Below are 143,424 nucleotides of genomic sequence, written 5' to 3'. Positions count from 1 at the left end.
TCCAGAGTTACAGTTGTCCAAGTTGTCTAGCCATATAAATCCTTTAAAAAAATTTAAAAAATGTAACTTAAAAACAAAAACACCCAAAAAGCCTTCAAAAGAAGAAAATCAATTCCATCGGGTTTTGGCTCTCCCTCAGAGGTTCCTTCATGGGCTATGGTAGGGGTAGTTAAAGTTGGCTCTTCTATGACATGTGGACTTCAACTCCCGGAATTCCTGAGCTAGCATGATTAGCTCAGGAATTCTGGGAATTGAAGTCCACAAGACATAGAAACATAGCAGACTGACGGCAGAAAAAGACCTCATGGTCCATCTAGTCTGCCCTTATACTATTTTCTGTATTTTATCTTACAATGGATATATGTTTATCCCAGGCATGTTTAAATTCAGTTACTGTGGGTTTATCTACCACGTCTGCTGGAAGTTTGTTCCAAGGATCTACTACTCTTTCAGTAAAATAATATTTTCTCATGTTGCTTTTGATCTTTCCCCCAACTAACTTCAGATTGTGTCCCCTTGTTCTTGTGTTCACTTTCCTATTAAAAACACTTCCCTCCTGGACCTTATTTAACCATTTAATATATTTAAATGTTTCGATCATGTCCCCCCTTTTCCTTCTGTCCTCCAGACTATACAGATTGAGTTCATTAAGTCTTTCCTGATACGTTTTATGCTTAAGACCTTCCACCATTCTTGTAGCCCGTCTTTGGACCCGTTCAATTTTGTCAATATCTTTTTGTAGGTGAGGTCTCCAGAACTGAGCACAGTATTCCAAATGTGGTCTCACCAGCATTCTATATAGCGGGATCATAATCTCCCTCTTCCTGCTTGTTATACCTCTAGCTATGCAGCCAAGCATCCTACTTGCTTTCCCTACTGCCTGACTGCACTGTTCACCCATTTTGAGACTGTCAGAAATCACTACCCCTAAATCCTTTTCTTCTTAAGTATTTGCTAACACAAAACTGCCAATACAATACTCAGTTTGAGGATTCCTTTTCCCCAAGTGCATTATTTTACATTTGGAAACATTAAACTGCAGTTTCCATTGCTTTGACCATAGAAGAACCAACTTTGCCTACCGGTGGGCTATGGCAAAGGGAACTCCATTAGCTTGCTTTTAAAGGCAGTTTGATCAAGTTTGCCTCTTCTCTCCAAACTCCGTCTGCAGTTGACAAAGAGGGAGCAGAGGGAGAGATACAATTCATTGAGGCATTGAAAATGGGCATCTACATATTTTTATAAGCCTCATAAGAAGCCTTTCTTGCAGAAGGGTAGAGGGGGGAAATGCAGCAAATAAATAGAAACCACATATTCAGTGTGACAATATTAATTGCAGTTACTATTTATCAATGTTCATAATAAATTCCTGCTATTTCCAGGTGAGCAATATTTCTGGAACTCAGCTTCACACCTGCTCAAAATAGCAGAAACTCCTGAGGATGCCTGGAGAGAGACAGCTAAGAAAGGCATCTATGTTCTCCCTGGAAACAAGGGAGGGGCATTTTTCTCTTGTCCTTGATTGGCTAGTGAAGAAAGCCCCAAAGGTTTCTTCTTCTGAGAGCAGGGGAGGGTCTAGGCCCATGATGGCGAACCTATGGCACGTGTGCCACAGGTGGCACGCAGAGCCATATCAGAAGGCACATGAGATTTTGCCCTGTGTCAGCTCCAGCATGCATGCGTGCGCTGGCCAGCTGATTTTCAGCCTTGGGAATGGCCGTTTCACCTTCTGGACGGAAGCTTCTCTGAAGTCCTGGAGGCAAAAAAAAATCACCCAATGGACAATTGGAAGTTCAGAAAAACACGCTTCCTGTTTGCTGTTGTGCTGTTTTTTGCACTCCGGAGGGTTCAGAGAAGCTACCTGAAGTACTGGAATACAAAAAACAGCACAATGGGCAAACCGGAAGTGTGTTTTACTAACTTCCGGTTTGCCCATTGTGCTGATATTTCCACTCCGGAGCTTCAGGAAACTTCCCTGAACCCTCCGGAGTGCAAAAAACAGCACAACAGCAAACAGGAAGTGTATTTTTAATGTTTCCAAATGTAAAATAATGCACTTGGGGAAAAGGAATCCTCAATCTGAGTATTGTATTGGCAGTTCTGTGTTAGCAAAAACTTCAGAAGAGAAGGATTTAGGGGTAGTGATTTCTGACAGTCTCAAAATGGGCAAACAGTGCGGTCAGGCGGTAGGGAAAGCAAGTAGGATGCTTGGCTGCATAGCTAGAGGTATAACAAGCAGGAAGAGGGAGATTGTGATCCCGCTATATAGAGCGCTGGTGAGACCACATTTGGAATACTGTGTTCAGTTCTGGAGACCTCACCTACAAAAAGATATTGACAAAATTGAACGGGTCCAAAGACGGGCTACAAAAAGGGTGGAAGGTCTTAAGCATAAAACGTATCAGCAAAGACTTCATGAACTCAATCTGTATAGTCTGGAGGACAGAAGGGAAAGGGGGGACATGATCGAAACATTTAAATATGTTAAAGGGTTCAATAAGGTTCAGGAGGAAAGTGTTTTTAATAGGAAAGTGAACACAAGAACAAGGGGGCACAATCTGAGGTTAGTTGGGGGAAAGATCAGAAGCAATGTGAGAAAATATTATTTCACTGAAAGAGTAGTAGATGCTTGGAACAAACTTCCAACAGACGTGGTTGAATTTAAACATGGCTGGGATAAACATAGATCCATCCTAAGATAAAGTACAGGAAATAGGATAAGGGCAGACTAGATGGACCATGAGGTCTTTTTCTGCCGTCAATCTTCTATGTTTCTATTTTTCTATGTATTTTCCCAAACTTCTGGTTTGCCTTTTTTTTTTCATGCTTCAGTAAGGCCTGTGCGCATGCCTGGGGACAACACAGGGGAATGCGGATACATGGGAGGGAGGAAAGTGGTGTGGGCATGTGCACACCGTTGGCACGCAAACCAAAAAAGCTTCACCATCGCTGGTCTAGTAGCCTCCCTTCAAGTTCTCAAGGTCAGCAGTGGCATGAGAAGCATAGCATTCCTTCAGTGAAGAAAAATCTCCTTGGCCTTAGCCTTAGCCGTGCATCTTTTTCATCTGAAAAGAGGAACAGCCACCCAGGCCCAGTTAAAGGCTGTTGGTACAAGTTGGCTGCTGGCACTGCTGCATCCCTGGCTGGCACACCATAAGCTGCTGCCAACCTCCCATTAGCAAATTAACACTTGCTGGAGAATTGAGTTGACCCCACCTATATCCTTGGCCTGGCAGGCTTGCACTGGGCTGCTATGGGCTCCGAGCCAGGCTGATGGCTCTTGGCCATGTACAGAAAAGCTGAATACCGTGAATACCAACTAACTTTTGAGAGTAGCCAGATTGGGGGGGGGGGGATCTTTACAAACTTTCTTTAAAGAACAATGAGGCTGGGCCTTACTTCTAGATCAGTTCAAGCAGGTTGTGTTTGCACATCTTGCTAAAGTTGGCTAGTGTTAGCCTTGGCTAGGCTTTTTTTGTGTCTTATTGTGTTGTGCAAACCCACCCTCTTTCATGACTTTATATAACTATTATTTGATAGTACATGTATTAATGGCAGCCCGTTTGACTTTTGCACAGAATTGGAAAAAAAGAAAACGTACCCACTTAGGATCTGGTAATTAGAAAAATACTAGAACGCGCAAAATAGAGTAAACTTACTTTAGAGTTACAGAACAAACAGGAAGAAGAATATTATACAGTGTGGGATCAGTTTTATAATTGGATTGATAGAAAATGAGAAATAAGATCAATGTAAATTAAACCAAAAATAGGAAAATCGAAGAACAGAAATGTAACTGTAAATATGTTTTCATCTTTAATGTTTTTGCTGTATATTCTTTTTTGTTTTTTGTTGTTGTGTTTTGTTTCTGTCTTTTAAAAAAAGCCAATAAAATATATATTTTTTAAAAAGAATACCATGAATATCAACTAACTTTTGAGAGTAGCCAGATGGGTGGGATCTTTACAAACTTTCCTTAAAGAACAATGAGGCTGGGCCATACCTCTGGATCTGTTCAAGCAGGCTGTGTTTGCACCTCTTGCTAAAGTTGGCTAGTGTTAGCCTTGGCTAGGCTGTTTTGTAGTTTATTGTGTTGTGCAAACCCACCCACCATGACGTTATGATTGTGCAAATCTAGAAACTGCAGCATTCTGAAGCTACATCGAGCCATGGTGGCGCAATGGTTAGATGCAGTACTGCAGGCTACTTCTGCGGACTGCCAGTTACCTGCAATTTGGCTGTTCGAATCTCACCAGGCTCAAAGTTGAGTTAATGGTGGCAGTATTAGAACATAAGAACATAAGAAGAGCCATGCTGAATCAGGCCAAAGCCCATCGAGTCCAGCATTCTGTGTCACGCAGTGGCCCACCAATTGTCCATGGGGATCTTGAGCAGAAAGAGAAGGCAAGACCTTCCCTTTCCCCTGACCCCCAACAAATGGTACTCAAGGGAATCCTATCTGCCTTAGATAATAATAGAACACAGATCTAAGGTAGTTTATGTTGGATATTACTTTGAATAGATAAATTTTAATTTGACCTGCTGGGTGCACTGGAGCTTTTGTTCTGGGCGATAAGAAAATGCCATAAGGATAGATAGATAGACATTGGTAATTTTGATTTTTGTAGCTAATTGGTTTTTTTAATTAATGAGCCTAGATTTTGGAAAGATGGGGATATGATTGTTTAAATTTTAAAACTAAGTGGAGATGCTCCTGAAAGTTTTCTTTTTTCATTAGATTAGAAAATTTCATATACTGTATAAATAATGTTAGGCATAGAGGATGTGTTTTTACTTATGTATGTTTTTATTGTAAAAATAAAATAACAAAAAATACTCCTGCCCCCCAAAAGGTTGACTCAACCTTCCATCCTTCCAAGGTGAATAAAACCAGGACCCAGATTGTTTGGGGGCAATATGCCGGCTCCGTAAAGTCCTTAGAGAGGGCTGTAAAGCAGTTTGCTTATCAGCAACGGAGGAGAGCAGCCGGTAAGGGTTCTCTACCGATAACTTTCTTGCATTCCATAGATCGGCCCCCATCGCCTGTCAACGTGACTGTTACCCAGCTCAAGGCAAACTCGGCCACCGTCTCCTGGGATGTGCCAGAAGGAGACATCATAATCGGCTATGCTATTTCACAGCAGGTGAGCTTGCGTGGAGGCACTCCCAGAAGAAAGCCTGTCCTTCCTCAGGGGACCAGGTAGCATCACACCCAGCCAGGACCCCCCCATTTCTAACCCCTCTAAGGGCTATTCTGTTCAGATGCCTCCCTCCCAGAATAGGACTAAACCGTCCCTTAGGGCAGTGTTTCCCAACCTTGGCAACTTGAAGCTATCTGGACTTCAACTCCCAGAATTCCCCAGCCAGCATTCGCTGGCTGGGGAATTCTGGGAGTTGAAGTCCAGATAGCTTCAAGTTGCCAAGGATGGGAAACACTGCCTTAGACGTAACTCTCCTTAAGCCGCCTGGCGGAAGTAGGCAAGGTGAGCCTGAGGGCTTCTCCCACAGCCTGGCTGGCCTCCAGCTTTTAACAACCTTCCTGGTTCTGGCAGCGACAAGATGGGCAAATGCAACGATTCATCCGGGAGGTGAACACCACAAACAGGGCCTGTGTGCTCTGGGATCTGGCAGAGGATGCCGACTACATCATCCAGGTCCAGAGCATTGGCCTCCACGGAGAGAGTCAGGCTAGCAAGAGAGTCCATTTTCGCACGTTAAAGCAAAGCGACCGGCTTCCATCCAACAGCTCAAACCAAGGTAAGCAAGAGCCTTTTGTTAATTGGTTGGGTGTCACCCGCCCAGGCTTTACTCGTTACAAACAGCTGTCTGTCGTATCCAAACTTAGTCCCAGCAATGCCTCCTATCTTTTCCAAGGATGTTTGAGTAATTTCTTTGATCCCGTCTGCCTGCTTTCTACGTTGTCTTCTCCTTTTTCTGCCTGTTTCAACTTGATTAGCTTTTTTATGTCAATCATTAACTATCTATCTATCTATCATCTATCTATCTATCTATCTTTCTTTCTTTCTTTCTATCTATCTATATATCTATCTATCTATCTATCATCTATCTATCTATCTATCTATCTTTCTTTCTATTTATCTATCATCTATCTATCTATCTATCTATCATCTATCTATCATCTATCTATCTATCTATCATCTATCTATCTATCATCTATCTATCTATCTATCTATCATCTATCTATCATCTATCTATCTATCTATCTATCATCTATCTATCTATCATCTATCTATCTATCTATCTATCTATCATCTATCATCTATCATCTATCTATCTTTCTGTCTATCTCTCTATCTATCATCTATCTATCTATCTTTCTTTCTTTCTTTCTATCTATCTATATATCTATCTATCTATCTATCATCTATCTATCTATCTTTCTTTCTATTTATCTATCATCTATCTATCTATCTATCTATCTATCATCTATCTATCATCTATCTATCTATCTATCATCTATCTATCTATCATCTATCTATCTATCTATCTATCATCTATCATCTATCTATCTTTCTGTCTATCTCTCTATCTATCATCTATCTATCTATCTATCTACCTACCTATCATCTATCTATCTATCTATCTATCTATCTATCTATCTATCTATCTATCATCTATCTATCTATCTATCTTTCTGTCTATCATCTATCTAACTAACTAACTAACTAACTAACTAACTAACTAACTAACTAACTAACTAACTGACTGACTGTCTATTTATTGGATTTGTATGCTGCCCCTCCCCGAGGACTTGGGGCAGCTCACAACATAAAACAGAATACAATATCAAGTCTGAAATCCAATTAATATAATTAACTACTCTAAAACCCCTGGAACATTAAAATCCATTCATTCTCTTTCAACAAGCATACTTCGCACTCATTGGCCAGAAGCTACGGTCTAGTCACCCCAAGCCTGGCGGCCTAGATGGGTTTTCAAGTTCTTACGGAAGGCAAGGAGGGTGGGGGCAGTACGAATCTCTGGGGGGAGCTGATTCCAGAGGGTTGGAGCCCCCACAGTGAAGGCCCCGCCAAGCGACATTGTCTAGTTGAGGGGACCTGGAGAAGGCCGACATTTGCTAAAGTTGGCCACGTGGCTTCGAGAAGGCCAATCTCTGCATTGGATTCTCTTCACCAGCATCCAGCTCATGCCAATGAGAAACAAAAGCCCAGCAATGTCAGCTCCCTCCCCTCCATTGGCTACCTTGCAATGTCCTCCTCATCGGTCCCCGGTTGCATATCCATCATTCTTACAAGCCAAAGGGTAGTTGGTGAAAGATGGTCTTTCTTAGCTCCCTGTCACTCAACCTGCTCTATATGTGAAATAAAGCAATCATGTTGGAAGTGTTGAAGGATTCTCGTCTTACTTTGTAACATGAATTGCCAAGTTCCGGCCTTCTGTTTCTACAGGAGACATCACAATGGAAGGGCTGGACAAAGAGCGACAGCTGCAGACCGGGGAGATTATTATAATTGTGGTTGTGCTGCTAATGTGGGCAGGTGAGTTCTCTTGCGGTCTCTGGATTTAGGCAGCATTGTGGCTGGAAGTCAAGTGTTTAGTTGGCGTGCACAAAAAAGTTGCTTTTCTTTTTTATTTTTCATAAAACTTTATTAATTTTCATTAAAAAACACACACAAACGTACAAACATTTAAACACATAGTAGGGGTTACAATTGCCCCCCTCGTCTTAGAAGTTAATTTTTAATACAGAAAAAGAATATATTCTTAATTCATTAAGTCAACATATTAATCTAGGTGAAAAGAAGAATTTTGTTTAAACATTCTAGTAACATAAAATTAAGTTAATAAGAAAGAAAAATTATAAAGTCATTTTAATATATTCATACATTTCTCATAACATTTAATTTTTTATTTTTATTTTTATCTATCCACTTATAAACTTTATTCCAAATAGTATAAAATTCAGATTCTTCTTGGTCATTCAGCCTTCTTGTCATCATATCCATCTCTGCACAGTCTAAAGTTGCTTTTCTAAAATATGTCTTTAGGATTGGCTATTACTTTGCTCCATGACTATTGGAGCAGACAAAATGTCTTCTACACATTACTAATGGCAAATGTTTGCAAAAGTATATTTCACAGTATTTGATGTTTGGTACATGTAGACCTTAAATTACGACCAAAATTGAGCCCAAAATCTCTGTTGCTAAGCAAGACACTTGCTAAGTAAGCTTTGTCCCATTTTATGACCTTTCTTGCGACAGTTGTTAAGTGAATTGCTGCAGTTGTTAACAAACATGCTTAAGTGATTCTGAAATTCCCAGACTTTTGTCAGAAGATTGCAAAATGGGACCACATGACCCCAGACCATTGCAACGATCATTAATGCATGCTAATTGCTAAGCGTCCAAATTTTGATCATGTGACCATAGGGGTGCTGCAACTGTTGTGTGAAAAACAGACATACATAACTTTTTTTAATTGCCATTGTAGTTTCAAATGGCTACAAGTGAATGTCTGTAAGTTGAAGACTAACTGCATCAACATTGGATACCTCCTGAATTTTGTGCAACCTGCCAACATTCCACATTTATCGTTACTTTGAGTTCTGGCCAATCAGATAGTCATGGCCACATTTAAAATCTGTAACATACCATGGAAACTTTGCAACAAAGGCATCCAAAGGCTTAACACACTAAGAAAAATTATCGCCACTATTAGATGCATTTGACCAATTTAGATGCTAAACCTAGAAATATAAAACCCATTATGAAAGTTCAGACAACAAAAAGGAGTAGCTGATTGTCTGTTAAATAATGAGTTTTCGTTATTATGCTCTATACAAATTCCAGCTCTTTTGTAATTTAATTCCATGTCATATAACAGTGGATAATTGTGTGTGAGAGAGAGGGAGGGAGGGAGGAAGAATGAGAGGCTTAGAGGCACAAGACAAATCTGCTCAGTTAATTTGTGGTTTAATATATTGTGCAAAATCCAAACAAAAATGGATAAATTCAGTAATGAGAATAAGAACATTGATACAGTTGATAAGGAATGGTTTTCCAGGCTGATTACACTGCTTCAGTGCATGTTTTTTTCCCCCCTAGGAGTATTTTTCCACAACGTTTTTAGATTACTGCTTATTCATGTACTTAGTTTGCAAAATTAAGTAATTTGAATTCCTGAAGCATCTCCGTCTTTCTTTTGTTTTTCCCTTCGTTGCTCAATTCTTCCCCAAACTGTCAGATCCTTATTGAAGAACATGTTTTTTCTTTTCTCTCGAGTTTGTGGTCTTGTACGGATTTTTTCATATTTTTGCCCTTATTTATATTAGCCGTTCTTATATATAAATTGTCTGTTTATGAACAATGATTTTACCTGGCATGATCAAACATTATTTCATGTTTTTCTGACTTTTACTAAACATTGCAAATGTTATTTTTATGTCGAATTATTATATTTGCATTTTGAAAGGAAATAGTGGTTCACTGTGATCAAACCAATGTTAATGGGGAGAGGATGATTGGATATTGTTGTGGAAGCCCCCGCTTAGGGAAAAAAACCAGCTTCTATTTTTCTGACCATTTAAAGGAAAGGGGGCCTTTCAGCTGTGATCGGTCTCTACAGCATTCCGTTTAGGAATGGTCAGTTCATACGTCACTTAATTTCCGGAGGTGTTAATATTTATTATAAAAAGAACTGAAGCCAGAATGGAAATGAAAGCAATATATGCTTTTTTTTAGTTGTAAACTCTGCAAGTGTAAGATTAAACAAACATTTCTAAATTAATCCAAACCCAGATATTTTTTCCTTGTCCAAACAGAAATATAGTACAGATAAACCTTTGCTTACAACCATTAGCCAATTGACTGTTCATGGAATGGAATGGAATGGATTAGAATAGAATAGAATAGAATAGAACTCTTTATTTGCCAAGGACACACAAGGAATTTGTTTTTGGTGCATATGCTCTCAGTGTACGTACAAGAAAAGATACCTTTGTCAAGAATCATGAGATACAATACCTAAGGATTGTCATAGGGTACAAATAAGCAATCAGGAAACAATCAATACTGTACTTTAATATAAACAATCAACAATTAATATAAATCGTAAGGATACAAGCAACAAGTTACAGTCATAGAGTCATAAGAAGGAGGAGATGGGTGATAGGAATGATGAGAAGAGTAGTAGTAATGGTAATGCAGGCTTAGTGAATAGTTTGACAGTGGTGAGGGAATTATTTGTTTAGCAGAGTGATGGCATTTGGGGAAAAACTGTTCTTGTGTCTAGTTGTCTTGGTGTGCAGTGCTCTACAGCACTGTTTTGAGGGTAGGAGTTGCAGAGGTAAGCTCCTCCCAGTTCGGGCTGGTTCTATAGATCAGTGTTTCCCAACCTTGGCAACTTGGAGATATTTGGACTTCAACTCCCAGAATCCCCCAGCCAGCAAATATTTGGACTTCAACTCCCAGAATCCCCCAGCCAGCAAATGCTGGCTGAGGAATTCTGGGAGTTGAAGTCCAAATATCTCCATGTTGCCAAGGTTGGAAAACACTGCTATAGATCCAGTAGTAACTTGGCGGACTGGGTCACTGGAACCAGCAGTGACCCAGGCCTGCCATGCTCCTGAACCATCTCTCTTGGCAGCACCACAGGCAGTGCCATCTTGTTTTTTGCTTCTGCGCACCCAGGAGTTGGTTTTCTAACACTATGCATGTGCGCACACATGAAGTACGCAACACTCACACCCCCATGCAGCACATCAAGGTGTGAATCGGCAGTGAAGAAAACCAGAAACCACCCCTGGGTACTTGCCCCTTGAAAGACTAGTTTGACTCTATATAAAACAGGGGATGAAGATTGGGATATCATGCAGAGCCATGGTTTGTTTCCCTGTGACCCATTTCTAAATTATTATTAGAGGATGTTTTAAAGTATTTAAAATCACAATCGCTAACCTCTACATCAGTTATGGCGAACCTATGGCACAGGTGCCACAGGTGGTACGCAGAGCCATATCTGCTGGCACGCAAGCCATTGCCCTAGCTTAGCTTCAACATGCATGTGTGTGCCAGCCAGCTGATTTTTGGCTTGCACAGAGGCTTTGCGAGGGCGTTTTTGGTTTCCAGAGCGCCTCTGGGGGAATGGGCATTTTTACCCTACCCTGGCTCTTTGGAGCCCAAGGCAGGCAAAACACGAGCCTACTGGGTCCAAGGGAAGTTGGGAAACAGGCTGTTTCTGGCCTGCAGAGGGCTTCTGGGGTGGGGGAGCTGTTTTTGCCCTCCCCAGGCATTGAATAATGGGTGTGGGCATTCATGCAGATGCGATAGCACACACCCACACTCTTTCAACACCTAAGGAAAAAAAGGTTCGCCATCACTGCTCTACATTTTCACCATTTCAAATTCCTCACCTGAGACAGACGGAAGTGTCCCTGTAGATGTCTTTCCACATCGCACTAAGCCCTTTTTAATATTGGCTTTGAACATCTGTAGAACCTGGACATTGTAGTTGGGACACATTGGGTTTGAATGTTAATAAACCAGGGTTAAAATTATAATCCAATGTAGTTCATGAGTCCAGCCACTACTTGGCTAACATTTCCCCCTCGTCAGTACATGACTGCATCGTTGATCCCCTCTCCAGGCATTCTTAACAAATCATAGACACACAGAAACATTTGGGGATGGAAGAATGAGTATCTCCTCTATAACCTTCATCATGTATTTTACTATGTGTGTGTATATATATATATACCAAGGAGAGATTCAACCTGGAAATAAGGAAGAACTTCCTGACGGTCAGAGCGATCAACCAATGGAACTGCCTGCCAGGGGAGGTGGTGAACTCCCCAACTCTGGACACCTTCAAGAGGAGATTGGACTTCCATTTGGCTGGGGTGCTGTAGGGTTTCCTGCTCAGGCAGGGGGTTGGACTCGATGACCTAACGGTCCCTTTCAACTCTATTAATAAAATAAAAAAAATAAAAATAAAAATACCCACTAAAACCCTCATTGTGCATTGGACTGAATGAATGAATGAATGAATGAATGAATGAATGAATGAAGAAAGAAAGAAAGAACTCCAAAATGGAGGTATGTGGTGTGTCTGTATGAGTGAGTGAGTGAGTGAGTGAGTGAGTGAGTGAGTGAGTGAGTGAGACAGACAGACAGACAGACAGACAGACAGACAGACAGAGACAGAGACAGAGACAGAGAGAAAGAACCAGACAGTGGGATTCCAAAAAAATTTAGTACCGGTTCTATGGGCATGGCTTGGTGGGTTTGGCTTGGTGGGCATGACAGTGGAAAGATACTGTAAAATCTCCACTCTCTGAACTACTCAAAATTTCCATTACCGGTTCTCCAGAACTTCAGCAGTTCAGAACCTGCTGAATCCCAGCTCTGGAACCAGAGAGACCCTAAAATATTTTAAATGAAAAAGCACATCTAGAATTTAAGTTTACATGTCCTTCCTCCCTCCCTCCTTTCCTTTCCTTTCCTTCCTTCTTTCTCTCCCTCCTGCCTTCCTTCCTCAGCTGTGATTGCACTTTTCTGCAAGCAATATGACATCATTAAGGACAACGATTCCAACAATAATAAAGAGAAGACCAAGCCTTCCTCAGAACATAGCACTCCAGAGCGACCCACAGGGGGACTACTACGTAGCAAGGTAAATACTGTTAGTGGGCAAAGGAGGGGTGAGTGAAGGGTACAAGACTGATTTCATTTCAGATGGGCTGAAACTGGCTGGGAGAGGTTCACAAGCACATTGGACTATGAAGAGGACCTGTATCACAAGGTGAAAGGCTTTGCCAGAGGTACCAGCATCCTTCTTTACTACAATTATTATGTACCACATTCTCAATCCTCACTTAAAACTATAATGCAGCTTTTCCCCCACTTTGGATGCAATATGAACCTAATTTATTTTATTTATTTATTTATTTATTTATTATTTAGATTTGTATGCCGCCCCTCTCCGAAGACTCGGGGCGGCTCACAACAAGATAGAACAAATCATAAATAATCCAAATAACTTTAAAATATTTAAAGATTTAAAAGAACCCCATATACTAACAGACACACACACAAGCATACCATGTATAAATTGAACATGCCCGGGGGAGGTGTTTCAATTCCCCCATGCCTGACGGCAAAGGTGGGTTTTAAGGAGTTTACGGAAGGCAGGAAGAGTAGGGGCAGTTCTAATCTCCGGGGGGAGTTGGTTCCAGAGAGTCGGTGCCGCCACAGAGAAGGCTCTTCCCCTGGGGCCCGCCAACCGACATTGTTTAGTTGACGGGACCCGGAGAAGGCCCACTCTGTGGGACCTAATCGGTCGCTGGGATTTGTGCGGCAGGAGGCGGTCTCGGAGATATTCTGGTCCAGTGCCATGAAGGGCTTTAAAGGTCATAACCAACACTTTGAATTGTGACCGGAAATTGATCGGCAGCCAATGCAGACTGCGGAGTGATGGTGAAACATGGGCATACCTAGGTAAGCCCATGACTGCTCTCGCAGCTGCATTCTGCACGATCTGAAGTTTCCGAACACTTTTCAAAGGTAGCCCCATGTAGAGAGCATTACAGTAGTCGAACCTTGAGGTGATGAGGGCATGAGTGACTGTGAGCAATGAGTTCCGGCCGCAACTGGTGCACCAGGCGAACCTGGGCAAACGCCCCCCTCGCCACAGCTGAAAGATGTATAAAGCTTTAAAGATTAACATTTATTGTCAATTAAATTTGTACAGCTTTTTACTTAACCCATCTCACCCATTTCTATGTCAATTCAAGATCAGCTGCAAATTTGTACCTGCAATTTTAAAGAATATAATAATGATAATAAATAATAATATGTTCTCAGAGCTGTTAGAATACCATCATGGCAATATATTGAACAGAAGTGGACATCACCTAAGAAATGAAGGGAACAAAGTCACTCCATCTTTCTATTACTTGCAAGTAATTGGGCTACATGTAGTAACCCAATATTATCAGGCTCTATTTCATGACTTTAGGATTTGTGTTTCAAATACAGCAGCAGGAAGCACTGTTGTGCTTTGCCTTTTGAAGTCAGGCATCTAAGGTTAAAGTTTTTGGGGTTTGGGTAAGAAAGCACAGTCAGGTAGTACATTCCAGACACTGATCACTCTATTGCTGAAGTCGTATTTTCTGCAGTCGAGTTTAGAGTGGTTCACATTTACTTTGAGTCTATTACATGCTCGTGTATTGCTGCGGTTGAAGGTGAAGTAGTCATTAACAGGAAAGACATTTTGGTGTATGTTTTTATGAACTACAGTTAGATCAGATCAGAGGTGACATAGTTGTAAATTGTCTAATTGCAGTATTTCAAGTCTGGTGGAATAAGGTATTTTGTTGCGAGCGGAACATTCCATATCTCAACTTGCTTTTAGTAATAGCATGCACATGGCCCAGGCACAACATTGCAGTAAGTTACAGTCACATGATCACCCTATGAATCCTTTCCTGTCAGTTTTTCACACCTAAAGTCAATGGGGAAGCCAGCAGGGAAGGTCATATTGCTCCTATAAGTCACTCCCACCACTTTTTCTTCCAAGGACACCCACTATGGAGTACAAAATCCCCAGGATTCTCTGCTTGCCAACCTGTATCTGTAGGGCCTGGCTGCAGCCTCCCCTAGCCCGCCAATGTTCAGATGCACCTACCAAAAGCCCCTGCCAAGCACACCCATGCTTCGCAGTGTCCAGCTTTAGCATCTCCCCCCTCTCCGACCATGATTCATAATGTCTATCCATGGCACCCCTTCGACCACCTTTTCCCACTTTAGCAAACTGAGGTTATGATGGCAACCAGAACTTCCAGGATTGCTGTCACTAAGCAATGAGGTCCTGTGTCACTGAAGTTTATGACCGCATCACTTAGTGATGGAAATTCTTGGGTTATGATTGCCATTGTAATCCAAGGACTCCTGCTATCCAGCAATAAGCGTTTAGATTGTTTTGACCCATAATAATAATAATAATAACAACAACAACAATAATAATAATATGTGACGTGAAATCCAACATATAAACCTTGTTTGTTGTGTATTACTGTTTTTTGTGAATAAAATAACAACAACAACAAGTTGGAAGGGACCTTGGAGGTCTTCTAGTCCAACCGCCTTGCTTAGGCAGGAAACCCTACACTGCTTCAGACAAATGATTATCCAACCTTTGCTTAAAAACTTCCAGTGTTGGGGCATTTACAACTTCTGGAGGCAAGCTGCTCCACTGGTTAATTGTTCTAACTGTCAGGAAATTTCTCCTTAGTTCTAAGTTACTTCTCTCCTTGTTTAGTTTCCACCCATTGCTTCTTGTTCTACCCTCAGGTGCTTTGGAGAATAGGTTGACTCCTTCTTCTTTGTGGCAGCCCCTGAGATACTGGAACATTGCTATCATGTCTCCCCTGGTCCTTCTTTTCATTTTCATCGTTTTATTTGACAGACTCTCTTCATTTATAACTCTTTTCTTGTTGAGCACAACAGAGGAACAAAATCAAAGCAATCAAATGAACAGAAAGGGAATAGAAAATGGAAGTTTAGAGGAAGATCAGTTACTACTGCACTATGTATTAGCATAAATCTCTCTTTCTCTCTCTCTCTCTCTCTCTCATACAGAAGAAATCACCATCTATCAATATCATTGAAGTATAGCTGTGGTCACACAGGCTCGAAGCACTCCAGAAGGCTGCTGGAACCTTGCTGGGCCCTGGGTCTGGCTCTTCACCTGCATGCAAAGAATTAAAGCTTCTTGCCCTGAAGGAGGGACCTGCATGGAGCCAGCTGCCAAGACAAGGTGCATGTAGAAGCTGGCCTCTAACTAACCTCTCGTCCTGATGTTGTAACAGAAACAAGCCTGGAACAGCCAGCTGCAAAGCCTTCAAACCAGCAGCAGGAAGCACCATGGAGTGCTAACCTGGGAACAGACCTGAGTGAAGACTTCCTTCCTGCTGACGTGGGAAGCAGCATTATTACTGGGCCACATTTTCCTTCAACCCTGAATGAGAACCTAAAGCATGGCCTGCAAGTCCTACAACCCAGGCTCCATGTCTCCAGCAAGGGGCAAACTGCATCTTGAGATGAATGATGGATTCAAGGAACCCAAAGGTTTTTTCAACCTGTCCAGTAGTCTGTTGTCATCAAGGAGTGGAGAAAAAGGTGGAACTATCGACTGTACTTGTTATACCCCATACCAACCGTTAGTGATAACGTAATTCCAGAGCCTATCGGGGAAAATATCATGTTACTCTGAAGAGCAGTAGAAGGAAGCAGCATTTATTGCGAGCTTCTAGAGTTACCTTCTCTTTCAGAGTACACCTACTATCAGAATCGCCCTAAGCCGCTATCAATTCTTTGTAGTCTTTTTGCTTCTGTAACCTTCTTTGTACCAATAACTCTTCTGCCATCGATGTGCCAAACATCCCCAAATCTATACCCCAATTGAGAAGGCTATTCCCTAGTCCTGTGCCTCTATCCCTCACCAGAACCACAAAGACAGGAGCTGAAAGAATGTCGACTTGCATACTAGTGGGAGAACCACATTTATACAACATTTTCACCAGCCAGCATTTCCTATCTGTAACAAGCTCTTAGTCAAATTGTTAATGCCAGCGGAGAATTAGATCTCATTCCCAAAACCAAGCCTGAAACCAGGAAACAGCCACATGAATCACCAGTGGCACAGAAATACCAGCAGCATCCTTTGTCTTCCAAGAATCCTAGCTATGAGTATTGTGCTCTAGACAGTAGAGCAAGGCATGATTGCATAGGAGACCAGAAAAACTACGGAGCCAGTACCCACTTATCCATATGTTACTGGATGTAAGGGTCGGGAATATGTGCCATTCAGGTATTTTCCCATAAAAAAGCAACGCTGGCACCTGTGAAAAATGAGGCAGAATTACCCTGTACATTGGTAAGAGTGAAATTTTTCACTGCTAACTAATGAATTCTCTAGGGAATGGTCATAGCTGAGTTGGTATCCGAAATCATAACCATATTTACATTTGACAAAACTAAGACAGTGGCATTGCCATAACACCTAGAATGATCACACATTGCTTTTTATAGCATTGAAGCCATGGACTTACTGTTTTGCCCTCATCTCTTTTGGCTACAAAATACTGAACAAAATTTTCTCGTGAATTTAAAACCTAAGAAGTAAAACCCATATCTGTGTTTACATAACAGACACTGGAAATAACCACCAACATTTCATCCAAATCATTTATACAAAGTCAAATGATTAGTTTGTGGTTCACCAGGTACAGCAAACCCTCAAAAATGAGACTGAACCACGGTTCGCTCAATCATGGGTGATCATATTCTTAGAATATATTTAATATCAATTCAAATAACTTTTATTTTCAAAAGGCAGGAGGAACTTTGGCTATGAGGGTCTACCTCAAAGCAAGTCTCAAAACTGGAAAGAAAAAGTATATTTATTTTCAGGACCATAGTTGTGCGGGCACACCCCTTTCTAGGAATTGCTGCAAAAGGTCCAACTGAAATGTATTGTAGCAGATGTAAGGTGGGGGGAGGAATTGCTTGGTCCACAACATTCCTTTAGTTCCTGAGCCTCTCCTTATTTTGGCCTCAAGTAATGAGAATGACTTGAATTGATAAGGATGTTCATTAACAAACCCTATTCATTGTTTTATTGCTTCGAAATACTCAGTAACATACAGCATATACATTTTCTTGATGAACCCCTCTTGGAAGGAGGTGTCCCTACTGAGACTAGAGGATTGATCAAGACTCTGAAAGACCTATAAGTTTCCTTTCGTGTAAAGACTCAGAAGATGGACTACCTAAGAGGAGCAATTAGAGAGGGACTGTACAAAAAATTCACTGGTGAAGAATTGAATCTGCTTGGAGACACACTGACAAAGAGCAGACAAATTCATTTCATGATGACCAAGAGATATCCATGACAATGTCGAAGGCCAGGTGCTGCTGCTTCCATCAGACCGGTCAAAAAACTAGAGAAGGGGGAATACATCCCTCAAGGTATTGGTTTAGGAATAGAAAGCAAACTTTGTGACATGGAATATTATGCAGGAATTGATTTCCGGGGGACAGCCTTCCCAACACCTCCCTCTCCCTTGTTCATCAATCAAAGATGAAGCAATTGAAAGGAAAAAAATTGCCCCCAAATACAATTGTAGAAATATTTATTTACCTTTAAAAATGACATTAAAAATTAAATCTTTTGCTACAAAGCTGTGGTTTGGCAGTGATGAGTAATTTGGGGCAAGGGGTCACCCTCCCAAGTGAAACAGAAGCCAGAACCTTTCTACATCCACAAGGCTCCCCACCCCAATTCAACGAGGCAAGAAATGAATTACAAATCTGATTGCTTTTGCTACATAGCACCTACCTCTGAATTCAGGGCAATGCCCTAGTATAAAAAGTGTATCTATTGCCTTTATCAAGCACGGGAGTTCTGACATCCTTGTAGAATAGAGGGTTTTGAGTACCACCAATGAAGTCCCTGGAGAACTTTGGGCCCCTTGATGCTTTTAGGAGGTATTGACTTTAGTTCTGAACAATACAAAGTCATTCAAGGCAAGGGGCTCTGTGGCTGCAGAGAAGGGAATCAGCCATGTTCTTTATGCATTGCAGATAACGAAATGGTGCTGGAGATGAATAGTGATGGCAGCAACAGGTGATTTAGAACAGTGTCCCCGGAGGCAGGCAATTGCTGGGAGGACTGCATCCCCAGGCTGCCACTGAGTGGAACTGTGTGTCTGGGGAGCTCCCAAAGGTAAGGCTCCCTGAATCTGAAATACAAAGTTAGCAGTAAAACGACTGAGGGGAATGATGCCCTCTTCAGGCTACGGCACACAGTGAGTAATATAAGGAAGAACAAATTTCAGAAAAAAGTGATTAGAGCTCTCTCACTAAAGTCAAGGAAGGCCAATCACAGACATCATGGACATGACAAAACATAAAATGTCAGCAGGTTTCCATACTCCCAATTGGGTCATTCTTTGTCAAGTGGACCAGGTGTCCCCACTCGACCACCTTCAATTTCAATGAAACTTTGCACATGTATTCCTTATGGTAAAAAACTGAGGTGTGCAAATTTTTAACCTAAAATTTTGCAAACTTCAGTTTTATACCATAAGAAATATATGTGCAAAGTTTAACCTAAAATTTTGCACACCTCAATTTTATACCATAAAGAATATACAGTGATACATCGTCATACAAACTTTTTGAGATACAAACTCGGGGTTCAAGATTTTTTTGCCTCTTACAAACTATTTTCACCTAACAAACCCACCGCCGCTGCTGGGATGCCCCGCCTCCGTACTTCCGTTGTCAGCGAAGCACCTGTTTTTGCGCTGCTGGGATTTCCCTGAGGCTCCCCTCCATGGGAAACCCCACCTCCAGACTTCCCTGTTTTTGTGATGCTGCAGGGGAATCCCAGCAACGCAAAAACGGACGCTTCGCTTGCAACAGAAATCCAGAGGTGGGGTTTCCCAGCGAGGGGAGCCTCAGTGAAATCACAGCATCGCAAAAACACAAAGGTCTGGAGGTTGGGTTTCGAGGACTTCGGTGTTTTTGCGATGCTGCAATTTCACTGATGCTCCCTTCGCTGGGAAACCCCACCTCCGGACTTCCATTGCCAGCAAAGTACTCGTTTTTGCAATGCTGAGATTCCCCTGCTGGGATTCCCCTGCAGCATCGCAAAAACACCGAAGTCCGGAGGAGGGGTTTCCCATGGAGGGGAGCCTCAGGGAAATCCCAGCAGCACAAAAACGGGCACTTCGGCTGGCAAAAAGGGTGAATTTTGGCCTTGCACACATTAATCGCTTTTCCATTGATTCCTATGGAAAACATTGTTTCGTCTTACAAACTTTTCACCTTAAGAACCTTGTCCCAGAATCAATTAAGTTTATAAGGCAAAGTTATCACTGTACTGTATATGCAAAGTTTCATTGAAATTGAAGGTGGTCGAGTGGGGAACATTCTGAAAATTGGTCCACTTGACAAAGAATGACCGAATTATTACAGAAGGCAAACCTGGGAATGTGGTGACAGCAAAGTTAGACGGAGAGATTATTACCTGTGGTGGGGCATCCCCCCTCCTCCATGCAGCTTTGAAGTGGGAAACGAAGACATGTTAGGTCTAACCAACTCCTATCCACCCAGGCTACTTAGTATTGCAGCCACAGGGGATTCCAGGCACGCATTTCCCAACCATGAGAGATCCTGGGCTCTGGACCCCCAGCCTGCCCCTGATGTGGGCTTCCAATGCCTACCTAGAGAAGGCTTCGTTAAGATCTCCTTCCTCCTCATCTTCATCCTAGAGGAAGAGATTATTATGAAACTTGGGCTCTTCAATTCCCCCTATAAAGTAAGTATTGTTTATTTATTGATTTATTAGATTTGTATGCTGCGCGTCTCCGAGGACTCGGAACGGCTCACAACATATCAAAGAAAATATAACAATACATCTGGATTTATTTATTTATTTATTGGATTTGTATGCCGCCCCTCTCCAGAGACTCGGGGCAGCTAACAGCAACATGAAACAGCATATAACAATAATCCAATACTAAAAACAGTTAAAACCCATTATTATAAAAAACCAGACATACCATGCATAAAATTGTAAAGGCCTAGGGGGAAAGAGTATCTCAATTCCCCCATGCCTGGCGGCAGAGGTGGGTTTTAAGCAGCTTATGAAAGGCAAGGAGGGTGGGGGCAATTCTGATCTCTGGGGGGAGTTGGTTCCAGAGGGCCGGGGCCGCCACAGAGAAGGCTCTTCCCCTGGGTCCCGCCAAGCGACATTGTTTAGTTGACGGGACCTGGAGAAGACCCACTCTGTGGGACCTAACTGGTCGCTGGGATTCGTGCAGCAGAAGGCGGTCCCTGAGATAATCTGGTCCGGTGCCATAAAGGGCTTTATAGGTCATAACCAACACTTTGAATTGTGACCGGAAACTGATCAGCAGCCAATGCAGACTGCGGATTCAATTAATATAATTAAAAAACCTAAAAGTTCTAATATAATTAAAAAACATTCATTACCATTCACTCCATGAAATACTCATTGGTCAGGGGAGAAGATCTAATGACCCCAGGCCTGGCCCAAGTATGACTATGGATCCTTTCCTCTGATGTGCTCACCTGACTCTAAAACGGGGAACTTTTCTTGGCCGTCGTAGCCAACACACTGCATGCGAAATAAGGGGGAAATGAGCGAAGGACATACAATACCTCAAAGTCTGTTTTGAATGGGGGGCTGCCCAGAGGTGTCCTGACTGGCTGACAAGTGGTTTCTATGGGGCACGTTGGCCTTGGAAGGTGCTTTTCTTCCTCCCTGGAACCTGGGGAGAAAAGAAACCCTGCAACTGATTTTCATTTCCAACATAATAATACTGAAAGTTTGTTTATTTATTTATTAGATGTCTATGCCGCCCCTTCTCATGAGACTCAGGGAGGCTCACATCAAGCAAATACAAAACGTACAAGAAATCTAATATTAAAATAATCTAGAAAATTCAATACTAAAAACATATAAAAATCTCACTTAATTTATATTCTAAAGCTCCAATATATTTAAAGAACCAACCATCCACAGTCATCTTATCATATTCAGTCCTAGGCTGGGGTAGATGCTAAAATTTCAGTGGCCCCAGGCTTGTCGGCAAAAGGGTGTTTTTAAGGCCTTGCGAAAAGCCAAGAGGATGGGGGTGATACAAATCTCTGGAGGGAGTTGATTCCAAAGGGCTGGGGCCACCACAAAGAAGGCTCTTCCTGTAGGTCCCGCCAGACGGCATTGTCTAGCCGACAGGACCTGGAGAAGGCCAACTCTGTGGGACATGACCGGCCACCAGGATACATGAGGCATAAGTTCCTTTGGGGATGTGAAGAGTCCCCCTCCTCTCAACACTATCCATCCTTTGGCTAGTCAACTAAGCTTCAAAGGCTAGCCAGATTTTACTCCTGCATCTCACTTCCCTCTGCACTGGAGAAAGGCAAGGGGTTCAGTTAAAATGGGTGAGCGTGCGGGGGCAGAGTTGACAATTATAACTACAGAAGTGTGCATCTATCCATCATACCTGCCTGTGTAGCTTGCCAGAGATCCAAGGCCACTTGGAAGGCCTGTGCCACAGTGAGAGTCACTGCCTGGGCCTACAAAGTGAGATGAGGAAAGCATGACAAGAGAAAATACACACAGGAAGAGCAGGTCAAGCAGAAACCCACATGAAAATGTTCCTGTGTTTCTAAGGGGGTGCCATCTGAGGTTGGTTGGGGGAAAGATCAGAAGCAACATGAGAAAATATTATTTTACTGAAAGAGTAGTAGATGCTTGGAACAAACTTCCAGCAGACATGGTTGGTAAATCCACAGTAACTGAATTTAAACATGCCTGGGATAAACATTCACTGCTCAAAAAAATAAAGGGAACACTTAAAACAACACAATGTAACTCCAAGTAAATCAAACTTCTGTGAAATCAAACTGTCTACCTAGGAAGCAACACTGATTGACCATCAATTTCACATGCTGTTGTGCACATTCAACTTTGTACATAACAAAGTATTCAATGAGAATATTTCATTCATTCATATCTAGGGTGTGTTATTTGACTGTTCCCTTTATTTTTTTGAGCAGAGTATGTTTTTATTGTATGGTAAAGGGGGGAAAAAATTAACACCCCTCCGCCCCCCAAAAAAGATTACTTTAAAGGCAAAAATATCTAGGAACTCTTGCCTCAAAAGGGAAAATAGAACCTACTCATCCAATAGGGCACTTGTCTCATCTGGGTTCTCCTTGCACTTGGCGGGTGCTTAACTTACATGCATGGAGTTGGAGGGGGCACATCTATTTTTCCCCATTGTTTGAGAATGACATTTCCTCCTGTTTAATTGCTCACTTCAGGGAGGGGATGGCACTGATTTTTATCAGGTCCGGGTCCGCCTGGCTATGTTAGAAAAAACTACAAGCTGGCAGAGATGATCTTTCTGGAGCAGGTGAGCCTGGGAGCAGGGATCGTTTATTTTGTGTTATTTGAGTGCTCCCTTTATTTTTTTTGAGCAGTATATATCCATCGTAAGATTAAATACAGGAAATAGTATAAAGGCAGACTAGATGGACCACGAGGTCTTTTTCTGCCGTCAGTCTGCTATGTTTCTATGAAAATTCCCCTCTCCTGAGGCTACAGGCAGCCAGGGCTGTCTTAAGGCAAACCCACAGAATTCGGATGAGCACGATGAACACAAATGCCCCTCCCTCCCCACTGAAGTCACAGGAACTCACGATCTTCTTTTTAGGGGATAGAAAAGCATGGCATTCGAGGGCACCGCTTTGAGGGTTCTGTGCCACGTAGGCAAAGACTTTGTTTTGCAGTTTGTCTGTGGTACAATAGGAAATCCTGCAAAAGAAAAAGAAAAAAAGCTTGTTTTTTAAGAGCCTGCCCAAAAAGGGTAGAAGCAGTCTATGGCTAAATCAGGAAAGGGCTCAGAGTAAGAGCCAATGAAGGCACAATTCAGAATGTTTGTTTGTTTATTAATTAGAGTTGAAAGGGACCTTGCAGGTCATCAAGTCCAACCCCCTGCTCAAGCAGGAAACCCTACACCTCCCCAGCCAGAGGGTAGTCCAATCTTCTCTTGGATATGTCACACTACACTACTAGAGCCTACAAAACTTTTGCCAGACCCATCCTAGACTATTGCTCATCTGTCTGGAACCCATCCCACATCTCAGACATCAATACCCTTGAAAATGTCCAAAGATATTTCACCAGAAGAGCCCTTCACTCCTCCACTCGAAACAGAATACCCTACGAAAATAGACTAACAATCCTGGGCCTAGAAAGCCTAGAACTACGGCGCCTAAAACACGATTTGAGTATTGCCCACAAGATCATATGCTGCAACATCCTACCGGTCAATGACTACTTCAGCTTCAACCACAACAACACAAGAGCACGCAACAGATTCAAACTTAATACGAACCGCTCCAAACTTGACTGTAAAAAATATGATTTCAACAATCGAGTTATCGAAGCGTGGAACTCATTACCGTGCTCAATAGTGTCAACCCCTAACCCCCAACATTTCTCCCTTAGACTCTCCACGATTGACCTCTCCAGGTTCCTAAGAGGCCAGTAAGGGGCGTACATAAGTGCACTGGTGTGCCTTTCGTCCCCTGTCCAATTGTCTTTCCTTTCTCTCACTTATCATATATATTTTCTTTCTTTCATATATCCTCTCCTCTAAGTTCACTTTTACGCTTATATATATTACTACATGTCTATTTTTCTTCCTATGTATTTGTGTATTGGACAAATGAATAAATAAAATTAAAAATAAAATAAGAGTTGGGGCGTTCACAACCTCCGCTGGCAGGCCGTTCCATTGGTTGATCGCTCTGACCATTATTTCCAGGTTGAATCTCTCCTTGCTCAGCTTCCATCTGTTATTCCTCGTCTGGCCCTCTGGTGCCCTGGAAAATAGAGTGACCCCCTCCTCTCCGTGGCAACCCCTTAAGAACCTGTAGACTGCTACCACGTCCCCCCTGGCCCTTCTTTTCACTAGACTATCCATAGGAAGAAAGAAACATATGGATAATTTGCCTGTTAGGCAAGAGCAAAAGTAGGCTTCTACAACTGACATGAGGCCCAATGGCTTGTTGCAAGAGTGTTTGTAAACATTTGGGAGGGGGGATTTGTGGCTTTTTAGAAAATATGTTAAAATAGTTAACATTCTGAACCTGTCACGTTTAGCTGCGGTAGAGGTTAATACCGTGGAAGAGGGTTTCTTAGATTTTAAAAATCATTTGATAGAATGATAGTCTGTTTTTCAGCCCTCGCTTGACCCACTTCTCACAGCGCATCTCCTGCTATGCCATTTCAACATCAAATACAGCCCTCAGCATTAAAAAAAGTAGGTCAGTTCTTGCAACAGCAAAGGATTCCTAGCATAAACGAGCAACGTAAGTTGAAATGCAGAAAGCCCATGAAAAAAATGTAAAGGGAAAGAATTTCCAAGTATGCAGATATAAAAAGTGCTATTTCCTAAATTAGCAATAAGAAAGGTGGTAAGTCCAGCCACTAAGCTCCTCTGCATAGAAATGCATTTTTAATAGAAAGGATAAGTGTCTGGGAAGGCGCAGGAGAGCTTCCAAATTACCCCCAATTTAATTCTTATACGGTACAACATTCCACGATTCATGTAGCTTCTGCACGCCCTTTAGCCAATCACGAATTTTATTTATTTATTTTATTTATTTTATTTATTTTATTTATTTTATTTATTTTATTTATTTTATTTATTTTATTTATTTTATTTATTTTATTTATTTTACAGTATTTATTTTATTTATTATTTTATTTATTTTATTTATTATTTTATTTATTTTATTTATTTTATTTATTTTATTTATTTTATTTATTTTATTTATTTTATTTTATTTATTTTATTTATTTTATTTTATTTATTTTATTTATTTTATTTATTTTATTTATTTTATTTATTTTATTTATTTTATTTATTTTATTTATTTTATTTATTTTACAGTATTTATTTTATTTATTTTACAGTATTTATTTTATTTATTATTTTATTTATTTTATTTATTTTATTTATTTTATTTATTTTAATTTAATTTTATTTTAATTTTAATTTTAATTATTTATTTAGTCCAATACACAATACACAATGAAGGTTATAGAGGTTATACTCGAGTAAAATATGTTAGAGAAAGAATAGAAGTGAAAATTTAAGAAAAGAATATATCAATTAGAGAATTGAAGGATATTATGAGAGTGGTGTAAGAAGTTTAGAATAGAAGAATAGTAGATATGATATGTGAGATATAGGAGAGGCAATAGGACAGGGGACGGGAGGCACGCTAGTGCACTTATGCACACCCCTTACTGACCTCTTAGGAATCTGGAGAGGTCAACTGTGGATAGTCTAAGGGTAAAATGTTGTGGGTTAGGGGAAGATACTACAGAGTCTGGTAATGAGTTCCATGCTTCGACAATTCGATTACAATTAGAACAAATGAGCCATTTAGTCGTCTCTCTATCGGCAGTGTTCTACCAGGAATTCAGTCTGCCTGCATGAACCCATACCTGTAAATGGAGATGGTTTCAATTGTTTCCTTAGTCTCAGCATCTTGCAAAGAGAGGCCCCTGGGTGACACAGTCAGAATCATCTTCTGGAACTTCTTAGGTCCCACCCGAGCCTAAGGAAAAGAAGTGGATTAAGAAACAAATATGGATGTGAATATAGAAATATCTCGTTCTGGGTCAAATCCAGAATCCATATCGAGCAAACTGTTATGAACTAAAACCCATGTCCAGATTTGGATTATATTTACAGCTAGTCCTTGACTTACAACTGATTTTTAGTAACCATTTGAAGTTGCAATGGACCCTGAAAAAAGAAACTTATGACCCAGATTTGAAGTTCTGATGTTCACCCACCACTAAACAGTCAAATGACTACATTTTGGATGTTCTGCAAGCAGCCTGCATTCACAATTCATTTTCCATATTCTTCAGCTACATGATCACAATTTATGTTTCCAGCAGAAAGTGCTCTATAGTGAACAATGTATTCACTTAACGGCCACTTTGTTTGCTTAACAACAATTACATTCGCTTAACAAGCACCCCACCCCCCAAAAAACATAAAATAGGGCGCAATCATGCAGTGACCCACTTTACCATTATCACAATTTAATTACAGGCTCAATTATTTATTTATAAAAAGCATTGGCTGCCCACCTTACCACAAGATAACTCTGGGCAGCTTACAGACATAGAAATATATCTACACTAAATCAAGAGTAAATTCAATTATGATTGTAAGTCGAGGACCTCCGGTATTTACCGCTACCCTTAAAATTCTGTTCCTACATTATATTTATTTTATTTTTATTTATTACTTGGATTTGTATGCCGCCCCTCTCCGAAGACTCGGGGCGGCTCACAACATGTAGAAACAAATCATAAGTAATCAAACAATTTAAAATTTTAAAGATTTAAAAAACCCCATATACTAACAGACACACACACAAGCATACCATATATAAATTAAACGTGCCCAGGGGGAGATGTTTCAATTCCCCCATGCCTGACGGCAAAGGTGGGTTTTAAGAAGTTTACGGAAGGCAGGAAGAGTAGGGGCAGTTCTAATCTCCGGGGGGAGTTGGTTCCAGAGGGCCGGTGCCGCCACAGAGAAGGCTCTTCCCCTGGGGCCCGCCAACCGACATTGCTTAGTTGACGGGACCCGGAGAAGGCCCACTCTGTGGGACCTAATTGGTCGCTGGGATTCATGCGGCAGGAGGCGGTCTCGGAGATATTCTGGTCCAGTGCCATGAAGGGCTTTATTTTTATTTTTTTAAACAATATTTTTTATTAATTTTCTTTAAAATAACACACAGACTTACAAACATTTAACATACAGTATAGGGATGTATCATCCCTGCTTTTCTCAAAAGTATAAATGCAGATACAGAAAAAGGAATACATGATTAAATACTTAATTCAATGCTACTAATACATAAAATATCTAATAAAAAAAATAATATCCTAAAAGAAAATTTCTAACTAGTTTCAAGTCAAAAAATCTTAAAAAAAAAAAAAAAGAAACTTTCTATTCTATCTATCTAAACTAAATCTAATATAAGTCTCAATAAGAAAAAATTATCTAAAGTACTCTTCTTTCTTTATTTTTTATTCTTATCTATCCATTCATAAACATTGTTCCATGTTTCATAAAATTTGGTTTCTTCCTGATCATTCAAGCGTCTTGTCATCATGTCCATTTCCGCGCAGTCTAATATTTTTGCAATGACACCCTCTTCTTTGGGGATATCTTCCCCTTTCCAATTTTGCGCGTAGATGATCCTTGCCGCAGTAAAAATATGTATAATCAAATACAGAATTTCTTTTTTGTAATTTTGGTTAGTAATTCCTAGCAAACAGAACTCCGGGGTGAAATCTATTTTCTGCTTTGTAATCTCTTTTGTCATTTTCTCTATCATTTTCCAATACATTTTAGCTTTATTACATGTCCACCATTGGTGGTAGTAGGATCCTATTTCTTTTTTACATTTCCAACATAGAGGTGATGTCTTTGGGAACATTTTTGCTATTCTACTTGGTGGGAGATGCCATCTATAGAACATTTTAATTTGGTTCTCTTTCAAAGAAACTGACTTTGTCATCCTCCAATTACACATCCAAACTTTCTCCCATGTATCTAAATCAATTTCTTTACCTATGTTTCGACACCAGTGTATCATACTATCTTTTAATGTTAACTCAATATTCTTGTGAGTAATCAAATATTTATATATTTTACCAATTACCTTATTTTGATTTTTGGTGATTAAATCGCTTAAATTTTTTTTACTTTTATTAAATATGTAAAGTATACTATCTTTCTGATATCTGGATCTAATCTGTGCGTAATGCCACCAATCAATTTGTATCCCTTCATCTTGTAATTTAATTCTAGTTTTTAATTTCATTTGGTTATCTAGCAAATCTTTGTATCTTATATTTCTTGTCTCATTAATAGAATTTGGGTGAATTATTGCATCCAAAGGGGTAACCCAATCCGGGATTGTTAAAAAGTGGTTTTTCTTTATATCTTTCCAAACGTCAAATAAGTATTTTCTCAACGTATGTCTTTTAAAATAAGAATGATTTTTATCTTTATCATACCAAACAAATGCATGCCAGCCAAGCATAAGTTCATATCCTTCTAATTTTAATGTTCTCATATCCTCTAGAGTTATCCAATTTTTAATCCATGTTAAAGCGGCTGCCTGATAGTATAATTTCCAGTTTGGGAGGGCAAACCCCCCCCCCCTCTTTTATATCTTCTAACATATTTATCTTGATTCTTGCTTTTTTTCCTTGCCATAAAAATTTTTTAACCATATTTGTTAAATTTTTTAAAAAATTGGCCCCTGGATTAATTGGAATCGTTTGAAATAGAAATAATACCTTAGGCAAAATATTCATCTTAATCGTGGCAATTCTTCCCAAAAAAGATATTTTTAAATTATTCCAGATCTCTAAATCCTTTTTGATTTCGTTAATTAGTTTTGTGTAATTATCATTTTTTAATGTTATTGTTTTAGCTGTTAGCCATATTCCCAAGTACTTTACTTTTTTAACTATTTGCATTCCAGTAATACATTCTAAATTACTTTCTTGTATTTTACTCATATTTTTGGTTATAATTTTTGTTTTATTTTTATTTATTTTCAGACCTGCTACCTTACCATATTGTTCTATTGTTTGGATTAATCTTGGTGCTGTAACTAACGGATCTTCCATTATAAAGGTCAAATCATCTGCAAAAGCCTGGACTTTATATGTCTCTTTTCTAACTGTTAAGCCCTTTATCTTTGAGTCTGCTCTTATTTTTATTAAAAGCGTTTCTAAGGTCATAATGAAGAGAAGAGGCGAAATGGGGCATCCTTGCCGAACTCCTTTATTTATTTTAAACACTTCTAATTGTTCATTATTTAGTATAATTTTTGTCGTTTGTTCTGAATAAATAGCATCTATTAAATTAACGAATTTGGGGCCAAATCTCATTTTATTTAATTGCATCTTAATAAATGTCCAATTCACGTTATCAAAAGCTTTTTGAGCATCTAGGAACATTAAAGATAATGTTTTATCTGAGTATTGCTCATAGTACTCTAATACATTGATAATTGTTCTAAGATTATTTTTGATTTGTCTACCTGGAAGGAAGCCATTTTGGTCTGAATGAATTTTACTATTTATTACAGTTTTCAACCTATCTGCATATCTGCATATATTGCTATAAAAATTTTATAATCTACATTCAATAGGGATATTGATCTATAATTTTTAATTTTTTCTTTTGCTGTATCTGGTTTGTGAATTAAAGTTATCAAAGATTCCGACCATGATTTAGGAATTTTACCCTCTACTCTACATTCGTTAAAAATTTGCAGCATATTATTTCTTAATACTTCATTTTTCTATTTTATACCACTCTGCTGGAATAGCATCCGGCCCCGTGGCTTTGTTATTTTTCTGCTTTTTAATAACTGTAAGGAGTTCTTCCATTGTTATTGGGCTCTCCATCTTTTCTTGTTGCTCTTCTGTTATTTGTGGTAACTCTGACCTCTCTAAATATTTAAATACTACTTCTTCTTCAATATTGTCATCTTTATACAATTCTTTTAAAAAAATTTGAACTATGTTTGCTTTTCCCTCTGGGTCGTGTTTTATTGTTCCATCTTTATCTTCTAAATGTCTAATTAATTTAGATTGCCTCTGTTTTCTCAATTTATATGCTAACCATCTGCCTGGTTTGTTAGCATGCTCAAAGTATTGTTGCTTAGCTCTTTTTATTTTTTCCAATATCTGGTTTTGTTCTTGTAGTCTAATTTTATGTTTAATTAAATTTATTTTTCCCCCAAGTCTTTATTTTTCATATTTTGTTGTGATAGAAACTCTAATTGTTTTAATTCATTTATTAATTGTTCATATTTTCTTTTTCTTTCTTTGTTATATTTTGCTGTATAGGATATTGTTAATCCTCTTATGTATGCTTTAGTCGCATCCCATAAGTTTTGTGGAGTGGTGTCTGTATTTTTATTAATTTCAAAAAATATTTTTAATTCCTTTTCAATCCATTCTTTATATTCTTTCTCTTTCAAAATATTTCTGTTCATTTGCCAATTGTAATTTTTTTAAATATTTCTCATATAAACTATAACTGGGTTATGGTCCGCCCAAGTATTAACATCTATTTCCACCTCTTGTATATACTCTGCTGTTGTTTTGGGAGCCCACACCATATCAATTCTAGTCCAAATTTTGTGGGGATTTGAGTAGAAAGTATATTGCCTTCTATGAGGATGTCTTTCCCTCCAAATATCATTCAATAACAATTCTGCTTTCATTTTTTGAAAAGTGGAGGGCAATAAATTCTTTTTTTTCTTTTTACAACTTTTCTTCTCCCCCGAATGGTCTAATTGTCTATTTGTTATAGCATTAAAGTCTCCAATAATTAACATATTTTCCAAGTTTAACTCTATAATTTTTTGATGTAACTTTTCATAAAATACAGTTTGATCATCATTTGGGGCATATATAGAAACAATAACAAGAGGTTTGGGTTCAATATCAACCTGGACAATCAAAATTCTACCTTCATTATCACTAAATAATTGTTTGGAATTTATAGAGCTCTCAACATACATTGCCACTCCTCTTTTCCTTTGATCTGCTAATGCAGCATACATGTTTCCAATTTTATTATTTAACAATAAGTTCCGATTACTTTTTTTTATATGTACTTCTTGAAGTATCACAATTTGAGCTTTTTGGTTCTTAATTTTGGAAAACATTTGTTTTCTTTTCTTGGGTTCATTAAGTCCATTAACATTTACTGTGACCGGAAACTGATCGGCAGCCAATGCAGACTGCGGAGTGATGGAGAAACATGGGCATACCTAGGTAAGCCCATGACTGCTCTCGCAGCTGCATTTTGCACGATCTGAAGTTTCCGAACACTTTTCAAAGGTAGCCCCATGTAGAGAGCATTACAGTAGTCGAACCTCGAGGTGATGAGGGCATGAGTGACTGTGAGCAATGAGTCCCGGTCCAGATAGGGCCGCAACTGGTGCACCAGGCGAACCTGGGCAAACGCCCCCCTCGCCACAGCTGAGAGATGTTGTTCTAATGTGAGCTGTGGATCGAGGAGGACGCCCAAGTTGCGGACCCTCTCTGAGGGGGTCAATAATTCCCCCCCCAGGGTAATGGACGGACAGATGGAGTTGTCCTTGGGAGGCAAAACCCACAGCCACTCCGTCTTATCCGAGTTGAGCTTGAGTCTGTTGACACCCATCCAGGCCCCAACAGCCTCCAGGCACTGGCACATCACTTCCACCGCTTTGTTGACTGGGCATGGGGTGGAGATGTAAAGCTGGGTATCATCCGCATATTGATGATACCTCACCCCATGTCCTTGGATGATCTCGCCCAGCGGTTTCATGTAGATGTTAAATAGCAGGGGGGAGAGCACCGACCCCTGAGGCACCCCACAAGGGAGAGACCTAGGAGTCGACCTCTGTCCCCCCACTAACACCGACTGCGACCGGCCAGAGAGGTAGGAGGAGAACCACTGAAGAACAGTGCCTCCCACTCCCAACCCCTCCAGCCGGTGCAGAAGGATACCATGGTCGATGGTATCGAAAGCCGCTGAGAGGTCAAGGAGCACCAGGACAGAGGATAAACCCCTGTCCCGGGCCCGCCAGAGATCATCCATCAACGCGACCAAAGCAGTTTCCGTGCTGTAACCGGGCCTGAAACCCGACTACTGGGGACCTAGATAATCGGCTTCTTCCAAGGACCGCTGGAGTTGGAGTGCCACCACATTCTCAACAACCTTCCCCATAAAGGGAAGGTTGGAGACTGGACGGTAGTTATTAAGCACAGCTGGGTCCAGGGAGGGCTTCTTGAGGAGGGGGCGCACAAGCGCTTCTTTATAGAGTGATGGAAAAACTCCCCTCCCCAAGGAAGCGTTGGTAATCTCCTGGGCCCAGCTCCGTGTCACCTCCCTGCTGGCCGAAACCAACCAGGAGGGACACGGATCCAGTAAACAGGTGGCGGAACTCACAGCTCCAATGGCCTTGTCCACTTCATCAGGTGTCACCAGATCAAACTCTTCCCAGACAGGTGGACAAGTACGTGCCCCAGTCACCTCGACTGACTCGTTGTCAGTCGACTCTGTTTTACAATTGGAGTCGAGGTCGGCCCGAATCCGAGCGACTTTATCAGCGAAAAACGTGTTAAAGTCCTCGGCACTACTCTGCAAGGGCTCCCCAACTCCCCCCTGATTAAGAAGGGAGCGGGTCACCCTAAACAGAGCGGCCGGGCGGGATTCCGCTGATGCAATCAAGGCGGCATGGTACGCGCATCTTGCCGCCTTGAGCGCCACTTTGTAAGTCTTAATAAAAGCTCTTACAACTGTTCGATCAGATTCGAATACAGATGTGAATACAGATCTGTTTAACTAAAATAGCTAACATTTTAGCTGAACGCTTATAAAGAATTTAAAACATCAAAACAGAAATCTGCAAAGCTGATAAAACTCCTTCGCAGTTTGAAGAGTCAAGCTTTAATCATCCCACCTCTGAACACTGCTTGCTTATGAAGTCCTGAGACGTAAAAAAAACTTTTGTAATTCTGCCAGCCTGTGTTATAAAAAAAGAGGAGAAAAACATCTTTTACCATGGCAATGATCCGGTGGATGGCAGCTGCTGCCATGTCCTCCCCTTTGGGTTTCTCCACCAATGTCATGCCTAGGTATTTCAGAGAAAAACTCATGCCCTCCAAGAGGGGTTCACGCATGTCAGCCCAGGATTCCGGGAGCTCTGTAAAGCAAGGCAAAAATAATGTAGTCGAGATAGGAAGAAAAAACAATGCTATGCCAACCTCTCAGTAGCAGCAGGTCACGTCTCTACATACAGTGGTACCTCTACCTAAGAATGCCTCTACTTATGAACTTTTCTAGATAAGAATCAGGTGTTCAAGATTTTTTTTGCCTCTTCTCGAGAACCATTTTCCACTTACAAGCCCGAGCCTTCGAAACTGTAACTGGAAAAGGCAGGGAGAAGTTTCTGTGGGGCCTCTCTAGGAATCTCCTTGGAAGAAACTTCATGAACTCAATTTGTAGAGTCTGAAGGACAGAAGGAAAAGGGGGGACATGATCGAAACATTTAAATATGTTAAAGGGTTAAATAAGGTCCAGGAGGGAAGTGTTTTTATTAGGAAAGTGAACACAAGAACAAGGGGACACAATCTGAAGTTAGTTGGGGGAAAGATCAAAAGCAACATGAGAAAATATTATTTTACTGAAAGAGTAGTAGATCCTTGGAACAAACTTCCAGCAGACGTGGTGGATAAATCCACAGTAACTGAATTTAAACACGCCTGGGATAAACATATATCCATCCTAAGATAAAATACAGAAAATAGTATAAGGGCAGACTAGATGGACCATGAGGTCTTTTTCTGCCGTCAGACTTCTATGTTTCTATGTTTCTAAACAGGGCCAGAAAAGGTGCGGAGAAGCCTCCGTGGGGCCTCTCTAGGAATCTCCTGGGAGGAAACAGAGCCAGAAAAGGCAGGGAGAAGCCTCCACGGGGCCTCTCTAGGAATCTCCTGGAAGGAAACAGGGCCACCACCCTCCCTGTGGTTTCCCAATCGCACGCATTATTTGCTTTTACATTGATTCTTATGGGGAAATTGCTTCTTCTTACAAACATTTCTACTTAAGAACCTGGAATGAATTAAGTTCGTAAGTAGAGGTACCACTGTATAAAATACAGAAGCTTTCTCTAGAGACTTCCTGGGTTTTGCAAACTTTTGGGTCCTTCGCTCTTCCTCGTATGTAGATGGAGCTGCAAACAGAAAAACAATTATATATTTCTTTCACAAATTATGACAAGTTGGAACTGAAGCCTTGTGTAGAATCCACCATTTCCCTCAGAGTGATAAAAGTAGTGTTAGGTTGCAAGGTCTAGCTTCCGACCTCATGCACAGACAAAATGGATGAAACTCACATGCTGCTTTTGACATCTGTACATATCCCCCTTGTGAACATCTCATTGGAAATAACTAATAGCTGGACCAAATCAAAAGCATTTTAGGGGCTGTGTTATTATGTTTACACTATTTGTAGGCTCATTTTCTACTGTCTCTCTCACCATGAGGATAGAGGGCAGATGAAGAGGCTCAATCAGGTATAACTACCATCAGTTTTAAAAAGTGGAAAGCATCTAAGAAAAATCTTCCTGCCTTTGATCCTCCCTCCCTCCATCTGTCACACCACTGAGTTTGGTTCAACTCTAAAAAAAATTTGGTGCAAGATTGGCATCAAAAACAGTCTTGATGAAATTTTGTTGGTTTTTTAAATTGTTTCTATTTTTTATTTTTCTCCACCATAGATAGAAACATAGAAGACTGACAGCAGAAAAAGACCTCATGATCCATCTAGTCTGCCCTTATACTATAATACTTTGTATTATAGCTTAGGATGGATCTATATTTATCCCTGGCATGTTTAAATTCAGTTACTATGGATTTACCAACCATGTCTGCTGGAAGTTTGTTCCAAGGATCTACTACTCTTTCAGATCAAATGATTACCTCCATATAATAAACATAATGAAAAAATCACCCCCCAAAAAATATTGTCTGACTTCAATCTAAATCATTGCAATCAATATCTGCCGGTTTGAACTTCCATTTTCTATTCATTCAACCTTCCTTTCCCTTCTTCTTCTCCTTGATGAAATTTTTAAGGATGCCATTTATTCCACTGTTTAGAACAAATATTATGAGTGCCTTTTGGATTTTGAAGTCACAAACATGACAAGATGATAAAGTAGGTTATATTAGTATTAAAATGTTGTATTGTTTAAAAAATGAAAACTATTCTAGATGAGAAGGATTAGTGATCAATTCTGAAATCAAAGCTAGCCAAACTGTGTCTTCTGTTCTGTGCAAAAGCGTCAGTTCATATGTTCGTATACCAAAATGCCCTTGCTGTTAATGACTACTTCACCTTCAACCGCAGCAATACACGAGCATGTAATAGATTCAAACTCAATGTAAACCGCTCCAAACTCAACTACAGAAATACGACTTCAGCAATAGTGATCAATGCCTGGAATGCACTACCTGACTCTGTGGTTTCTTCCCCAGAGCCCAAAAACTTTAACCTTAGATTGTCCACAGTCGACCATTTCCCATTTCTAAGAGGTCTGTAAGGGGGGTGCATAACACATCACTCTGCCTACCATCCCTGTCCTATTGTGCTCTTTTATCGTTACTTTATTTTATTTATTTATTTATTGGATTTGTATGCCGCCCCTCTCCGTAGACTCAGGGCGGCTAACAACAATGATAAAAACAGCATGTAACAATCCAATCCAATACTAAAATAACTAAAAAAAAACCTTATTATAAAAACCAAACATACATACAGACATACCATGCGTAAATTGTAAAGGCCTAGGAGGAAATAATATCTCAGTTCCCCCATGCCTGATGGCAGAGGTGGGTTTTAAGAAGTTTACTAAAGGCGAGGAGGGTGGGGGCAATTCTAATCTCTGGGGGGAGTTGGTTCCAAAGGGCCGGGGCCGCCACAGAGAAGGCTCTTCCCCTGGGTCCCGCCAAACGACATTGTTTAGTTGACGGGACCCGGAGAAGACCCACTCTGTGGGACCTGACTGGTCGCTGGGATTCGTGCAGCAGAAGGCAGTCCCTGATATAATCTGGTCCGGTGCCATGAAGGGCTTTATAGGTCATAACCAACACTTTGAATTGTTTATACACTTTATACTTATGTTTATACAAACTTCTACTATCCTATACATGTTTGAAATTAAATAAATAAATAAATAAATAAATAAAGTTTAACCAACTGTATAAGTACAGATGCCAGTAACCGTGAGAGAGATTACAAATGACTTGAGTTGGAAGGGACTTTGTAGGTCACCCACCCCCCTACCTCAAGCAGGAATCCCTACACTTCTTCAGACATATGGCAGTCCAATTTCCTCTTGAAGATCTCAAATGTCCTCTTTTATCGTTACTTTTTACTTATACAGTGGTACCTCTACTTAAGAACTTAATTCGTTCCGTGACCAGGTTCTTAAGTAGAAAAGTTTATAAGTACAGTAGAAGCAATTTTTCCCATAGGAATCAATGTAAAAGCAAATAATGCGTTCAAATCCATTAGGAAAGAAATAAAAGCTCTGAATTTGGGTGGGAGGAGGAGGATGAAGAGGAAGACAGTTGCTGCCCAGAGAGAAGGGAGTGTTTCTTTTCTCTGGGCGCTGGCAGAGGTTTATTCCCTCTCCAAGTGCCCAGAGAAAGAAAAATGCTGTGTTCGCTCTGGACTGCCAAAGTCTCCTTAAGTGCCATGTAAAGGTTCCTCTGGCAGCCCCGAAAAGCCTGAGATGGCCTGGATTAAAGGGGGAATAGCAGGAAACTGGCCGGGCCTTCGTGCCGCTCTCAAATTTCCAGGGAAATTTTTCCAAGCTTGGGTTCTTAAGTAGAAAATGGCTCTTAAGAAGAGGCAAAAATATCTTGAGCACCCGGTTCTTATCTAGAAAAGTTCTTAAGTAGAGGCGTTCTTAAGTAAAGGTATCTCTGTATTATGTTTATACAAACTACTACTATCCTATACCTGTTAGACAAATAAAATAAAATAAAATAAGTCCTGACAGATAGTGTTGTACAAATCCAGTACAACACTGAGTAGCCCAGCTATCCAGCCCAGGGTACCAGATATTGAATAGGATCTGCCCAGAGAGAAGGGAGCACAGTGTTAGGGAGGAGTCTACCTCGGTTCTTCCATTCAAGTGGCAAAGGGTGGATCTTGTGTGTGTCGGGGGGGGGGGGGGGATTGACCCTCGGTAAGTAAGCCTCCTCCTTCCAATCTCCTTCCCTCGGGGCTGCGGCTCAGCTGGGGAGACTGGAGCGCCACTCATTAATTTCGCGCTCCAGAAAAAAAAAGCAGCGCCGCCTTCTCTCCCCCAACAACTCCAGTCCACACCACGAGGTCCTAGCAACGTCCCCCGCCCTTCCAGTCCCTTGGACATTCGCGTCGCCCGGGGCAGGATCCACGCGCGCGCACGGGCTGAGAGTCCCCGAGGGTTCCCACGGGAAAGGGAACCAAGGAAGCGCGGCCGTGAGGGGGGGGGACGAAGAGCAGCGGCTTCCGTCGCGCGTCCTGCTGTCTCCTAGCAACCGCGGCGCTACACCTCTGCAACGCCCAGCGAAAGGCGCTTTTCTCGCGCGCTCACCTTGTCTGTGGCGACGGAGGCGGGCGACGCCCAAGCGGTGGCGGGCGAGGCTGGGACTCCGGAGCACCGCTCGTCCCGCAGCCCGGAGCGCTTCCATCACTCTAGGAAGAGAGGAGCCCCTCGGGCTGAGGCTTGGACGCTCTACCGGCGGTGGGTGGGACTTCTCGACGTCGATGGCACTCTTGCCTTCGGGGAGAGCCAGCACGCATGCGCCACGATCTGAAACCAGGCGACACAGATACAGTGGTAGTAAAGCACCTGGGGGAGTTGTAGTTGCGTCCCTACACACACACCTTCCATGGAGATCGGAAATACACCAGCACGTAATGGATTCAAATAGAATACGCGAGCACGTAATTGATTCAAACTTAAATGTAAACCGCTCCAAACCTCACTGAAAAAAATACGACTTCAGCAATAGAGTGATTAATCAAATAAATAAATAATGCCTGGAAAGCACTATCTGACTCTCTGGTTTCTTCCCCCAACCCCAAAATATTCAACCTTAGATTGTCCACAGTTGACCTCTCCCCATTTCTAAGAGGTCTGTAAAGGGTGGGCATAAACACACCATTGTGCCTACAGTTTCTGTCCTATTGTCCTTTTTTATCATTACTTTTTACTTATGTTTATTCAAACTACTACTATCCTATACATGTTTGACAATAAAATAAAATAATTAATTAAAAGAAAGAAAGGAAAGAAAGAAAAGAAGGAAGGAAGGAAAGAACTGCATGCGAATGCGAATCTCTAGAATAAATGGCAATTTTGGTGCTGTGATTCGGTAACAGCGAGCAACCCAGAGTAGATGCTTGTATTTCATTCGCAGTCTTGCCCTATGGAATTTAAAAAAGAATGTAAACTCTCAGAATGTATGTTGTTCTTTAACTAATAATGCCATTGTTATAAACAGGTTTGCTGTCACAGAATTGGAACTTGTTTTTTGGGCCACTATTTCTAAAGCAGCTTAACTTTAACTTTCCTCAGTCAGCAGGTGGTTTTTTAGGCCATCAATTCCAACCCCTTGCTTTGGACAGGAATCTTCATTAAAGCATCCTAATGGGTCTAGGAACATCTTGAGTCCATTAACTCCAAATAATTGGTTCCATTATGAAACTTACTATTAGGATATTTTTCCCTCCAACATTTAATCATAATTTGCCTCCCTGCAACTTAAACCCACTTTTCTCTATCTTGTGCTCCAGAATCAGAGATAACAAATCCTGTCTCTGAGCTTTTATATGATGTCCTTTCAAGTATTTGAAGAGTGTTTATTGCATCTCTTCTTAGTCATCTTTTCCCCAAGCTGAACTGTATTCTAATTTTCCTCATTCAATAGTTTCTCATCTCTTGGTTATCTTTGTTTCTCTTTTGAAATGAACCCATTTCAATTTATCTGAATATAGAACTGTACACTGTTTCAAATAGAATCTTATCTAAGTAGAACAGATAGTTGGAGGAAAGGTTCCCTGTGGTCTGAAAATTATATTTTAGAATTTTAGAATTAGAAGGGAACAATCTGAGTTTTGATGGCATTGTTTTCTGTAGTGTGATAAAATTAAAGTTAATATAGACTTCAAGAATCACTATATTAGATAATTAGAAGTCTCATACTGACAATATGGAACAGATATGGATTGTACAAAATACTTTTATAGATTCTCAGCACAAGACACATTCTATACAAAAGAAATGGTTGGTAAAGAAAAATTGTTAACTTATCAAAAGAACAGCAACATGGAGAATATAAGATGAAACCAAAAGAGCAATTTTCTGAGAAAGATTTAGTTTTCAATGGCACACAGTCAATATCCATATTTGAAATCTGAAATGGAAGAAATAAGATTGTATTAAAAATGGGCTAAAAACTAAAAAAGATACATGAACCAACATCTTTAAAGAAATAAAATTCAGAAGGGAAGAAAAAAACAACATTAACCTTTCTAGATATTTTAATCAGCAGAGGAAATGGCAGCAAATTAGAAACATAAGTCTGACTCACATTAGCCAAGTGCTTCATGACCAAAGTAACAACACAACTTCCAAACAGAAGAGTTGTATAAGAACATTATCTGGACAAGCACAAACAGTACATCAGCCAAGAACATCAGAAAAAGAAAACAAATTCCTTATGCAACATCTTCCAACAAAATGGATACTCACAGAACCTTACCCAAAAATGCCTATTTAGCCCATTATAGCACAACCAACAAAAGGAAGATAATATTTGTAGCTGTAGGATGCTAGTATTGATGAGGTTACCAAATTAGGTAACAAAAAGTCTGTAAGAAAAGGACAAAGCTTAGAGAACTTCAAGGACCCATGATCAATGCAAGCTATGGAAAGGATAACGATGACACCATATGTCAAAAATATCTCAAAAAAACAGCTAACAGACCACATTATCACAGCACACAAACCAACTCAAAAGTCTTCAAAAACATCTTAAGTACTAAATCAAAAGGCCAAGTAAAAGAAAAAATTGGACATATTGATAAAATACAGTGTAAAGACTATAACAACTATAATGAGCGGGGGTGGCACAGCAGGTTGACTGTAGATCTGTAGGTCAGCGGTTCAAATCTCATCACCAGCTCAAGGTTGACTCAGCCTTCCATGCTTCCGAGGTGGGTAAAATGAGGACCCGGATTGTGGGGGCAATATGCTGGCTCTGTTAAAAAGTGCTATTGCTAACATGTTGTAAGCTGCCCTGAGTCTAATTGAATAAATAAATAAATAAATAAATAAATAACAACCACATGGTAGGACAAACACACAGAAGATATTGTGTAGTTGTCATCATTAACAAATGCAATAGTAGAGTGCATCCATAAACACCAACTAGCAATCAGAAGATACGATGAAAACTCCTTAATTTATAACAGATGGACAGATTTAACCATAGTTTCAACTGGGAAACTATCTATGAGTATCCTAGAATAAGATAATTCCATAAATGGCAGGGGATTCCTGGAAACTACATTGAGAAAATTGGATTTCAATAGACATATAAAGTACATTTATACACCTTTCAAAAGAGACAATAAAAAAGCTAATAAGGAAACAAAAAGAGCAGGACACATTTTCTCCAGCAGCTAACCTAGATAAGCAGGTGTAACATATCAGAGAATCAAGCAGATTAACAGTAATCAAGGAAGAACCATGAAGAAAACCCCACCAACCTGGTAGGACAAGCTACTGTATATAAACAGGGAGTAAGCACTACACTCACTAGTACTGATGACATTAGATGGTCAGGTAATAAAATGTCTGCAAGCAGCTATATACTGAACTAGATACATTCTTAATATTCCCGTTTAATATTCCAGAATGACAAATATATTAAAATCACATAAGAAGGATATCATCCCAAACTTTCTTTTTCTGATAGATAATCCTTACCTTCAACTATAGAAATCCAAGTGGTGTGCTTGTGCAGTGGTGTGCACCTTTAGAAACCCTTTAGAAATGGGGAGAGGTCAATTGTAGATAGTCAAAGGTTAATGTTTTTGGGGTTTGGGGAAGAAACCACAGTGTCAGGTAGTGCATTCCAGGCATTGATCACTCTATTGCTGAAGTCGTATTTTCTGCAGTCGAGTTTGGAGCGGTTTAAATTCAGTTTGAATTTATTACACGTTCGCATATTGCTGCGGTTGAAGGTGGTCATTAACAGAAATGGCATTTTGGTATATGATTTTATGAACTACATTTAGATCAGATTGCACCACACAATTGTAAATTGTCCTTTCCTGTCAATGACTACTTCAGCTTCAACCATAACACTCAAGCACACAGCAGATACAAATTTAAAGTAAACCGCTCTAAACTTGACTGCAGGAAATACTTCAGTACCCGAGTAGTTGATGCATGAAACTCATTACCAGACCCTGTAGTATCATCACCTAACCCCCAAAACTTTACCCTTAGACTATCCACTGTGGACCTCTCCCAATTCCTAAGAGGTCAGTAGGGGCATGCATAAGTGCCCCAGAGCACTTTCCATCCCATCCTAATGTTTCTCTTACTAGTATCATGTATATAAATATTATATCTTTGTATATCATCAATACGCACTTGACAAAACAAACAAATAAATAAAAATATTGTAACAGAATAGGTAAAGATTTTGTGCAGCTTTTGCAGAATATGCTAATCTTGGTTTAGGTTATTGGTTTCTTTCTTTCATTAAGGGAACCTAGTGCTTAATAATGACTGTGAATATATTTCTGCATAAATATGAACATGAGTTCTAAAACTACTAGGTAAAGGGAAACCAATTAAACAAATGCATCAAATCATTTAACATAGTGAGGAAAATCATCCTAAGCGCCATATTTGCATGTGACTTTGTATACCACTAATACGTATTTCACAAAGCAAATAAATAAAAATAAAATAAATTGTGTAATGCTGAGTATTTTTAGCTCAGTATATAGCAATCATAAGTTCTGCGCTAAGTCCTAAAAGGCGAGATGGCGTTCTTCAAAAACATGACCAGTTCTTCCCCGTATCCCCTCCGTCCCCCGCCCACTGCTTCCTCGGTGGAGATTTGAAGACTTGATCCCACCAATAAAACATCTACATAGCGTATCTCTATGGCCCGCGGGGCTCTCCTTTACGTTTCACGCGGGGCCGTGACGTCATCACGAAGGGACGTTACTCGGGTAACAGGAGGAGACGCGGCAACCTCCGGCGGTGGCGATGCAGCTGCGACACGTTCGGACTCTGCTTACTCCGCAGGTTACTTGAGCAGAAGGGGGGGAACCGGTTTGGGGGAAAGGAGAAGTTCGAGACTCGGGGAGAAATACCACACCCGCAGTCCCTTGCCCATAGCCTGAAGCTTTGTATCTCTTCACTTCCCCGGGGAAAAGGCTGGACTGGCAACGGGTCATTATTAGACCTGAAGAAGTTCTCATCTGACTTGATGGAAGTCTGCCTGTATATTCTGTCTATAACTTTTCTTGCGTTTCTTTCCTCCAGGATGGGGCAGCCAAAGTTACCTGCATGGCTTGGGCTCCAAATAACGCCAAGTTTGCCGTTTGCACAGTGGATCGTGTGGTTCTCTTATATGATGAACAGGGTGAGCGTAGGGACAAGTTTTCCACCAAGCCTGCAGACGCTAAGGTGAATTGTTATTTTGAGTGGTCGAGCTGTATGAAATCGTATTTCAGAGTTTGTTAAAAAGTTAATGTTTGAGGAAAGGAAATAATGGGGTTGCTCACTTGGTATGTTAGACTCAACACAGGGGAAGACTGGCATTAGACAATTGACAACTACTTTGCCTCCGATCTGATTTAAATGTAGTTCATAAAATCATATACCAAAATGTCCTTGCTGTTAATGACTACTTCACCTTCAACCGCAGCAATACACGAGCATGTAATAGATTCAAACTAAATGTAAACAGCTCCAAATTCGACTGCAGAAAATACTCTTTCTGCAATAGAGAGATCAATACCTGGAATGCACTACCTGACTGTGGTTTCTTCCCCAAACCCCAAAAACTTTAACCTTAGATTGTCTACAGTTGACCTTTCCCTGTTTCTAACTGGTCTGTAAGGGGCATGCATAAGCGCACCACTGTGCCTACCATCCTTGCCCTACTCTCTAATTGTCCTCTTTTATCATTACTTTTTACTTATGTTTATACAAGCAACTACTATCCTATACATGTTTGACAAACAAACAAATAAAGATTCATTCCATCTGATTACATGCTACCCTTCTGGATGAATCAGTGTTAATTACTTAGTACAATGGTACCTTGGTTAACGACCACAATCCGTTCCAGAAGATTGGATATTAACCGAAATGGTCGTTATCCGAACCTTGGTAGGCAGGCGCTGAGTTTGCTGATCCCGGGGGGGGGGTCTCTTTGAGGACAGCAGCAACTGCAGCGGCTGTGGCAGTGACTTCTTTTTGAGGACAGTGGTGGCAGTGGCGGCCTGGGCATGGACGTGATATTTCTGGGACCAGCTGGTGGCAGCAACTGCTGTGGCAGCCCTGGCAGCTTCCTTTCGAGGAACAGCAGCACCAGGAACATCATGTCCATGCCCAAGTCCCCAGGCACCCGCCGCCACTGTCCTCGAAAAGAAGCCACCACTACAGCTGCCGCAGTCACCGCTGTCCTCAAAGAGAAACCCCCTGGGACCAGCAAACTCAGTGCCTGCCTCGTCATAGCCGAAGCAACGCTTTGCTGCTCCCGTGGCGAGGAGATGAAGGCAGAGAGGCAAGAGGTAAAGAGGTAAGGAGAGGGGGGCAGGAGTGGGGGACAATGGGTGTAACATTTTGAATAATAACCAAAAAAATCTGTTCGGTGTCTGAATTTTTGTTCGGTATCTGGAGGAAATTTTTGGTTGTTATCTGAAATGTGCGCTAACCAAGGTGTTCGTTAACCGAGATTTCACTGTACTGTATTGTGTACGTTAAGAGAGGAAAAATGCAATCTATAAAGATTTATCCTGAACCTATTTTCAGAAGTTTTCAGATTGCATTTACTTTGGAATTGCCTGAGTAATAATTTACAAGATATTCATATCACACTGCCAAATTTGTATAGTTATACAAAATACTTGTTAAAAATTATGAATGCAAATATGAAGGGAAGAGTCAAATTTTATAACTGGCAGCAAGTAGCATAATTGGATATGCCAGCATCATTTATGTATTGTGAGTTCTTGTACAGAAGCTCAATTATCTTCCACGACTTTAAAAGCACAGTAAAACTAGAAGAAATAATTTCAGGAGATAATGAAATCAGTTTCACAAAGTTGCTATGAAGCAGAAATCACACTAAGCCACAATTAAGGTCACCCTGAAGATTGGAAACACTACTTGTCTTTTTTGTCAGAGACCCAGCCATAACTCAAACAAATGCTCATTTCCAACTCCTCTATATATGTATGTCAAAATCTCAGTCCAAGAAAAATTGAAAATGCCCATGTATGATACCTCTTTCTGGATGATGCGCTACAGTTTCCAAACATTTTTATATTTTTAATTATTTGACCAGTCCATTAAATTGCGTTGATTTCATGTTGGCATTTATCACAGACCTGGTACGTAATTTTCTAGAGTGTTGCTTAGTTCTAGAAAATGGCTTTTTTTGGTAGGAATTATATGACCCCACATCTTTTGTCCTGAATAAACTTTTTCACGTTTTTGGCCTAATTTGATGGATTTTACATATTCCAGCTTTCATATGTGCCCATAATATATGGCATAAAGCTACACATTACTAGTGACACATTGGCATCAATATATTGATGCATGGTTAACATGTTCTAGATGTATTCTCAGCCTGTAGTATATTGTATAATCTTTCATTGGTCTTGTCTCCTATCTATATTATTGATATGTTTTAAATGCCCAAGAAATTCATTTCATCTCTTACTATTTGTTTATATTTCTGTTTTGTAAATCTGGGTTTATTTTCGCCTGCTTTGTTTGCAAAAGGCTTCCTCCTTCCTGAATGAAATTACCTTTTCTACTAATAAATTTCCTGGTGCATTGATATGAGTGACTTTTTCAGACATGATTATGTCTCTGGATATACAATTTTTTGGATTATGATTTTGAATAAACACTAGGCACATTATGTTACAGTCTTTCCTTTCTTCTCTTTCCAGTATGGCAGGAAGAGCTATGTGGTAAAAGGAATGGCATTTTCCCCAGATTCTACTAAGATTGCTGTAGGGCAGTCAGACAACATAATTTTCGTATACAAAATTGGGGAAGAATGGTAAGTGCCGTTGGAAGGATAGAATGAAAACAGAAATCCATTCTTTTAAATAGCAATAGGTTGTATTGACGTGATAGCCCGTCAGTTGCACATCTGGTGTTCCTGTGGATATGAATGAAGATGATTCATTTCCTATTAACTTCAGGAGACTATGGACACACTCTGGGTGCCTGACCTTGCTTTACTGACGCTATTTCCATATTACTTCATCCAACAGGATCTCCTAGGCGAGATTTGTAATATTTGTTGGTCCTTGACAGTAATATTCTCTCTGTTTATTCCTGTCCAGGGGTGACAAAAAGGTGATCTGCAACAAGTTTATACAGACGGTAAGTTTCCTTGTAATGAGAGACCTTATACATCCTTGCATACTGTCAGGTCTACTTTTCTTTTTTATTAATAAGAGACTGGTGCCTGAACTGAAATTTGGGAGTGAGTGAGGGAAAGAGCTGGATATTGGATTAGCTACGCTGTCCAAGATGTGTGAATGGAAGAAACAGGGAGGAAATATGATCAGAATAGCCCTGCCTAATAGTACTATCATTTTTTCACAGCTGCTAAGAGGAAGTTCAGCCATGGGAGGAGTCAGTAATGTAACTCTAATTTCAGAAACAGGCCATTCAGTTGACAGATTTCTTTGTCTGCTTGCAGAATAGCTGTTTTCTTCTGCTCCTGATTATCCTGTTTACTTTGTTCTTTATTAGAGCGCTGTGACATGTTTGCTATGGCCAGAGGAGAACACCATTGTGTTTGGGCTTGTTGAAGGCAAGGTGAGAGAAACTGAATCATAGAGCTTTTTTTGAGAAGTACAGTTCAGGAATTGGGGAAAAATACAGCCACATCTAGATGCTGCTGCAGATTGATTCATTTTAGGTGTCATTGGCTGTTCCCCAAATCCTCCCTAAGCATGCAGATATTGAGGGGCGTCTATTCTGATTTTCTTCTTGCTCTCTGATTGTTGGGATGACCTGATTTTTCTTTCCTGCAGATTCGTTTAGCTAACACCAAGACCAACAAATCCTCTACCATTTATGGAACAGATTCCTATGTGGTGTCACTGGCCTCCAAGTAAGTGAGGGAATGGGAGAGGTGCCTTAGTTGACTGCCTAGAAATTGCTAGCTCTGATTCCTCTCCTGGCCAGCTGGCCAGGAGCGTAGAGCAGTGATTTTCAACCTTTTTTGAGCTGCGGCACATTTTTTACATATACAAAATAATGGGGCACCTTCAGCGGGAGGGGAGTGGGGGGGCTAAAAAAAGTTTGGACAAAAAAAATATATATATCTCTTTTCCTCTCTTTCGCTCTATTTCCCTCCCTCTTCCTCTCTCTTCCTTCCTCTCTTTCTCCATCCCTCTTTCTCTCTTCCTTCCTTCCTCTCTTTTTTGCTCTCTTTCTATCTCTCCCTCCTTCCCTGCCTCTCTCTCTCTCTTGCTTTCTTTCTTTCTCATTCTTTCTCTCTCTCTTGCTTTCTTTTTCTTTCTTTCTCTCTCTCTTGCTTGCTTTCTTTCTCTTTCTTTCTCTCTCTTTCTTGCTTTCTTTCTCTCTCTTTCTCTCTCTTGCTGAGCTTCGCGGCACACCTGACCATGTCTTGCAGCACACTAGTGTGCCGCGGCACACTGGTTGAAAAACACTGGCGTAGAGCATGGGTTCCTAATCCCAGATCCGAGGACTGGCACCAGTCTGTAGCATGCCAGAAACCAGTCCATGCAACCAAGCGAAGCCTCATTGGTGGTTTGGGGCTGCTGGCATAGAGTACATGTTTATTATGAGACCTGTTTTTTAGGCTGCAGTTGAGAAGTAGTTTAGTACGTGATACTTCTCCTGAGCCTGATGGCTGCACTACTCTATCCTACATCATTGCAAACAGAATTACAAAGCGAGTGGCTTAAAGACATGATCCCCTGCTATGCCATATTGATCACTCCTTATATATCACCTCTGCAGTATCTCGGGGAAGGGTATCCTCTCTGGACATGCAGATGGAACCATTGTGCGTTACTTCTTTGATGATGAAGGCTCTGGAGAATCACAGGTACGAAAAAGTTTGTCTTCTAACCAAACTAAGCCTGTAAAAAGGTGAGTGTAACATGAAGAGCAGTTATTCCTTCAAGATATAGTGTTATTTGGGAGTGGCAGCCTTTTTTGCTTTATTTCATGTTTCTGGAAAAGAGAGGTCCTTCCCCAATAAGAATTTCCACTGAACTAGAGATGTAATTTGGAATGAGATGAATGGAACACCTCTTAGTTGGAGACACGAAGGTTGCTGTGGTAGTCTTTTTATATAGAGAGATCTTTGTGTGCATTCACACAGAGACTGTACATTTTCTTTTCTATTTTGTGAAAGATTTTGTATACTGTTCTACACTTGCATATGCTTTAAAAGCAATGGAGTTGTACAGTTCACACAGTCTTCCTTCTTTCTATCAGCATCATCTTTTTTCCCGATTTTCTGCTTTTCTTTCAAGATGATGCATTCTCCCTACTCTGCTTCCCCGGCCTGTGAAGAAGAAAGTCATTAACAATATCATGGCAGGCCTCCATCCCCAACCTTCTCTACTTTGGCCTTTTCCCTGTTAAACTGGGTAGAACAGGAAAGCAATTTGCGTGTACTACTAGATGCAGAAAAGCATATTTGCATGAGACAGGAAATGAAGGAAAGATTTTTCCCTGGTATTTTATGTTATGAGTAGGAAATTCTCCTTTAAAAATTGAAAGGTTATCATATATTAAATTCTTTGGTACAGTGGTACCTCTACTTAAGAACGCCTCTACTTAAGAACTTTTCTAGCTAAGAACTAGATGTTCAAGATTTTTTTGCCTCTTCTTAAGAATCCAGAAAAAATTCCCAGGAAATTTGAGAGCAGCATGAACGCCCGGCCAGTTTCCTGCCATTCCCCCTTTAATCCCAGTCATTTCGGGCTTATCTGGGCTGCCAGAGGAGCCTTTCAGTGGTGCTTAAGGAGGCTTTGGCAATCCAGAGCGAACAAAGCATTTTCCTTTCTCTGGGCCCTTGGAGAGGGAATAAACCGCTGCCAGGACCCAGAGAAAAGAAATGTTCTCTTCACTCTGGGCAGCAACTCTCCTCCTCCTCTTCTGCCTCTTCCTCCTCCCACCCAAATTCCGAGCTTTTATTTCTTTCCTAATGTGTTTGCGTGCATTATTTGTTTTTACCTTGATTCCTATGGGAAAAATTGCTTCTACTTACAATCTTTTCTACTTAAGAACCTGGTCACGGAACGAATTAAGTTCTTAAGTAGAGGTACCACTGTATATCTATCTAGTTTGTTATATTGGCTGTGTTTCTTTTAGAACAAATCTGCACTTGGAGCCCAAGCTAAATCAGGCTGCTGAAGCTCCCCACAGCAAGAAAAAGCATTGCATTTCCTGTGCAGTAAATTAATAAGTTTATGCTTGGAAATCAGGGGTGGGTTCCACTTACCTTCGCCACCTGTTCGCATTGTATCGTTTTGCACACGCACTCTACTCATACACATTCCCTCGTGCAATTGGGCTTCTGTGCATGCTCAGTACCTGGAATTGGCCCAAAACACAGTTGAGGAGCTGATCTGCTGTGCTTCGGGCGAAGGAAGAAGTCAGTTTAAGCCCAGGTGTGGGCAGGCAGGCATGGGGGATTTGAGACATCTTCCCCCAGGCTCATTATTATTTATGTTTGGTATGTATGTGCTGTTTGGTTTTTAATTATGATAAGGTTTTTAGTTTTTTTTAATATTAGATTTGTGCCATTCTAATATTGTTTTTATCGTTGTTGTGAGCCGCCCCGAGTCTTCGGAGAGGGGCGGCATACAAATCTAATAAATTGAATTGAATTGAATTGAATTTTATAAGCAACAGAACAGGAAAAACATTCAAAACAGTACCAATATTCACACACACATACACAAAAAAAGGATGACAGCGCCCACAGACTGGTCTTGCACCAGCCAATCTTGTTCAGTGATGTCACCTTCAGGTCACTACTAGCTCGGGTGATCTGCTCTGAACCCATTCCTGCTGGAAGTTAACAGAAAGAACAAGACCGAGCCAGGATGGCGCAGTGTTTAGAGTGCAGCACTGCTGGCTACTTCAGCTAACTGTAGTTCAGCAGTTCAAATCTCACCAGGTTTAAGGTTGATTCAGCCTTCCATCATTCAGAGGTGGGTAAAATGAGGACCGAGATTGTTGGGGGCAATAGGCTGACTCTGTAAACCGTTTAGAGAGGGCTGTAAAAGCACTATGAATTGGTATATAAATCTAAATGCTATTGCTATTTAGGCCAACCTGGTTACCAAGATGTGGAATTGATCTTAAGAGGAATTAGTCTGATTAAAATAATTTTTTAGTATAAACATCCAGTAAAGGATATCTAAAATGCCACTGCGTACCCAGTCAAATGGATTAAAAAAAATGTCATGAGTCTTCTCAACAGCATGAAATTTTTTTGTTGCCTTGGGATAAGTATTTGCACAATCTTTGCTGAGAACACTGTGCAGTGTTTGCTGTCTGTTTCCACCTGCCTCTTTCACACCTCTCATTTTTGCTTCTGGGTTTCCAACAGGGCAAATTGGTGATGCACCCCTGTCCCCCTTATGCCTTGGCATGGGCGTCCAACAGCATTGTGGCTTGCGGCTGTGACAAAAAGATCGTGGCCTACGGGAAAGAAGGGCATGTGATCCAAACCTTTGACTACAGTCGAGATGCTTCAGAGAAGGAGTTCACTGTTGCAGCCGCCAGTCCAGGGGGCCAGTCAGTAGTAATTGGCAGTTTTGACAGGTGTGATGCTCAAGGATGGAATGAGGGGAGAGGTTGAAGTAGGGCAAATCTTTCCTGGCTACTCACTCTATCTTTGATCTCTCAGGCTCAGAGTGTTAAACTGGAGTCCTCGACGTAGTGCATGGGAGGAAGCCAAGCCCAAGGAAATTTCTCATCTATATACCATCACAGCCTTGGCCTGGAAACGAGATGGTTCGCGACTCTGTGCGGTGTGTTTCCCCTCTCCGTATCATCTCCAGGGATATAATTCCTGGATGACCTTGTGTTCTGATCTCCTAATTCTGGGTTGGAAGGCTGGTACACAAAGGATATCTGAAGGAAACTTTTCTTTGCACAGGGTACCCTGTGTGGTGGCGTGGAACAGTTTGACTGCTGCCTTCGCAGGAGCATTTACAAGAACAAATTTGAAATGACGTATGTGGGGCCAAGCCAGGTATGAAATGTGAAGTTTGGAATACAAGAACCTTTGCTCTTGAGCAGCTGGCGTCAAATGCCAGAAAAATGGGAACTAAATAAATCACAAAGAATTGTTTTCCAAGTGGTATGGACAGTGGTAGTTTGCTAGTCACAAAATAGATAATAATAATAATAATTATTATTATTATTTATTTATTTATTTATTAATCAGATTTGTATGCCGCCCTTCTCCGCAGACTCGGGGCGGCTCACAGCAATAATAATACAATGTAAACAAATCTAATATTTAAGTTAATTTAAAACCCCAATTTAGAAACCAATCATACATACTAGCATACCATGCATACATTTTATAAGCCTATGGGGAGGGAAAAGTATCAATTCCCCCATGCCTGACGACAGAGGTGGGTTTTAAGTAGGTTACCAAAGGCTAGGAGGGTGGGGACAACTCTGATATCTGGGGGGAGTTGGTTCCAAAGGGTCGGGGCCGCCACAGAGAAGGCTCTTCCCCTGGGTCCCGCCAAACGACATTGTTTAGTTGACGGGACCCGGAGAAAGCCAACTCTGTGGGACCTAACTGGTCGCTGGGATTCGTGCGGCAGAAGGCGGTCCCAGAGATATTCTGGTCCGGTGTATTATAATAATAATAATAATAATAATAATAATAATAATAATAATAATTTATTAGATTTGTATGCCTTAGAGAATTAATGCATACAGTGTTATAAGAACATGTATGTGAATGTTGTATGTGTATCTGTTTTACAGCAATAGCACTTAGGCTTATATACCGCTTCAGAGTGCTTTACTGCCCTCTATAAGTGGTTTACAGAGTCACCGTATTGCCCCCAACAATTTGGGTCTTCATTTTATTGACCAGAAAGGATAGAAGGCTGAATCAACATTAAGTTGGTGAGAATCGAACTGCTGGCAGTTGGCAGAATTAGCCTGCAACACTGCATTCTAACCACTGTGCCACCACAGCTCTTTTACTCCTAATATGTACAGCGCACATTTATGTTATAGCAATGGCAATAGCACTTAGATTTGAAAAGCACCCCATAGTGCTTTAGAGCAGTGTTTCCCAACCTTGGCAACTGGAAGATATTTGGACTTCAACTCCCAGAATTCCCCAGACAGCGAATGCTGGCTGGGGAATTCTGGGAGTTGAAGTCCAAATATCTTCCATTTGCCAAGGTTGGGAAACACTGCTCAAAAGCACACTGGCTGGTTTACAATGTCAGCATATTGCCCCAAACAATCTTCCTCATTTTACCGACCTTGGAAGGCTGAGTCAACGTAATGATATTCATAGCGCTACTAAAAACACATAACAGGACACATCCATTTCCACCCTTACCCACTACTTCCAGATTCTCCCCCTAAAGTCTAAAAGTCTTTGATTTGACTTGCCTTATGATGCTGCCATATTACTTAATATATTCCGATTCCTACTTTTGATCAGGAAAATGTATTGCCTTTAAAGTATTTCAGGCAAACTAATGATTTGTGCCCATAAAACTTGAAAATGTATTATTGGAAGGCAGACACAGAAAAGCTAGCATGGTGTGAGGCAGTGCTGTTGATCTGGATAGACTTCTTCAAGTTAAATGTAATAGTGAGTGAATACAAAATGACAGAATTTAATGATTGCAACAATTTAGCTAATTTCACCCTTGGGAAACCAACTTGGCTTTCTTAGGACTATGTCTGCCCTCATCTTTTTGTTCTACACATAATTCTACAGATCACCAATATGCATGTATATAGGTTGGGGGAAAAGAGGATGCTGCTTTGTTATGACCTCCTTTTATCTGTATGCCAGGTCATTGTGAAGAATTTGTCCACTGGAATGCGAGTCGTTTTGAAATCCCACTATGGCTATGAAATCGACGAGGTGAAAATCCTGGGGAAGGAACGTTACCTTGTTGCCCACACCTCAGATACGCTGCTGCTGGGTGACCTGACTTCCACCAAACTCAGCGAGGTAACATGTTTCGCATTATTTTTAGAAATATACTTTATTAGTTTATACAAAAAGAAAGAAAACAGGGGAAAAGGGGGATGGGAATACAAAAAAGAGAAGGGGGAGGGAAATGGGGTAAACAGTATTATTATACAGCTTATATATATTATTGTACAGTGTTCCCTCGCTTTTCGCGGGGGATGCGTTCCGAGACTGCCCGCGAAAGTTGAATTTCCGCGAAGTAGAGATGCGGAAGTAAATACACTATTTTTGGCTATGAACAATATCACAAGCCTTCCCTTAACACTTTAAACCCCTAAATTGCAATTTTCCATTCCCTTAGCAACCATTCAGATTATTACTCACCCATGTTTATTTATTAAAATTTATTAAAAAAATATTTAATAAAGGCAGAGGAAAGTTTGGCGATGACATATGACATCATTGGGTGGGAAAAACCATGGTATAGGGAAAAAATACGCAAAGTATTTTTTAATTAATATTTTTGAAAAACCGTGGTACAGTATAGACTTTCCGCAAAGTTCGAACCCGCGAAAATCGAGGGAACACTGTATACACATTCCAAGTATTTGTCCATATGTAAATATTTTGTATTCAATATTCTTATTTGAACAGTCTTATAGCTGTAATATTTAATAGTCCAAAAATAACGTGGAAAGGAAAGGGGTAGTAAAAGGAAAGAGGGAAGAAAGAAAAGAAGGAGGAAGAGAGAAGCGAGAGAGAAAGAGAGGAGGAGGAGTACCGGCAAGCTAGCAGGCATTTGGATTGTGACGGCTTGGTTTGATTATGTTTGTTGTTTTTGTTAGTGAGACGTAATTGTAGGTTGTAATGTTAGTAAGTTTCTAGTAATTATCAAGTGGATGGAACTCAGACAGGGGTTGTATTGATTTTGATCCGAATTTCTATTATGCATATCTTTATTTTGATTCATATTAAGAGATTTTAATTATTTTTCATTTTATTGTCTTTAGAGTTGGATAACCATCTGAACCATTTCTCCCAGGCCTTGTAAACTCTGAATCATTTTTGTTTTGAATTTCCATTGTTATTTCTGTTAGTTCGGCACATTCCATAATTTTGCTAATGATGGTTAGATTTGTTGGAATGTCTTCTTTTTTCCAATGTTGTGTGTATGTTAATCTGGCGGCCGTTAGTATTTGGATAATGAGGTATCTGTCTTCTTTACTTAGTTTCTGCCTAAAAATGTTGTGATCTTTGTCAATATAACTTGGTCCATTATTCTTTTAATTTGTGTCCAAAATTTTTGGGCATATGTACAAGTCCACCACATATGATACCATGTTTCGCATTTAAGATGGTGGGCTGACAGCTGTTGGGAGGCTGGTGTGCATAAAGTCTGTTTCTGAATTAATTCCTGCCTGTCACATTCAGTTAGATTTGTTCAAGCCATAGATTTAAGCTTCTTGCGTAAAGAAACCCAAACAGGCAAGGCCTTGATTATACCGTTGTGGCTGCCATTTTGACTTTTTTTGTAACCACACTCTGCAAACATCCCTGGTTCAGATGGTTGTTTTTTTTTATTCCTCCAGCCAGGCTTGTGTCTGTATATCCAACCATGATTAATGGCAAGAGATCAAAGCTCTCCCTGAGTGCCTTTGGCTGTCCTTGGGCTTTCAATCCCCCTGAGATCTCTACTGTTTATCCCTTTGGCTTGGTTTGGCTTTTCTGCAGCTGTCGTTTGGCAGGACCCAGGGGAAGAGCCTTCTCTGTGGCAGCCCCGGCCATCTGGAATCAACTCCCTCGAGAGATTAGAACTGCCCCCTCCCTCCTTGTCTTTCACAAATTATTTAAGATCCACCTATATCGCTAGGCATGGGGGAACTGAGACACCTCCCCCAGGCTTTTATATTTCATGTTTGGTATGTGTGTGCTGCAATGGTTTTAATTGATGGAGTTTTATATGTTTTTAATATTAGATTTGTTTCATTGTAATATTGTTTTATTATTGTTGTGAGCCGCCCCGAGTCTTTGGAGAGGGGCGGCATGAAAATCTAATAAATTATTATTATTATTTTTGGACGGGAGGGTGGTTATTCATCCATTTTTGCTGGATAACCTTTAAAGAAATGGTTGTGAATCTCTTCCCCTCCCTCCCTGTTCTCTCTTTTTCAAAATTTATTTATTTATCAGATTTGTATGCCCCCCCCCCTCTCCATAGACTCGGGGCGGCTCACAACACAATAAAACAATTCATGACAAATCTAATAATTTAAAAACATTTAAAAAACCCCATTATTAAGCAGACATACATACAAACATACCATACATAAATTTGTATAGGCCCGGGGGAAATATCTCAATTCCCCCATGCCTAGCGGCAAAGGTGGGTTTTAAGGAGTTTATGAAAGGCAAGGAGGGTGGGGGCAGTTCTAATCTCCAGGGGGAGCTGATTCCAAAGGGTCGGGGCCACCACAGAGAAGGCTCTTCCCCTGGGACCCGCCAGACGACATTATTTAGTCGACGGGACCCAGAGGAGACCAACTCTGTGGGACCTAATCGGTCGCTGGGATTCGTGCGGCAGTCCTCAAAGCCTGGGGCTTCACCATTTCCCATTATTTCCCAGAGAGAGATAATCGTTTATAAAAGTCAGCTTAACCTTTTTGAATACTTCCATCTGTTTTCAGTCATGGTGCCTTAAATTACCAGCAGTTGGAATATAAAGCCAGTCCTGACACTGCTTGGACAGGCTTAGCCTGGTTATTTATGTGGTGAGAGTCTGCAGACTGGGGCTAATCACTTTGTAGAAAGTTATAAATGACATGAGCAGCATGCATGCTGAGAAATGCAGGGGTGTCAAACTGGATTTCTTTGAGGGCCAGATCAGCATTATAGTTCTCCTCTGCAGGGGTGTATGTGTGTGTAGACAGGATGGCAGGAAGCCATCTAGGCTAAAAATGGGATGCCGGGGGGGGGGGGGGCTATGCATGCCCCCCCCATGTCCCATTTTGGCCAGCAAAGTGTTGCAGCAGGTCATCCAGGCTGAAAATGGAGGGTGGGGGGGCCAACCCCTGTGCCCCTGTTTTGGCTGCCAAAGGCACTGTGGGCCAGTCCTTTGCTATTTCCAGGCCAGTTGCACAGGTCAAATTAAAGCATGTGGGCTTATGTTTAACAACTCTGTGCTAGTGGAAGCATGTAATAATAATAATAATAATAATAATAATAATAATAATAATAATAATACTGTAGTAATAATAATAATAATACTGTAATAATAATAATACTGTAGTAATAATAATAATAATAATAATAATAATAATAATAATAATAATAATAATAATTCCACTGGAACTTGTGCCGGAACTACCATTTACCAGTGGCAAAGAACTGGTGGGATCATAAGCCTGAAAAAGTGGTCGAAAATGAGCAAGCAAAACTACTGTGGGACTTCCGACTTCTGAAGCATAACATACCAGACATCCTGATTGTGGAGAAAAAGAAAGTATGGATCATCGACATCGCAATCCCAGGAGACAGCAGAATTGAGGAGAAGCAGCTAGAGAAATTAGTGAAATACGAAGATCTAAAAATCGAGCTGCAACGACTCTGGCATAAGCCAGTGAAAGTAGTCCCAGTGGTACTTGGCACACTGGTTGCAGTGCCAAAGGATCTCAGCAGACATTTGAAAACCATCGGAATTGACAAAATCTCCATCTGTCAATTGCAAAAGGCCGCTTTACTGGGGTCGGCAAACATAATTTGCCGCTGCATCACGCAGTCCTAGGTGCTTGGGAAGCGCCCGACTGGTGATGAAATGCGAAATGCAGCATAGTGGTCTCGTTTGCTGTGTTGTATTGAGATAATAATAATAATAATAATAATAATAATAATAATAATAATAATAATAATATATTAGATTTGTATGCCGCCCCTCTCCGAGGACTTGGAGTGGCTCACAACATCAATAGTAATACAATAGAATACAAATCCAATATAAAAACTAAATTTAAAAATCAATTATTACTAAAAACTAGCAATTCTACACAGTCAGACCAATCTCATATGCTTAAGTCAGAAGGGTGGGGGGAGAAGTTAATCTCCCTATGCTTGGCGGCATAGATGGGTCTTCAACATCTTGCGAAAGGCAAGGAGGGTGGGAGCAATTCAAATCTCAGGGGGGAGTTGATTCCACAGGGCTGGGGCCATCACAGAGAAGGCTCTTCCCCTAAGTCTCGCCAGACGACATTGTTTAGTCGACGGGACCTGGAGAAGGCCAACTCTGTGGGACCTAATCGGCAGCTGGGATTATGTAAAGCAGCAGTCTTGTCAAATCAAGTGTGAATGAGGTGAACATGGAAAGATTGTCTGATTTAATGCACACTGTCTATTCTTCTCAGGTGGCCTGGCAGGGATCTGGTGGGAATGAGAAGTTTTTCTTTGACAATGAAAATGTAAGTGTGTGCCTGCTACCCATTCAAATCTTGCCATTATTCCTCTTGCTTATCTTTTTTCTGCAAGAGTGTGTTCTACTCTTCTGGTTTGCATTTCTATAATACAGTGATACCTCATCTTACAAACTTTTCAAGATACAAACCCGAGGTTTAAGATTTTTTGCCTCTTCTTACAAACTATTTTCACCTTACAAACCCACCGCCGATGCTGGGATGCCCCGCCTCCGGACTTCCATTGCCAGCGAAGCACCCGTTTTTGCGCTGCTGGGATTACCCTGAGGCTCTCCTCCATGGGAAACCCCACCTCCACACTTCCGTGTTTTGTGATGCTGCAGGGGAATCCCAGGAGTGCAAAAATGGGCACTTCGCTGGCAACGGAAGTCCATCGCAGCATCGCAAAAACACAGAGGTCCAGAGGTGGGATTTCCCATGGAGGGGAGCCTCAGGGGAATCCCAGCAGCGCAAAACCGGGGGCTTCGGCTGGCAAAAAGGGTGAATTTTGGGCTTGCACGTATTAATCGCTTTTCCATTGATTCCTATGGGAAACATTGTTTCGTCTTACAAACCTTTCACCTTAAGAACCTCGTCCCGGAACCAATTAAGTTCGTAAGACAAGGTGTCACTGTATTGGAGGGGGAAAGAAGTATGAGAAACTCTGACATTTGAAGGCCCTCTGCCGCTTTTCCTTGGCATTCAGAGTGTTCTGCCTCCCATCTTACTCTAGGTCTGCATGATCTTCAATGCGGGAGAGTTGACTGTAGTGGAATATGGGAGCAATGAGATATTGGGTTCTGTGCGCACCGAGTTTATGAACCCCCATCTCATCAGGTGAACAATGAGACTTTTTTCTGCAATTGTGACTTGAAGAGTAAAAACACCTACCGGCTCTCCCGACATGCATATACCTGTCCTCATTTTTGTACTTTCTTTTAGTGTCCGACTCAATGAGAGGAGGCAACGAGGAACGGAGGAGAACAAACGATTGGCTTATTTAGTTGACATTAAAACCATTGCAGCAGGTGAGTGAAGTTCCTTCTTTTCTACCCGAGCTTTGACTGCTTGAGGTTGATCTCAGCTTTAATTCTGGACCTTGTACCCTTTTTTTCTTGACTTTAGTGGATCTTATGGTCGGCTATAATATTGGCACTATCAGCCATGACAGCAAGATTGACTGGCTGGAGCTGAATGAAACTGGTCATAAATTGCTTTTCCGGGATAAAAAGATGAAGGTAACCGGGCAGTAGAAGGGGAGGGAATTACGAGGGTCGCCCAGAAAGTAATGCACCATATTTTTCTTCAACAATTATTTATTGAACACAGTGAAACTTACATACAAGGAAGAATGATCTTTCTTCTACACTCCCTATTTTTACACTATCTGTCTGAAGAAACACAAAATTTACACACGAACTCTTGACAATTCAAATAATGTACAGTGGTACCTCAAGATACGAACCCCTCGTCTTACGAACAACTCGTGATACGAACCCGGGGTTCAGAAAATTTTTGCCTCTTCTTACAAACTTTTTTCGAGTTACGAACCGGCGTTCGGAGACTGCTGGGAAGCGGCGCAGCTGTTTTAAAAGGTGACAGCCGGGCGGCGGGGCTTCCCAGAAGCCTCCCGAACGCCGGTTCGTAACTCGAACAAAGTTCGTAAGAAGAGGCAAAAATTTTCTGAACCCGGGTTCGGTTCGGGAGGTTGCTGGGAAGCCCCCCAGCCCGGCTGTCACCTTTTAAAACAGCCGCGCCGCTTCCCAGCTGTCTCCCGAAGCCGAACGCGGAAGTTCGGCTTTGGCGTTCGGCTTCAGGAGACAGCTGGGAAGCGGCGCGGCTGTTTTAAAAGGTCGCAGCCGGCCTGGGGGGCTTCCCAGCACCCCCCCGGGGGTGCTGGGAAGCCCCCCAGGCCGACTGTCACCTTTTAAAACAGCCGCGCCGCTTCCCAGCAGTCGCCAAAAGCTGTTTTTTTGCGGGGGTTTTTTGGTTGCACGGATTAATTGACTTTACATTGTTTCCTATGGGAAACAATGTTTCGTCTTACGAACCTTTTGTCATACGAACCTCCTTGCACCAATTAAGTTCGTATCATGAGGTATTACTGTATATCTAAAGTTTCGCATTCGTACCATTACTGTAGGCTGAGAAAAAAAAATGTGGTGCATTTCTTTCTGGGCGGCCCTTGTATGTTGTGTAGGGACCCTGAATGGAAGGAAAAAAGGATGATAACATGAAAAACATGTCTCTGTTGATGTTGTGTTTCTTTTCTTCCATCCCCCTCACCTGTTATAATTCTCAGCTGCATCTCTATGACATTGACAATGCTGTAAAGACCACCATCCTTAGCTACTGTTCCTATGTGCAATGGGTTCCAGGGAGTGACGTGGTGGTAGCCCAGAACCGAAACAGTCTCTGTGTATGGTACAATATTGATACACCAGAACGAGTGACCATGTTCCCCATGAAGGTAATATTTGCTCTCCACCAGCTGGTATCAGACCAGCATCTGGCTTAAGCGCTTAGTTGGTAAAGATTAGCTGGAGTTTGTGATGGTCGTAATCTCTCAGCTGGTGAAGGGAAGACAAGTGCTAGCTTGGCAAATAGTTTAGCGTGAAAAGGAATGAGATGGGAGAATTTAGAGAAATAAAAGAAGCAGCGATAGAAAGCGCTCAAGCGGTAATAGTTCTAGGCTGGAAGGATGCGACAAAATGGACAATACAAAATTGGTATCGGATCATGGTGGATCATATTCAGTTTGAGATTATGGATAAGAGGATGAATTCGGCCAATGAAACTGATCTGCGGGAACTGATGGGACGATGGGACAAAGTAAGAGGATACATGGTTAGTAGAATTTGAGACCAAGGTATAAAGAATAAATTAAAATTACTTTATAATCTGTAAATAGATATACAGTGTTCCCTTGATTTTCACGGGGGATGCGTTCCGAGACCGCCCGCGAAAGTTCAATTTCCGCGAAGTAGAGATGCAGAAGTAAATATACTATTTTTGGCTATGAACAGTATCACAAGCCTTCCCTTAACACTTTAAACCCCTAAACTGCAATTTCTCATTCCCTTAGCAACCATTTAGATTATTATTCACCATGTTTATTTATTAAAGTTTATTAAAGAAAATATTTATTAAAGGCGGACGAAAGTTTGGCGATGACGTATGATGTCATCGGGCAGGGAAAACCGTGGTATGGGGGGGGGATGCAAAGTATTTTTTAATTAATATTTTTGAAAAACTATAGCCGTTTCGCGAAGTTCAAACCCGCGAAAATCGAGGGACCACTGTATTGCTCTTTTTTTCCCCTTTTTTTGTTTAAATATTTTTTATTGATTTTTAACAATTTAACATCACACAACATAAAACAGTGCGTAGTGAATTGTGCCCACCACCCCGACATACACACATTCCTCACCACCAATTTGGGGGTATTTCTTGTATAAACCACTTAACCCAAGAGCAATATATCTGTTTACATATTATAGAGTGATTCCAATTTATTTCTTGTAGCTTGGTCTCGGATTCTGCTCGTCATATATCGTCTTACCTTGTCCCACCGTCCCATCAGCTGTCCCAACTCAGTTTCATTATCCAAATTTATCCTTTTTTCCATAATTTCAAATTGAATATGGTCCACCATGTACCTATACCAATTTTGCATTGTCCATTTTGTCGCATCCTTCCAACCCAGAACTATTACTGCCTGAGCGCTTTCTATTGCTGCTTTTTTTATTTCTCTAAATTCTCCCATCGCATTACTTTTTACTAGTACTGCCATTTCCTTAGTAATTGTCCATTGTATATTTAACATTCTATTGATATCCTCTTTCACTTTTTGCCAAAATTCCTGCACTATCGGGCATTCCCAAAACATATGCATAAACACTCCTTTGTCTTGACAACCATGCCAACAATTCCCCCTGACATTCTGCTGAAAATGTGCAAATTGAACGGGAGTGAAATACCACTTATGTAATATTTTCCTTCTCATTTCCCTGATTCTTGTATTTTTAATTTTCCTTATATCTTCTACTATATTTTCCATTTCTTGTACCTCTACTAATATCTCATTTTCCTACCATTTAGTCAATCCATCAATCGTGCCCCATCTGACTGCACTAGCTCTCTTGAGTTAAAATGATATACAGAAAATATGCCCCAATCTTGGTGGAGGGGTATGAATGTTGTCTAGTGGTCGGCACTTTGAGCATTGAGCACATTTTATTTTTTGTAAAAAGGCAAGTAGTATAATGTGGGGAAATAACTAAGTCTAAAAAAATTGGCTCCTGCAGGGTGATATTGTGGACTTGGAGAGGAGCAATGGGAAGACAGAGGTGATTGTGACTGAAGGTGTAAATACCGTGTCCTACACTCTGGATGAGGGGCTCATTGAGTTTGGCACAGCAATTGATGATGGTGACTACCACAGGTGAGAGTCTGAAAAGGATTCCAGAGAGGTTTAAATTTCAAGCCAGGTGAGAATCTGGAACCAGCCACCAAGCAATACCTCTGGAAAGCTTTGGTGGGGATTCCATGAGCAAGCAAAGTCAGTCCATCCTTCCTTTTGAAGGGAGGAATCTTCCCTTGCATGTGAAGCCTGGATGGGGGTATACAGAGAGTTTGAAGAAAATCTGATTCCTCATTCTTAATTGCTCAGTGTCCCATTGCCATGAATGACTGGTACTCAGCCCCTTTGCTTTCTGCTTTTAGAGCTGTAGCTTTCTTAGAAACATTGGAGATGTCTGCTGAGACAGAGGCCATGTGGAAGACACTAAGTCGACTAGCATTGGAGGCCAAACAACTGCATATTGCTGAAAGGTGAGTGATTTGATCCGGCAAGCTCCCCAAAAGCATCTGATAGAGCTAATCTGGCAATGTTAGCCAAAGAATCAAGAATCTGGTTTCGGACAAACACGTTTTCTAAAAAGGCACAAGCTTTTATCAGCTGCATTCCATTTCAGCTCCTGAGATGGATAGTGGCTAGACTGATGTGGGATTTAAATTGGGGTGAAGAGGAGGTGTTGGTATAAGACAAATTGGTTATATGGATACAAGTTATAAAAAAATTTGAAAAAGATGGTGACAGACTCCTGCTTTTTTGATACCATAGATCAGGGATGTCAAAATTCGATTTCATTGAGGGTCGCATCAGGGTTGTGTTTGATGTCAGGGGGGATGGGTGGGCTGGGGGAGGGGGGGCAGCTTGACATCAGTTGTCGGGCACCTGTGGCGGCCCGAGTACAGTGTTCCCTCGATTTCCGCGGATGATGCGTTTCAAGACTGCCCGCGAAAGTCGAATTTCCGCAAAGTAGAGATGCGGAAGTAAATACACTATTTTTGGCTATGAACAGTATCACAAGCCTTCCCTTAACACTTTAAACCCCTAAAGTGCAATTTCCCATTCCCTTAGCAACCATTTAGATCATTACTCACCATGTTTATTTATTAAAGTTTATTAAAAAAATATTTATTAAAGTCGGATGAAAGTTTGGCGATGGCATATGACGTCATCGGGCGGGAAAAACTGTGGTATAGGAAAAAAACCCGCAAAGTATTTTTTAATTAATATTTTTGAAAAACCGTGGTATAGACTTTTCGTGAAGTTCGAACCCGCAAAAATCGAGGGAACACTGTACTCTACCAGCAAAAAGGGGCTCCCAATCTCCCTTTTTGGCCAGGACAGCCTCCTGCAACCATCTGCCAAAATGGAGCTCGGGGGGAGCAGATGGGAGCCCAATTTCGCTGGCAGAAGCATGGTGGGCCAGTCTGCTGTTTCCAGAGCGGCCCCAATGGGCCAGAGCTATCTCGCTCGCAGGCCTTGAGTTTGACATCGCTGCCAAAGAATCTGATTCTCCCACAGGGTCACTCAGAGCAATCCCCTTAAACCAAGGAAGTCTTTTTGATTCAGTCTGCCATCTTTCATGAAATACCTTGACTGGATTGTCATTTCTGCTTGTTAAGAATCTTGCTTGCTCACCTTTTTACTAGTTATATTTTTACAAATCTCTTTTAGATCAGTTATGAAACTGGTAGACATTTTATTCTGCTTCCTATCCACTTTAGACCACAAAACCTGCACCTCTTTGAATTTATACATTGATTATTTCCTGTTTGTATCTATGTATTTTTTGTTGTGCATCACCCAGACTCATCCTGTCCTGAGTTGGGTGTCCTTATAAAACTGAAAATACCGGTAAGTAAAATTTATAAAATAAAATAAAATAAACCCTAGTAATATTTTCTTCTAGGTGTTTTGCCGCTCTTGGACAAGTATCTAAGGCTCGATTTCTCCATGAAACAAATGAGATTGCGGACCAAGTAGCCAAGGAATATGTGAGTGAAAGGCAGAGCTTGCTTTTGTTCTTTTCATTCTCCTATCTCCTAGGTTTCCCTATCCATAATGCTGCAATTCCCTTTTCCTTCAATCAGGATTCCCCAGATTGGGGAGGTACAGGTAGAGGTCTGGGGTGGGCCAAAGAACCTTTTAGTCACGTTGCTACCATAAATCTACCTTTCCCAAAGATTAATTGTATTGTTTACATTGCTCATCAGTGTTTATTTCAGTGTTTGGCTTTTTGGTGTTTGCCCCAAAATAAGACATCCCCTGATAATAAGCCCAATTGGGATTTTGAGTGCATGACAGTAAGGTCAAGCTCTTATTTCAGGTCTTATATTTCAAAAACTATATAAGACAGGGTCTTATTTTCGGGGAAACATGGTACATATATTAAGATTACTTTAAAGTAATTCTGTCCGGAGCGATGGAATTTTTGTTTTAGGCGATAAGAAAATGCTATAAGGATAAATAGACATTGGTAATTTTGATTTTTGTAGTTAATTGTTTTTTTAATTAATGAGCTTAGATTTTGGAAGGATGGGGATATGGTTGTTTAAATATTAAAACAAAGTAGAGATGCTCCTGATAGTTTACTTTTTTTATTTTTCATTAGGTAAGAAAATTTCATATATAGATAATCCCAGGCACGGAGCATGTGGTTTTACTTATGTACACTGCTCAAAAAAATAAAGGGAACCCTTAAACAACAAAATATAGCTCCAAGTAAATCAAACTTCTTTGAAATCAAACTGTCCACTTAGGAAGCAACCCTGATTGACAATCAATTCCACATGCTGTTGTGCACATTCAACTTTGTACAGAACAAAGTATTCAATGAGAATATTTCATTCAGATCTAAGATGTGTTAGTTGAGTGTTCCCTTTATTTTTTTGAGCAGAGTATGTTTTTATTGTATGGTGGAGGGGAAAAAAATGTAACACCCCTCCGCCCCCCCAAAAAAGAATACTTTAAAGGCAAAAATATCTAGGAACTATTGCCTCAAAAAGGAAAATAGGGCACATCCAATAGGGCACTTGTCTCATCTGGGTTTTCCTTGCACTTGGCGGGTGCTTAACGTACATGGATGGAGTTGGAGGGGGCACATCTATTTTTCCCCACTGTTTGAGAATGACATTTCCTCCTCTGTTTAATTGCTCACTTCAGGGAGGGGATGCCACAGACTTTTATCAGGTCCGGGTCCGCCTGGCTATGTTAGAAAAAAACTACAAGCTGGCAGAGATGATCTTTCTGGAGCAGGTGAGCCTGGGAGCAGGGATCGTTTATTTTGAAAACTTGCGGCCCTTACACCTCTCTGTATTCTCCTGTCATTGATGGCGAACTTATGGCATGGGCGCCACAGTGGCACGCGGAGCCATATCTGCTGGCACACTAGCCATTGCCCTAGCTCAGCTCCAACATGCATGTGTCTGCTGGCCAACTGATTTTTGTCTTACACAGAGGCTCTGAGAAGGTGTTTTTGGCTTCCAGAGAGCCTCTGGGGGTTGGGGGGAGGGCATTTTTACCCTCTCCTGGCATTGAATTATGGGTGTGAGTTCTCGCACATGCGCGATAGCAACTTCTCGATCCACAGCTCACATTAGAGAACCATCTTTCAGCTGTGGTGAGGGGGGCGTTTGCCCAGGTTCGCTTGGTACACCAGTTGCGGCCCTATTTGAACCGGGAGTCACTGCTCACAGTCACTCATGTCCTCATCACCTCGAGGCTCGACTACTGTAACGCTCTTTACATGGGGCTACCTTTGAAGAGTGTTCGGAAACTTCAGATCGTGCAGAATGCAGCTGTGAGAGCAATCATGGGCTTTCCAAAATATGCCCATGTTACTCCAACACTCCGCAGTCTGCATTGGTTGCCGATCAGTTTCCGGTCACAATTCAAAGTGTTGGTCATCACCTATAAAGCCCTTCATGGCACCAGACCAGGGTATCTACGAAACCGCCTTCTGCCGCACGAATCCCAGCGACCGGTTAGGTCCCACAGAGTTGGTCTCCTCCGGGTCCCATCAACTAAACAATGTCGTTTGGCGGGACCCAGAGGAAGAGCCTTCTCTGTGGCGGCTCCGACCCTCTGGAATCAGCTCCCTCCAGAGATTAGAACTGCCCCCACCCTCCTTGCCTTTTGTAAACTCCTTAAAACCCACCTCTGTTGCCAGGCGTGGGGGAACTGAAACATCTCCCCCTGCCTATGCAGTTCTTTGTGTATGATATGACTGTATGTATGTTTTTTTAAAATATATATTGGGGTTTCTTGTTTTTTAGACTTTTAAAATGTATTATTGTTATTTTAGATTCTAACTATTAGATTTGTCATTATATATTGTTTTTATCATTGCTGTAAGCCGCCCTGAGTCTACGGAGAGGAGCGGCATACAAATCTAATAAATAGTAATAATAATGATGATGATGATGATGATGATGATGATGATGATGATACACGCTCTTTCAGCACCCAAGGGAAATAAGATTTGCCATCCCTGTCCTAAGTCATTATTTCCCTTCTTGTAGAATGCTGTGGAGGAGGCCATGGAGATGTATCAAGAGCTTCACATGTGGGATGAATGTATCTCAGTGGCAGAGGCAAAAGTAAGCCAGGCACTGAAGACTTAAGGCCACGGGTTTCTGGGACAGTGTGGCATCCCTCCTCTGTTGTTCTCTTTCTCCCTCTCAGAACCATCCTGCCTTAGAAAAATTGCGTCAAAGCTATTACGAGTGGCTGCTGCAGACCCAGCAGGAGGAGCGGGCTGCTGAGGTGCAGGAGATGCAAGGGGACTTGCAAGCAGCCATTGGCCTCTACCTGAAGGCTGGGCTGCCGGCGAAAGCAGCCCAGCTGACCATGGACCGAGAGGAGCTTCTGGCTAATACTGATCTCATCAATCGTATTGCTACAGCCCTCGTTCGAGGAGAGCTTTTTGAGCAGGTGAGGCATCTATTACACTTCAGAAGGTTCAGTTTAATATACAGCCTCCTTAATTATGTTGAAGGAGACATGCATCACTCAGGGGCAATGGTGGGGTGTGCTTGTAACCTTCCTTGTATTTTCTTCAGGGCTGTAGTTGATAGCAATAGCATTTAGACTTATATACAGCTTCATTGTGCTTTTACAGCCCTCTCTGAACGGTTTAAAGAATCAGCATATTGACCCTGACAATCTGGATCCTCATTTTATCCATCTTGGAAGGCTGAAAGGCTGAGTCAACTTTGAACCGGTGGTGAAATCTGAACTGCTGAACTTCAACTAGCAGTTAATAATAATAATAATAATTTATTAGATTTGTATGCCGCCCCTCTCCGAAGACTCGGGGCAGCTCACAACAATTAAAAAAACAATATTATAGCGAAACAAATCTAATATTAAAAAGAAGCATATAAAACCCTATCATATTTAAAAACCAAACAACACATACATACCAAACATAAAATATAAAGAGCCTGGGGGAAAGGTGTCTCAACTCCCCCATGCCTGGCGGTATAGGTGGGTCTTGAGTAGTTTACGAAAGACAAGGTGGGTGGGGGCAGTTCTAATCTCCGGGGGGAGTTGATTCCAGAGGGCCGGGGCCGCCACAGAGAAGGCTCTTCCCCTGGGGCCCGCCAAACAACATTGTTTAGTCAACAGGACCCGGAGAAGGCCAACTCTGTGGGACCTTATCGGTCACTGGGATTTGTGCGGTAGCAGGCGGTTCCGGAGGTATTCTGGTCCAATGCCATGTAGGGCTTTAAAGGTCATAACCAACGCTGAAGTAGCCTGTAGTGCTTCGCACTCCAACCACTGTATCACCCTGGCTCATTGTTTTAAAGCAGGGGTAGGGAATGTTGTCTCTTCTATGACATGTGGACTTCAACTCCCAGAATTCCTGAGCTAGCATGGTTGGCTCAGGAATTCTGGGAGTTGAAGTCCACAAGTCATAGAAAGACAACGTTCCCTATCCCTGCTTTTAAAAAAATGCCAAGCATCTTGGCAGATCTTCCCAATGTTACCTAGGCCACAGATCAAGGCTAGGCAAAGTTGACTCTTCTATGACTTGTGGACTTCAATTCCCAGAATTCCTGAGTCAATCATGCTAGTTCATGAATTCTGGGAATTGAAGTCCACATCTCATAGAAGAGCCAACTTTGCCTACTCCTGCCATCGATGATAACTTACACAGCTGTGAGCAGTAAGATGAGACTATGTAAGAGTGGTAGGCACAGTTGGGAAGGGAATGGGGCTCACAATAAACATGTTTATTGCTTTTAGTGACTGAAAGAAAAAGGATATATATATGACAATGAGGATGAGGATGGAATAGAAGATTGACAGCAGAAAAAGATCTCAGGGTCCATCTAGTCTGCCCTTATACTATTTCTTGTATTTTATCTTAGGATGGATCTATGTTTATCTCAGGCATGTTTAAATTCAGTTACTGTGGATTTACCGACCACATCTGCTGGAAGTTTGTTCCAAGTATCTAGTACTCTTTCAGTAAAATAATATTTTCTCACATTACTTCTAATCTTTCCCCCAACTAACCTCAGATTGTGCCCCCTTGTTCTTGTGTTCACTTTCCTATTGAAAACACTTCTCCCCTGAACCTTATTTAACCCTTTAACATATTTAAATATTTTGATCATGTCCCCCCTTTCCCTTCTGTCCTCCAGACTATACAGACTGAGTCCATGAAGTCTTTCCTGATACGTTTTATGCTTAAGACCTTCCACCATTCTTGTAGCCCGTCTTTAGACCCGTTCAATTTTGTCAACACAGTATTCCAAATGTGGTCTCACCAGCGCTCTATATAGCGGGAATTACAGCGATGTAGGGAGTCAGTTGGGTCATCTGATAGCACGAGGGAGATTGATAGATCTCACTTTGCTTACAGAATACTTCTGTATTCTGATCTGCCTTTGAAAATTTATTTATTTATTATTTATTTATTTGTTCGATTTTTATGCTTATGTTGGGCCGTTTTTCAGACGATGCATTTCTCCCCTTTTTCAGGCCGGGGAACTCTTTGAAAAAATCCGGAACCCCCAAAGAGCACTGGAGTGCTACCGCAAGGGCAACTCATTTCTGAAAGGTAAGGGAGGGAGGGAGGCTCCTTGACTACAAGTTCCCAAATGTTACATTTTCTACATTTTGTTTTGAGTGTTTATTGAGAAGTTTTAATATCAGAAGGCAGAACAAAGTCATTTACAGGGAATCCTCTTTTAGCAACCGCAATTGGAACCAGCAACTCAAGTTATTGAAGCAGTCACTAAATGAAAAATCATGTGACTGTGAGAACATTTATAATTTTACTTCAACCTTCCTTTGCGCCTTGCTGGGTCCTTCAACCGAATATCTTCTTTCTCCTTGAGGATATTTTGGTGAGTCAGGACGAACCAGGAAACGTGTCCTTTATCTGGATCACGTCGAAAGGGTCACCAAATGAAGGCAAACTGCCCTCTCCCAGTGGGTCGACCTCTAGGGAGGCACAGGATGCCATGAATGCCACATCAAAATGAAGCAACGAAGAGAATTTTCTCAATGAGACGACCTCGTTTGAATCAAGATCGCTCCTTTTATTGTATTTCACTTTTCCTGACATGTGGTACAGAATAACCAATTCGCGAACGCCACATACGTTAAGCCATCCCCCAACTACCATTCACTCATGCGCTGTATAAGGCAGCCTCCTCGTGACTTCCCTATAGATAATTAATGGAAGCTCCATTCTTTGCCTTTTCCTGGATTGTGTGTTTAGCAAAGGAATGAGAGTAAGTTATATATTTCCTTATATGGAAGTTAGCTATACGTTTTCTTCATGCTGTATATCAAGTTAATTATTTTCCATGTGGTCATGGATTCTGCAGGATGCTTACTCAGCCTGGACTCTTGCTCCCTTTCTATAGAGGAAGAATAAGGTTTTATTCAGCACCCAATTAGGCTAAAACATCACCCTCCAGTAATATTCCATTCCTAAAGTTCAGTGCCTAAAAACCTATGATTACAACAGTAGGAGATAAAAAAGCAAGTGGAAATAAGTGCAGGGAGACAACATGAAGGTCGTAAATGGGAGGTTACAACATTGTTTTAGCACCGTTGTAACTTTGATCATTAAGACAATCACTAAGTGAGGACTACTTATATAGCAAATTTTGTTTATGGTTAAAAAAAAGCCCTCAAAAAGTAAAAAGGGAACAGAGTGTTGAGTGGAAACTTGAAATATTTTTGTTAGAGATATTACCAGAGAAATGTAATAAAGAAGCATATTTAATTGTTCATGTAGTGACTGCTGCTAGAATTGTATATTCACAAAATTGGAAGTTAAATAGAATACCAACAGAAAGAGAAGTACTAAGGAAGATTATGGATTGTGCTGAAATGACTAGGTTTACTATGAAAATTAAAGCCCTTCATGGCACCGGACCAGAATATCTTCGGGACCGCCTTCTGCTGCACGAATCCCAGTGACCGGTTCGGTCCCACAGAGTTGGCCTTCTCTGGGTCCCGTCGACTAAACAATGTCGTCTGGCGGACCCAGGGGAAGAGCCTTCTCTGTGGCGGCTCCGACCCTCTGGAACCAGCTCCCCCCTGAGATTAGGATTGCCCCCACCCTCCTTGCCTTTCGCAAACTCCTTAAAACCCACCTCTGCCGTCAGGCATGGGGGAACTGAAACATCTCCCCCTTGCCCATGTTGTTTTGGTGTTAGATTGATTGTGTGCTTGTTTTTTTAATATTCTGGGGTTGTTTTTTTATGCATTTTTTAGCTTAACATTGTAATTGGATTGGTGGGTATTGGATTTGCTATTATGTATTGTTTTTACTTTGTTGTGAGCCGCCCCGAGTTTGCGGAGAGGGGCGGCATATAAATCCAATAAATCTAATCTAATCTAATCTAAAGATAAAGAAGATTTGGAATTTTATAAAATCTGAGGGGAAATTTATGAATGGATTGAAAATAAAAATAGATAAAACAATTATTTTGAAAGTAATGTAGAGGAATTAGAAATATAATTGTGGAAACTTGTCTGACAAAAAGACAAAGGGAGACAGCATTAGATAATTATGTAACACAGACTTAGAGGAGTTAGAAACATAGAAACATAGAAGACTGATGGCAGAAAAAGACCCCATGGTCCATCTAGTCTGCCCTTTTACTATTTCCTGTATTTTAGGAGTTTAAGATTTAAGAACATGAAGGTTAGAAGGCTAGAATTGGAGAAAATTTGTGCAATGTTTTTTCTTCTTTTTTCTTACTTTTCTTCTTCTAAGCTAAAACTAGTTTCTTTTAAATAATATTTTTCTTTTATATAAACTTTTCACTTTTATTAGCTAAGTTGTTGGATATAAATATTGTTGAAATGAATTAAGGATATTTTATTAATTTTCTACATAAGATAAGTATACAGTTAGGCATTGATGATATATGTGTTCTTATCTATATATGTTAAGCATTGATGGTACTGTATGTGTTTTCAATTATGTATGTTTTTAAGTTGGAGAAAAAAGATAAAAAGAATAATACCCAAAAAGTAAAAAGGGAAGAGATATTTAGAAAAGGGTTATTTGAGACATCTCCCCCAGGCTTTTATATTTAATGTTTGGTATGTATGTGTTGTATGATTTTAATCTTGGGGTTTTTATATATCTTTTTTATTATTAGATTTGTTTCAATGTTACACTGTTTTTATTATTGTTGTGAGCTGCCCCGAGTCTTCGGAGAGGGGCGGCATACAAATCTATTAAATAATTATTATTATTAATTATTATTAGAAAACATAGAAGATTGATGGCAGAAAAAGACCTCATGGTCCATCTAGTCTGCCCTTATACTATTTTCTGTATTTTTATCTTAGGGTAGATTTCTGTTTATCCCAGGCATATTTAAATTCAGTTATTGTGGATTTGCCAACCACATCTGCTGGAAGTTTGTTCCAAACATCTACTACTCTTTTGGTATTATTATTATTTACACTGTTTCCCCTTCTAATTCTTGGATTGGCAGGTTTAGGTTCTGCATACTTCTTAAGAGACTTGCTTATCCCAGATCTGGTCACTTTAATTCATCTTACCTGCTCTTTGTTTTTTCTTTCCCGGCAGCTGTAGAACTTTCTCGTTCAGTTTTTCCAGCAGAAGTGGTAAAGCTGGAGGAGGGCTGGGGAGACCACCTTGTACAACAGAAGCAGCTAGATGCAGCTATCAACCACTACATTGAGGCCAGGTCTGTGGAGGGCATACTGGCGAGACTCTTTGGGGCTACTTTTCTTGTAGCTACTGGTACCTTGAAAGTTTTATGTTCAACTGGCACCCAGGATCAGGGGTGAGTCCTGTGGCAGCCTTGCTCTAAGGGCAGGAGTGTCAAACTCAAGGCCCCTGGGCCAGATCGGGCTGCCATTCGGGCTGGGAAAAAATCCCTTGTTGCTCCTGCTGTGACGTTTCTGCTGTGACCCGGAAGATGCTGCTGGCACTTCTAATGGAGACGACAATCACTCAGCTGGCCGGTGGACATCTTGGGGTGTTTGCACCAACACAGTCTTTAATATATCCTGATTTTCTGGAGTGACACAGGGAGGAGGTGGAGTTTTGGGGTGGGGCGTGGAAACATTTAAATTGTGGGCAGGAGCATTGAGCCTTTGCTGCAGACAACATTTCTTTCGGACCTATTGATTGTTAGAATGTGCCAGAGACTGTGGATTTAAAAAAATTGTTCGCCACAACTGCTGTGTTCGAGCTGTTCGTCCCAATGCATCCCTGGAACTTGGCAGTACTTAGATCTGGCCCACGGGACTGGCCAAGGAACAGGGAAAGAACGTCCAGCAGTGCCTTTGCTAGCGAACGTGGACTCCCAATCTCCATTTTATTTTTATTTATTTTTATTTTATTTATTCGATTTTTATGCCGCCCTTCTCCTTAGACCCAGAGCGGCTTACAACACATTTAGCAATAGCACTTTTTAACAGAGCCAGCGTATTGCCCCCACAATCCGGGTCCTCATTTTACCCACCTCAGAAGGATGGAAGGCTGAGTCAACCTTGAGCCGGTGATGAGATTTAAACTACAGATCTACAGTCAGCTTCAGTGGCCTGCAGTACAGCACTCTACCTGCTGCCCCACCCCGGCTATCTGTTTTCGTGTAGGACAGCCTCCTGCAACCCTCTGCCAGTGAATGCAGCCCTCCCAAGCTCCATTTTTACTGGCAGAAGGCTGCAGGAGGCTGTGTGCCATCTGAAAACAGAGATTGGGAGCCCGTTTTCGCTGGCAGAGCACATGGGCCACCACAGGTGCTCCTAACACAAGTGACATCAAGTCCCCCTTTGGCCACTGCCCCCGCCCTCGAGGTCAAGCACAACCCCGATGGGGCCCTCAATGAAATTGAGTCCGGCAGCCCTGCTCTTAAGGAAATGTGATCTTTTCCAGGTGTGCTATCAAGGCCATTGAAGCAGCCATTGGGGCTCGCCAGTGGAAGAAAGCTATATACATTCTTGACATGCAGGATAGGAAAACAGCAGCCAACTATTACCCCAAAATTGGCCAACACTACGCAGCCTTGCAAGAGTATGAGGTATAAAATTTTCTTCTTCCCCACACACTCATCCATTGACACAATGGAAAAATAACAAACTGTTTGTTTGCCCCTTTAGATAGCAGAGGATCTGTATGTCAAAGGAGACCACATCAAGGATGCCATTGATATGTACACCCAAGCTGGACATTGGGAAAAGGCACATAAGGTAAGAACATTCCAGGAAAATGTCCTTTTGTCTTCAGTGACTGCCAGAAGAGCATAGTAAACTGCATAGTAAACTTTTCAACCAGCTCTTTGTCCAATCAAAGAACCCTTCAAGAAATCTATATAGGAACAATTACAGATAATCCTTGACATACTATGGTCATATGTTGGGGCACTCATATGACTGAATCCACTTTTACAACTGTTTTTATGGTGATTGTTAAGCAAATCACATAGTCCTAAGCAATGTTCCCTCTAAGTTGCGCGGCTGCGCAGCTACGCACTTAATGAAAGAATGCTGCGCAGCAGTTTCCACCTGCCGCATGCCATTTTCTAATATAAGAGGCTGCGTGCCTGCGTGAACGGCGCACAGCAAATTTCTGGTGATAGGACCCAGGGATGTTGCAACCTATCATAAATATCAGCCAGTTGCCAAGAGCCTGGGATATGTTCATGTGGTAACATTTTACGTTTTACAATGGCCAGAAATGCTTTTGATCTGTAAAGCACCTTTTCCAAGGCCATCATAACTCCCGACTGGTCATTAAAAGATTTTAATTTTACTGATGTCAAACTGCAATAATCTTCATTGTATTTGAAACCTATTGTTTCTTTCCTTTCCTCCTGGAATAGCTCTGAACTATTACAATACTTTTTGGAGTACAGTATAAGAAACACAAGAGTATAAGACGCACCTTACTTTCAGGGAGGAAAATCGTGTGTGTGTGTGTGTGTGTAATCTACCTACTGGGTATTCAACTGGCTAGCGTCCTTAATCTGTTCAGCTTCAGCGCATTATTTCATCTCGTTGTTCTGCCGGCGTGTTTCAACCGCCCGTAATTACAGGGTAATTAGTCCAGGAAGACACACACCACAGGATAATAGGGAAACCCAAAAGTTTTTATAAACAGAAAAACAGAAACAGCTCCCTTTTTAAATGTCAAAGGGATTTTCTGATACACACAGGGCACAGGTAAAATGCGATCCAATTGCTCACCCAATAACTGGGAAATTGAGTCCAATTCTACAGTCCAGAGAGTCCACACACAATCTTGAACAGCACAAAAACCACGATCTTGACGAAACAATGAATCAGATAAACTGCCATGAGGCTAAGACACCAAGCTGCACTTTTATCTGTAGCACTAATTACAGCAGCCCCACCCAACCACAGGTGGCCTCATTTTCTCTTGTAATAATCCTTCAGTTGTTGTCTCCTATGCATCACTCTACGCATGCGTGGATGTGTCATTAGTTCTTGTTCAGAATCCAGGGTTGATACAGATGATTGATCTCCTCCTGGGCTGTCTGCCAAACTTCCCTCTTCCCTGTCACTCATGCTTCCTTGGTCAGAGGAGGTTTTGTCGGCAGATTCCATCAGGAGCAAAACAGGCCTGCAGCATGTGGATGTTTCCCCCACATCCACCTGCACTTCCTTGGGGCAGGAACTGGGCCAGAGCTAACCACAACACTTGTTAAGGCTGAAAAACTCCTTGTTAGGGCTGAGAGAGCAGGAATGAAAACAAGCTCGCAAAGATTTTATTTATTTATTTATTTATTTATTTATTTGACTTCTATGCCACCCAATCCCATGGGACTCAGATCAGGAAAAACTGCTTTGGAGGGAGTAGAAATAAAAAGAAACACTGCAAGCCAGGAAAATTGTTAGCACCGCAGTAGGGCTGAAAAGGCCTTTTTCAGAGGGAGTGGGAATGAAAACAAACCTGCAAAGACTTAGGGGCAGGAAAAAACCTTCAGAGGGAGTAAGAAGCTGGGAAGATTATTTTTATTATTATTTATTAGATTGGTGTGCCGCCCCTAAGGCCCTGATCCCACTTCTCTTTGCAGCTGGCATCAAAATGTATGAAGCCAGAGGATGTATCAGTGCTGTACATTACACAAGCTCAGGAGCTGGAGCGACAGGGAAAGTACAAGGAGGCTGAGAGGTGAGAGGCGTTTCAGCTCTGGATCTTTTAAATCCAAAGAATGGAATTGGTAACAGAGGCTGGTGGAAGAAAGAGAAGTGAAGCTTCCAACAGGTGTAAACAAACTTTTATGTAGAAGTCCTGGGGACATTTCAGTGAATCCCACAGGCTAAACTTTTTTTTTTTGGGGGGGGGGGGGCGCTAGGTTGTATGTATCACCAAGGTATTTATTTATTTATTTATTTATTTATTTATTGGATTTGTATGCCGCCCCTCTCTGAAGACTCGGGGCAGCTAACAGCAATAACAAGACAGCATACAATAATAATCCAATACTAAGAACAATTAAAAACCCATTATTATAAAAACCAAACATACATACAGACATACCATGCATAAAATTGTAAGGTCCTAGGGGGAACGAGTATCTCAATTCTCCCATGCCTAGCGGCAGAGGTGGGTTTTAAGTAGCTTACGAAAGCCAAGGAGGGTGGGGGCAATTCTAATCTCTGGGGGGAGTTGATTCCAGAGGGCCGGGGCCGCCACAGAGAAGGCTCTTCCACTGGGTCTCACCAAGCGGCATTGTTTGGTTGACGGGACCCGGAGAAGACCCACTCTGTGGGACCTAACTGGTCGCTGGGATTCGTGCAGCAGAAGGCAGTCCCTGAGATAATCTGGTCCGGTGCCATGAAGGGCTTTATAGGTCATAACCAACACTTTGAATTGTGACCGGAAACTGATCGGCAACCAATGCAGACTGCGGAGTGTTGGTGTAACATGGGCATATTTGGGAAAGTCCATGATTGCTCTTGCAGCTGCATTCTGCACGATCTGAAGTTTCCGAACACTTTTCAAAGATAGCCCCATGTAGAGAGCGTTACAGTAGTCGAGCCTCGAGGTGATGAAGGCATGAATAGTTCTAAGTGAAATCCTTATTTGGAGATGCAACGCGTTTAGTACCAAGTTATGCTTTTTCCAGGCTCTACATAACTGTGGATGAACCAGACTTGGCCATTACGATGTATAAGAATTGCAAGATGTACGATGAGATGATTCGTCTGCTGGGCAAATACCACAAGGATCTGCTGAGCGATACACATTTGCACTTGGGCAAGGTAAAGCATTTGAGGAGAAGTAACAGAAGGAAAGCAGGTTCGGTGGTGACCATCGGACTTATTTTTTTTAGGAACTGGAAGCTGATGGGCACCTGCAGGAGGCTGAATATCACTACCTTGAAGCCAAGGATTGGAAGGCAGCTGTAAACATGTATCGTGTGAACAACATGTGGGATGAGGCCTACAGGGTAAGAGCAGCATATAAATTCCTTTTGGTGCAACAGCTGGGGCTGTTCCAGCCTGAACATAGGAGCTAAGTATGTAGTCCAGAAGGACATTAAGTAGCATACTTAAAAAGAAAAGGAACCCAAAAACTTCAGAAGAGGGTAGTAATTTCTGACAGTCTCAAAATGGGTGAACAGTGCGGTCAGGCAGTAGAGAAAGCAAGTAGAATGCTTGGCTGCATAGTTAGAGGTATAACAAGCAGGAAGAGGGAGACTGATCCCGCTGAAACCACATTTGGAATACTGTGTTCAGTTCTGGAGACCTCACCAACAAAAAGATATTGACAAAATTGAACTGGTCCAAAAATGATGGAGGGTCTTAAGCATAAAACTTATCAGGAAAGACTTAATGAACTCAATCTGTATAGTCTAGAGGACAGAAGGAAAAGGGGAGACATGATCGAAACATTTAAATATTTAAAGGGTTAAATAAGGTCCAGGAGGGAAGTGTTTTTAATAGGAAAGTGAACACAAGAACAAGGGGACACAATCTGAAGTTAGTTGGGGGAAAGATCAAAAGCAACATGAGAAAATATTATTTTACTGAAAGAGTAGTAGATCCTTGGAACAAACTTCCAGCAGACGTGGTTGGTAAATCCACAGTAACGGAATTTAAACATGCCTGGGATAAACATATATCCATCCTAAGATAAAATACAGAAAATAGCATAAGGGCAGACTAGATGGATCATGAGGTCTTTTTCTGCCGTCAGTCTTCTATGTTTCTATGTTTCTAATTGTCCTTTCACCTCTGTTTTCACCCCAGGTAGCAAAAGCACACGGTGGAGCAAATTCTCACAAGCACGTGGCCTTCTTGTGGGCAAAGAGTCTTGGCGGAGAGGCTGCCGTGAAACTCCTCAACAAATTTGGACTTCTGGAAATGGCCATTGACCATGCAGCTGACAACAAGTGAGAGCCAAGGAGAGAAAGACTTACTGGTGCATCCGAGTAAGGTCTCCCATTAGAAAGGAGACTAGATTTCGCCAGTGCCTTGTCTCATACCAGAGGTTTTCAAGGGGTAGAACCTGCCCACGGGCTCCCACAAGGCATGGGGTTCTGCAATAACTACATACAGGTGGCCTTTCTTGTGTGCTCTGAGTGGGTTTCCTTGCTGTCTTTGTTTTATGGTTTTAACATCATGTGACAGTTGCTTAGTAGTGGTATGTAGTTTTCACTTTGCTGAAATTGAAGTGGTTTAGGATGGGAGACATAATTCTTCCTCCCACCTCCTTTTCTTCTTCCACAGCATTTTTGATTTTGCCTTTGAGTTGGCTAGACTCTCCCTGAAGCAGAAACTACCTGAGATCCACTTCAAATACGGCTCTTTCCTGGAAGATGAGGTAGAATTCCTTGTGTTTCTGAATGGTTGATCTCCTTCCTGGAGGAATGCCGGTCATGTAGTGAATATGCCACTTTTGTTAAATGTAGGGCAAGTTTGAAGAGGCGGAGGTGGAGTTTGTGAAGGCCGGGAAGCCTAAAGAGGCAGTTCTAATGTGAGTGTACCTCCACCCTCCTATGATACTCTTGCTTTCTGCCTCTGTCCTATTCATGGTTTAATGTGCTCCCCACTTACTTAGGTATGCTCATGCCCAGAACTGGGCTGCTGCCCAGCGAGTAGCTGAAGTCCATGACCCAGAGAGTGTAGTGATTGTGCTAGTTGGCCAAGCTGATGCTGCCTTCAAGCAAAAAGAGTTCCAGAAATTAGAAGCTTTGTTGCTGCGGGCTCAGCGACTTGACCTTGCTGTGAAACACTACAAGGTAAATAGGAAAAAAAAACCTACCAGGACTGCTCAATTTGGCAAAATGTTTTGGTTGGGTTGGGAGATGCTTGGTAAACTCTGGTCCTGCATGAAATTCACCATAGCTGGCTTTTAAACCCCAATTTGTTATCCAGTTGTTAATTATTTTGCTGCGAGGAAGCTACTCTACTCAAACCAAATACATCTTTATTAAAACTACTGTACTTAGGGATTTCCAAAGAAATTGAGTTCCCTTCGATGTTCTCTGCAACCAGATTGCGATCGAACCATGCTAGGATTTCTTTGGTGATGAGAGCAGTAGATGAAATGGAATTTCAGAGAAGCATCATAGCCAGGAGAAGGAAATTATTATTATTATTATTTATTAAATTTATATGCCACCCTTCTCCAAAGACTTTTGTAAGGGTTTTGGAGAATACATAAAAAGGAGTAGGCATTATGGTATACCTGAAGTACTAAAGGAGGAGGATATTAATTCAATAAGGTTTAAAGGAATTTAAGTTTGAATTCAATTAATAATAATAATAATAATAATAATAATAATTATTATTATTATTATTATTATTTATTTGTATGTCACCCCTCTCCAAGGACTCGGGGCAGCTCACAACATACCAATAATACAGTACAATACAAATCCAATATTAAAAAGTTAAAAAAACTAATTTAAAAATACATTGTCATAGCAATCATTAACTACACAGTCATACACATTCAGTCCAACTAATCATGATACAAAGGTCAAACAAAAAAAGGGGGGGGGGATTAATCTAATTAGAAGAAAAGGGTGATAGGAATGATGAGAAAAAACTAGTAGAAATAGAAGTGCAGACTTAGTAAAAAGTCTGACAGTGTTGAGGGAATTATTTGTTTAGTAGAGTGATGGCGTTTGGGAAAAAACTGTTCGTGTGTCTAGTTGTCTTGTGTGCAGTGGTTGTTAGTGCAAAGCGGCTGCCAAGCACCAGATTGTGATCATGGTCAACCAAGGACGCTAGGACAGGCAGCCCCTGTCATGATGCCATTATTCATTCAGCACTAGTATAACTTCAAACAGTTGCTGAATGAATAATCCTAAATAAAGGACTGTCTGCAGTTCCCAAGGGTAGAAGTTATGACAGTTATATAATTGTTCTTTTTTTTCCCATGGGGAAAAGGATAATTAGTGGAGCTTCTCTCTTTCTCCTTTGCCAAGTAAGGATACTTTTCCATGATTTTTTTCCCCAGGAAGCTGGTATGTGGACTGATGCTCTCCGAATCTGTAAAGAATTTCTACCTGGAGATCTGGAGTCTTTACAGGATGAGTATGAACGAGAGGTGGCTAAAAAGGGACCCAGGTATGTAAGTCATGAGAAGTATGGGAATGTTTCTGGAAGGTGGCTTGCTGATAGGCAAAAGTCATTCAATTCTAAGATTAGTTTCTCAAAGACCTAATCCAGAGGTCTTCAAGCTTGACAACCTTAAGATTTGTGGACTTCAACTCCCAGAATTCTCCAGCCAGCTATTGAATTCTGGGAGTTGATGTCCACAAGTCTTAAAGTTGCCAAGTTTGGGGAGCTCTGACCTAATCACTTAACCTTTTATTGAGGTTTCTATAACTAGTTGTTTCAAAAAACTAGGATAGTGATGGCGAACCTATGGCATGGGTGCCGCAGGTGGCACGCGGAGCCATATCGGCTGGCGCATGAGCGGTTGCTCTTGCTCATCCCCAATGTACATGTGTGTGCCGGCCAGCTGATTTTTGGCTCCTACAGTTGCTCAGGAAAGGCATTTTTGGCTTCCGGAGAGCCTCCAGGGGGACTGGGGAGGGCGTTTTTAACCCTCTCCCAGCTACAATGAAGCCTTTGGAGCCTGGGGAGGGTGAAACATGAGCCTACTGGGCCACCAGAAGTTGGGAAACAGGCTGTTTCCGCCCTCCAGGGGGGAAGGGGAAAGCTGTTTTTGCCCTCCCCAGGCATTGAATTATGGGTGTAGGCACTGTTGGCTTGTCTCGGTTAGCTAGGCTATGAAACCTTCGACAAAACCAAGCAGAGAATTTTAACAGAGCGTGGATGTGTGATAAAGCCAAGACACAGACTTAGTTAAATAAGTATTATTTACATATAAACAAAATATAAACAATCCAGAATAAGCACGAAGCAAATACAGAATAATACGCACTGAGCAATTACAAGATTAGCACAAAGCAAAACACAATATAGATAATATGCACGAAGCTAAAATACAATATAGATAATAAGCACGAAGCTTATACACAACTCCCCCTTCTCTCAGGCAAAAGTAAAATAAGTGACTGAGCAAAATAATGAGCTTCAATGAGGAAGTGACGAAACAGCCTTGACTATTAACTTTTCAAGTACAAGTTAACCCTTTAAGTGCACATTAACTCTTTAAGTACAAGTTTGGTACAAGGGTACAATATGCAGTTTACAATGGCAATCCCTAACAACCCTGTACCCTGTACTAACAGGCACTCACAAATGTGCGATAGTGCACGTACATTGTTTTTCGGCACCCAAGGGAAAAAAGATTCGCCATCACTGGACCAGGATCTTCTCAGTCTTTAAGCTATCATTGAGACTAACCTTTTAATTCAGTGTTTCCCAACCTTGGCAACTTGAAGATATTATGGCTGGGGAATTCTGGGAGTTGAAGTCCAAATATCTTCAAGTTGTCAAGGTTGGGAAACACTGTTCTAATTGTATGGAATATATAAAGAGTTTCAACATCAAGTAGGGAATCTCGTCCCTTTCTGGACATTAGAAACATAGAAGTCTGACGGCAGAAAAAGACCTCATGGTCCATCTAGTCTGTCCTTATTTTCTGTATTTTATCTTAGGATGGATATATGTTTATCCCAGGCATGTTTAAATTCAGTCACTGTGGATTTATCTACCACGTCTGCTGGAAGTTTGTTCCAAGGATCTACTACTCTTTCAGTAAAATAATATTTTCTCATGTTGCTTTTGATCTTTCCCCCAACTTGACTAACATTGACTAACATTGTATTGATTGGTAGGGGCATTGAGGGCCTTCTGGAGCAGGCACGAGAGTGGGAGCAAGCAGGCGAATATGCTAGAGCTGTGGACTGCTATCTCAAGGTGCAGGACCCCAGCAACAATGCACTGATGGAAAAATGTTCCATGAAGGTAGGAAATTGCTCAAGGTCCCTCTTGCCTTCCCCACTTATGAATTTCAGGTCAGAGGGATGCATACAATATACCTGAAGGAAATGGAGAAAAGCTGAAAATGGAAAGAAGTGGGACTTTCTAACAGCTTCTTTCTTACATTCAAGCTAGATTTGCCTTTTGTTTGCTGTTGTTCAGTTGCTTTTTTTCCCCAGAAGTTCAACATTACTATTCCAAATTGTCTCTGATGGAGTGTTTGTTTGTTTGTTTGTTTGTTTCATTCATTCATTCATTCATTCATTCATTTATTGGATTTGTATGCCGCCCCTTTCCAGAGACTCGGGGCGACTAACAGCAATAATAAGACAGCGTACAAAAATAATCCAATACTAAAAATGATTAAAAACCCATTAATATAAAAACCAAACATACATACAGACATACCATGCATAAAATTGTAAAGGCCTAGGGGGAAAGAGTATCTTAATTCCCCCATGCCTGGCGGCAGAGGTGGGTTTTAAGTAGCTTACGAAAGGCAAGGAGGGTGGGGGCAATTCCAATTTCTGGGGGGAGTTGGTTCCAGAGGGCCGGGGCCGCCACAGAGAAGGCTCTTCCCCTGGGTCCCGCCAAGCGGCATTGTTTAGTTGACGGGACCCGGAGAAGACCCACTCTGTGGGACCTAACTGGTCGCTGGGATTCGTGCAGCGGAAGGCGGTCCCTGAGATAATCTGGTCCGGTGACATGAAGGGCTTTATAGGTCATAACCAACACTTTGAAGCTATAAATCATTATGGCAAGAGTCTCTGCACAAAGGAGGAAAAAAACCCGTAAAAGGGACATTTCTTCATTTGTGAATGCTTCTTTTCATGTCAGGCAGCTGAACTTTCTATCAAGTTTCTTGGCCAGTCTCGGAGCATTGAGGTGATGAGGACAGTGGGACCCCAGCTGGTCAGCATTGGCAAGTTCAGCATGGTGAGAATAAACTTATGAAGGGCAGTTCAGTCTCATCTGTGTTGGTACAAACAGTTCTTTCCCAGTGTTTTTTGGTGTGTTTTTTTTTAAGATTGGAAAGAGGATAAAAATACTCCCATTTTCTTTTAGAATAGTGAAAAAAAGATACATGTTTTCTATTTTGAAGGAAGCCTTTTATGTTTACAGAAGACAAGCTGTGCAGTATAGTTCTCAAAGCTAATACAAAATGAATTTCTGTCCCCAGAGGGCAAAATGCTATTTTTACCAATGAAGAGAGGAGAATTCAGTTTCTGTGAAACTGAAAAGTCAGTATCTCTGGCTGATGTTTTCATAGAGGTTGGTGGGTCTATTCTTGACCAGCCTCAAAGGATAGAAGAAGCATAAAGGAATGCGAAAGCAAAGTTTTAACAACCTTTAGAAGTAAATTCAATTATTAAAAATGGTCACTAATGAAATTACCGTTTTACATTTAATAAATATTCTAAGCATAATTGTATGCGGAAACACGTCATACATATTCTCCTGCATGTTTTTAACTTAGCCAAGTGAATTTAAAGTGATAAAGTGTGGCATGAAAATAAATATTGCATATATTTTAATTTTCCCCAACATTTCCAGTTGGTAAAAAGTTTTTTTCTGTAGTCTCAAAATTCCTGGGAGGTTTCTCCCTTCTCAGGCCAGATATGCAATGAACCTACAACCTCTGTGTACAGCCCAAAACTTCATATCTACTTCTATTTTAATACATGATAGAAAATTCTCTTTTTTTAAATTTTAATAATATTTTTTATTTACAAGACTATATACAAAGACATAACAACATGTAAACATCAATAGACAATATACAATATACAATAACAACGGAAAATACATTTAAAAGGTTGGGTGGGTGAACGGCAGATCTATGATAATAAGTTGTGCTATGAATATTCTCAATATCCTGATATAATATAGTTAAATAATTACATTGTATATAAATAAGAGAAAAAGTTGAGTATGAAATAGCAAAAAAATTATAAGTAGATAGGTTTGGTTTTCGTAAATACCATATTTCATTCTTTTACTAAAATAGAATAAACACAGACTGTTATTTTTGTATACATACAATCACAATTGTTAATTAATCAGATTTTCTTCTCTTTTTTTTTTCTTTTTCTACCCAGCAGTAGAAAGAGTCCCAGCAATTATAAAAAACAGAATCTTCGTTATTTCTAAGTTCCATAGTTAGTTTGGTCATTTCTGCGCAGCTTCTAATCTTTTCTAATATTAGTTCTCATTTCTATCCCATCTGCAGGCGGTAGACCTATACCTCAACCTTGATTTAATCAAGGAAGCCATCGATGCCCTCATGCAGGGGGAAGAGTGGAACAAAGCTAAGTGTGTGGCCAAAGAACTTGACCCCAGGTACTAAACTCTACTTCTGAGAATGATTTGCAAATAATGCACTTTGAATAAGACTATATAATGCTGCTTAGGCGGAAGGCTGTCAGTTTCTCAGGCCTCCTGCTGCATCACTTTATTACTAAGATTGCCTTATTACTAGGACGGAAATAACAAACTTTCTTTGTGGCAGATATGAAGAATATGTGGATCAACACTATAAAGAATATCTCAAGAATCAAGGCAAAGTAGATTCGGTGAGAAGGAATCGTGAGTGGGATGAAGGGAAAAGTGGGAGAGAACTTTTAGTAAATAGTTTGAAGAACCTTCACATCTACAGTGGTACCTCATGATACGAACTTAATTGGTTCCAGGAGGAGGTTTGTAAGGTGAAAAGTTTGTAAGATGAAACAATGTTTCCCATAGGAATCAATGTAAAAGCAAATAATGCGTGCAAATCCTTCAGGAAAATCCCAAACTTTAGAAGGGAGGCGAACAGAGGGCAGGGAGGAGCAGCTAAAGGGGGCGGGTGGAAGAAGCAAGGCTAGGCTAAAGAGAGTGGGAAGGAAGAAAGGCAAGGGGGGCGCCCCTCCCTTTTCTTTGTTCAAAAGACACCCTTTCAGTGCCTCTGCAAGCATGCTGTTCTCTGCAAAGTCTTTCCCCCTCCAAGCCGCCCCTCCCTTTTCTTTCTTCAAAAGACACCCTTTCAGTGCCTGCAAGCACGCTGTTCTACTTTTGTTAATGCAAAGTCTTTCCCCCTCCAAGCCGCCCCTCCCTTTTCTTTCTTCAAAAAAGGGGGGAAAAGAAACCCCTTCATCCCAGCATGCTTGGGTTTGTAAGGTGAAAATAGTTCGGAAGAAGAGGCAAAAAAATCTTAAACACCGGGTTCGTATCTTGAAAAGTTCGTTAGAAGAGGCGTTCGTAAGATGAGGTACCACTGTATATAGAATTGAGACAGATTTTTGAAGTGCAGCTTAAATTAAAAACATCTACCATTCTTCTATCAATAATGATTTTGGAAAATGTTAAAAGCTGTGACTGGTGAGTCAAAAATCAAAGGGTAATGAAATAGTAGTGAAATTTAAATCAAAAGCCTTGATCCAGCCAAATCTAGTATTCCACAATTCTAGAAAGGGACTAGAGAATGAGAGATGACATTAGGTGTACAGAAGATAGAAATGCCCAGGTTGGTACTGCTGTATCATTATTGTTTATTGACTTATAACTCATCTCTCTTTGATAGCTTGTGGGCGTGGATGTTATGGCTGCCCTCGATATGTATGTGGAAAGAGGGCAGTGGGAAAAGTGCCTGGAAACAGCTGCCAAACAGGTATGTCAAAGGCCCCCAGTGGTTCTTCTATGAAAGGAGCCAAATGTTGTCTGACCACATACCTTAAACATTTTAGTTTCCCGGATTGCGCATATGCGGACTTGGATTTTAGTCGCTTTGCCTCTGGCTCCGGACTAATATATAATGTAAAGGGAGTTCTCTCCCTTAAATATACTATAAATCCTTCTTAAAAAAAATAGGAGGTACAGGAAACACGCCATCCACAGACATCAAAGAGAATTTAGAGATTTACGATTTCAAGCAAAGACTGAGGTTTTTTCACCATAACAAGGAAGTGATAAGTGAGTACAATAAATCTTAAAATGGCGGAGGGAGGGAAAAAAGAAGACGCTTCCAGCTTAGCGAATATTGAAAAAAACCTGGATAAATTGCTGGACATTTGTTCTGGATTTGAGCAGAGATTTATTAAAGTAGAAACTACAATGGGTGATCTGGCTTCAGAAGTAAAGCAAATTAAAAAGGAGGAGGAATCCTCAGCTGGAAAGATACAGAAAGTTGAAAAACAAGTGAAGGATCACGATGGAATAATAAAACAAATGAATGATAGAATTGCTAATCTGGAGGACCGTCAGAGAAGAAGGAATTTGCGTCTGCGTGGGTTCAGAATGGATTCTGCCTCTGATTCAAAATTAATAGAAGTAGTCTGTGCTTGGTTAAATAAACATCTTAGTTTCCCCAGCACTTGTGTAAAACATTTGAGTTTGAAACTACAGGAATTGAGTCCCTCTTCTATTCACCACTGCTTTAATTAGGGGCCAAAGACCTGTCTGCAAGAGAAACTGAAAATAAATTGTTATTCTACAATGAAAGCCAGTTTGGTCTAGTGGTTAAGGCACCAGAGTAGAAAATGGGGGACTCTGAGTTCAAGGCTTACGCCTTAGGCATGAAAGCCAGCTGGGGGATCTTGGGCCAGTCACTCACTCTCAGCCCGACCCACTACACAGTTGTTGTTGTTTCATGGGGAAAATAGGGAGGAAGTGTGTTGGATATGTTCGGCGCCTTCAGTTATTTGTAAAAATAATAAAGGCAGTTCACAAATAAATAACAAGGATGAGATGGATAGTTATATAAACCAAGTGTATAAATAAATAAATATCCATGTAGCTATCACCCTGCTGGTACTCCAGAAAGCCCTAAAGACCAAGCTGTTCTCTTAGGTTTTGGGTGGTTTCCCCTCACTCCTCCAGATTGTGTGTGGTTAGAAAAATGCAGCATATATGGTATGTTGCTCTGAGACAGTTTGGAGAGGGGCATTCAATTCATTTAATGGAATGAATTAAATCATCAATCAAGGCATCATGCCGAGCCTTCAGGAGAAATAATTGACATTTCTGTTGGACTTATACTGACACTGTTGGACTTATACTGACATTGACATATACTGCCGCACGAATCCCAGCAACCGATTAGGTCCCACAGAGTCGGCCTTCTACGGGTCCCGTCGACTAAACAATGTCTGGTGGGACCCAGGGGAAGAGCCTTCTCTGTGGCGGCCCCGGCCCTCTGGAATCAACTCCCCCCCTGAGATTCGAATTGCCCCCATCCTCCTTGCCTTCCGTCAGATGTTGAAGACCCACCTATACCGCCAAGCGTGGGGGGATTGATTTCTCCCCTTACCTTTCCTGACTCAACATATGATTGTTTTAGAACTGTTAGTTTTTTTATAATAATGGGTTTTTTAATATACTTTATATTGGATTTGTATTTTATTGTATCTATTGTTGTTGTGAGCTGCTCTGAGGCCTCGGAGAAGGGCGGCATACAAATCTAATAAATAATAATAATAATAATAATAATAATAATAATAATAATAATAATAATAATAACTGCCTGTTCAATGTAGTGCTGCCTGCCTGCACAGAATTGATTGGGATAAAATTGGATTTCAAAACTGATGGGAGTATCAGTTTGGACAGAATGCAAACAAAGGCATGGTTAGTTTTTTTCACTAAGAAATGGGAAACACTAAAGAGATATAGTTCACCCAGAAAGGAATTCTCCTATTTGACCATTTCTCATCATGGAAATCTGATATTTTTTTAACAGTCTTCCCTATTATTTTGTTCTTCTTTTGGCTTCTTACAGAACTATAAAGTGCTGCATAAATATGTGGCTCTTTATGCCACATACTTGATCCGTGAGAACAGCTGGGACAAAGTCTTGAGCCTCTATGTTCAGAATGGTGCTCCCGCCAATGCCCAGGTAAGAACCTAATCCTAACCGACAAGGAAAATTTGCTTGTCTCTGTTCAAAACAAAGCTCTTCCCATATTTTCCTCTTCAGAATTTCTTTCTTTTTTAAAAAATAATCTTTATTAAGCATTTACATTAAAAAGGAGAACAAAAGGGTATAATATACATGGTATAACAACGGTATCAAGTACAGTGGTACCTCGAGATACGAGTTTAATTCGTTCCGGACCTGGGCTCTTAAGTCGAGCAGCTCTTATCTCGAACGACTTTTCCCCATAGGAATTAATGTAAATAATTTTAATTGGTTCCAGCCCTCAAAAAACTCACAAAGTTAGTCTAAATTATGCAGAAAGACATGTTTTTAATGAAGAAATGTACATGTACATATAAATGAATAATGAAGTTTCTTTCACTTAACTTGTAAACTTTCTTAAACTTTTAAATTTACATATGTTCAACTTCTCTGCCACCCAATCCTGTAGGACAGAGGTCCCCAACCCTTTTTGCACCAGGGACCGGCTTTAAGCGATCAAGAGAGGAATGGGTGAATGAATGGACGGAGGGTGGGAAGGAAGGAAGGAAAGAGGGAAGGGACAGGAACAGAGGAAGGAAGCAAGGAAACTTATGAAAGGGGAGAGTAAGAGAGGAATGAGTGAAGGGAGGGAGGGAGGGAGGGAAGAAGGTGGGAAGGAGAAAGAAAAGAAGAAATAGAGGAAGGGAAGGTAAAAGAGAGAAAGAAAAAGAGCAAGAAAGAAAGCTGCAAGCACCCCCCCGAGCCCCCCAGGCCGGCTGCAACCTTTTAAAACACGCGCGCCGCTTCGCAGCTGTCTCCTGAAGCCGAACGCGGAAGTTAGCGTTTGGCTTCAGGAGACAGCTCCTTGGCGCTTGTATCTCGAATTTGGGCTTGTAAGTAGAACAAAAATATCTCTCCCCTCCCAGCTCTTATCTCGAGTTGCTCTTAAGTAGAGCAGCTCTTATGTCGGGGTTCCACTGTATAGAAAAGAAAGAAAAAAGTGAGAGAAGGAAAAAAGAAAAAAAGGGGTGGTGGTTAAAGATAGGGAAATTGGGGGATAGGGAAAAAGAGGGGGATGTATCAGCCTATAGGCTGGCACTTCAGTGTTATACGACCAGTGGTTTCAAATGGGTGGGTGGTGTGGATATCCTCTCAATTATATTTGTTAAAATAAAGGTTAATATATCAATAACAATATTAAGTACTATGATTATTTTATCTTTGTAATCAGTAATATACAACTGATAAAGGATTAGTATATCGTTGCCGATTAAATTTTGGGGTTATTTTGTCTTTGTAGTCAATATCAAGGGTTACATTCATAAGATTTGGTAATAGTGTTCAGGTTGTCGTGATCAATGCCTTTTGGGACAGAAACTATAAAAGCAATTCCATTTCATTTCATATTGAAGGTGGGGTTTTAACTAGGTTTTTTGTTCTCTTCAGAATTTCAATATTTACAGACGACTATTTGTGGAGATGATGAATGCAGTCAATATGAATAGACCGGAATCTTATCACAACTGGGCTGATTTGCGGGACGTGCTTTTCAACCTGGTGAGTACAGCTTAAAATAAATGTATATGATGTATCCTTGAATGTAGAGTGCCTGATCTTCACTTTACTCCTCTGTGCGCTGCTGCTAACAAACACAGGTTTTCCTAAATAAAACTGCAATGCAAAGTATTTGCATGGCACCACTCTATAATTTCCAGATAGGGCAACTTTTTCATTATTACTCAATCTCTTTGGTGGGGTGAACAAAGTGTTTAGATGGCCCTAAATGAGAACAGAAATCCGCTGTGTTTCTTTCTTTTTAACAAACATGTCCCACGGACAATTCCATATGTCCGTCCATTAACCTGGGGGGAGAATCATTGACCCCCTCAGAGAGGGTCCGCAACTTGGGCATTCTCCTCGATCTACAGCTCACATTAGAGAAATACCTTTCAACTGTGGCGAGGGGGGCGTTCGCCCAGGTTCGCCTGGTGCACCAGTTGCGGCCCTATTTGGACCAGGAGTCACTGCTCACAGTCACTCATGCCCTCATCACCTCGAGGCTGTAATGCTCTCTACACGGGGCTACCTTTGAAAAGTGTTCGGAAACTTCAGGTCATGCAGAATGCAGCTGCGAGAGCAATCATGGGCTTTCCCAAATATGCCCATGTCACACCAACACTTCGCAGTCTGCATTGGTTGCCGATCAGTTTCCGGTCACAATTCAAAGTGTTGGTTATGACCTATAAAGCCCTTCATGGCACCGGACCAGATTACCTCAGGGACCGCCTTCTGTGGCACAAATCCCAGCGACCAGTTAGGTCCCACAGAGTGGGTCTTCTCTGGGTCCTGTCAACCAAACAATGTCGCTTGGCGGGACCCAGGGGAAGAGCCTTCTCTGTGGCGGCCCCGGCCCTCTGGAACCAACTCCCCCCAGAGATTAGAATTGCCCCCACCCTCCTTTCCTTTCGTAAGCTGCTTAAAACCCATCTCTGCCGCCAGGCATGGGGGAACTGAGATACCCTTTCCCCCTAGACCTTTAAAATTTTATGCATGGTATGTCTGTATGTATGATTGGTTTTTATGTAATGGGTTTTTAACTGTTTTTAGTATTGGATTATTGTTATATACTGTTTTCTTACTGTTGTTAGCCGCCCCGAGTCTGCGGAGAGGGGCGGCATACAAATCCAATGAATGAATGAATGAAAGAAAGAAAGAAAGAAAGGTAATTTCCCCCCAATTTCAAGTTATTTAAGATTCCAGAAAACTTACATGATTCCCTTTCTTACAGTGTGAAAATTTAGGGAAATCAAGTGAAGCTAATTCAGCAGCTCATGAGGAGTTTGAAACCATGTTGCTTATATCCCACTACTATGCTACACGAGCTGCAGCCCAAAGCATCAAACAGCTGGTAAGAGAAGGGTGGCAGTAGGTCAAAAGGACTTAACCTGCTTACTAGTCTCTGGCTTGTTGCTGAACCCGTTTTCTTACTATTTCACTTCCCTCCGCATGGAGTTCTGATTGTATTGCCTTTGATGTACAGCAGGGGTATCAAACTATAGGCCTGCAGGGTGATTAAAATTGGCCCATGGGGCCAGCCTGGAAATATCAAAGGACCACTTGCGGGGCCTCTGCTGGGCAAGATGGGCCATGTGCTTCCCTGCGGCAGGTTTTCATCATTCACGCACCCTGTTTTGGCTGGTAAAGGGCTGCAGAAGGCCATTCAGGCTGAAAACAGGGCAGAGTAGGCCGCAGATACCCTGTTTTGGCCAGCAGGGCACTTCAGGAGGCATCCATTCGATCTCTTCCCTCCGCCTCCAGCAAACGGAGAACTACAATGCTGATCCGGCCCTCAAAGAAATCCAGCTTGCTACCCCTGATATACAGCATTTGCCTTGTTACTACAGCTTCAGATTTGGATGGCTACAAAGTCTGTGGGCCTTGTGCAACTGGCAACCAAGTCTATTTGTTTAAATAGTTCTTATGGCATTTCCCAGTCATTTGTTTGAATAGAATAGAATTTTATTGGCCAAGTGTGATTGGACACACAAGGAATTTGTCTTGGTGCAGATGCTCTCAGCGTACATAAAAGAAAAAGATACATTTCTCAAGAATCATGTGGTACAACACTTAATGACTGTCATAGGGGTCAAATAAGCAATGAAGAAACAATCAAATCTTAGGATACAAGCAACAAGTTACAGTCATACAGTCCTAAGTGGGAGGAAATGGATGATAAAAATGATGAGAAAAACTAGTAGAATAGAAGTGCAGATTTAGTAAAAAGTCTGATAGTGTTGAGGGAATTATTTGTTTAGTAGAGTGATGGCGTTTGGGAAAAAACTGTTCTTGTGTCTAGTTGTCTTGGTGTGCAGTGCTCTGTAGCGATGTTTTGAGGGTAGGAATTGAAACAGTTTGTGTCCAGGATGCGAGGGTTTGCAACTTAATTTTCTCATGAAGACCCCTAAACTCAGAATTTTTCTTTTTTTGATTCATTGTATATTTTTGTATATTTGTATATTGTATATTTCCCAAGTTGCTTCTGATACAATTTGTATATTGTATATTTTTGATTCATTGTATATTTCACTTTGCACAAATATTAAATTGCAATCCGGGATATCCAAGTTCCTTCCCTTTGGAGGGAGACTTTGGAGTGAGCGGGTGACTCCCTCTCTCTCTCATTTAACTTATGACTTATAATTACAGGCAGTATTTTTAAAAAGAAGGCAAGGGTGGGGCAACTAGCTGTACTTGAATACACTTTTTGAGCAGGGCTGGTTTGTCTGAAAAAGTGCCACCTCTTGGAGCAGAGTTTGAGTTTGTGGGGGTTTTGTCCCCCCAGGAAACCGTGGCAGCCAAGCTCTCCATCTCTTTGTTGCGCCATACTGAGATCATTCCAGCAGACAAGGCCTTCTATGAAGCAGGGACAGCAGCCAAGGTGAGGAGCAACAAGCTCTTGTTTGTAGGTCACATCCAGGTAGTCGGCTGAGGAAATATGTGGCCAATTAATGCCAAATAAGGCAACATGGGAACATGGCTGGTTCTTTGTATGCCTGGTAGGGATGTGACAAACGCTCTCAACTCTGCAACTGACGTGGCTGAAGCCATTTTTCTTGTGCCTCATAGTTGCCATGAACTTTGAAATTGGGAAGGGAGGGAAGTAGATAAACAGGCTATCCATCAAAGCAAAAAGTGTTCCTATGGGAACTAAGGTCAAACAGCGGAGACCAAGCAGCCTCACAGCTACCTTCATTGGACAATGTGACCAGTGACATCTGAGGAGGGAATATTTACTTATTTAATTAGGGGCAAAACTGCAGGAATCTTTAGAGTTGGTTTTCACTGGCTGTGCTGATAATATGGTGTTCTGCTTTTGGTGAATGCATCACTCCAAACTCCAAAATTTGTACTGACTTCACGAGGATTCCACCTTACATTCAGAATCACCTTTAATTATTCTAATTGATTCTAATTAAATTGATTCTAATTAAACTGGGTTTTTTAAAGTACAGCAATACTTTCAATTTCCAGTATGCTACCCTAAAGTCCAGCAATCTTAGCTTGAAAACATATGAACACTCTTGCCACATTGATCCGAAACCAGTTCTGACGTTGGGCAGAAAACTGAGAAAGTTAGTTCATCCAGGCTACAAAAACGGTAGAAGGTCTTAAGCATAAAACGTATCAGGAAAGACTTAATGGACTCAATCTTGTATAGTCTGGAGGACAGAAGGGAAAGGGGGGGACATGCTCGAAACATTTAAATATGTTAAAGGGTTAAATAAGGTTCAGGAGGGAAGTGTTTTTAATAGGAAACTGAAGACAAGAACAAGGCGGCACAATCAGGTTAGCTGGGGGAAAGGTCAGAAGAAACTTGGGAAAATATTTTACTGAAAGAGTAGTAGATGCTTGGAACAAACTTGCAATGTGGGAAAATATTTTACTGAGAGTAGTAGATGCTTGGAACAAACTTCCAGCAGACATGGTTGGTAAATCCACAGTAACTGAATTTAAACATGCCTAGGATAAACATATATCCATCCTAAGATAAAATACAGGAAATAATATAGGGCCAGAGTAGATGGACCATGAGGTCTTTTTCTGCCGTCAGTCTTCTATGTTTCTATCCTTCTCTTTCATCTTTCCAGGGTGTTGGTTGGCAGAACATGGCTTTTATCTTCCTAAACCGTTTCCTTGATTTGACCGACGTGAGTTTTATCTGAGACTCTTCAGGGTGGTGGGGAAGGGAAAGGACTCCATGTCTGTTCTTTCTGATGTTATTTACTCTCCTAGGCAATTGAAGAGGGCTCCCTTGATGCTCTAGACCACTCCGACTTCCAGAATACAGATATCCCTTTTGAAGTGCCCCTGCCTGCCAAGCCACATATCTCAGTGAGTGTGTTCTCGTATGCATGCGCAACTTCAATCCATTTCTGTTTTGAGCAGGGCAGCCAGTACAGTGGTACCTCTACCTACAAACGCCTCTACTTACAAACTTTTCGAGATAAGAACCAGGTGTTCAAGATTTTTTTTGCCTCTTCTCAAGAACCATTTTCCACTTACAAACCCAAGCCTCCGAAACTGTAACCGGAAAAGGCAAGGAAAAGCCTCCATGCGGCCTCTCTAGGAATCTCCTGGGAGGAAACATAGCCGGAAAAGACAGGGAGAAGCCTCCATGGGGCCTCTCTAGGAATCTCCTGGGAAGAAATAGGGCCTCCACCCTCCCTGTGGTTTCCCCAACCGCACGCATTATTTGCTTTTACATTGATTCCTATGGGAAAAATTGCTTCTTCTTACAAACTTTTCTACTTAAGAATCTGATCACGGAACGAATTATTAAGTTCGTAAGTAGAGGTACCTCTGTATTTCTAAGGAGCGTTGGAAAAGGACATTCCTTGCCCGATTCCCAGTTCAGTTGATTCGCACACTTCCACCACCCATCCCAAGTATGCCACTTTTCCGCTGCCACTTTTCATTCATTTTGAGCCTTGTGTGTCTATCTGTGCTAGGAAGACCAGCGTGAGGAGATCCGTGACTGGGTTCTCACTGTCTCCATGGATCAGCGGTTAGAACAGGTACTGCCACAAGATGAACGTGATACGTACGAAGCCTCTCTGGTAGCGGCAAGCACAGGTGTGCGCTCCTTGCCCTGCCTTATCACAGGTGAGCAGCATGGCATTTCAGCATGGCTGAAGCTATAATGGAACATATTCCATTTTCTTTCCTCCATAAGCTTTCCAAGTGGTGCCTCTCCATTCCCTGCTCCCAACATAAACTTGCCCACTTTTTTCTGACCCTATTCTCATCCATTGTGGGAGAACAAGGGGAGAAAAAGTATTTTTAAATTCTCCCGTAGTTATTTAGAGTCCCTCTTCTTCCAAACCCCTGACAGAAAATGTATGGTGTTGGTCATTCTGCCCAATTTTTGTCCCAATGCTTCCCACCCTCTGGAACGCAGGTGGCACACTTTGGATGTCCGTCGGGCTCTATGATTTTATTTATTTATTTTTATCAATTGAATTTGCATGCCGCCCCTCTCCGAGGACTCGGGGTGGCTAGATATCAATAATAATAATAATAATAATTTATTAGATTTGTGTGCCGCCCCTCTCCGAAGACTCGGGGCGGCTCACAACAATAATAAAAACAATATTATAGTAGAACAAATCTAATATTAAAAAACATATAAAACCCTATCATTATTTTAAAAACCAAACAACACATTCATACCGAACATAAAACAAAGTATAAAAGAGCCTGGGGGAAAGGTGTCTCAACTCCCCCATGCCTGGCGGTATAAGTGAGTCTTGAGTAGTTTACAGAAGACAGGGAGGGTGGGGGCAATTCTAATCTCCGGGGGGAGTTGATTCCAGAGGGCCGGGGCCACCACAGAGAAGGCTGTTCCCCTGGGGCCCGCCAAACGACATTGTTTAGTTGACGGGACCAGGAGAAGGCCAACTCTATGGGACCTTATCGGTCGCTGGGATTCGTGGGGAAGCAAGCGGTTCCGGAGGTACTCTGCTGCAATGCCATGTAGGGCTTTAAAGGTCATAACCAACACATAATGCACATCTTCAATCCAGAGAATGGAGTTGTTATTTGTTTGCTTTCAACCATTCAAGATAGGCCACAATATGTCTCCCACTGCCATTGGTTATTGGCTGAGGAGCACCATCGCCAAGGCGTATGATCTGAATTCTCTTCCTCGTCCCACTTGTGTGACGGCATATTCCACTCATGACGCCGCGACGGTGGCGGCCCGGGCTACCTGCCTGCAGCTGAGCTTGACCTGCAGGGGACCAGCCAGGGCCTCCTTAGGCAGTGATGGCAGCGTGGGCAAGAGCAATTCAGAGTTCGGGCATAATTTGGGGGTGACAGGTGGGGCAGAGGATGGAGCAGGGTGGGCTGCCCATGCATAAGTAATTGGGGAAGGGGCCTTTTGGGGGGAGGGGTTTATTTCAGTGCATGTGTTGAAAAGCCTGATTTGCTTTATTATATGGGGACATGTATTATTTTGGGGGAAACAGGGTAGTTCATTGTGTTTTTTTATAGGCAATAAAAAGACAAACATTTATAGTAGTGTTTCCCAACCGTGGCAACTTGAAGATATTTGGCCTTCAACTTCCAGAATTCCCCAGCCAGCAAATGCTGGCTGGGGAATTCTGGGAGTTGAAGTCCAGATATCTTCAAGTTGCCAAGGTTGGGAAACACTGATTTATAGCATTCAGAATCTTTTAGGACTACTCACAATCTTTCAAAATGGAGATATATAGTAGAGTAAAATAATTAAAACACAAGGCCCCATGTATAATTTAAGGGAGGGTTGAATTCCAGAACATGGGAGTAATGACGGAGAAAGCCTGGCAGACTTTATTCACACCCTATGAATTTCACAACACTAAGAATTTCATCAGGACATCCCTAAATGTTTGAACTGGATTGGATGGATAGAGTCAGTTTTGTTGTGTTTGATATCTTAACCATTACACCAAACTGGTTCATTAGTCATGTCTGATATAATTTGCTTCATGTCTGATACAACTTTGTGCTATGCCATATACTATATTATATGTATATACTAAGTCTACAAGGGCATATACAGCTGCACTTCATTTAGTGACCAAAGTTACAATGGCACTGAAACCAGTGACAACCGTTTTTCGCTCAACCATTGCAGCATCGTCCGTGGACACGTAGCCAAAATATAGATGTTTGGAAACTGATCCATATTTATGACAGTTGCAATGTCCTGGGATAATTGTTTTTTTGCAACCTTCTGAAAAGCAAAGTCAGTGAGAAAGCCAGATTCACTAAACAGCAGTCACTCACGGTCTCATCACCTCTCGTCTGGATTATTGCAATGCGCTATACATGGGGCTACCCTTGAAGAGTGTTTGAAGACTTCAGCTGGTGCAAAATGCAGTGGTGCGTGCAATAACGGGTATGTCTAGGTATGCCCGTATCACTCCAACTCTACGCAAGCTGCATTGGTTGCCAGTCGGTCTCTGAACCCAATTTAAGGTGTTGGTTATCACATTTAAAGCCCTAAATGGCTCAGGGCCAGACTATTTATGCACCGCCTCTGGCCTCATACCTCATTGCGGCCAGTAAGAGTCCAGAGTCGGCCTTCTCCAGGTCCTGTCTGCCAAGCAATGTCGGTTGGTGGGACCTCAGGGAAGAGCCTTCTCTGTGGCGGCTCCAACCCTATGGAATCAACTGCCTCCCTAGCAGCCTTCCGGAAAGCTGTTAAGACCTGGCTTTTCCGGCAGGCCTGGAATTAGATTGTCTGCTGTGTGTGTATGGTTCTTTTTTAGGATATTAGTTTATTGTTGTATATTACTGGTTTTATTATGTATTTTGATTATATCTTAGTACTATTGTATTTATCCCATTTGTTAGCCACTCTGAGTCCACTTTGGAATGAGCGGCATATAAATAATAAACAAACAAACTGTGGCAAAACTCAGCTGTCTTGTTAAGCAATGTGAATTTGGGGCTCAATTGTGATCTGAAGTTGAAAAGTACCCTGTAATAAGGCATTCAATATTTAAAATAGTCCCAATTAATCTCTAAGGTAATCAAGAAGCTATCTTGAGATTCAACAGAATACATAGAAAGATTTTGTGTTTGCCAGGCAGGAACTTGCTCCTTCAGCTGAGTCTTTATGGCCTTTTAAATATGCTTTGTTTTCATTTTACCTGCTCAGGTTATCCTGTACTAAGAAATAAGGTGGAGTTCAAGAGTCCTGGCAAAGAGGCAAACAAGGAAAGCTGGAATAAGTTTTTGATGGCAGTCAAGGTGAGGAAGAGAATGAAGGTATACGAGGGGGAAAAGTTAGCAATCATAAGAGGAGATGGCATAGGGCAGGGGTAGGCAATGTTGGCTCTTCTATGACATGTGGACTTCAACTCCCAGAATTCATGAGCTAGCATGATTGGCTCAGGAATTCTGGGAATTGAGGTCCACATGTCAGAAGAGCCAACTTAGTCTACCCCTGGCATAGGGCGAGAAAAGTAGACAAACTTGCCCTATTGCAGCGATGACGAACCTATGGCATGTGTGCCACAGATGGCATGCTGAGCCATATCTGCCAGCACGCGAGCCGTTACCCTAACTCAGCAGCAGTGTGCAGAAGATTTTTGGCTTGCGCTGAGGCTCTGGGAGGGCATTTTCAGCCTCTGGGTGGGGGAAGCAGTTTTAGCCCTCCTCAGGCTCCAAGAAAACCTCTGGAGAAGGTGAAAAAAGGGAAATGAGCCGGGGTGGCGTAGCAGGTAGAGTGCTGTATTGCAAGCCACTGAAGCTGACTGTAGATCTGTAGTTCAAATCTCATCACTGGCTCAAGGTTGACTCAGCCTTGCATCCTTCCGAGGTGGGTAAAATGAGGACCTAGATCCGTGATGGGCAACCTTTTGAGCTTGGTGTGTCAAAATTTGCCAAAAAACCGAGCATAACTCGGGTGGTGTGTCACCTTGAGAAAAAAACACTCTCACTCTCTCTCACTCTCTTCCTTCCTCTCTCATCTCTCACTCTTTCTTTCTTGCTCTCTCTCTCTCACTCTCTCTTCCTTTCTTTCCTTCTCTCTTCCTTCCACTTTTTTCTCTTTCTCTCTTTTCCTTCCTTCCCCTCTTCCCCTCCCTCCCTCTCCCTCTCTCCCTTTATATTTATCTCTTCCTTCCTTCTTCCTTTCCTTCCTTCCTTTTCCCTCCATTTCTCCTTCTTTCCCTCCCTCCCCCCTTCCCTCCTTTCTACTTCTCTTCCCTCTCCCTTTTTTTCCTACTTTCTCATTTGTTTTGTTTTCCTCTCCCTCGTTCTTTCCCTCCATCATTTTCTCATTTTTCTCTCTCACATTCCCTCCCCCTCACTTGTTTTCTCTCCCTCTCTCTTGCTTTCTCTCTCTCTCTCTCTTCTCTCTTCCTTCCTCTCTTCTTTTTTTTCCTGCCCTGCAACACGCCGCGGGGCAATCGGCTGCAAGCAGGAGCTCCAAGATGGTGGCACCGACATCAGGTCGCAGTACATTGCTGGCACTGGCCCGCTGGCTGGGCTGGGACGGAGGTGCCAGCCCCATGCAAAGCGCACCAATGTACGGCGTCCTGCAACACATACAGCCGCCGCCGGTACATTGCAGCCAACCACCCCACCGCCGCCCCACGGCTACTACTCAGTGCCCTCCTGCTCGACCCACGTTTGGCTGCACCACCTTCGTGGCTTGCCCTGCTGCCCCGCACCCACTAGAGCTGCCCAGTGCAGCCGAAGCGCGGGGCGGAGTAGGCGGCGGCTGCTTCAGGCCCGCCCCCGAGCTGAGCTTCCTTTGGCTTCCTTCGAGGCAAATCTGCAAAGCTCACCTGCAGCCTCGAAGGAAGCCAAAGGAAGCTCAGCTCAATGAGGATCGGCTGTTGGTCTCTTCAAGCTGCTGCCGCCCACTGCGGAGATCCCTTCGCCCGAACAGAGGCGGCGGCGGGTTCAAGGGACCAACAGCCGGTCCTTTTCGGGGCTACATTGTTGCAGCCTCTGAGGCCGCCGCTGCCTCCGCCTCCAGGCGAAGGGATCTCCTCGGTGGGCGGCCTCGGAGGCTGCAACAATGCAGCCCCGAAAAGGACCGGCTGTTGGTCCCTTAAAGCTGCCGCTGTCGCCCACTGCGGAGATCCCTTCGCCTGGAGGCAGAGGCGGCGGCCTCAGACGCTGCAACAACGCAGCCCCGAAAAGGACCGACTGTTGGTCCCTTGAACCCGCCCCGCCGCCTCTGTTCGGGCGAAGGAATCTCCGCAGTGGGCGGCAGCAGCTTGAAGAGACCAACAGCCGATCCTCATTGAGCTGAGTTTCCTTTGGCTTCCTTCGAGGCAGCAGGTGAGCTTTGCAGCTTTGCCTCGAAGGAAGCCAAAGGAAGCTCAGCTCGGGGGTGGGCCTGAAGCAGCCGCCGCCTACTCCGCCCCATGCTTCGGCTGGACCGGGGCCAAGTAAGCTGAGGCTAGGCCCGTCGCTCCGGCTCCAAGTGCGGGGCCTGGGCGGGCAAGCATTGGGAGGGCCTCGCCGTCGCTTGGCGGGAGAAGAGCTCCCCTCCCCGCGATCCGGGACGGCATGGCCGTCAACAAGTTAGTGCGCGGGGGTCCTGATGGCTTGCTTACGGCCCCCTCCAGCCGCTCTTGCAGGGCTTCCAGGCTTCCCGCGGGGTGGCGAAGAAGCAAAAAAGCGGCACTGGAAGGACTAAGACGGTCTGCAGCTGAGCGTCTGGAGGAGGAGGAGGAGGAAAGCGGGCCTGCAATTGGCCAATTTCTTTCTCGCCTTCAGGGAGAGGAATTGCTGCTGCTCTGCCATAGGGTGCTTTCCTCCCCGCCCCCTGGCTTTCTTCCTTGCCGCCACCAGACGCTCAGCAGCAGAGTGGAGGGGAGATTCGGGAGTTTATGGTAAAATCTCGTACGTTGCCGGGTGCCGGGTAAATGCCCTCAGCGAGCCGTAGTTTGGGGACCGCTGCCCTAAAGCTCCCCGTTTCTCCAGCCGCGTGTCACCGAAAATGGCTACGCGTGTCAGTGTTGACACACGTGTCATAGGTTCGCCATCACTGACCTAGATTGTGGGGGCAATATGCTGGCTCTGTTAAAAAGTGCTATTGCTAGCACGTTGTAAGCCGCCCTGAGTCTAAGGAGAAGGGCGGCATAAAAATCGAATAAATAAATAAAATGGGTTAGCGGAGGGATTGTGCAAGCATGCACAGGGGGCAGGGCAGCACAAGGGGTCACATTGAATTTTGGGTGTGGGCACTCACACGTGTACAATAGCATGTGCGCATATGCTTTTGGCACCCAGAGGGAAAAAAGGTTCACCATCACTGCCCTATAGCCTAAATCTATAAACTTTGATCTGAGCCCTAGTTTTACTCCTTCCTTCCTTCCTTCCTTCCTTGCAGATGTCGCACAGCCCTCCCTGCCAGGATGTTCTCAAGTTCATCAGCCAGTGGTGTGGAGGGCTGCCCAGCACCAGCTTCTCCTTTCAATGACCAACTCGGCCAGAGCATTTCCTTTTAAGTCTTCAACCCTCCCTTAAATATTTATTCTCCCATATTAAATATCTTGTTTATATAATGGTATTGCCTGCCTTCTTTAATTGATGTGGAATTTATTATCCATATGTCGTATGGTCCTGCAACTCTAGAGACAGAAAGTCAAGGGAGATGACAAAAGATAAGAGTATGAAAGGGGAGGCTGTGGAAAATTGGATTATAATGGTCATGCTGCATCGGAACAAAGATCACTTTGGCACGGGATCATATTTCAAAGGGAGCCAATAGGCAACTGCATCTTATCTGCAATCATTTGCCTAGTGTGAACTGTATGTTGAAGTTTGCTGTTTTATTCCAATGGATCTAAAGGCATTAGATGAGGAAGACTATTTTAAAGTCTGTATATAGTCTCTAAAGTAGTGTGAAATCTGTTTGGTCCTTGGAGTGGAGGCCACTAAGACATTTCAAGGCTTGAGCTAACTTGGATTTTTTTTTCCTAAAAAACCATCCTTCAACAAAGCATTAGTGAATGAATTCATGAAGGTATCCAGAGTTGAGATCAATTCAGAGAGTTTTACCTTGACTTGGAAACAGAAACACCCATAATTAAAACTAATAACTGTAATTGTAGTGTGTAATATATACCATGCAGGAAATAAAGATTAAACCAATAGTAAAAATGAAAGAACAAGAATTTCAGGGAGTAATAAATTAAAAGATCACATTTGTGATGCTTCCTCACATATTGTCCGCGCCCAATGGAAAAACAAGATTTTAAAGCTTTCCTAAAGGACAAGAAAATTGGGACTGCGCAGGTATCAGAGGAATGCTATTCCAAAGGGCAGGACGAACATCAAGAAAACACATTTTTGAGATTCTCATTAGATCAGTGGTTCTCAATCTGGGGGTCAGGACCTCTTTGGGGATCGAACAACCATTTCACAGGGGGCAACTAAGACCATGAGAAAAGACACATTCCCCATGGTGTTAGGAACTAAAGCTTCTATTCTGGTACCTTGAAACATATTTTTATAATCCAACCAATCAGGCATTTACAGTGGAGGTGTCCCTCTGACCTTCCTGCCAACCGGCCTAAAGCTCTGTTAGGAGAATTGGTGCTAGACTTATGGTTGGGGGTCACCACAACATGAGGGATTGTATTAAGGGGTCGCGGCATTAGAAAGGTTGAGAACCACTGCATGAGATGAACATTATATTATTGTTGGGTCATGTAGAATGTCAATCCTACGAGACTTTACAATATACACAAATACAATTAGAAAGGTGGTGTTACATCTATCCATGCCCTAAGCCATGGAGCTGTGATGTGTCAATATATACCAGAGGTTCTCAAACTTGGCAACTTTAAGACTTGTGGACTTCTACTCTCAGAATTCTTCAGCCAGCATAGCTGTCTGGAGAATTTTGGGAGTTGAAGTCCACGAGTCTTAAAAGTTGCCAAGTTTGAAGATCTCTCATATATACAAAGATCAAATTTGTACAAGACATGGTATTCCCTGTGTTACTCCCTATGTTCCATTCCCTGTGGAACTGAAACTCTGAAGAATCAAGATAGACAGAATTTGAACTTTGATGTTAGAGAAGATTCCTGAGAAAATGGTGGTCAAGAAAACAAACCAATGGAACATCAAACAAATCAACACAGAATTCTCACTTGTACAAATGATCCTAATTTTGACATACTATACAAAGACCTAACTCTGGAGAAGCTCCATCTCCGAGAGGTGGAAGGAGAGAGGATGACCAACAGCAAGGTCAATGAACTGTTACAGTACTGATGAATGTACCTTTGGGAGTTCAGAAAAAACAGGCATGGGTTGTCAAGGAAAATGTGGTCATTAGGAGTCAAAAATGATTTGATCAACCAAAGACATGTAGGTATCAACCAGCACCATAAGTTACAGTGGGAAGCTAACTGCAAAACCATAACATAAATTAGGGTCTTTCTGGCATGGCTTTCTTAAGAGATGCAAATATAAGAGCTTCAGGCGGCATATTTTTTCCCTCTGGGAAACTGCAACAGCAGGTCTAAAGCTGGGAAGCTTTTGGAAATAAAAGAACTTGGAATCCATATCCAGTGTTGCTTGGGTACAGTCCAAACCTCCTCCTCACTATTCAGATCTTAACCTCTCCAAGCTAGGAGAGAACTGTGAGCTGGTTAGTTGAAGCTACACATTTTCTTGATCCATTATTGTAAGTCAGGCATTGGAAGCCTTATCTGTAACTTTTGTTTAGTCCCCACAACAGGTGTTTGTGCCTCCTGGTGAGGCCAGTTAATCTTCCAGAAAGTTTCCAATTACTAAGTGACGGTACTGTCACTGCGCTATTCTTAACATGGCAACAAAGTGCTTCCTACTGGTTGTAGGTGGTTGGAGAATACTGATGTGCTAATGATAGTTAAGGCTTTTCTGTAGTTTCTAGGTACAGAACGCAACAGAAGTATTTCCCCCCCTATTTTTTAATACTTTTAATACCCATTTCATTTAGAAAACAGTGATTATCATGCTAGGTAGAACAAGTCTGAATTCAGTGCAAGTGTTTACATTCAAAATTCATTCCAAAGATACAATTCAATTTTTTTTCATTCCAATATGACCATGTGCTCCAACTGTAGAACACTTCCAAAAAGACCAAAACTCACTCTTTCGTTCTTGAAGTTACTTAAATTGAAACAGTATACCAAGTGCTGATGCAATACTCCTAAGTCTGTTACTCTAGAAAGAAGCTTGTATTCTTATTACCTTTGAGGTTCCAATTAAAAAGAATGATACAGGTAAGAAGCTGACACCTGGTCCCCAATTCAGCTGGCTGATGCAACCCGTGTGATTCTGTACATTAAAAGGGAGCAAGAGCCTGCAACTTATAGTCTGCATAGTCACCACCAGACAGATAAAATGATAAGTTCCTTTTATCTGAATCAAAAATTATATAAGATAAAAGTAATCAAGTACTTAGGAGCTGAGGACTTGGCAGCACCAGGAAACCACCACCAATCGCTGGCCATCAGCACACCAATCAACCAATAGGAAAGCACCATATAAATAGAAAACACAGAATAGCTCAAAGCACATATTCCTATAGAGAGAAGTTCCCTGAGGATGGACTCTGACATGAATCTGAAAGCTCGGAAGACTAAACCTCTGGTCCCAGTGACTGACCCAGATTAGATCTTGCAATTATCCTGGGACACATATATTTGTCTTCATTCGTAAAAGCGATCAATACTATGGAAGGTTTTTTTTTCCCATGTCCAACACAGAATTGGTAGCACTGGGAGATCTTCAGATATCAGCCTACATAAAATCTTAGTACTAGAATTTTTTTCCAGATGTTACCTAGACATAAAATGTCTGCAAAAATTCCAGAGAACTCACACAACCCAGAAATTAATAATATTTGCTACAGAACAGAGTTCCCAGAAACCAAGGGATAATTTTTCTTGTCTTTTTAAAGCAAAAGCTGTGAGCAATTTTTTGGTGAATGAGCAGAAGCCAAAGTGAGTTCAGATTGAACCTAGAGGCAGTCAGTGGGTGATGTAATACTTTTAAAAATATGAAAGCAGAGATCAAGAAATTTCAGGAGTACAAACAGCCCAACACCAACCACTTGTGCCCCTTCCCAGTGAGCAGGAGATTGTACTATTGGCTCCTTTTAATTCTTGTGATTCCCATTCCCAGATTCCAATCACAAACAGGTTGCAGTTCATTTATTTACAAAACAATTTATTAAAAATAGGAACAGAAAATGACACTTGGAACAGCTCCAGCACAGGAAGGGTTGAATTTCTCTGATAAACTGGCCCCAAGCCTGCAGGCATTAAGATAATACCCTAAAGGAAAAGATGGTTTAACATTGCCACCTGCTATCTGAACCGGAACTTCCTATCTACTTCCTCTATTAACCAGAGAGAACCCTCACACCACACAATAGATGCAGCCAAGGATACTGGAAGCAAGGCTGGTGCAGGAAGCAACTGTGGGGAGGGGAACAGCCCATCTTGGGGGGATAAGGCCATGACTGTGGGGCTAGAGTGCATGTGTAATGTGGAGGGCCGGCATGGGATGGGGCAAAACTTAACTTCTCCATCCCCCCGCCCTTTTAAATAACAAGACAGACATCTGTGCTGTGCAAAAATGAAAAAAAAACCTGTACAATTCAAGCAAAAGAAAACTCCATGCATGTGAGCCCAAAAAGAGGGAAGGAAGGCCATTGGCCACAGGGAAAAAATAATACTGACAAGGCACACAGCCCTCCCCCCGCACCTTGCCCCTCCCCCCTGCCTTTAAGACTGGCAGCGATTGTCTGCAGGACCTGGCTATAACACATGCGGGAGGCACATCCAAGCTGGCAACGGTGGTGGCAGCGGCTTAGAGTAGTACCCTACACAGATGCAGAGCAGGTACACCTGCTAGCAGCAAGATGGCCATTATGATGACACAGTGACAGCTGCCAGTGCCCCATTCCGTGAATAGAAGAACTTGTTGAATGCCTCTTCAAGTAAACAGCTAAGTCGGCTTTGATCAGCCTGCAAAGAATCAGGGGAAAAAAACATTGTAAGAAAACCTGTCCCTACGCTCTTACTGGCTACAATGAAGCTCCTTGGAAAAGAAGAAAACACCGTATTTTCCAGAGTATAAGACGCACCAGAGTATAAGACACACCTTAATTTTGGGGGAGGAAAAATAGGGAAAATAATATGCTTACCAGATATTCATCTGGCTAGCATCCTTAGTCTGGTCAGCTTTAGCACATTATTTTATCCCCTGGTTAGATTTTTTTAAAAAGCCTTATTCAGAAAGAGTAACAATGAAAAAGTTTGCAAGCAAGTTAGCACCTGGTTAGGGCTGGCAAAAAAAACACTTGGAGCAAGGAGAGCAATAAAAAAACACTACAGAGACAGGGTTTGGAAAACATTCTTGACAGAGAGTAACAATGAAAGGGCTTGCAAGCGGGTAAGAGCTGGGACTATCGTTGGAAGAGCTGGAAAGAAACATTTGGAGCAAGGTAGAACAATGAAAAAAACCCTACAAAGATTTAGGGCTTGGAAAACATTCATTGCAAAGAGGAATCATGAAAGAACCTGCAAGGTAAGAGCTGGGAAGATCGCTAGCACCTAGTTAGGGCTGGGGGGAAAAGGTTCAGAAAAAAAGCTACATTCAGAGTTCAAGACACACCTGAATTTTCAGCCTCATTTAGGGAGGGAAAAGGTGCATTTTATAATCCGAAAAATACAGTAAGTCTTTTTTTCTTTTTGGGTGAACAGGGCTGAAATGTACCTCACTAATGAATCCTAACTGAACCAATTCAGTTGCCAGTTCCTGAATATTGTCACCTAAGGAAGAAAAAACAAGAGAATCGATATGTTGTCTAAGATGACAAAGAAAAGAAGAGAAGAACACAAACTTACTGGGCAGTAGGTCACAGCTCAAGTGTCGATTCAATTTGTCTTCCAGTTTCAGCAGCAGTGTCAACTGAATGAAAGGTGGGGCATAGAAGAAAAAAAGGAAATTTTATTTTTCACTTTCAACACTAGGTAGAATTCTGCCCCAAAAGGGAATAGGCCACTGCAGGCACATGGAAGCCCTAGACTGGTATAAGTCACCCAGCTTGAGGCAGATACATACATGGTGCTTCACACCCTCCTCCACCGATTCAATGTTGCACTGCATCAACAGCACCTGCAAATGACAAAGGTGTGTGATAAAGTGAGGTTTTGCTATTATTGGCCAAGGAGATGCGGATGAGGGACCAGCTACTCACTTTGCGAGTCTCCACTTCTGCTGGCTCTGGTGTTGGAGTCTTTACTGATGGGGGGGCAATGGGAGATTTCACCACCTCCTGCTGGGGCTGCTGAGGTCGGGGGAGGCCAAAGGCAGTAAGGGGATAAATTCCATTTCTGTGGAACCACAAATGGAATAACTCAACTCGGTGTTTTTGCTTGTTAATTCAGTGTACAAAGGGCCCAGGTTGGCTTGGCCAAGACACTAGTTTCAGTAACAGAATCCCACTGAGACAGGAGAAAGGAGCCTACCTCACATCTTCCAAGAATTTGTCTAGTTCCAGTGCTGGGGACTGTGAGAATCTAGGACAAGGCAGAGAACCAATTTAGCTTTTAGAGCATAAATTTAGTGAGCCAACTGTCAATTGCTTCCCATTCCATCTAATATTCTGTTGACCTCAGTTCATTGCACGGAAACAGAGAAACTCAATTCCAAAATTCCACTTCGAAGCTCTCACCCCCTCCATCCCCATCGGTTCCCAACTATTCAAACTCACATCATACGGACACCATCGCGGTCAGCATGGTTGATTTCAGCCAGTACAGCACTCATGTCCAAGTTCTTGGTCATTTCTTCAAGTGCATTCTCAGGGATCATGTCTATCACAAAATAAAAAAGTATACATTACATATTTTCCTTCACTAACACACTGTTATAACTAACGGGTTTCCTAAACATTCCTGCAATTTTCCCACTGAATAGCTTTGAAAGATATGAGATTTAAAAAGCAGATTTTAAAAATACAGCAAAGGACTAACCATGTGAGGCGAAAAAGAAACATGGCTATCCAGAATGCTATACATATGTCTTAGACATTTTTAAAAACATAAATGGAATGGTGGAATGTAAATGATTTTACAAGGGAACCTACCGTAAGTGGTTATAAAGATTTTAATTTTGTACCAAAAAAGGACATTAATACCGATAAGCAATAAAACCTTCTACAAAAACAAATTATTTTAAGTTTAGGAAAAAAAAGAAAGTCAGCTGAATGACTTTGGGTCAATCTCTTTCTCTCAGTCCAACCGACGTCATAGGTGGTTGTTGAGAGGGAAATAGGAGAAGGAAGTTGTGTTGGATATATTACCACCTTCAGTTTATTTCTAAAAATAATAAAGGCAGGATACAAACAAAACAAAAAATAAAGGACGGGTAAAACAGGTACAACAGGAAGATTTATAAAATTGCATGCATATATATATGTGTGTGTGTGTATAATGTGTGTATGTGCATGCATGTGTGCGCACATACATACACATTTATATTCATATAAATACCGATATTTATCAAGGTACTTTATATTCTTAGGAAGAGGTCCATCCCCCTGAGGTAAAAGACATTTCTCTAGTTAATTTAATCATTTAAATTGAAATCATTATCTGGAATTAACCTGGGACCTTCTCCATGCAAACTGATACTCTAGAGCAGTGTTTCCCAACTTGAAGATATTTGGACTTCAACTCCCAGAATTCCCCAGCCAGTTGGGAAACACTGCTCTAGAGATAAACTATAATGTCTCATTCCCCCCACTTCACTCCACAAGCATATTATTTTAGACAATATTTTTAAATATTTTTAAATTTGTCTGTTTACTTATGATTTGTTTCTACATGTTGTGAGCCGCCCCGAGTCTTCGGAGAGGGGCGGCATACAAATCTAAGTAATAAATAAAATAAATAAATGTATTTAATATTTCTTCATTGGGGCTTTTTACGACTATCCAAATGAAGAGAGTTGGACTGAGGTCCATTCACATTTGTGTATATGTTTTTCATATTTCAAAACCGTACATCTCTCTCATTTATCTATTATGATAATGGAAACTCAATCTTGAGAAAGTAGGCTGCTAATGTCTGAATATTAAGACTGTGAGGCACTAGGAGGATGTGAGAGCATTCAAAACTCATTTGTCCGGCTCATCAATCTTGCTCATTATTTATTGGATTTACATGTCACCCCTCTCCGGAGACTCAGGGCGGCTTAGATACAAAGGAAGCTGTTCTGGACTTCTCTATTCATCTTGTCTGCCTCCTTTTAGTAGATTTGGATTTTTCTGCTTTGTCATTTTGTTTCAGGGTATTTCTGGATTTATTGATGTACATATTAGTTACTGAGCAACACAGTCATTTCATACAAAATACTTTTTTTACACACTAGTGAGGGGTTTTGCTCTTAGCAGTGGTCCGCATACTTCTGTTGGCTATACTCACGCTGATGGCCCACAATGCAATGAGCTGCCAAAAGTTTCAGAGAGGGTACTTCAAACAAAGCTTGATGGAAGAGAAGCTCACGAGCTGTGGGCCGTTTGCTAGGTTGTGGCTCCAGGCACTTCTGAATAAACTCCTAGATAGGAAAAAGGAGACCAAATTTTGTATTAGTCCTGAGAGCTGGGAAATAATGGAAGAGGAAAGCAAGGAAAAGAACCAAGGACAGTCTTACTCTTTGTAATGGATCCTCTAGCAATTGGATGGCATTGTTAATAGCTTCTTGTGGCACATAGGAAGATTCGCCATTTCCCTGGATCTCCAGCACTGCCATCTATCAGCACAGAAACAGATGTCACTGGGCAACATCCTTAGATCACCAGAGAGGGGCACCTTTTATCAGAAAATTTCATCAGCCACCACAGATTTTGTTTCCTGATCACCCTATCGGTGAAGCAACACCCCTATTGTATCTTTCCACTGGATTTTTACTGTCAACAGAGAAATTGCTTTCGTTTCAACCATTTAATTGTATTAGTCATGTATTGCTTCAGGCCTATCAGAATTCCCATCACATAAGGAATTTAGAAACAGTTTTAATTGGAAGAGAACAAGAGGGGAAAATAATGGAACCCTCTTTAGGCCTGCTCTCCAAATCTGAAGCTATAACAAAAACTATCTTCACATCTTCTTTGTTGAGTGAAGAAAATGACCTTGATAGAAATACTGAGAATAACTGCCTACACAAAGAAGGCTAAAACATTCTACATTGCTCAAAAAAAATAAAGGGAACCCTTAAACAGCATAATATAACTCCAAATAAATCAAACTTCTGTGAAATCAAACTGTCCACTTAGGAAGTAATACTGATTGACAATCAATTTTACCTGCTGTTGTGCACATTCAACTTTGTAGAGAACAAATTATTCAATGAGAATATTTCATTCGTTCAGATCTAGGATGTGTTCTTTGAGTGTTCCCTTTATTTTTTTGAGCAGGATAGAAGTACCAAGAAAAGATATTTGGAAGAAGCTCGGGTAAATGATTTACTGAAGTACAGGCAGTTCAGATTAACAACAGTGTGAACTCCTTGATTCTGGTTGGGGGTGTTACTTGGAACCCTGACACAATAATTGGGAACAAGCAGCGGAGTTGTACTAGGCAATGTCATGTGACTATGCCAATTTACAACAGCAGCTCTTAGCTGAAGTCATTAAGCAAATCCCACGCACAGGTGTTAGGTACAACATCATGTGACCACCCCTTGCAACCTTCTGCCAGCTTCCCAAATGACTGCCCAATGGAAGCTGGCAGTGAAGGTTGCAAATGGCAATCGCGTGTCCACAGGATGCTGCAGCTGTCAAAATTGCAAAACAATTGCCAAGCACCCAAAATAAAATCACACTATTCCAGGGGATGCTGTGGGGCCAAAGTCTTTCCATTCAGCACCACTGTAAATGCAAACAATCACTTGAATAAATGGTCATTAATCAAGAACTACCTGCATCGGAAGGAAGATATCACCTCGAGGTTCGACCACTCCAATGCTCTCTACATGGGGCTAGCTCTGAAGAGTGTTCGGAAACTACAAATTGTGCAGAATGCAACTGTGCGAGCAGTATTGGGCCTCCCTAGATATGCCCATGTTCCTCCAACATTCCGCAGAGCTTTGGCTGCCAATTTGTTTCCAGACACAATTCAAAGTATTGGTAATGACCTATAAAGTCCTACATGGCATCGGTCCAGATTACTTGCAGGACCGCCTTCTGCCACATGAGTCCCAGTGACCAGTCAGGTCCCACAGAGTCAGCCTTCTCCAGGTCCCGTCAACTAGACAATGTCGCTTGGCAGGGCCTAAAGGAAGAGCCTTCTCTGTGGGGGGCCCGGCTCTCTGGAATCAGCTCCCCACGCGGAAATTCGCACTGCCCCCACCCTCCTTGCCTTCCGCAAGAGTCTTAAGACTCACTTAGGCTGCCCAGCTTGGGGCGATTAGATCTCAGCCCCCTGGCCGACAAATGTTTGTATGACTGCTGTTTGAATGAGTATGATTTTTTTTAACACAGCTGGGGTTTTTAGATTGTTTAGTTTCAAATTTAATTGGATTTGCTATTGTAACTGTTGTTTTATATGTTGTAAGCCGCCCCGAGTCCTCTGAGAGGGGCAGCATATAAATCCAATCAATCAATCAATCAATCAATCAATCAATCAATAAATAAATAAATAAATAAATAAAGTGCGGTCCAATTTGCCAGATAATATGTACAGGTGGGGCTGACATTTTCATTTATTAATTGCCCTCCATTTACCTCTAACGCACACATTCCAAAAGAGTAGATGTCCACTGCTGTAGTCACATGTGCAACTTCTGGAACAAAGAACAATAATCAGAAGCTATCTCTAAGGCACAGAGAACAGACTGAACACTTTTTCTGCAGTTAATACAGAACTGCAGGTCCCAATACCCCGGTATTCGTACCGCCATACTCTGGAGCAAAGAAATGCAGGTTCTTCTGCTCCTCGCGACATGTCTTCACATGATTGTTGATGGTATCTGGGGCAACTAGAAGAGAAGAGAATTGTAGGAGATCAGAGCCCATGTTTCTCTTTCCTTTCTGGCATATGGGACTTGAGGCAGCTTCCATCAAGTTCATCTCTGCAAGGAACCCCAAACAAAGAAAGCACTGCTCTTGTCCAGCCTCCCCAGCTTTCAGGCAGCACCACATCAGAAGCAAACTCAGAAGCAAAAAGAAGGGATGCCTACATTCTCTTCCAGAAACCCCAGGTCTTTTCTGCGTCAACTCAAAGCCAGGCAAAGCAATCATCTGATCTTTCTAAAGAAACGGACATGAAAAGAAACTAGATTCCGTATGTGTACATACATACACACACACACACACTATTAGAATAGGTGAGCAGCTTTTGTCCGTTGATGAAAGTAAAGGAGCCCATTCTCCCTAACTTTTTTTTAAAAAATTGGATAGTTGCACCAAGCCACTATTTTTCCAGGCAGGCACAGAGGCAGGCAAAGCTCAAAGGAAATCCCCAAATGCTGGTACTTTACCCATCACCTGGCAGTCTAATGCAAAGAAAGCAACTTCCCAATAACATGCCCAATTGTTCAACAACACTTACCCCCTATTTTTTTCACAACTTTCTCAGTGGATACAGCAAACAAAGCAATGCTTCTGGCAGCACCTGAACATTTATAATTTATTTTAAAATATATTTAACTTGCTTAATTAAAACAGTCCCTAAATTGACCAGTAAATAAAGGTAAACAAAGTCATCAGTGAATGACTATCACCAATTCTTATGAAGCTCCTGGCACAACAACCCTCATTCTAGCCAAGATACACAAACCATCCTGAAAAAATTTGGAAACCAATAAAGATCCACTGCGGAGGGGGGTATAACTTCGGCTGACATTAAAAAAAGGGGGGAAAAAACTAAGCCAACTTATATTATCCACAGAGAACTGTTTGTCTGCTATGTTCTTCCAATGTTAATTAGCTCAGTTAAAGACCTAGTGGATGCCTTTATTCAATGTGCAAAGCTTGACTTTTTTTGCTTTTGTATGTGTGGTTTAACTATTCTGCAAAGTTAGTCTGTGTTATTTATATTATATAGATCTAGGAAATGGGTTAGTTCATTAACTAAGATACATGTATTATACAAAACCACCCGTAGGCTCAAGGATGGTGCAAGCCAATTCACTCTATTTAAGCAGTGTTAAGAGATTTTAGTTCATGCCTCACCTTTCGATAAGAGGAACAGACTGAAGACGCCAGTCCTCAACAGCTGTTAGGCCCTATTGACATGACAGAAAACCAGCATGTGGAAGTCAAGCCGCAGAAGGTGCTTAAGACAAATGAGAAGGGACAACTACTTCTGATGAAAGAGAATATTTATAGCTCAGAGTTGAACTGTGAAGTCTTTGATGCTCTGAGCTTGTGGTTTTCCTGCAAACATTTAATTACCAAACTAGGCAACATCATCAGTACTAGAAGGGAGTGAAGTATGCTCCCATTTTATATACTACTGGCTTGCCCTGTTAGTATTGGTAGGAGTGGTCTTGGGGGTTCCTTGATTAGGCTATTGTTTACTGTTAGTATTTTTGCCCAAGTTGGTAGTGTCTTTATTATTGGTGTAATCTTGGTATTATCTTTGTTCATTGTTGGTGAAGAGATGTTTTGGGAGGTTTTGTTTCCTTTTTCACTTTTTGATGGCTCTTTTGAATGGTATGTAGATGTGCTTGTTGATACGCCAAGTTTAGAGAGCACCAAGGACCCCCACCGAACCGGGGGGGGGGGGGGAAATGCTGGCAGGACCAAATCTAGTAGCACCACTACTGCTGTCAAACAAATTAAATATATATTAACTTTTGCTTAATGTCAAAGTCTACTTTCTAATAAAATATTTCCAGATATTTGCTCCTGTCTGAAATTTTCCTGCAATATGTTGCTTTCCTTACATTCATATACTTTCTGTATCTAGCAAAAATCTGGTAAGTGCTTGAAAACAAGTTGAAAAGGTTTTTTTTAACCAGGCAACCCTTTTTAAGTCTTTATTAAATAAAACCTTTTTTAGAATGAGGAACTATGGCTGGAGCTCCTGCCAGTGAATACTGTTATATGTACTAGCATGTACTATATTGTTTACCAAAATAAGAGATGGGTATGAATAACAATGAAAATAACTCACTTTCTCCATACTATTACAATTATTATTATATTATTTGCTTGCTAATAATTTAAATTTATTAACTGCACAACTCCAGTGATTTCTGCTTGTTAAACAAGTAGTAGTGGGACATTATAGTTATTTTGATATAAACTTTCATGTATTCACTAATGCTATTATAGTTCTTTAATTTGTTATACTCAGGTTTCAATTTCTTTCTATAAAATTATTAGTTTCTTTCATTACTACACACTTCTGTTCATTAATACTAAGGTTTGCATACAGTTTTAAATTAATTACTGGTGTTTTTCAATATCCAATAGTTAAATATGTACAATGTAACTATGTTCTCAACAGACTAAAAGTAATGCATACACTCTCTACTTTTAGATGACCTCACTAGTATCTCCATCTCTTAACACTGCTTAGCGACTAATAAATGATTGTGGATTTTTAATGTTGTAAGCTGCTCAAAGTTGTGTGTGAATTGGGTGGCCACATACATTTTTTTTAATACAATAAAAAATTAATAAGGTATTTTAAATATGCTACTTATTTTAATAAATGTAGACTAGGTTCACCATATCTCACTTTGCTACTGATTAGGGATTAAGCTACAACTACCATGTTTCCCCGAAAATAAGACGTACCCCGAAAGTAAGGCATGTCAGAGGTTTTGCAGAATTTGCTAATATAAGGCACCCCCCGAAAATAAGGCGTAGTCAAGTTTACATACGGCTTCGGGGGCTCCTTTCCTCAGTGGTTCGTTTTGTTACCTCTAGGCAGCTGCACCAACTTTTTCCTTCCCGGCGGCGGCTCCGGCGGCTTCCCTTCATCACGTGACGTTCCCGGCGCTGCTGCTCCTCGAAGGAAAAAGTTGGTGCAGCTGCCTAGAAGTAATAAAACGAACCGCTGAGGAAAGGAGCCCCCGAAGCTGCCGGTATTGCAGCCTGCCTTACCCTTCCTGCAGCTTGGAGCGGTTAGATGGTAGAGACTGGGAGGCTGTTAAGCGGGCGGCCAGGAGGGGCGTGTCAGATCCCGACTCCCATTCCGTCTCACCCCGTCCCCTCAGATCTTGTAGCAGCTGCTTTAAGTAAGGCACCCCCCGAAAATAAGACGCAGCACAACTTTTGGAGGAAAAATTAATATAAGACAGTGTCTTATTTTCGGGGAAACACGGTAGATTCAGGAAGTCTAAAATAAACTATATTATTGCTTAGCATGATGTGTAAATCCAGATAATGAAACAGAAGTAATTCTATATTTTTCCTATCATATGCACAACTGAAGCAAAAGAATAGTGCTCCTTTTCATGCTGCCTCCATCTGGCAGCCATCACTCTCCTCTCAGCAATGTGTGGCATCTGTTTTTTGCAATCTTCTGAACTTCCTAGAGAACAAGGCCACATGGACTTGGTACAAGGTTCCTTTCAGCCCTCATTATTGCTGAACATACAATTATCCCAAAGGTTTCTCTCTGCTGGAAACTCAAAGCCACAGTCTCCTAATCAGCATTTCTCTTCCATCCAAGCTTTTTCTTTCTTTTAACCCAGTGTTTCCCAACCTTGGCAAACTTGGAGATATTTGGACTTCAACTCCCAGAATCCCCCAGCCAGCATTCACTGGCTGGGGGATTCTGAGAGTTGAAGTCCAAATATCTCCAAGTTGCCAAGGTTGGGAAACACTGTTTTAACCAGTCCCTGGGGCTTGGCTAAAGTTTCACTGGAGGTTCATCTTCTCTAGGCTCTTTCCTGGCAACCTGCCTTATTGTTCAGTTTCAATCACTCTACTCTGCCCTAAACAGAAAGGCTTGCTTACCTGTTATACCTAGCACTGGGAGAGGGGAGAGAAGCAAATCCCCAAGGGATCCTTCTACAGCTGAAGGGAATTGAATAGTTCCAATATGAGAACCATTCAAAGCAGAGCCTAGTTTTCTGATTCAACCAGAAACCCCAAAAGGAATTCAACGCATGTCCCTAAACTGGACAACATTGCAGCACTCTTATAAGCCTCACCCATTATCCCTATAAACAGTTGGCCACAGCTCAGGCCACAAGCAAGCAGCAAGCAAAATCCCAGTCATGGCTGTAAGGGAAGGAGGTAGCAGCCGCTCCTCAGACAAGAGCAGTTCACATGCAGGAGGAAGCATGCAGCGGGACAGCAGAGAAAACACAGACCAGAAATGAGAGAGGAGGGCAGGACTCCTCTCCAACCAAGCGCCAAGGGCAGGCGCAACTATACTAGAGTCATAAGCAAGGGACACTGAAGGGGGAAAGGAGCTTTTGTATATAATACATATATATATAAATATCTATATATATGGTGCCATTTATGTGTATATATAATTATTATTATTATTATTTTTAGAAAGTCACAGTCACATCACAGAGCAGAGAGATTTGCTCACCATTAGCAAAAATCCTATGAAAGACTGTTGGCAAAAGAGAGAGAGAGAAAGAGAGAGAGGCAGCCCATCAGCAGGAAATAAAACTCAAGAATTGATGGAAGAGCCAGCCTTTCAGCTAAGCCACTGTACCTCCTGTAGCAATGGGACAGACTGTGTTTGTCTCATCAGGACAGAAGGGAGGGTATTTTTATCCTGAACCTCTATAAAAATCCACAAAGGAGGTCAGTGCTCAGCTGTTTTGGGTATACAGTCTCCATGTGAAGCCAGACAGGAGCCAAATATACCACACCTACGTTTGGCCATCCGTCAACTGCAAATTATCTTCTACTTCTCATAATCCACTTCTTAGTCCAGAGCCATCTTTCCACCCTCTACCACTACTACCCATTCTTTCTCTTGACTTGCTGTTGGGTGGCCAATGAAACAAACACAATGTTAAAAGTTTTGATATCTGTGTGGTTACTTACCAAGTGTGTCTAAATTATATTAAAGTAGCCAAAATATATTTACAATCCCCCAAGGCATGTCACAACTTTTGAGCATCCCTAATGTTTGGAAATTGAAAGTTTAAACATTTGACACGCCCTACATCACTGGCCATTTGTCTTTCCTTGGAGGAAGAAAAGAGAAAAGGTTCAGATGGAGGATCTGCCTGAAAACAGAAAGCCTTCCTTGCATGTCATTCGTATAGATACAACACCTCTGAGTGATTGGTTAGGAAAAAAATGTTGTTCGTCTATCTCCAAGCCCTTCAATTTTCAAAAATAAAAGTGGATTTTTAAATATTCTAGTATTCTTCCAACTATTCCCAAGGAAAGGACATGTTCAATGAATTGCTACTCTCCACCTGATAAATCCCTATCAGAGATTTTCTAAGTTTCATTCCAATGGTTTTCCTTTTCCCTTCCTTTTTGACTACACTTCATTGAGAACTTTGTCTTCTGAGTTAGTCATTCAGTTTCTCCAACCTCACCTCTGTACCACTGTCTCTGGACGCCTCAAGGGTAGCCTCTGATGTTGCTGAGTTTGGAAACCTACTGGGATGCATTTGCCCGAACTATGATAATAGAATGGGGAAGAGGAAGAAAAATCAGAATAAAGATTGGAAGAATGGGAAGAACTCTTAATATTCAAAGAAACAAAATTTGTTTTCAGGTGGTGAGAAAGAATGGAACGGTATTTCTTAATAAATTAGGACAAAGATAGAATTATATCCTCCTTCACCCACTACTACACTCTTATGCTTCTATAAAGAAGTTAGGGAAGCTAATTACAATCCTTTAGATAACTCCTGAGATGGTTCCATGCAGGATGAGTTACTCTTCCTGCCATTCAGCACCCTAGCTTCCTTCTCTTCCCTATTCTTCAATGGAGTTCTTGCCAAAAATCTTCCTCATTTCTGAATTTGACATGTTTCTTTTCTTTTCAACATTCCATCAAATAGGCAAAAGGTGAGGGCATTAAATTTCCTTTCAAAATATTTATTGATGTTTCAATGGCCTATATCATTACCAGCTGTGATCAATTTTTCATCATTACAGTATTTTTAATCATTGTTACTAGGATGCCGTGGAACGAATCGAAAAAGCAAGCACTTCTTTTCAAAAAGCTATTTCAAGAATTCTAGTTTTACATAAGAGTTCTGGGACAAACGCGCAGAATTATTCCTTATTCCCAGGGAAAAGCAGTCCTGGAAGCGCAGTGATCACAAAACTACTTAAGATTGCTGCATTTCAATTTATTTAAAGTGCCATTAGTCACTGCAAAACAAACTCTGCTCAGTCTGCTTGTTCTCAATCCATGTGAATTACCTGTCCAGAACATGCAGATTCTATGTGGCCAGGCATGGGGGGAATAACTATCTCTTCCACCACCACCACCACCACCTTTTTTCCCGACTGTAATACATGAGAATGGTGTGATTATGCAGTAAAGATTGTTTTTAATATTTTTGGGTTTTAAATTTTGTTTTTAGCTAATATTGGATTTGTACTCTGTGTATTGTACTGTTGTGAGTCTCCCCGAGTCTTCGGAGAGGGGCGGCATATATCTAATAAATCTAAATCTAATCTAAATCTAATCCATGCACCCTTTCCTCAGATCAACAGAACTGTCCATCAAGACACAATACAAGCTACACATGGTGGCTAGTGTGCTAGTTTTCTTCTTCTGTAAGAGATGGCCATTTAACATGACCCTATTCAAACAGTGTTGAGCTAGGTTTGTTTCATGTTCACTTCTTGGGTTTAATTATGTAGCAATCCTAATAGAAGATAGTTACTACAAAAGTGTCCTTCATATGCTGTGATGTCTGTTGGACCCAACTGCAGAATCAGTAACTTTTTAGTCCAGTAAAGATTCTTCCTCTATCTCAAAAGCCAAGGAAACAAGTCTTTCCATTAATTTTGTCCAGTGTAAGTTAATTAATTTCAGAATTAGAAATCTTTATTGTTTTTTAAGAACTGTTCCATTACATATCTCTTGGAACTAGGTTTATGTTATTTGGGGGCCTGAGATGTCCCAATTTCCACTTCTTTCAAGATGATGTATGTCATGTAATTAAGACTGACACTTAGATCAGTTAATACAATAACCTATTTCTCGAACCATCTTCACTTTACTTCTGATTCATGGAGTGTGTGTGTGGTGAGCGTGTGTGTGTTTCCTTTTTACTTGGATTTCACAAGCTTTGAAAGGTTTTTAGAGTAGCTTTATTTACTTGATCCATTCTGCATTAAACCCAAAGACATCCACACCATAAAATATTATTATTAATACTTTATGTTATGAGGAATTTGATTCCAATAGAGTCATTATGTCCCCCCTCCAAATACTTAGAAATTGAAGTTTGAAAAGTTGCTATTCTTATGGCATTAGAGTAATCAGATAATTGTATGAGGAATAAAGCTTTTTACAGCTACTAAATAAGACAGCATTGTGTTATTTTGGATATTGGGGCATATTTACATAAAAAACATGATGTATATTAATTACTAATTTCTGAGAGTTCAAATGGGAAGGTAGCAGGATATACAAATGTAATAAATAAAGTAATATGAGAAATATAATGCTCATATTATCCAGCTTACAGACTTCCCTTTGGCATTTAAGTTGGCTATTGGGGAAACAGAACTATGGGTTTCTGAGATCTTTGATTTGCTCCAACACAGCTATTATGTTTGTAGGAGTTTTATTTTTTCCACAATTGACTCTCCAGAAACTATGTTTATATCAATTTAATTATGGTTTTAAAATAACCATGGTTAAATCATGATTAACACTGTCCCATAGGCTTCAAAAGTAATCTTGAGAATTTTCATGAATTAAATCGGCATAATTCATTGAATAGGATATAAGCAGCACAAAAAAAAAATGAGATGAAATGCTAAACATATATTTGTGAAAAATGGAGCAGCCAACAGCGATACTTTGTTTACTAACAGCTCACTAACTAAGACTGGCCACAAGAAACTGACAGCCCAAGAAGCGAAACAAAGAGCTCTGCCCATCCTGCCGTCCCCTACAATTCTGATGAATCAGTGTATTCAAGTGAAAGACTGGCAGGGAAGCAGCCAAGAATAAGCAGCATCCCCAAGGTTCCAAATGTTTGAATGATAGAGATAAAAATGAGTTGATAGCAGAGTTTTCTGCCTGCAAAGGAGTAAACAGAGACTCTACAAAAAGAGGATAGAGCAGCCTGCAAGTGGCAAAAGGTCCAGGAAGTTTCCAGAGGTCAACAACAACAGATGTAAAGTAGAGGCACCCGTTGCAACAAAATCCTGACATACAGACATTACTAAATATGCTCCAAGTTCTAGAGGTTTGCTTGGATTAATATAAAGCTTGAACCAATGTCAGGAAACAAAGCAAGCCAAAAATGGAACTGTAGCATACATTAAATAACAAACTAATTCTACAACAACCTCACCTGATCCAATCTTAATAAGTCCATTGTGCTGGATGAAGATGGTATCACAAGTCAAGTTTCCATGAATGATGGGAGGATCACAGGAGTGAAGGTAACTGGAACAACAACACAATAGAGTGAATCACAGCTACCAGATATACAAACACATCATTTGCGAAATCAGTTTGCAGGTACAAGGAAAATATATATTTTAGTAACAGAAAAATCATCTTCATTTGCATTATTTCTGGTATCCAAAGAATGTAGTTTGTTGGTAGTTTCTGTTTGTAATCCAAGACTTTTTTTTTTAGCTTTCTAGTGCTGCTGAAACCATATCATACCCCAAAGACGGTGAAAACCAAAGTAAGCAATAGAAGAAGATTCTTCCCTTTACTTTCTCCAAAAGCCTTTCTTATACAATTAAAAAAAATAGATATTCCACTGAGCCTCTGAAAAAGGGTAATCTCTTGTATATCAACATTGTGCCCAAGACCATCCTCCTTTCAAATATGTAAAGGCACATACCTGAGGGCAGAAAGGATTTGGGTGCACCAACGCTTCCAGGCCTGCAATACAAATGAAATATCACCAAAAGGTTTTCAGCATCTCCTGCAAAACTTAAGTCATCATTTGGTGTCTCTACAGTGCCATTTCTATTCTTATTACTTCTGGGCACTGTTCATTTGCAAATCACAGCTGGTTTCCTTTTACTTTGCTCCAGAATTAGATAGAATAAGCTCAGGACTCTCAGGCAGAAATCAGACTTACTAAATAGTCTGATATTTAGTAATAGACTTACTAGATAGCCATTTTTTTCCTCATGGTCATTGGCAGAAAGGGAAGCAACAGTATCTTGGTCAAGGGCTACAGACACCAAAAAAAAAAGAAAAGAAAAGAATAGCACCAACACAAATTTAGGGAGTTTGGATAGAAAGTATGTAGTTGGGCAGAAGTTACCTTTTCATTCATGGTCTTGTGATTCTTCTTCGTTTTCTTCAAAAATTGTTTCAGGCTACCGGAGGACATGTATTCCGTGATGAAGATAACCTAGGAGTAGGGTGGAAGTTATCAACTGCTGATGCTCCATATTTTTCCTCACTAAAATAAATGACAATCACACAAAATTCTACTTACCCTGGCTTTATTTTCTTTTACATCTGCCCAGTATTTATGGAATTTCACAATGTTTAGATGCTCCAACTGGATCAGGTTGTCAAAGACAGCTTTGACCTTTTCCTGCAGCAGCAAAGCAAAGAAGTGTAAACAAGTCAAGAAAAGAAAAATGCCATTAGCAGAGTTTCAACACAGCCTGAAACTGGGCTCGTTGACTTCACAAACAATTCTTCATCCACATTTACTCCCAAGGCTGCAAGATGGAGGGTAATGGAGGCTTTGGTTAAATTTAAGTCAAGCAAACAGACTAGCCAACGATTGAAAATATCCTACAACTCCTTCATTTTCATCTGCTTGATTTCAAGAAATGAATTCATAGTCACATCAAAATTTGAACTTTCATACAACAGATATCTTGTCTGTCTTTTCACAAATCTTCATTCCAGTTTCACCAACCTCTTGAAGCTTAAAATTCTTGCGTTCAGAGAACTGGACTTCATTCCAAACCACCTCCACACCTTCTTCTGTATCCATTGCCAAATAGGCACTATCAATTCCGGGAACATTGCGTTGATTAACCTAGATGGAAATAGACAAAAATAAAAGCCAAATTTCAGGCAGACTACAAAGGTTGTTGTATCTGCAATTTATTGCTATTTGACCTAAAGAAGTAAGATGAAGCCTCCTGGGTCTCTACCAAAAGCTATCTAGAGGAATCTCACAAAACAAATGAATAGGTGAATTCGGTAAGATAAAAAGCAAGACATAATAAATGTACTTCTCTGTTGCTCCTCTGCAACTAGAATTTATTTCTCTCCTGGAGGAAAATGGAAGATCTGGAAACACTAAAGATGGATTCACTACAGATATATACACTTCACACTATTTTCTTTTAAGACCAGAATGTAATATATAGTATGCCAAAGAAATTTTTTAAAAGATAGGAAAACACAAAAGCCAGCATAGCTAGAATTTAAACTAAAACAATTTGCTGTATTTTTCCATAATTTTAAATCTATGCAAACCATCCTTGCTTCCACCATGTCTGTACTCCACATCATCGTGTCTGTGTTATTTCACCTATCCACTTCTCTCTTTCAGAATCCCATCAACACTGCCTAATTTATCATGTACTGAACATCTGTGTCCTCTTAATGCATTTACTCCTTTTTTATATTTTGTGCAATATGATCCCCAGTCATCCTCATCTAAATGTCTTTTCATACTGGTCACTCTTCACATTCACTCCATACCCATTTATTCTTGGTCCTATTTCTTGTTCACCATATAGCTTCATAAAAATCTAATTCCACTACATTCAACTTACTGTTGTAATTCTCTTAATATAACAAACTCTCACTTCCATATAGCAAAGTGGGAGGAACAACACTCTTATAATTTATGAGGAACTGTGGGAAGAAAACAGGAAGTAAGGAATTTTCATTTATGTGAGATATAAAAGCCTGGATAGCAGAGATATGGGGGTAGGATGTAAGAAAAAATACTAACTTGCTGTAAATGTGGCTATAAATTAATTCTCACAGCTTTAAATATTACCTCATATTTAGGTTAAAGCATTTGTTAGAAATCTATTTTATGTTTTTACACGTAGTCCTCAGTTTTCACAATTGGAACTGAGAATTCCAATACTAAACTACATAGTCATCAGTGGTGCAGTGGTTGGAGTACAGTACAGTACTGCAAGCTACTTCTGCTGATCACCGGCTGCCAGCAGTTTGGAATCTCAGTAGGCTCAAGGTTGACTCAGACTTCCATCCTTCCAAGGTTGGTAAAATGAGAACCCAGATTGTTGGAGGCAATATGCTTACTCTATGTAAACTGCTTAGAGAGGGCTGTGTAAAGCACTGTGAAGTGGTATATAAGTCTAAATGCTATTGCTATTGCTAGCCGCTAAATGAAATATCCCATGACAACAGACTTATGTCTCATTCAAAGCTCTTAAAAGGAGTCACTCTTGGTTGTTAAGCCAAACATCGCGACTGTAATCCAGGGGTCGAACTGGCAGGCTGCGGGCCAGATGCTTCACACACAGGCCATGCTCATCCCAGCTCCGTGAAGGGGAAAAACGTTGTGAAATGTCACATAATGGCAATATGATGCTGCAAGTTCGACAGCCATGCTATAACCTGCAATTTTACTGCTGCCACTGCCAGAAACTGGTTGTGAAGCTACCATACGTCAATCATGTGACCCCCAGGGATGCTACGATGGTTATAAATGCAAGGATTGGTCATAAAATTATTTTTAGCACCCTCATAACTTCAAAGAGTTGATAGAAAGGGCAATCGTTAAGCAAAGTCTACCTCTATATTTCTAGTTTGCCATCTGCATCAGGCTGAACACAGCTATAGATAGGATTTTTAAAAATGGGTTTAAATTACAAGAAAAAACATTTCAACTAAAGATCAAGAAAATGTCCTAAAATGAAGAGCTGTTCAATAATTGGACAGATTATCTTCAGATTCTCCTTCAACAGATGCATGCTATATCTTTCAGGTTATCTCTCAGAGATTCTTGTATTAGACAGGTGATTGAACCTGTTCTCTTTTTTAAAGTATCAAAGATTTTTCACATTCTTCTCTCACATTCCACATTACAATCTTCCATGTGCCATCATTGTTACCAGATAGATCCATAAATTATTGATTTCTGCTGCCCATTATGGCTCGATTAGTAATAAATTTGTCCAATTCCCCTTTGAACCTTTAAACTGGTAACTATCTTATTTGAATTCAACTAGTGGGCTCATATAACACCTTAAAATAAAAAGAGATTATAACTCAAGATCAAGATACTCTGTGAACTAATTTTGATTAAACCTCACTGTATATATTGTACACATCCAGTCAACTGTAATTTGTTCAGTAAACGATAGTTGTACCTTCAAATATTTCTAGTTTTGTTCCTAAATTACCTGCATTTCACTTCAATATAAAGACCTTTACATTTCTTACCAACTCTAGGAGTCTCTTATATCACCCATGCTTGAGGTTTTCTGAATATGGAAGTAAATTCTGCCATCACAAAGCTGCAGGAGAACTGTGCCTATGACAGAAGTCTTCTTAGCATTATTGTGTTTCTGAGCCACTCTTATTTTTAGCATTCCCTTGACTTTAATTCTAAAGCTCAGAGCAACCCCGATTCTTAAGGCTTATCATTCTCAACTCTTCTAAAATTCAAGCTTCCAGTACCAGTCGTTTCTTCAAATTCCTACTTTCTTTATAATGGTTAAAACCAAGAAAAGGCAGGCTATAGTCTTAACCCCACAAGCTGAAGCTGCCAAAATTCAGTGGATAATACCAAAATTACAGTATAGAGAAATGGTTTTTATTTTTAAAGCAGTACTAAAATATATATGTATTAAATTTAATGTATTACATTTCAAGTAAGAATGCATGTGTTGTATATTAAGGGGCAGGAGCTCAAGAGATAAAAAGTTTGCTCTGACCCCTTCAATGATATCACCAACAGATCCCGTACAATTCCCTGAACTAAAAGGAGTCATTTAAAAAACCCGTTTCTTAGTATAACTATTCTGGTCCAGTGATTCCTGAAGTCTTAGGTAAGGCTGTATAACAAAAATTACACAACCACCTATGTTAAGGAATCACATGTCTCTTTGTTGCCCCTCCCTTTTCTTGATGTTTAGCCAAATCATCTTGTGGGTCAAGCCAGCGAGTCACACATCATTACCAAGCCAAGAGTCAACCTCATTATGATCTCAGAGATATTTAAAAGTACAGTATATACTGCTCCTGAAAGACAGGGGGAAGGGGAAAAGTGGGAACATCAAACAATGGCATGACCTAGAGAACAGCTGCAAACAGCAGAGGATGTTAAAGTGCTGAGTTAAAAATGTGTACAGAAAACCAGCAATACAAAATCATCCAGCTAAAGTGCTGGTGGCATGGTTAGCAGGCTTTAGCAAATCTATTTTAAGAAAGGAGGAAGAAAACAAGGCAAAAGGCAAAGCAGGCAAAGCTCAAGACCGGACAAAACACTACACTCAGTTGTAGACCACAAGAGGCAGGAGATAAAGAGTATTAAACAAAGGTTACAAAGAGTATCTGTAAAGGAATCTAACTTGATTCCCCCTCCAATGTTATTAAAGAACACATTAGCATTCACTTTTTAAGATGAAAAGAAATGGAAAATCTTAATAAAGCTGCTATGGTATATCAATGTCTATGTATAATTCCCAAGTAGGAAAATATAAAATATGTCCCCTCTTCACGTTTTCAAATGATATTGTCAAATATATCATTCATAATAAAGGTATATGCATCCATAATGGTTAGTAGCCATTAATATTTTAAACTAGAAGCTATAGATCTATCACCTTCTCTCTTTTTTTGGCCTTTGTGTTCCTTTGGGGAGACTGCTGCACATTCAAGGCATAATTTTCTGTTTTGAAAAAACTACTCTCCAGTACAATTATGTATTTGTTTATAAAAAGAAAAACTTCCAAATAGTAATATTGTGCTCCTACCCACTTGCGAATCTTCAGCTTCTTCTGAATATTAAATCCCTGGTCAACAAAAGGCCATCCACAGCTCAGCAGTAGTCACCATCAATACATTTTCTGACACAGATTGTGGTTTTTTAAATTTTAGTAACAGTGATATTCGCAGGAGGAAAAGGGCATGAATCTTTCTGTATTCAGCAAAGGAAAACTATCTGGTATATCTAAAGGTTTATGTTCTTGCATATTTAAAGGAAAGCCTTTCCAACGCATCCTACACTGGATTTAGGGTTGAATTCAAAAGCAGGAGAGAATCCAGAATTAGCCAAGAGTCCCTCACAGCAAAATTTTTGAAATAGGGACTAGTAGCAATCAATTGTCATGACAGCTTATTGAAAATAAACCATCAGGATGACTAAATCAAGACTTTCAATACACAGAACAGGATAACATTGTAATTATCTATGCTAAGCCAGCTAAGTCAATTTCTCCTCAAAATCAGCAATGATGTCTAGTTTTTTCTCCAGCCAAATAAGCCATTATCCCAATACTCTAGACTTCAGAACATTCAGGACAACACATAAGTGTTTTTACAAAAAAAGAAACAGCCTGTATTCAAAAAGCTATTCTAAAATCTTTAATATAAAGCTATGATCTTGTTAACCTACCAGGTTTAATAACCTAAAATTATCCAAAATATTTTCTAACCCATAAATAACTTCCTTAATAACAAGAGAGCAATTGTCCTATATTTAAAATATTAAGGAAGAAGACACTTCAGCAGAACACACCCCAAACAAGTTTCAGTCAAGGAAACAGAATAAAACCAATAAACCTGACTAGGTGCCTCAGTGGCTAAGACACTGAGCTTCTTGATCAAAAAGGATTGGCAGTTTGGTGGCTAGAATCCCTTGTGCGGGTCTCCTGCGTGAGCAGGGGGTGGGACTAGATGATCTCTAAGGTCCTTTCCAACTATGTTACTGTTACCATTGGCTTTAAAGGACTGAATCCACATCAGAAAACTAAAGATGGGGATAATATCCAGAGCCATATATTACTTAATTGCCAGGCATACAGGAAAAGCTTTCCTCCTATGTTATTCCCATGCTACAGACTACACATTCTGGGAGCTGCAGACAGATCATATTCCTTTCAGGAGTGGAGTGAAGGCTTTTCTTTTTAGTCATGTCTTCAATTAAAATCCCTTTTAAGTCAAATTCAACTTCTGGTGATTTCATGGACAGGTTTGTGCTGTTTTCTTGGCAATAGTAAAAAAAGGGGAGGCTTCCAGGACCACAATCTACAATCCTGGAATTAACATCAGTTTCTACGACTTTGAGTCTGAAATTTCAAGTGTTTATTTTTGTATGGGTAGTCACTTTGAAAACCATCTGGGAACAATGAAATAAAAACAGCAAAAATAGTAATAAAACCTCAATAAATTTCTCGGGCTGTCTTTAAAAACTTGCTTTTGTCTTTCAGCAAAGAGTTTATAACAGCATATCATTTTCAGTCAAATTCCTTACTTCAAGTACCATTAATCTACCGGTAAGGTTGGAAAACGAAATTCTAGCAATCCAAAAACAGACACTTCACAGCTATTTTACATAAAGGCAAAAAAGCCTCAGATTCCTAAACAAGAAAATTTCACATTGAAACCCTGTCTAGAATATCTTGCTCATAACCAGAGATGCACTTCTCCCCAAACCCACCACCATATCAAAGTAACTATTTCTCTTGTCTTGACTCTTCCAGGTACACCCCCATAACTCCAACACTCCGCAAGCTGCACTGGCTACCAATCAGTCTCCGGATGCAATTTAAGATGTTGGTTACCACCTATAAAGCCCTACATGGTTTAGGATCAGATTATTTACAGGACCGTCTTCTGCCTCATACTTCCCAGAGGCTGATTAAGACCACAGGGTTGGCCTTCTTTGGGTCCTGTTGGCCAAACAGTGCCGACTGGCGGGACTGCGGGGGAGGGCCTTCTCTGTGATGGCTCCGGCTCTCTGGAACCAACTACCTCCGTAGATCCGCACCATCCCCACCCTCCTAGCCTTCTGGCAAGCCTTAAAAACATGGCTTTAGCCAAAAAACCATTTGACATATAACGCCTTATCGAAATGTATATTTATTGTCTTGATATTCTGTCATATTTTTGTTGTTTGAAGTATAAAATATTTGAAAATAATAAAAAATATTTTTTTTAAAACCATGGCTTTGCCAGCAGGCCTGGGACTGTTGAGCTATATAGCACACTGCTCCGGCCCAGAATTGATGACTGTTTCTATACTGGGATTTTAATTGTTGTCTATCGTATTTTATTATTGTTCGCCACCCAGAGTTGGTCAGGAGTTGGGCAACCTGGGAACATAGAAGATTGACCGCAGCAAAAGACTTCATGGTCCATCTAGTCTGCCTTTATACTATTTCCTGTATTTTATATATTTATAAAACATATAAATTATATTTATAAAATATATAAATATATAACCTATAAATGTAATAAAACTTTAAACTTCCAAGTCAGTAATGGGAACAGGGCCAACTGTCTCTAAGTCCTAAATAGCGCCTATGACTAGCCAAATCTAGTCTCCCAGAGTCCCTAAGGAGTTGGGCGGCCTATAAATCCCAATAATAAATAAATAGAAGAAATAAATCTCAACTTCCACACTGTAGGACCCGACTGGCCCTCCTCACAGTCTTTGACAGCTGTTTACCTACAAACCTCTGCAGCCTGGAGGATCCCAGGAGGAGGCACCCTGAGCTCTCGGGAATGGAACTTTTTTCCTATAGCCCCCCATCAACTCCTCTTCAGGACGGCTTCCTTTCGTGGCAGGCCTCCGAAAGGGGCCAGCTTCGAGTCAACCAGAGATATTGGGAGAGGGACGGGACACGTCACTTACCTCTTCGCGCCTCTTCTGCCAACGCCCGCAAGGTGATTCCTCCAAGATCTCGGACTCGTCTTCGGACTCGTCCTCTTCTTCCTCCTCCTCCTCTTCCTCCTGAGCGGCCGTCGCTAAGGGCGGCGAAAGGGAAGTCATGCCGGACCCCGCAGACGCAGCCTCGGCTTTCTGGTCGGGCCCGAGGTTGCCGGAGACTGGCTTGGTTTCGCCCTCAGACATCGCCGCGACGTGTTGGGGGGGGGAGGCGACCTACACGTTGGAAAGAGACGCGACTTCTTCTCTCAACCCAGCAGGGCAGGCGGGGCAGAGGCCGTTCGTGTGACGCAGCACCACGACGACGCGCTTCCGCCAGAGTCACGCAGGCCACGCCCCCTTCCCGCCACGCCCCCTTCCTCCAGCGCGCGGGGCAAACGCGGGGGGTGGGGGTGAACCGGCCCCTCACGCTCCACCAACCCGGCGCCACAAGGCCTCGGCGCGCCCATAGCGCTGTCACCCCGGCGACCGCTGTCTCCTCCCTCACCCCAGCCACGACAACCCGGCAGAACTCACCCGGGGGGCGCAGGTCAGCCTCCGCCGCAGCTCACCGACCCGAAGCCAACTAAATTTTACCCCACAAGCCGCGCTGCGACGGGAGGCGCTTTCAAGGGGACGGCGGAGGCAGGATTTAAAGCCGAGCCAATAGGAACCCGACCTGCGCGTCGAAGGCGTGTTCGGATTGGTCGGAGCGCTGCAAGGCGAGCCCCATTCAACTCCAGCTGGCCGCCGAGCGCTCCCGGTGGGACACAAGGCGACAGGGCGGGGCCTTTATGGCTGCGGGAAATGGAACCAGAGACTCCTGCGCACGTTGAGAGACCTATGTGCGCGGTCCACAACCAGCTCGCGTGGAGCTGCTCTGTATTTTCAAGCGGTCTTACAGAGCCAGTGCGACCGCTGCGTGAAGCAAAGGGAGAATTGGCTGCGGGTTAAGCTCTTACATTCCTCGTTGAAATGCTGCTAATCACATACGTGGTTCGAAAAGCTCCCTCTGATCATTAACAGTGTTTCTGAGTCAGGAAGAAACCGCCCCTTGGATAATAGTTTTGAGCATTGGTAATAATAGAGCAAAAAACTTACGCACGAATTAACAGTTGGTTCGCACATAGCCATAGTAACACTGAATCATAGTTGCCTGACTAAATCCCAGGTTTGCTGCATTTGGCCAAAATCTACACAAACCTTGATGTATGTGTTTATCTGAGGTGTGATCTAAGTAAGTTAACATATCAGAACTTTCCTAATTAAGCTGCTAATTCTCCAGGTGCTGATACTGAAGATATACATTATCCACCAGCTGGTGGTTGTCATTTTGGTTAATAGGCAATACTGTATATCATGAATTTGTGTAACCCAATAATCAAGACAAGTAAAAGGAAACCGAATATCCAAGCCAGAAGATAAAAAATATTTTATATAAATATTGTTGTATGGATATTGACTATTGTAATAGAGAATGATTTATTTTTCCTCAAAGTATAAATAGAAACAGAAACAGAAGATTGACGGCAGAAAAAGACCTCATGGTCCATCTAGTCTGCCCTTATACTATTTCTTGTATTTTATCTTAGGATGGATATACTATGTTTATCCCAGGCATGTTTAAATTTAGTTACTCTGGATTTACTGACCACATCTGCTTATAAATTATAAGTTTATATATTATTTCTTAAATGTTTGTTGTTAATTTTGTGATGTTTGTGTTTTTGTATTGTATTGTATTGTCTTTTTTCGTTTGATATATGTATTTTTAAAAGAAGAAATTTAATAAAAACTTTTTTAAAAAAAAATTGTGTAATCCCCATCGAAAGCCATCAAAACTGGTTCGATTGCTACAAGATTGGAGGCTAAAATCACCCAGTCAGTGTCAAGCGGATGCAGAAGTTGGTGATAAATTAATGGCTTGCCACACTATCTGTAGAAGGCCTGATGTTTATGGGAACTTGGGAGGGGGGATTTTCACAAGGGAACAGATGCAACCACAAGGCATTCTTTCGAGTGGTTCAAAGCCATCCTGTGCCCACCCACCTGGCAGAAGTGGAGGAAGGACTTGCCACACTGGCCCAATCTTAGTAGGCAACATGACAAGTTGTTGGGTGGGGGACAAGGGATGTGAACTTTCAACCGTGTGAGGTTCAGATTTCCCAGTGTAGGTGCCACAATGGCTCCAGCAATAAATTGGAATTTTGAGGAGTACTTTGACTTGGGACTCTGATTTAGTTTGGATGCTACCTGGAACCTTGACAGTCAGTTTCCATAGTTGACTAGACTTGAACTTGAGTCTCTCCATTTTTTTATTTTTTTAAAGAAAAAATATAATCTTTATTGAAGATAAATAGGGGGATACATAAAATAAAGGGTGTGCAGATAGCAATACATATGCATATGAATTTTGAGTATACAGTTGTAAATCAGAATACACACATATATATATACCGTATATGTAAAGAAAAAGCTAGGGAAAAAGGAAAGAGAAAAGAAGAGAGTGAGAGAAGACAAGAAGTAAAGAGAGAGGAAGAAGAAAAAAGAAAGAAGTTCATATCTGTAAATTTATCATGTCATAGATGGTGTCAACTTATCTTTTGACCCGATTGCTCTACAGCTTTTAAGATCTTTACTGTCAGTATAAATAAAAATTTTGAGTTTCTAAACTTAGGTTAGAGTTAAGATTTTTGTCATTTTGATTTTTTTGTCCTTTTTCCTTAATTCCTGGTGTTATTTTGTAGGTTCATGGGATAGTTGTTTGGGTAGAAAATACCAAAATCATAGTGAAGTTGGAGAGTCTCTCCATTTTTATTACAAATTTTTTCCCCGTAAAATTGCTGTCATCTAGCAAAGATGTAAGGTTTTCTTTATGACTATCTTAACCATTCAACCACATTGTATTACCCCAACTCTACAATATTCTTTTTCAGTTACAGTGGATACAATAGCACATGCTGTTCTAATATAAGTGCACATAAAGTCGTGTAAAGATATAATGATTGCTTATTTTCAATTCTAAATGATTTTGAGCACAGAATATGTTCTTTCAAATTATATTTGAAAGTTTATTAGTAAATGTGACTATACTTAACTGCCATTTCCCTAATATAGGGAATCCTTCGTTTTTAACCTTTCTCTTTTAGTGTACAGCAACGTCTGTTAAGCAATTTGACAACAAATTACCATCTTGATATTAGATTTGACTATGCCGCTGCCTCCTATTCTCCCTGCTTGAACTGATGGAAGTGGCTCTGTATTCAGTACTATTTTGGGGGGGAAATCACTTTTGGGCCCAACCATGATTCGAATGACTGAGAATCTCCGAAGATGTATTGTGGACTTGCATAGAAAATGCAGTACTGTACTACAAAGGGAAATGCTCTTCCGTAAATGGAACTAAAATAACTTCCAGGCCTTTCCGCTTAGTTACCGGGCAACCACTGGTACGCTCTTTTCTACCCCGTAGTCTATGATTTTGCAACATCCCGTCCGGTGTTCTCCCCTCCCACTCTCCGATTCATTCATTCCCTTCTAATCAATTTCCCTCGCCCTCTCTAGCAACAGCTCCGCTCGGAAACGCCTTTCCTCCCCCCCCCCCCCCCCACATTCATATCATTTATCGGCCTCACATCCGGTTCCCGTGGTTCCTCGGCGGGGACTCTATGGTGTCTGTTTCCGGTTCCCAAATCGCCTTCCCTTCTGTCGTTCGCTTTTTCAGTCTTTGCCGCTCCGTCCTTCTTCGGCTCGGCGGGGCCCGCGCCTGCCTTGCCATGGGGGCCTACCTGTCGCAGCCCAGCACGGCCAAGAGCTCTGGGGATGGGGTCGGAATCGGGCCGCGCCCGCTTCACTTCGGCTACAGCGCCATGCAGGGCTGGCGGGTCTCCATGGAGGTGAGGGCGGGACGGGACTTGAGGGCGGGAGAGCGGTGTCTCTTGCTGGGTGATTCGGCCCCACGGGAGGCCGCCGCCTCGTTTCTTATGGCGTCTTTCAATTGGGAGGGGGAGGGGGAGAAAGCGCTCTGATTATTTTAACGGCTTAGGGAGAACACCACCACCCGGTCATGTAGTCCCCCCTACATTGGCGGAGCTGTTGATCAGGGGTCTCCAAACCCGGCCATTTTATGACTTGTGGACTTCAACTTCCAGAATTCCCCAGCCAGCTTTGCTGGCTGGGGAATTCTGGGAGTTGAAGTCCACAAGTCATAAAATGGCCGGGTTTGGAGACCCCTGCTATTGATAGTTGGGTGCCACAGTGGCACCGTCAGGCTGCGTTTGCCTCATTTCTCGGCCTCTTACTGAAATTGCTGGGAGTTTTCCACAGCTTGTTCTGCTGTAAGTCGCTGTTTTCCCCCTTCACCGATCCTTCTCTTTTTTTTCAGGATGCTCACAACTGCATTCCCGATTTAGACAGCGAGACTGCAATGTTCTCTGTATATGATGGTCATGGAGGTAAGGGTTTGTTTATTTTGTTTTATTTAGTTTATGTATTTGTCAAACATGGATAGGATGGTAGTAGTTCATGTATAAACATAAGTAAAAAGTGAAGATTAAAAGAGGACAATAGGACAGGGACCGGAGGCACAGTGGTGTGCTTATGCATGCCCCTTACCCAAGAACAAACCATCCACTTGTTGAGGATCTCTGTTGGAACCCAAGCCTTTTGAGAAGGCTGTTTTGTGGATCCTTACATACCCATAGCTGGGTATGATCTTTACATACCCATAGTTCATCACCAGCGCTGTTTATTCTTATGCAGGCACTTGTTTCTGGTTGAAACTGCACTGGGTGACCAGTTACAGCTAGTCCTCAACTTGCCATCACAATTGGACTCAAAAGTCCTGGTGCTAAGTGAGACATTTATTAAGTGAATTTAGCTCCAATTTTACAACCTTTCTTAGCATTAGCAATAGCATTTAGACATATACCACTTCACGGTGCTTTACAGCCTTTCTAAGTGGTTTACAGAGAATAAGCATATTGCCCCCAACAATCTGGGTCCTCATTTTACTGACCTTGGAAGTGAGCCTACTGAGATAACGATCTGCCAAACTGCTGGCAGCTGTTGATCAGTAGAAGTAGCTTGCAGGACTGCACTCTAACCACTGCCCCATCGAGGCTCTTGCCTCAGTTGTTAAAAGAATCACTACAGTTGATAAGTTAGTAACCTGGTTGTTAAGTGAATCTGGCTTCCTCACTCACATTGCTTGTCAGAAGGTTGCAGAAGGTGATCACATTTTTTGGGGACACAGCAATAGTCATAAATACAAACCAGTTGCCCAGCAACTGAATTTTGATCACGTGATCATGGGGATACCAGAAAGGTGGTAACTGAACCAATCAGATCACTTTTTTTCATTGCCATAACTTTGAATGGTCACTAAACTAACTGTTGTAAGTTGAGGACTACCTGTATTATTACAACATTGCTTTTGTAGGAAATCTTGATGGTCTGCCTGATTAACCTTTTTGTAAATGATAGATTTGTCAGTGCTACGGTCCTAACTCAATCCTGCGTGCCTAATAAATGGGTCTTTGAGTTATTTCGGTGCTACCCAGTTTGTTCATCTTGGGGTGCTAATACATATTTTCTCTGAAACAAACATGAGGTTACTTGTGAGATGAACTGAGAGACTGATAGTTTCTAACTGTTGACCTCTTTGCTGTAGGAGAAGAGGTAGCCCTGTATTGTGCCAAATACCTGCCAGAGATCATCAAGGATCAGAAAGCATATAAAGAAGGCAAACTACAAAAGGTAAGATCTTCCAAAACTATAGAAGAGTTTTGAAGAACCAAAGAAGTACAGCTAATTCTGTGAAGGATTTTGTTTCATGATTCATTCCATCTTTCTCCAATCTTTGCCATCTTGATCCTTTTAAGGTATTTTCTTCAACTATATTATAAAAAACCTAAATGGTTAAAAAGTAGAGTTTAGCATGAATATGAAGCCAATTCTGGTTAGAAATTGGCTATTTTTTATGTAGCAGTGAAAAAGGAAGTGGCATAAATATTTTTGTCCACTGGTATCAATTGTGGTGCAATATAGTATTACTCTGTTTATTGGGGCTATTAAGAACTGCATCATACATCTTGAATAAGTTGCTATTTAAATAGTTTCTAATATTAATGGCGGTCACAAAGAAAACCTCCTTTATTTTTTCTTATTAGGCACTTGAAGATGCTTTTTTGGCCATTGATGCCAAGTTGACAATGGAAGAAGTGATCAAGGAATTAGCACTGATGTCAGGGCGGTCTCGAGATGAGATTGATGAGAAAGAGATGAAAGTGGCAGATGAAGATGATGGTGAGTGAAGCAGCAACCTGCAGCTCTGTGCAGATCGGAGGCAAAAGCCAAGTATCAGAAGTGGGATTCTTATATCAACCTTGTATATAACTGAGATTAAATGCCTAAAGTGGAAGGATGTCCAAGATCATATTTCCTATGTTGTGTTAAATTTGACATAATTGACTATGCCAACTTTAAGAAAGAGCCTAGACAAAACCAGAGATGGAGAACTAACAGTTCCAAGCCAGAATTGCTGGTGATTTGGATAATGGGAATTGTAATCCAGCATCATTAAAGCCCTACATGATTTAGGATCAGATTACCTACAGGACCATCTCCTGCGTCACATATCCCAGCAGCCGGTCAGGTCCCACAGTCAGCCTTCTCCAGATCATGTCAGCTAAGCAATGCCGTCTGGCAGGACCTAGGGGAAGGGCATTCTCTGTGGTAGCTCCAGCCCTCTGGCATCAACTCCCTCCAGATATTTGCACCGCCCCCACCTGCTCAGTCTTCCGTAAAGTTTTAAAAACTCACCTTTACCAGCCGTTGAGTACTCCGGCCATTAACATGAGAGTATTATTGGGATGGGATGGATGTGGTTGACGGCTTTTATAGTAATCTTGGGTTTTATATTATATTTTATATTTGGGTTTCTCACACGCTGTATATTGCATTTATTTTTATCTTGTAAACCGCCCTGAGTCCACAGGAGAAGGACAGGCTAGAAACACAAATAAGTAAATAATGAAATAAAATCAAGTTTGCATTTACATACACACACACCCTCCCCAAACAGTTGTAGCTTGGTAAAACAGTTTATATGATTAGGAAAAACTAGTGTCAAGCCCAGTTATAGTGACATGTGACCTTGGGGCTGGCAATTTGTAGTGAGAAATATGATTCCATCTGTATTTTAATGTGTAGATTGATGTCGTAGTTATTTATTTATTCATTCATTCATTTATTCATTTATTTATTTATTTATTTATTTATTTGTTAGACTTCTATGCCACCCTTCTCGAAGCGACTCAGGGCGGCGTATAAGATAATGAAAACAACATGTATAAAGAAATCTAATTATATTCTATTTATAAAATTGTAAAAAATACCATATGCAGTATCTCCGGGACCGTCTTCTGCCGCACGAATCCCAGCGACCAGTTAGGTCCCACAGAGTTGTCCTTCTCTGGGTCCCGTCAACTAAACAATGTCGTTTGGGGGGACCCAGGGGAAGAGCCTTCTCTGTGGCGGCCCCGACCCTCTGGAACCAACTCCTCTCAGATATCAGAGTTGCCCCCACCCTCCTTGCCTTTCGTAAGCTCATTAAAACCCACTTCTGTCGTCAGGCATGGGAGAATTGAGTTATTCCCTTCCCCCTAGGCTTATAGAATTTATGCATGGTATGTCTGTATGTATGATTGGTTTCTTAAATTGGGGTTTTTTATATTACTTTTAATATTAGATTTGTTCACATTGTCTTTTTGCTGTTGTTAGCCGCCCTGAGTCTACGGAGAGGGGCGGCATACAAATCTAATTAATAAGTAAATAAATAAATAAATTCCCATTCATTCAATTCAATCATTCACAAGATCAGCCAGAGACAATCTCGTCTCTCGTGGCCCCCATGCCCACCGGCTGAGGAAGGTCTTCAGAGATGTGTAAAACTCTGTTCTTCCAGTCATAATAAATCACTTTCCTGAGCGATGATTTTAAAAAGGCAGGTAACTGGATGTGACATTGAAACTGGCTGAACTTTCTCCCCCGACACTCCCATGCAGTGGACAACGAGGAGACTGCCCTGCTGCACGAGGAGGCTGCAATGACTATTGAGGAGCTTCTGACTCGATATGGGCAAAACGGTGTCAAGGGCAAGCTGGGCCCACCAGGCAAAGATGTAACCCAGGAGGATGCCCGGGAGCCCAGTTTGAATGGTGAAGTAGAGGCGGAGGAGCCCTCGAAGTGTCATAAAGAGGGCGAAGAGGAGGAGGAGAAAAATGGCAAATTGTGCTCTGAGACCATCAGTGCCTCCCCCGGTCCAGATGTGGCTGGTGGAGGGGATGCTGATACTTGCCAAAAAAAGACAGCCGAGGGAGCATCTCCTGCCAGTGGCGAGATGGAGCCATCCTGCTCGTCTGCAAGCAAGAGCCAGCAAGCGATCAAGTCGATGTTCTTTGAGGACAGTGAGGATGAGTCAGAGGATGCGGAAGAGGAGGAAGATGACGATAGTGAGGTACCGTCATCCTTTGGGCAGTGGGGGAAAGGGCGCTTTGTCCTTCCATAGCTGAGCTGAAAAAGCACAACTTAGCCTTCTTTACAGAGGGAGGCTAGGAGGAAGGTGGCAGCCCAGATCCTGCATGCTTGGGGTCCATTTTATTTCTGTTACGGCTGGATGTACAGTAATACCTCGTCTTACAAACCTAATTGGCTCCGGAAGGAGGTTCGTAAGGCAAAAAGTTCGTAACACAAAACAATGTTTCCCATTGGAAACAATGTAAAAGCGATTAATGCATGCAAGGGGGGAAAAAATCCCAAAATAGTGCTCCGCTGGGCACCGCCGCCCAGCTGTCACCTTTTAAAACAGCTGGGGGGCTTTTCGGGTTCGGGAGGCCGCCGAGAAGTGCCGCCACCCTCCTGTCACCTTAAACAGCAGGGGGGCTTCTCGGCATTCTCCCAAACCCGGAGGTTCGGGTTCCGGAGGCTGCCGAGAAGCGCCCGGCTGTTTCAAAAGGTTATAGCCGGGCAGCGCCATGCGGCGGAGTGCCGTTTTTGCGATCGGCGGCGGCGTTTTCGGCCGATCTGGAGGCTGGAAAGGAGGTTGTGAATCCCAATAGGGAATTCCATGGGCGGAGCTTTGACGTCACGAAGACGTCCTTCCTGGTCGCCATTTTGCGATCTGCGGTGGGTTCGTAGGGCGAAAAAAGTTCTTAAGAAGAGGCAAAAATTTTCTGAACCCTGGGTTCGTATCTCAAAGTGTTCGTATCACGAGGTACCACTGTATTGCATTTTGATTAGGACTGCAGTGAGGATGAGGATAGCTACAGCAGCGAGGAAGAAGAATACGACACTGAAGAAGCCGAAGAGGAAGATGATGAAGACATGATGCTCCCAGGAATGGAGGGCAAAGAAAAGGTTAGTGCTTGGGAAGGAAGTGGGAAAGGAGGAATAGGGGCGTAGTGGTGCTTGGCTGAGATTTGTTGAACTGTTTTTGCTCTCGCCCTGGTTTGAGCCCCACTCTTTCAGTAGGCCTTGTGCTTCAGCATGGGCTCTCCTCACAGTTCTCTTACTCTCCAGCCTGGCTCAGACAGCGGCACGACGGCGGTAGTAGCCCTTATCAGAGGCAAGCAGCTAATAGTAGCCAATGCTGGAGATTCCCGGTGTGTGGTGTCTGAAGGTGGAAAGGCTGTGGACATGTCCTATGACCATAAGCCCGAAGATGAGGTGGAATTGGCCAGAATAAAGAATGCTGGTGGAAAAGTAACCATGGATGGTCGGGTAAATGGCGGCCTCAATCTCTCCAGAGCAATTGGTGAGTATTGTATTGCCATAGCAAAGACTTCAGAAGAGAAGGATTTAGGGGTAGTGATTTCTGACAGTCTCCAAATGGGAGAACAGTGCAGTCAGGCGGTTGGGAAAGCAAGTAGGATGCTTGGCTGTATAGCTAGAGGTATAACAAGCAGGAAGAGAGAGATTGTAATCCCGCTGTATAGAGCGCTGGTGAGACCACATTTGGAATACTGTGTTCGGTTTTGGAGACCTCACCTACAAAATGATATTGATAAAATTGAACGGGTCCAAAGAGGGGCTACAAAATGGTGGAAGGTCTTAAGAATAAAACTTATCAGGAAAGACTTCATGAACTCAATCTGTATAGTCTGCAGGACAGAAGGGAAAGTGGGGACATGATCGAAACATTTAAATATGTTAAAGGGTTAAATAAGGTTCAGGAAGGAAGTGTTTTTAATAGGAAAGTGAAGACAAGAACAAGGGGACACAATCTGAGGTTAGTTGGGGGAAAGATCAGAAGCAACATGAGAAAATATTATTTTACTGAAAGAGTAGCAGATGCTTGGAATAAATTTCCAGCAGACGGGGTTAGTAAATCCACAGTAACTGAATTTAAACATGCCTGGGATAAACACATATCCATCCTAAGATAAAATACAGGAAAATAGTATAAGGGCAGACTAGATGGACCATGAGGTCTTTTTCTGCTGTCAATCTTCTATGTTTCTGTTTCTATGTGAGTAAAGAGTTATGCATGTGCTAGCGTTATAGGGCAGTAGCCGGTACTGACAATGAACACCAAATCTCTGACAGCCTTCACATGACAAAAACATCACACCTGCAATCTTTCAGTCTGGAGCCTCCTTTTCTCTGAAAAGGGAAGCTATTTCTCCAGTCACCTGACCTGGAACTATTGAAGCACCTTAAGTACAAAGGAAAAGAGAATTATAAAGAAAATAGAACAATTGAAATATAGATTACAATGCTTCTTATTTGCAAAGCAAACCTTGCACTAATGGGATTCATTTTTAATAATTGTTTGAAACCAGCTTCTGAAAACTCAAAAGCAAAGGACTGACAACTTTTCCTATTGAATGTTCCAGCAACCATTAGAAACTTGGGTCCATGCTAAACTTTAAAGCTGGCTTAATTGTGAACGTGCCCATTCACAAGAATAGGCTTCAAGCATGGTACCTATGGTTCATGCCATCTGTGACTTGGTCAAAACATATAGCATAATGTGTGAATGTGGAATGAAGAGTGAAGCAAGGCTTTGTTGTCAATAGTGAATCCTTTGACTAAAAGTGGCTTAAGTATTCTAGATCAGGGGACCGCAACCTTTTGGACCTCAGGGACCACTACATTCATAATTTTAAATCCCACGGATCACTAATATGAATCTAGCATGTCAATTGATCAAGCGCCTGGATTCCCAGTGGCGGGATGGAATCCTTCAGGCATTCTCCCCCTCCCTTTCTCTCTCTCCCTACTTCTTTCTTTCTTTCCGCCCTTGCCTGTCTCTCTCATCTCTCTCTCTCTCCCCACACCTCCTTCTCTCCTCCTCCATCTCTCATCTGCCCCCTTTCTTTCTCCCCGTCTCTCATATCTCCCTCCCCAACTTTTTTCCCCTTTCTCTTATCTTTCTCCTCCCTCATTCTTGCTCTCTCTCTCTGACATCTCTCCTTTTCTTTCTCTCTCCTCTTTCTCTCTCTCTCTCTCTCTCTCTCTCCATCTCCCTCACTTCTTTTTCTCTCTGTCAGCTCCTGCATACCAGCCACTGGGAGTTGCCATTTGGTGGGGAGAATGCTCTGCCCTGTCTCTTTTGCTGTCTGTCTGTCTCTCTCTCTCCCATTCTCCTTCCCCAGCAGTCTCCGAGTCTCGTAGGCACTCCTTCAGCCTTTTGGAAGTGGGCTGCATGAGCAGCTGGTCAGCTCATGCACTCACACAGCTTATCGCATGAGGTGTGGACCAACACATGCATGCAACTCCACACACCTGAATGGTGGCCTAGCACACATGCATTAGCCCACCACTTGCAATGGTCAGTTTCCCACCCCCTGGCCACCAAGCCATAAAGTTTCGGGACTAGATTAAACGGGTCTTTTAGCCGCCCACCCACATTTGGGGGAGTTATTTTCAGGAGGATTTACTTTTTTGGTTTGTCTAGGCCAGTGTTTCCCAACCGTGGCAACTTGAAGAGATCTGGACTTCAAATCCCAGAATTCCACGGCCAGCAAATGCTGGCTGGGGAATTCTGGGAGTTGAAGTCCAGATCTCTTCAAGTTGCCAAGGTTGGGAAACACTGGTCTAGGGGAGCATGAAGCTCAAATTCAAGAATGACCTGAATGAATATTTGTTATTAATGATTAGATCCATCATGGAAGTGAATCCAGCTGCTTGATTTGGAAGAAATGGCATGTGTAGCTAGCTTCATACAAACCAGAAGTTAACTAAAAAAACTCTAATACATTGAAAGTGTATTTGTGTTTGAGAAATGCCTTCAATGTTCTGTTACTTGCCAGGGGGTGGGGAGTTCCAGTTACTGAGCATAGCCCAGCTTTCTCCTTGTTGCTGCACTTTCCTGTAGGACGGTGAACACTCAAATAAATCTCTTGATCCTTTTTGTATCTTAGGAGATCATTTCTATAAACGTAACAAGAATTTGCCCCCAGAAGAACAGATGATCTCAGCGCTGCCAGATATCAAGGTGCTGACAATCAATGATGACCATGATTTTATGGTCATTGCCTGTGATGGCATCTGGTAGGTGAAAATTGAGCTTTGGGATAAACAAGAATCCTTACTTATGATATTCATCTGAAGCTTAATTGATTTCAATATACTTGGAAGGTAGAGTGCTGATAACTTGTACCAAGTCAAGACCTGGAAAGGACTATACAGTGGTACCTCTACCTACAAATGCATCTACTTATGAACTCTTCTAGATAAGAACCAGGTGTTCAAGATTTTTTTGCCTCTTCTCAAGAACCATTTTCTACTTACAAACCTGAGCCTCCGAAACTAACCGGAAAAGGCAGGGAGAAGCTTCGATGAGGCCTCTCTTGGAATATCCTAGGAGGAAACAGGGCGGAAAAAGGCGGGAGTAGCCTCTGTGGGGCCTCTCTAGGAATCTCCTGGGAAGAAACAGGGCCAGAAAGGGCAGGGATATGCTCTGTGGGGCCTCTCTAGGAATCTCCTGGGAGGAAAGAGAGCCTCCACCCTCCCTGTGGTTTCCCCAATCGCACCCATTATTTGCTTTTACATTGATTGCTATGGGAAAAATTAAGTTCGTAAGTAGAGGTACCACTGTAATTGCAAAGCTGAGGGTGGGTTGATGTAATTGTAACCTAGCCTTACATTTATTTATTTATTATTTAGATTTGTATGCTGCCCCTCTAGTTTTCATGATCTCTCTCTCCTAATCCAGGAATGTCATGAGCAGCCAAGAGGTTGTGGATTTTGTTCAATCCAAGATCACCGAGAAGGGCGAAGATGGAGAGTTGCGATCTCTTTCATCTATAGTAGAAGAAGTGAGTTGGAGACTGGGAGACGTGACAGTTGAAATTAAGTATAGGAACATTTCTATAGTATATAGAAAAAGACATTCAACTCTCAGGTTTAGCGGATATTTTTTTTTAGCCTACAAGATGAGAGTTCTATTTGATGTAATAAGATTGATAGAAAAAAAATCATCTGTTGGTGCTCTTAAAATTTCTCTTTGAAAGCACCTAAGAACTAGATCTTGGAATGCATCAGGCCTGCACTGTTTATTGATTAGGTCCCAATTGATTAAGCCTGGGGAACAGTCTCCTATCTTGATAACGAATTATCTTCAGGAACTGAGAAATGCTACAGGATAATCATTAGATTCCTAGTCCACTTCTAGTAAATCTTGTTTACACGAAGATTCCTTCCTTCAAGTCTATTTTTCTAAATGTAAAATAATGCACTTGGGGAAAAGGAATCCTCAATCTGAGTATTGTATTGGCAGTTCTGTGTTAGCAAATACTTCAGAAGAAAAGGATTTAGGGGTAGTGATTTCTGACAGTCTCAAAATGACAATGCAGTCAGGCGGTAGGGAAAGCAAGTAGGATGCTTGGCTGCATAGCTAGAGGTATAACAAGCAGGAGAGGGAGATTATGATCCCGCTATATAGAATGCTGGTGAGACCACATTTGGAATACTGTGTTCAGTTCTGAGACCTCACCTACAAAAAGATATTGACAAAATTGAACGGGTCCAAAGACGGGCTACAAAAATGGTGGAAGGTCTTAAGGATAAAACGTATCAGGAAAGACTTAATGAACTCAATCTGTATAGTCTGGAGGACAGAAGGAAAAGGGAGGACATGATCGAAACATTTAAATATATTAAAGGGTTAAATAAGGTCCAGGAGGGAAGTGTTTTTAATAGGAAAGTGAACACAAGAACAAGGGGACACAATCTGAAGTTAGTTGGGGAAAGATCAAAAGCAACATGAGAAAATATTATTTTACTAAAAGAGTAGTAGATCCTTGGAACAAACTTCCAGCAGACGTGGTAGATAAATCCACAGTAACTGAATTTAAACATGCCTGGGACAAACATATATCCATCCTAAGATAAAATACAGAAAATAGTATAAGGGCAGACTAGATGGACCAGGAGGTCTTTTTCTGCCGTCAGACTTCTATGTTTCTATGTTTCTATTTTCAGTCTGCCTGGCAGGTATCTGAAACCATCAAGACTATTGCCTGAATTTCTCTTCCTTCGGGTTTAATGAGTGTATGGCAGAAGCTGGATTTCATGTTTAAATTATTCTCTAATTTTTGTCTAAAACAGCTCCTGGATCGTTGTTTGGCTCCTGACACATCTGGTGACGGAACAGGCTGTGACAACATGACTTGTATCATCATCTCCTTTAAACCACACATCAATCAAGCTCCCCCGCTGAGAGCAGCAAACGGAAACTGGAGGATAGCACAAGTAGCGCCACAGAGGAGGGCTGTAGCAAGAAGGCCCGACAGGACTAGCAGCTACGTTGGGTAGGGAATTGCCCATGCTCCCACTGGACTCTTGTTTTCTAAACAAAAGCTGAACTTTTGATGCCTGTTTTAGGCTTTTTTTATCCTTAGGGAGACCCATTTTGTTATTATTATTTGGAGGGGGAATTCAGGGTGGGTCCCATTGGTCTTTTGAAACCATTCCAAAGAGTGAATGGCAGGGAGGGTCATAATCTGACCAAGCCCAGAAGGCAGTCTACCTGTTCAAACACTCTCTGTCTCACACGCACACACACACAAACACACACATCACTGCAGCGTCTCTGTATGGTTGTTGCCATTTTCATGCCTGTGATTTTTTTTCTGTTAGCAGGAAGCAGTTTTACAATGTGGAGATTTCAGAGCTGCAGTTCTATTTAAGGCCTCCACTTTGATAACAGTTTGTGGGACTGACTGCCTACCCACCCACCCACCCCATGGCTACCAAGCCACAACTCTGTGTCAATTCATTTCCAACTGAGATTTTTTTTTTCCAAACTAAAAACTAAAACTCTTTATCAGTGACTGTGTACTTTTGTAAAAGTGTGAGGGAAGTAAGATGAACTGGACTATTATGTAATTCATTGATTCTGTAGCCTCTCTTCCCTTTTCTTGCTCATTCCAGTTTCTTCCCATTTCATTTCCAAATCCTTCCCCACTGTGAGTTCCATGCCTGTGGCTTGCAAGATCTTACTCTGCCCAAGCAAACTAGGACCAACACCACCTTGTCTTGTCTGTGGAAGCTTTTATCTAAGCCCTTAGGATTTCCCCAGGAAAAGACCAGTGTCCCCAATTTGTTTTGGGGGAGTTTTTTTGTAG

General features: G+C 41.5%; 5 protein-coding genes across 7 annotated transcripts; 3 read left to right on the top strand and 2 right to left on the bottom strand.

Moving 5' to 3' along the window:
* Positions 1 to 4,169: 4,169 nt before the first annotated feature.
* FNDC4 (fibronectin type III domain containing 4) lies at positions 4,170 to 15,656 on the top strand. Its single transcript, XM_070729825.1, has 6 exons — positions 4,170 to 4,263; positions 5,029 to 5,144; positions 5,553 to 5,757; positions 7,431 to 7,520; positions 12,521 to 12,654; positions 15,621 to 15,656. The coding sequence occupies exons 1-6, from the start codon at positions 4,170 to 4,172 to the stop codon at positions 15,654 to 15,656; spliced, it is 675 nt and encodes a 224-aa protein (XP_070585926.1).
* A 2,502-nt stretch (positions 15,657 to 18,158) lies between these two features.
* Positions 18,159 to 38,483, bottom strand: LOC139157825 (low density lipoprotein receptor adapter protein 1-like). The gene is made up of 8 exons (XM_070735000.1): positions 37,854 to 38,483; positions 33,268 to 33,410; positions 26,101 to 26,213; positions 23,280 to 23,394; positions 22,079 to 22,151; positions 21,234 to 21,343; positions 20,273 to 20,316; positions 18,159 to 18,784 (listed from the first exon to the last, which is right to left on the bottom strand). Exons 1-8 carry the CDS (start codon positions 37,948 to 37,950, stop codon positions 18,601 to 18,603), a joined length of 879 nt encoding a protein of 292 aa, XP_070591101.1. The 5' UTR covers positions 37,951 to 38,483; the 3' UTR covers positions 18,159 to 18,600.
* Positions 38,484 to 42,492: 4,009 nt separating this feature from the next.
* IFT172 (intraflagellar transport 172) lies at positions 42,493 to 100,359 on the top strand. Of its 2 annotated transcripts, XM_070734998.1 has the most exons (48): positions 42,493 to 42,593; positions 42,834 to 42,977; positions 45,482 to 45,594; positions 45,884 to 45,923; positions 46,299 to 46,364; positions 46,583 to 46,662; positions 47,538 to 47,625; positions 50,149 to 50,363; positions 50,449 to 50,572; positions 50,701 to 50,796; positions 52,606 to 52,767; positions 57,123 to 57,176; positions 57,901 to 58,004; positions 58,110 to 58,195; positions 58,293 to 58,405; positions 59,470 to 59,637; positions 61,475 to 61,611; positions 61,893 to 62,000; positions 63,431 to 63,515; positions 64,684 to 64,776; positions 66,042 to 66,119; positions 66,205 to 66,453; positions 68,512 to 68,590; positions 71,597 to 71,717; positions 72,914 to 73,058; positions 73,138 to 73,227; positions 75,075 to 75,172; positions 76,131 to 76,266; positions 76,338 to 76,454; positions 77,257 to 77,399; positions 77,737 to 77,830; positions 77,919 to 77,983; positions 78,068 to 78,248; positions 79,475 to 79,584; positions 81,267 to 81,396; positions 82,249 to 82,347; positions 83,642 to 83,751; positions 83,921 to 83,984; positions 84,971 to 85,057; positions 87,164 to 87,280; positions 88,730 to 88,840; positions 90,072 to 90,191; positions 91,626 to 91,721; positions 92,932 to 92,991; positions 93,077 to 93,175; positions 93,793 to 93,946; positions 96,990 to 97,081; positions 100,185 to 100,359. In XM_070734998.1, the coding sequence occupies exons 1-48, from the start codon at positions 42,555 to 42,557 to the stop codon at positions 100,272 to 100,274; spliced, it is 5,250 nt and encodes a 1,749-aa protein (XP_070591099.1). In that variant the 5' UTR covers positions 42,493 to 42,554; the 3' UTR covers positions 100,275 to 100,359. The 2 variants fall into 2 exon arrangements, with proteins under 2 accessions (XP_070591099.1, XP_070591100.1); XM_070734999.1 differs by lacking the exon at positions 91,626 to 91,721.
* Positions 100,360 to 104,003: 3,644 nt separating this feature from the next.
* On the bottom strand, positions 104,004 to 129,075 carry NRBP1 (nuclear receptor binding protein 1). Of its 2 annotated transcripts, XM_070734995.1 has the most exons (18): positions 128,330 to 129,075; positions 127,781 to 128,029; positions 120,845 to 120,967; positions 120,410 to 120,511; positions 120,233 to 120,322; positions 119,801 to 119,841; positions 119,297 to 119,391; positions 110,759 to 110,842; positions 110,589 to 110,647; positions 108,518 to 108,616; positions 108,289 to 108,421; positions 106,575 to 106,677; positions 106,330 to 106,380; positions 106,059 to 106,194; positions 105,923 to 105,976; positions 105,706 to 105,769; positions 105,575 to 105,630; positions 104,004 to 104,823 (listed from the first exon to the last, which is right to left on the bottom strand). In XM_070734995.1, exons 2-18 carry the CDS (start codon positions 127,997 to 127,999, stop codon positions 104,725 to 104,727), a joined length of 1,608 nt encoding a protein of 535 aa, XP_070591096.1. In that variant the 5' UTR covers positions 128,000 to 128,029; positions 128,330 to 129,075; the 3' UTR covers positions 104,004 to 104,724. The 2 variants fall into 2 exon arrangements, with proteins under 2 accessions (XP_070591096.1, XP_070591098.1); XM_070734997.1 differs by lacking the exon at positions 128,330 to 129,075 and having other exon boundaries at positions 127,781 to 128,309.
* A 2,369-nt stretch (positions 129,076 to 131,444) lies between these two features.
* On the top strand, positions 131,445 to 142,667 carry PPM1G (protein phosphatase, Mg2+/Mn2+ dependent 1G). Its single transcript, XM_070734993.1, is given in 11 exon segments — positions 131,445 to 131,688; positions 132,177 to 132,246; positions 133,464 to 133,549; positions 133,963 to 134,098; positions 135,859 to 136,310; positions 137,093 to 137,209; positions 137,372 to 137,606; positions 140,218 to 140,347; positions 141,012 to 141,114; positions 142,406 to 142,490; positions 142,493 to 142,667. Coding segments are annotated over 11 exon segments (1,746 nt in total). The 5' UTR covers positions 131,445 to 131,460; the 3' UTR covers positions 142,597 to 142,667.
* The last annotated feature ends 757 nt before the right edge of the window (positions 142,668 to 143,424 follow it).

The sequence above is a fragment of the Erythrolamprus reginae genome, chromosome 1 (assembly GCF_031021105.1).
Source record: "Erythrolamprus reginae isolate rEryReg1 chromosome 1, rEryReg1.hap1, whole genome shotgun sequence".
Classification (NCBI taxonomy): Eukaryota; Metazoa; Chordata; class Lepidosauria; order Squamata; family Dipsadidae; genus Erythrolamprus; species Erythrolamprus reginae.
Note: the sequence above shows the minus strand (reverse complement) of the source record. Positions and strands in the feature narration are given on the sequence as shown.

What these genes read in the sequence shown, in the direction of transcription:
- FNDC4 (XM_070729825.1), top strand. Translation starts at nt 4,170, where the DNA reads ATGGTGGCGCAATGGTTAGATGCAGTACTGCAGGCTACTTCTGCGGAC. An exon ending in CGAATCTCACCAGGCTCAAA is followed by an intron (nt 4,264 to 5,028) that starts GTTGAGTTAATG and finishes TGCATTCCATAG; the next exon opens with ATCGGCCCCCATCGCCTGTC. An exon ending in GGGGACTACTACGTAGCAAG is followed by an intron (nt 12,655 to 15,620) that starts GTAAATACTGTT and finishes TCTCTCATACAG; the next exon opens with AAGAAATCACCATCTATCAA.
- LOC139157825 (XM_070735000.1), bottom strand. Translation starts at nt 37,950, where the DNA reads ATGGAAGCGCTCCGGGCTGCGGGACGAGCGGTGCTCCGGAGTCCCAGC. An exon ending in TCCACCGGATCATTGCCATG is followed by an intron (nt 26,214 to 33,267) that starts GTAAAAGATGTT and finishes TCTTTTCCTTAG; the next exon opens with GCTCGGGTGGGACCTAAGAA. An exon ending in CATTCAAAACAGACTTTGAG is followed by an intron (nt 20,317 to 21,233) that starts GTATTGTATGTC and finishes CTCTTCCTCTAG; the next exon opens with GATGAAGATGAGGAGGAAGG.
- IFT172 (XM_070734998.1), top strand. Translation starts at nt 42,555, where the DNA reads ATGCAGCTGCGACACGTTCGGACTCTGCTTACTCCGCAG. An exon ending in GACCATGCAGCTGACAACAA is followed by an intron (nt 77,400 to 77,736) that starts GTGAGAGCCAAG and finishes CTTCTTCCACAG; the next exon opens with CATTTTTGATTTTGCCTTTG. An exon ending in GCTCTTTCCTGGAAGATGAG is followed by an intron (nt 77,831 to 77,918) that starts GTAGAATTCCTT and finishes TGTTAAATGTAG; the next exon opens with GGCAAGTTTGAAGAGGCGGA.
- NRBP1 (XM_070734995.1), bottom strand. Translation starts at nt 127,999, where the DNA reads ATGTCTGAGGGCGAAACCAAGCCAGTCTCCGGCAACCTCGGGCCCGAC. An exon ending in ACAAGACCATGAATGAAAAG is followed by an intron (nt 119,842 to 120,232) that starts GTAACTTCTGCC and finishes TTTGTATTGCAG; the next exon opens with GCCTGGAAGCGTTGGTGCAC. An exon ending in TAGAGGATCCATTACAAAGA is followed by an intron (nt 108,422 to 108,517) that starts GTAAGACTGTCC and finishes TTTCCTATCTAG; the next exon opens with GAGTTTATTCAGAAGTGCCT.